We start from the raw sequence: 112,178 nt of genomic DNA, 5'->3' as shown, positions 1-112,178 counted from the left end.
AAATTAATAAAAAAAAAAAATCAAAGTACCGTATTTCCCGGACTATAAGGCGCACCGGACTATAAGGCGCACCTTCAATGAATGGCCCATTTTAAAACTTTGTCCTTATATAAGGCGCACCGGACTATAAGGCGCACCATTAATGCATCATGTCAGATCTTTAATCCAAATCAAATCATTCTCCATTTTATCTTTTTTATTTTAACTTCGGATGCAACAAATTACTTTATAATCACAAAATAAGTGTCATGATTCATAGTCTTCAGCAGGCCACTTGTGATTGATTTCATGACACAATGCTTCGGGCCAGTTTAAATTTAGGAATTCGGTCCATATATAAGGCGCACCGGTCTATAAGGCGCATTGTCGGCTTTTGAGAAGATTTTAGGTTTTTAAGTGCGCCTTATAGTCCGGAAAATACGGTACGGCAAATATGAACAACTGGAACTTTTTCAGCAATATATTTGGTCTTTTTTCCAGAAAAAATATTTTAAGAAATGATTCAAAAGAAAACATTCAAAAAATAAGAGACAGCGTGGCGCATATTAAAAAGGGTGTTTTGCACCAGTGTGGGCGAGAACACAGCAAAGTCATTTTGCCGGAGTACAGAAACTGTCTGTCAGGACCTCCATTAAATTCACTAAAATCGTCTTCCATTCCCTGCGCCAATAGTTAGACATTCCTGAAATCCCGGTCGTTTTCCGTTTATGTTCAGGCACCAAATTGTCAAGGGTGACCGATGCATGTCCCTCGGTACGCCGGAACACCCAGCAAGTTGGCAAGAGATGAATGAATTCTCAAACAAGCGAATCAAGCCTTCCGTAGGAGAGAATACGAGTCAGGTTTTGAAGCTGCGCTTTTTACAAGCATACAAACCCAAGATTCTCAACTTTATCATCGCTAGGTTACTTGTTAGCCGAATTACAATTTTGAGTTTTTTTGCTTTCATCCCACAAAATCGTTTTTTATTTGATTTGTTTTGATTTGGGTTATTCAGTGACTCACTGACAAAATTCCAAAACATGCAATTCAGATTAAAATGGTTGACCTTTCGTGGGGGTTGTTGCTGTGATGCCGGTATTGTTTATGTGCTGCATGTGGCAAAAGGATAAACCAAAATATGTCTTAAATGATCAAATTTTTCCAGATGACTTCCTACTATTCGTGCTGTGTTTCCTAACCTCTGCAAATAAGGGTCTGGCATTTACATCCACCCTGACCATTCCTCCATTTCCCCCATTTCCCCTCCGTCTGAGCACGACTGGCCCCGCTGAGCTCATCTCTCGTGCTCCGCAACGGGGCCTGCTTCTGATTTAAAGTGCCCAGCGGGGGGCATGTGGAGAGAGACTCACGCTGTGAAGCTTCGCTACAGCTGAAGGTCAAAACACACTCGTGATGGCAACCACGGGATGACACCACGGCGGGCTGAATTAGACGAAAGCCAAGGAGTTCCCCCTTGGTGGCAGTTTAGTTAAGTTCTTTATTTAAACACAACATTGGCGAAAATGTATATGAACTCCCACCAGGGATATTGTAGTAGCTTGTTAGCCAAGGCTGCAAACAGACAATAAGGGTCCGCAATGAATTAAAGACAATGATGGCAGATCTGAAATTGACGAGATTTGATCACACCGGGGACACTATCGATTGCCTAGATCTACTTCCCTTTCTATGGTGAGCATCACAATTCTCCTTTTTTGACAGTTACACAGTGGAATTTTGAAAAATGTCACAAAGATTTGACTAAAAACCAAAAGGAAAAACACATTTGCTTTGTATGACTGAATAATCTTTATTTATTTTATTTTGTTTAAATTAATTTTCACCAAAACATTTTCTGTGAATTACGATTTACTGGAACGAGGTAGCCTACTACCTTGAAAATGAAAAGATTAAATGAAAACAAACAATCAGACTAACAAAAAGCTAATATTGTATAGCAGCCATTTGTGCAACATTCCTGAATAAATTCACAAATATTCTTCAAAAAAATTATACAAAAAATGTAAATCCATATGTTGTAATTTTGGAGTCATTTTAACTTGTCTGGTTGAATTTTCAGTGTAGAACTTGTCACTCTTCTACTACCATTCATTTTTCTTGGCTATCATACTATTTTATTTATTTTTTTAAATAAGCTCCACATAGTCCATTTGATTACAACAAAATGTGTTGTGATGCCATGTAAATTGAAGTGTTAGCAATGTTGCTCTAAGTAGCGCTACGATCATTTCTATTCATTTGTGAGCATTATTCAGGTAAATTGTCACGAGAAGAGGTTTCGAATATACGACATCCACTTGAAAATCAACAACAACTAACATAGTGGTGTAAAGCTATGCCAACTTTCCTGAGGTTAGCGGGTCTGTAATAATCCAAAACATTTGTTTTTCTGTGTTTTGCGTTACAGTCTTTCTTAATTACACTGGCTGATGGCACATCCAAAAGCACGAACAAGGAAAAAAAAATACATCTGTTTCTTTTGATCGAAATCTCCAGGAGACGAAATGAAGATTTTTTTTCCTGCCCTTTCCGACTTAGCTTTTTTTTTTTTTTTTTAACATTCAAATATTTCAAAAGTCTACCCCGAAAAATAGCCTGGGGGCTAAAATGGTGGCCTGCTCGCCTCGTAAAGATTTAACCGTGAGCAAAAAGACGTAAGAGAGAGTTGAACTGATTTGAGGATGATCTTTGATAAACCGCAACGCCAATTAGCTGACGATATTGTGCTTATTAAGCAAAGTTTAATCGGCAAATTCATTGCAACTCAAACACCCGCAAGAAGAGAGTGCAGTGAGAAAGAAAGTCGGCCTCTTCACCCAGCTTCCTTCATGAATAACAAATAAGACGTCACAGCCAGCACAACACATGCAAAACATTACCGCGTCCCTCCACACTCATCTGGCTTCCTCAACACTCTGCCGCCGAACTTGGAAGTTGGGTTGCTGCTTTTGGACCCGGCCGCACCGTTTTTATTTCACAACTTCAACATGAAGTATTGGAACATGTTCACAGCATAATCAATCATTCAAGTTGAAGGATTCAAAAAGAAGTGCATGCAACTGCAACTCTTCTTTTTCTTTTTATTGCTTGGTGAATAATTTATTTTGAAGCCTACTTTAAAGTCACTCAAACTAGTTTGAAAAAGAATTCACCTGCTGTTTTTTGTACAATGAAATACATGTACAGGTCTTCAGGTTGTGTGTTGGACAACATTTATTTTGATCATTTAACATTTTGTAAGAGAAGATTGTGAGTGTTGGAAACTGCATTTACTTAACTGTTACTTTTCAAACTTCTAATAAAGTAAAATTGATGAACTGAATTATTTAAGGTTATTTTTTTTTCCACTTTGTCCAAATGAGTTGTACAATTGTATATAGATATAGATATACACTACCGTTCAAAAGTTTGGGGTCACAAAATTGTTTGGGTGACCCTAAACTTTTGAACGGTAGTGTAAATATTATAATAAAATATTATGAATTAAATATTATAAATTATATCTTATATTTGTATAAGATTATATATAATCTATGAATATAAGTATACATATATATTATAAGATTTTTTTACACAGAAGATTATATATATAATCTATAAATAATTATCTAAATAAATATATACACTACCGTTCAAAAGTTTGGGGTCACCCAAACAATTTTGTGACCCCAAACTTTTGAACGGTAGTATATATATATATATATATATATATATATATATATATATATATATATATATATATATATATATATATATATATATATATATATATATATATATATAATATATATATATTATATATATTTTCATCTACAGCACGATTTTACATGGCCACTTTCAAGGTTTTTTATTCTATGTCTTTCTTCTAAGTTGGACCAGTCTAGAAATTATGATTTTTTTTCTCAGGGGAAATTCATTTTACAAAAATCAAGATTATGAACATTGAAGGTTTATTGGGCAATTCACTCTGATGTCCATGCACTACTCTGAGAATGTTGTTTGGAGAGGCAGAACGCAGGACCCTTTCCAAACGCTGCCTATGTTCTATACAAATCAGCAGCTCCTGCTTGAACTGTTTCCATCTGGACTGCCTGACACACTGGTGCACCTTGACCCCAGTTGGCAAGCCTAAAATGCGCACCTAATTTTTGTGTACGCTGAATAACCAAACGGTACTTTTCAACAAAGTTGTTTGGTATTCAGAGTGCCCCCCAAAATTGAGCCCAGGAAATAAACAGGAAAGTAAACAGTTTACGACAAGCAAGTACCGTATTATCCGGACTATAAGGCGCACCTAAAAACCTAAAATTTTCTCAAAACCCGACAGTGCGCCTTATAGTCCGGTGCGCCTTATAGTCCGGAAAATACAGTAAGCGGCTGAGCATAGCACGTCGTGCACCCTGGCAGCAGACAACAAAACATCGGCTAACGACTGTGTTAAAGTTTTTCTTCTTCTTTTAAAATGTCTAACTAGAATCCCGCGTCACATTGTAGCCAAAGGTACGATCGTTTTGCTTTTTCTTTTGAGAGAAAAGAAAATCCTGTAGCACGTTCATGTGTCAGATGGTCCCGTAAACCCGACCGGTGTTGGAACCCCCACCCCGAGATGGTTTTTCAAACTGCACGGTGGCAGCTTTCTTTTTACACTTCAGCAACGAGGCGCAACTGTGTTCTTTCTTTCCAACTTGAAAGGCAGAGCACATTAGCATGCGAAAGGCGTGCACACCTTATTTGTGTCCAAAGTTGAAGATCCTTGGGAAAAGTTCCAGCTATTATGCTATCGCTTCCTATATATTTGTATATTTATTCTGCGAGGCAAGCATTCACACAGCTTTTGTGTCATAAGAAGTCTATTTTTCTTTTCATTTTCCCACACATTCACTCAACAATATCAAAACAAAATGCCAATGTTTCTCTTTGGGCATGTTTTGTACTTTTCTCACAACTGCAACATGATCATGCATTTACAAACTTCTGGGAATTTTCCGTCGAATCATTGAGAAAAGAACTGAAAGATAGGAAAGGAAATGTGACAAGTGCCCAGACATGTTGTTCCAATGTCATCAATTTGCGACCTGCAGTCTCCTAACGTGCATTTGTGAAAAGTATATAAATGATTATTATAGTTATCCGCCTCACATTTGCTCAGACTCATGGTCCGAGATATTGCGGATTGCTATTGTCTGTTGTCATGAGTGACAAACATTTAGGTCGGCAATAGGAGTCATCGAAATTTACGCACGTGCAATTTTTAGCTTTTCTTCCAGGCGTGCACATTTTTTAGCAGCATAACCTCTCGACCCCTCAAACTCAAAAAATAAAAAAATATGGGTCCAATAATTCAACACAGGTGATTCCCCCCCCATCTCAACACTAATCGATGGGACATTTTTCAACAAAAGCTGAAAATAATGCACCACCATTGCTAGGAAATGACCAAGTAAATAAAATATCATGTCATGATGTTGTTTTCCCCCCAACAACCTCAATAATGTGATACCAGGGATTGGTGGGATATGCTGCAATGTATTAAAGTCTACCATTTGTTTTCTGCCAAAATATTAGAAACAGTTTGCTGCAAAATTGTGGTTCTACACCACAGCAACCTCACCATAACCAAACTGTTAAATGAATGCCTCCAATTAAAGGCTGACTTTTGTATTGGGTCTTATCAGAAGGTACAAGTGCTCTTATTTTAATGGTCACTGGGTGTGTAAGTAATAAGATTTTCATACTATGATTTTATTGTATGTATATAATAAATTGAACGCACACTACCCAGATGAGTGCCTCCGTACATACGCACTCCTCTTAGGCTGAGCGTCCAATCAGCGAGGACTCAGCGGGCTAGTTTGCACCTAATTGGCCGGTGATGGGGAGAGGGAAGCTCGGCCGTGGTCTCAGTTAAACACATGTTCGCCTCCTTTGCTCCGTGGAGGATGCGCTTGGACTCAGCGGGGAGTTTTCCACCTTATCATTTCGTCGCGTTCTGGAAAAAGAAAAAAAAAATAGACGAGGGGCAGACTTTTACGCACAGTCCAAATCCAAAATCAGGCACGGATCAAATTGTAAAGTGTTCTGTGGATTATTCACAACTTGGTAAACTTTTTTGGGGGAAACTTTTGCAACCATTTTTAATGGCTGGTTTTGCTCCAAGGACTGTTTTGTTCTTTTTCCACATAGTGCATTTGTGAGTGAATCGACTGTCAAGAAAAAAAAAATAGAAATTCAGATTTATGATTTGGGGGATGGCTACAGCCACCTCCAGCCCGTACCTAGCCAGCAGCAGGGTTTTAACCGGCCCGGTCGCTCACTCTGACCGGAGAGGCGGGAGCATGCAGCCGGCAAACGGTGTGGTCACCTCGGTGTCTTCCAGCGCTTTCAGAGGGGGCCCGTCGGTCAAGATGGTGCAAAATGACTTCATGCAAGGGGCCACCATGGTGTCCAGCAACGGGGGGCACATGCTCAGCCATGCCCACCAGTGGGTCACGTCGTTGCCCCACGCCGCAGCCGCGGCGGCCGCTGCGGCTGCGGCAGCTGCCGCAGAAGTTGGTGCCGCGTGGCCGGCCAGCTCCCAGCCCCCGGAGACGAAGAGAGGTGGCGGCGGCGGCGGCGGCGGGAGGGAGGACATCCATTCGGGCGCCGCTCTGCACCACCGCGGCTCCCATTTAGGGGGTCATCAAGCACACCCTGGTGGCTGGGGTGGCTCCATAAACATTACTGAGGGTCAGACCCAGCAGCACCAGCAACAACAGAGCCTCGTTTACTCCCAACCCGCCGCCTTCACTGTGAACGGGATGCTCAGCACCCAGAGCCTCATGCACGCCGGTGCGCTTGTCCGCGGGAACTCCCCAGAGCTGGACCACCCTCATCACCACCATCACCACCACCACCATCCTCACCATCATCATCATCCTCATCACCAGCACGCACACCATCAGCACCAGCATCACCACCAGCATCATCACCAAGAGGCGCACTCGGATGAGGACACGCCGACCTCAGACGACCTGGAGCACTTCGCCAAGCAGTTCAAGCAGCGTCGCATCAAGCTGGGTTTTACGCAAGCCGACGTGGGTCTGGCCCTGGGAACACTGTACGGCAACGTCTTCTCGCAGACCACCATCTGTCGGTTCGAGGCGCTGCAGTTGAGCTTCAAGAACATGTGCAAGCTGAAGCCGCTGCTGAATAAGTGGTTGGAGGAAGCCGACTCGAGCACCGGCAGCCCGGCCAGCATCGACAAGATCGCCACGCAGGGACGCAAGCGGAAGAAACGCACGTCCATCGAGGTGAGCGTCAAAGGCGCGTTGGAGAGCCACTTTCTCAAGTGCCCCAAGCCGTCGGCGCAAGAGATCAACGGGTTGGCGGACACGCTGCAGCTGGAGAAGGAGGTGGTACGCGTCTGGTTCTGCAACCGCAGGCAGAAGGAAAAGCGCATGACTCCGCCCGGGCTCCCGCGAAGCCCGGATAACGCGTACTCGCAGGTGGGCAGCATGGGCGCGGACACGCCGCCACCCTCCATAGACTGCAAGAGGATGTACAGCGAGACGTGAACGCGACGCCAAATGATCCAAGCTTCATTTTTTGTCTTGGTTTATCTCACGATTAATAATCATCGTTTTGTTCCAAGCTCCCGTGTGTCCTGTTATCCGCTAGTGCGAGTGTCATTTCAAAACAGAATCAAGTTTTATGCATCATATTGAAAACATAAAAAACATTCACATTGTCGCTTTAATTTAGCACTGACTTGTTCCCGAAAGCAATAATTAATATACGTAACCCCATTAAGTTGCTTATAACTGTGTTTTGTGGTAGTAGATTTACAGTGGAAGCAACTTATTGAATTGTTTTTCCATTTATTATTAAAAGATTTTTTTTTTTAGTTCAAAACATTCCTTTACATCTCCAAGTTAAATGAGTATTATTGTGTTTGCACTATTTATTTCCCCCTTATTCTTACAGTATTTGCAGTGAAGAAATGAAATATTTAATAAATTGGAGTGACGTGAAAGACGACACATGAGTTCAACGTCATTATTACACACTCGTGCGCACGCGCACGCGCACTGACCCGACTGAAAGATTTTCTGTATTTATATCTCTATGCAGCTGTACAAATGCTTTTTTTTTCCGTTCCTACCGCTCAATAATTATTATAACCATAATTCACAAACTGTAACCTGAAAAGGACAGATGTAACCATGCAAAAAAAAAAATCCTGACTGATGATGTCCCACAATTCAAAATGAGCCATTTTGTTTGAATTACCATTTGTAACTTTCAAATGGGCACTGTCCCAACATGGCATATTTACTAAGACTTTAAAAAGTGGCCTGAAAATGGACTCAATGTGAGCTCAATATTTGGCAAGCAAGAGGTATCATTTCCAGCCTTTGCAGTGAATGTCAAGGCTTTACGTAGTGTTAAAAAAATGTATGACATTTTTATGCATGTAGTGTAAATGGACAACAAGAGTACTAATATTAAAAAAAAAGTCTAGTTAAGCAAAAAGCAAAGTAACACTAATGTTATTTGAATTTGGTTCATTGGCGTAAATACTAAAGTTTGCATTTCATTAAACTCGCAAATTAAATCTATATTTATATTGTACAGCATGCATGTGAGCATATATTCAACGTATCGTGTAATGTGGTAAATACCATCCATCCATTTTCTGAACTGCATTATGGGTCGCGGGTACACCCTAAACCGGTCGCCGACCAGTTCAGACAAAAAAAAACAATTCACGCTCACAATCACACCCACGTACAATTTGGTATGGTCAACCCGCCTATCATTTTAAAAACAATTATTTCTTATCTTAAAGCAGAACTAAGCAGTGTAAGAATTGGTTTCTTTGCAACATATTCCTTCTACCAGATACATAAATATAAAGTGGAAACAAACAAACAAATGACAAAGCTGTGAACATAGTCTAAAACAATGGCTGGAAGCACAGACTGTTGACCTCAGCATTAAACTCGACCCGCTATGCAATTTGAAAAACAAATAATACCTCAGATGAACAGTGAGAACAAGCCCAAACTGAAATGAGCATGCTGTACTGCATCGATGTACTAAATATTCAGATACACTAGATGTTGTGCACACAGTTTAGCCTACTGTCATAACGAGCTGGGCCTTCAGAGACTCAGAGAGCTAAAAAGAAATCAGCAGGTTCCAGAGTATTCTCTACTCGGGTTCTCGTAGCCTGGAATGCCTGGGGAAATTAGAGTGGCTACATCAGTGGAAACGTAAAGTGGGAGGGGGGGTCACACCCGGATGCACGATCAAGGTGGAAGAGGGTCTCCAAGTGCTCAGTCCAACTTTAAACCATCTGCAAGTGGTGATCGTTCTTTTTCAATGAACGCATTGATCTCCTGCATGGACTGGTTTGCCATGCAGACCGGCCACCTCTCCTGCGTTGACTTTAAAGCGAATGAGAGGAGCCGTTTCCATTGGCTTAGAACAGTGCTTCTCAAATAGTGGGGCGCGCCCCCCTTGGGGGGCGCCGTGCTATACCTGGGGGGGCGCGTGTGACCCTGGGGAACAGGCTTTTTTTTTGCAGTACTAGAATAAAGTGTAATTGCGCATCTTCCCAGCAGGGGGCAGTGGCGCTCTCATTGTTACTTCTGTGACGTTTGCGACAGTGCAACATTTTACGACTTACAAGACAAGTTAGGATAGTCACGGTGGGAAGGGGGGGGAGGGCGCGAATAGTTTTCTTCTTGCTAAGGGGGGGCGCGAATAGTTTTCTTCTTGCTAAGGGGGGGCGTAACAGAAAATAATTGAGAAGCACTGGCTTAGAAGCAAATTGGCTGTGGTCACTCCCACAACGGCGCAAACGGTCTTTTTGTTTTTTTCTGCGCACAGAAATATCAAAGAAAATAAATGTCATCCATGCGCACAGTTGGACCGTGCTATGTGTAATATGTTTATGAACACTGTGTATGCACTGAAAAAGTTATCCACATTGCTTCAATATGCTTTTCAAGTCTTGTCAGCATTTTGATGTGAGGCTGATTGCATTCAAGCACTTTCCTGTGCCAGCCAGCAAAGTTCAGCGCTCCCAGCTGGCAGGTCAACGCACAAGTGGTTGCCAAGGTGACAGAGTGACACCAGGCAGCAGATCTTTGGCCACACATGATGGATTATGGCGGTGCGTGTTTCCACACCCCAATCAATATTCACTCACACAGTCTCACACACAGACACACACACTTCTAAGTGCACACACTAATCACAACAAAATGAAAGAAACTTACCAATGACAAGCAGGAAGTCGAGCCAACGAGAAGCAAGGGTTTCTGCTAAAGAGGAAACAACAAGAAAGTTAATATTTCCCTTGTGCTGTCACACTAAACTCACACAACATGTAAAAAATAACCATCAGGTTATGAATCATTTTTTCCTTGGCCTGCTATGCACCTTTTAAAAGTATATTCAGTAATGTGAGGGTATCAAGAATATTGTAGCTCCAATGCAGTATGCCATAGTGTGCATTTTAAGAAGTGTTGCGCAAAACCACATGGTATCATACTGGGAGCCGCTTCTAATTTCTGTCATTTTATTTTAGTTTTCTTATACACTGGAATGATACAATGTTAATTAAACATTACGATAATAATGAGTGATTTTTTTTTTAAAGATATACTGCCCTTTGGCAATTTTTTGGGGGTCTTAAGTGTGAGAGTCTCAACGGGCTCACAGATATTTCAGTAATGTTCCATTTATTTATTATCTTTCTGTGCGTTCACAATCATCGTCATTTTTCTGGTCGTTCCTTAACTAGGTTGGATGTATTGTTTGTTAGCGTTGATTTCTCCTACTGCCTATAAAGGCACCACAGCGATCGGTATTGCGTTGGGAAAGAGGAAAGGAAGTACGTGAATGTGGAGGAGACGGCTCTCTATGTGAGTGTAGTTGGAGAAGAATGAAAAGACCATTGAAAGGGGATTTTGGAAGTTTAAATTTGAGAGGTTTATTGAAATAGTGCTGCATATCGATGATGGATCTATCTCCTTCTTTCTTGAATTATTGTTGATCATTATAGTGAGAAAACATAAATATGACCTATTTTTTACACATGGATGAATGACGCTAACACAACCAAAGATGATTTATTCAAATTTGTTTTTTCAGAAGAGTGCATTAAACTGGGAGCCCTTTACATTAATCAGTACTCATGAAGTAGCTCTCAGTTTCAAATCTGTTGGTGGCCCCTGTAGTACACTGTAGTCTCTATACTAGATGACTATTTTGCGAAACAGGTCTTTTTTTTTTTTTCTCAGACACCTATCTTAAAATTCCACTGAGGTTTGCACATTCCCCAATGTTGTTAATTATTTTCACATTGCCCAGAATGTTTGACCACCTCGAGTGTTTTACCATTGATTAACACCTTTCGCGGAATCTAAATTGACTCTCATAACTGGGAGCTGAAGTCACAAGCAGCAGTGTGTCAATAGAAGATTCAGGAGGTGTATTTAAGTTAGATGTTGTGCAAAATGTCCTAAATGTAACTCTCTGTTCCGCGTGTGTGTGTGTGTTTCCTTTTTACTCAATATTCTGATTTAAGGAGAGGAACATTTTTCATGCAGGCAGGCTAGAGTGTTTGCTTTTTAGCCGAATGATGGAGTGGCAACGTCTCGATAGAGGGGTGGAATAAAAGAAATTAATTTTCCCTCCCTATGAGCTTGCCAATGGACGTGATATGCATGCATGCGTCACATCAGTGGAGTGGAACTGAGGTGGGCACGTTCACCACATGGGCACCGTGCCAATTTACACTATGAATAGAAGATAATACAGGACTATATTCTGGTGCCTGAGTTAAATGGAAAAACACTAACAATACTATTCATAAAATTGTCAATGATTACTAAAAACATCTTTGTGGATGCTATTTTGCACATGTGACCTGTCGTCAGGGGTTTGCAGAACTAAATATGGATGTTGTAATGCTGCCATCTATTGGACAAGATTATCATAGCATGTGAGTTAAAAAAAATATTTGTGATAGGTACAAATTATTTCTTAAAGTATAATTCACAGCGATCCAACCAGCTATAAATCCAGACAGACAGACTGACAGATAGATGAGAGAGCAGAGAGGCAGGTTACAAGAAAATTAGTTCTAAAAAAGTGGGTTAAGACCAACAAATTAAAATGTGGCAGTTTAGTACACAGCAAGTAATTGTTTTACTACACTACACTAATATTTGAGCCTGCCGTTAAATATCTAGGCTTTATTCTAATTCTATTATTCCATTTACCGTTTCTAACATTATCACTTGTACTCTATCCTTACAATGAGTCATTACTACACAAATCCCGACTATAAGACGTGATCATTTTGAAAACTTTGTTTAGTAAATTAATTAATTACAATGAATTATTAATTACAAATGTATGGTCACTAATCATGTTTATGAAAGTAATTACTGCAACAAAACTACTAACACTTAACATATTACACTGTAGAACACAGGTGTCAAATTCAAGGCCCGGGGGCCAGATACGGCCCGCCACATCATTTGATGTGGCCCGCGAAGATAAATTGTGCATCAAATTCGTGTGTCATTACTAGAATTGCAAATTATCTTCACTTTTAATATCTTTTTTTTATATATATTTGACCAGTTTTTATTCGTCTGATTTGGAAACGAGTTATTTGTCAGTTTGTTTTGTAGCTTTTATAATATGAGGTGCTCATACATTTATGTGGAATACAAACTTACTTCAAAAAGCAGAAGCAAAACAACAACAACAACAAACCAAGTGGCTGTGTTGGTGTGTGTGTGTGTTTTTTAAAGACATGCGCGCACTGTTCCTTTAAATGTGCGTCCACCTGCTTTGTGTGGCGTCTGCATCGTCTGCAGGCAGCAGGCTGACTACCGAGCCTGCTCCGAAATGTTCTCCTCGGGATATTTCTATTCGTCGTGATTAATTTAGATTTTCGGTATATGCCATGGAGTGGGGGCCAGTCACTTCACGTATTACTGAGGAGTCGGATCAGGATGCTGTCACCAGGGCTCCACTGTGAACACTTCAAGGTGGGTCTATTTTTATTTTATTTTATTTCTTCCTATACTGAATACACATTTGTCCATGGAGGTGCTATTGCACTCCCCATATTCCCCACCAGGTGAAATGATAAAACGGAGACAAAATAGGCCCCCTAAGCCCATCGTGAGAAAAAACCTGCATTATTATGTTTGACTTCATTTTAAGTAGGCACAGCATTTTTAGATGTCATCTAATTTAATCCAATTTCACACGTGCTTATTTTAATCCTATGAATGATAAGCAAGCGCTTCCTATTTATAAATACATAAATTTAGTTACTGTTCAACAAGATCAGGTGACCTTGTGCGTAATCATAAAGTTGGCAATAGAAAATATTTGGTCGTGGAAACACGAGTATATGGGATGCTTGTTGCCATGGAGCTGCTAACCCTGTTGCCGTGGCAACAGCAGCAAAACTATGCAGCGCTTTTGGAGAGGGTTTTGTGTCAGCATGTCGCAATAGCAAAGCTGTTATTTGTCATGTTATCCAGATGCTGGCATCCACCATGGTAACAGACACGTCCTCTTCCTACTCCGCCTCTACGTCTCATCCGGATTTGATCTGATCCTGAAGCATCCTCGATTGTCTGGAGGTGTGAGAAATGACACGTATTGTGTAACGGGTGGGAGGAAGGAAGGTGCTGGCTTAACTGTTAATAATCAACCGATTTAAAGCCACTGAGATGCACATCTGTCTCATGTGACAATACATTTTCTTCAGTTTTGGACAAAATAATTTAACAGCGTGCTTTTTTTTGTGTATTCTATATCTATATGTGTTTCTTCTGCGGCTGTCGTGATGTTTAAGTTTGGTCAAGGTAACGAGAACCATATTTTGTATAGTCAAGCGGGTATGTTTGTTAGATGTCTTTATTGATTGGCTGGGAGACATCACATGGTTCACCTGATTTTAAACCTTGACTTTCATGACCAATTTCTCGACTAATCTAAGTGTGGTCTATTTTCTTGATGTGTTTCAGATGGATTACAAACTGTTGCTATGCCTTTGACGGAGCTCTCACACTTCACCCACGTTAGTATTTGCTGATTAAGTGCCACTATGGCTTTTTGCAATGAAAGCCTGCTGGAAGGATGTGACTTCATGGAGCCGGACGATGCTAATCAGCCCACCAGTAGTCCACCATCCGAACCTGGAACTCCTCTCATATCGGTCACCCTGCGTGTCACTTTGGCGGCTATTATGATCTTCATGATTACCATCGGTTTCCTGGGCAACTCCATCGTGTGTTTGATCGTCTACCAGAAACCGGCCATGCGCTCCGCAATCAACCTGTTGCTGGCGACGTTGGCCTTCTCCGACATTATGCTCTCGCTCCTTTGCATGCCCTTCACCGCCGTCACGCTGGGGAGCACCGACTGGAGCTTCGGGAGCGGATTTTGCCGCGCCTCCATCATGCTTTATTGGCTCTTTGTCTTGGAGGGAGTCTCCATACTTCTCATCATCAGCGTGGATCGCTTCCTCATCATCGTGCAGCGTCAGGACAAGTTGACCCCACACAGGGCGAAGGTTTTGATCGCAGGCTCGTGGCTGCTTAGTCTGTGCGTGTCCTTACCGTCTATCGTGGGCTGGAGGACGGGCACGGCAGGCGCAGGGGTGGTCTGGGTCCCGCAGTGCGTGCTGGGATACAGCGAGTCGGTGGCCGATCGCGGTTACACCGTCCTCTTGGCGGTGGCGGTCTTCTTCGCCCCCTTTTCGGTCATGCTCTACTCATACATGTGTATCCTGAACACGGTGCGACGCAACACCCTACGCGTCCACAGCCACGCCAGCGAGCCCTCCTGCCTGCCGGCCCTCAACCAAGTTAGCAAAATGAGACTCATCGGTCTGCAGAGACCCCCGCAGATTAAGGTGGACATGAGCTTCAAGACCCGCGCCTTCACTACCATCCTCATCCTTTTTGTGGGCTTCTCCGTGTGCTGGCTGCCCTACACCGTGGTCAGCCTGCTGGCTGTCTTCAGCCGTCAGTTCTACTTCAGCCCCAATTTCTACCCAATCAGCATCGGTGCTCTGTGGCTCAGCTACCTGAAGACAGTTTTCAACCCCATCATTTACTGTTGGAGGATCCGAAAGTTCCGGGAAGCCTGCCAGGAGTTCTTTCCCAAAAGCTGCCGCCTGTGTCCCAGGGTCGGTGGGCGCAGCCGAAGGAGAGTGCGACCCAGCAACATCTATGTCTGCAGCGAGACTCAGTCGGCTGTATGAAGGACACAAATTTGTCCTGGGATTCGACTTTTTTTGTCTCCGATTTAAAGAAGTGTGGAACTGCCGGTGTGAAGTCAAAAAAATGGTCTGGGCTCGTTCTAACGTCTCTGCAGTACGTTCAAACAACATAGTCCAGTCCAAAATGTTTCCTTCGTATTGGCAGCTTCACACAGATGTGAAGCAAAACAACTTCATATTGTCCAATGTGAACATTTCTCTCTCGTTTGTGAACAATCGTTGATGAGCTGCCGTTTTGTACGTTGAGTCACAGTGGTGGTAAGGGATGAGTATTAGATTAATAGAGTGATTTTTACCGTAATTTTCAGACTATAAGTCGCACCGGAGTATAAATCGCAGCAGCCATAAAATGCCCAAAAAAGTGAAAAAAAACCATATATATGTATATAAGTCGCTCTTGAGTATAAGTCGCCCCCCCACCCAAACTATGAAAAAAAAACGCGACTTATAGTCCGAAAATTACGGTAGTATTGAATATGATTATTTTTACTGGGGAAATCTTGCTTGGGAGTCACTGACTTGGTTGTAGATACATACAGTGTGAATGTGATTGTAAATGGTTGTGTGTCTTTGTGTGCACCCCATGATTGACTGACAACCAGTCCAGGGTGAAGTCGAGCTTTTGCCCAAAGTCCCCTGAGATAGGTTCCAACTTACACGACCCAAAAATAGAATAAAATGAATGGACGGATGAATGTCAACAGCAACAACAGTACCCTGAGATAGATAGAAATAGGTGAATTTTACCCGTTTAATTACATATTTCACAAACAAAATATGAATCCGAACACTGTGTTCTGACTTTTAGGTCTGCACAGAACGTAAATTTATCACAACGGAAATTTTAGGGTCGACTTCCTTCTTAAGAAAGAATCCTTGGCTGAAGCTAGGATTGGCTGTACTCAAAAGATTCATTTGGCTGCTTGATTACAGGTTTAAGTATTGGGAAATCTGTTAAGTCAACTACCTGTGTACCATCAAACATTCAGTTTCCATGATAAGTCTCCCCAACAATTACTCAACAGTAAGTTCCACAGAAAATTCATAATAGGTACTCAGTTGATTGGTTCTTTTGCCCATTTCTAAGTGCGATCATAATAATGTCAGTTATGTTTCAAATAAAAAAATAAGGGGAAAAAATGTGATTATTGTCCAACGGTGTTCTGAAACATTTGTGCTGGAAAACAATGTCATTTATTAAGCTGTAAACACGTCCTTGGATACATAATGTATTAGCAAGAAGAGAAACAGTCAAATAAAGATGATTTTTAAAGGAGTGATGGTGCACGTCGTGGCAAAAATACAACAAAACACTGAGGTCATCCACTTGCACAATGTAAACAGTGTCGTTGTCGTATGATGTGAATATACTGCCATGTTGCTGGGATACGATAGACCTACGTTTCCTACGGGTGTCCACTTGACTGAAAACTATTGAGGCAGGTGAACTTACCAGAGTGAGAATAATCGTGAATCAATTGAAATGGTGTTTTGATTTCCTATTGCACAAAAATGGACAGACATCACATTTTGTGATACATGTACTTTCTGTATGATACATGGGAGTAACGATATTATTTGGACTCTAAAAAGATTAAACAGCCAATAAACAAAGATGGTGGGGGCTCCATTTGGGATAGATGGAAGCCTTAGATAAGGGTTGTGCCCATTCCACTGATAAAATATAACATCAAAAGTCCTCAAATTAACTCCAAACTTAGTACGAGTAGTGCAATCAAAGCAGTAACAAATATTGAACGACAGATATCTGACATTAAAGACCACAATAATAATAATAATAATAATAATAATAATAATAATAATAATAATAATAATAATAATAATAATAATAATAATAATAATAATAATAATGGGCAAATGTAAACTTTACAAATGGTTTTATATTCGTAAATAAAGTATTGGTTTACAGTAAAACAAAGCATTTTAGATATGATTTTACATTAAAAATTTGAAAAAAATGACCACATGTCAGAATAACCGGCATCTGTCCATTTTCAAAACAAACGTGGCTCTTGAGCTCCAAAGTTTGCCCACCCTTGTTTGAGAATGATTTTATGATTAAAATTTTCAGTGGACTATGGACTGCTCAGTTTTCTGCCGCTGTTTTGACTGGCTACCGCAAGATGGCAGTCTTGCAACCTAAAACGATCAAAGAAGAAGACGACGATGACGCAGAGCATGCTGGGTAATACCAACATGGCGGCCTCCTGTGAATTAGCCGGCAAAGCTATTCACGCTTCAGACGTGGATATTTTACTACACCCTGAATTGCTGTCTCAAGATTTTCTTCAGTTGATTTTGAATGAGGTGAGATATAATATCGAAACGACGCATTCACATTGCAATTCAATTCATGAATTAGTTCGAGGAACGAAACAGTCGCGTTAGCATACTTGTCAAAAAACTCAATGCATCTCCTCTGGTCATGTTCATACTTAAAAGATGGTCTCACCAGTGTTTATGGCTTAGAAAAAGATAAGTTCCAAAGATTGCGGGAGTCGGAACCAACTCATAGACCTCTACGTACGACACGTTATCCCGCGACCTCAGCGCACTTTACCCGACAACCGCTGGGGAAAGAGGATGGCGAAGACTCGAGGCAGACAAGCCCCAGCCGGCCTGCGACCGGACAGGTGAGTCGCCCTACCAATGCACCTTCAAACGGGGGGATCATACTGAGGTGGACCAAGGGATAAGGCAAGATCTGGGAACAGAATTGCGCTAGGATCATATCTCCAGAGACACACTTACTTGAATTTCAAACTAGCCACCATCTCATTCAAAACAATGAAATGACAAAAAGTGCCAGTAATGAACACACAAATAACCAATTATCATAACATGCAAAATAAACTATGAATGAATCGAACAAAAAGTGTAATTTTACAATTTAGCGGAAGACAAAAATATGACCATAGCCCAGTTTATATGAACTCGCTGTTTTTTGTTTTGTTTTTTTTTGATACGCCAGCTTTCTAAGTTTGGTGAGCTGTGATTGTTTGCTACAGTTGACTGTTTCTCTCTAATGCTTGGTTGTGCCGTTCCTTTCTTTCCAGGGACCACTTTAGGTCCTCTCATTCTATTTCCTATGGCTCAGAAAAAATCAAGAAGCCGGAAATGAGCACAGTGTCGTCATCAGGAGTGGCCGACAGGCTCAAACCCCCACCGGCGTTAAATCTGGCCAACCCCATTCGTCGTTTATCTGGCAGTTCATCTACATTGTCACCACCGCCGCCATCATCGTCGTCAATGTCTTCTTCCAACCAGAAGTTTTCACGCTGCCCTGAGACAGCAAGCCTAAAGCGGGAGGCAAACTGCTCTGTAAGAACCATAAATTATGCTATTGGACTATTTGTGTTTTGGAATTCCAGACATACAGTCTACAAACGTCTAAATTATTTTAAATGCTTTATGTTTTAGTCACGTGTTTACAAATCACGCAAAGAACTGCATTGGGAGTGTGTTGATTTCATTCATTCATTCATTCATTCATTCATTCATTCATTCATTCATTCATTCATTTATTTATTTATTTCCAATTAAGAATGTTCATAGTATTTTGAAATATTCTTCACGATTGGTTCAGTCAGTCATTTTACGGTTGTGAGTTTTCTTGACTGTTACCTTTTTTGTCTTCAGGGTGTTTCAATGTCTCCAGAGGTGAAGAAAAAGATTCAGCATGTGACATGGCCATGACGTCACCCCTTTCAAGCCTCGCTAAGTTTGATTTCACAGGTTGGCTACAAATAAACATTTTAAAAATGTTAATTCATCGGTCATCTCACTGGTAATACAACTTTGCACTTGAGATCATCTCGTAGTTCTTCATGTAGAGTTTTACACGTTTTGCATGTGTTATTGGCGAGTGTGTATATATATATAATACTTTATATATTTCTGTACTGACATTTTCTGCAAGCTTGTGTTTTGTTTTGTGTGTGTGATGTGGTGACTTAGTGTAATAACGCTGTCATTTTATAATTCACAGCCAAGTAGCTCAAATGGAATTTACAATAAAATGGCTCACTGTCAACAAGCACTCTTACATTTTTAAGGCACCAGGCATGAGCTATAAACATTGACAACTTTTTTTGTTTTGTGGACTATGTTGACTTTCTTTTTAGATCAGAGATGCCAACTTCATACTTTTACCCACAACTTGTGATTTGTTAAAATCAAGTGTGACAAATGAAATGATCAGCGTTACTTTTACTAAAGAAGGGGAAATCAATTTTGCATTTATGACCATGAACAGTTGTCGGTAGTGAGCTCCACGTGAGGCTAAATGACAGTAGCGGTCAGGGATGAAAATCAACTGGTTCCCAATTGTTTGATCCCCAGGAATTGATTGATTGCCTGACAACTGTGCTGATCAATTCCTGGAAAAAGAAACCTTGCTTTAGTGTTTCATTCTCGGTTGTTTTGAATCGTGAAGGAAATTGCACACTTGTGGAAGGCAGTATGAAAATCTCCAAAATAGATAGTATGAACAAGCGATGCCTTGGTTAACACTTTTATTTTGGATCATTCTTCAATTCATAAATCTGACTCCATGCATTTCTAAATTTTACACAAGTCATTAACACCAAATGGCACAGAGGCGAATCCATGCAACAAAGAGATTAGTAACATTAGAAGCATGCAATCTGAGTTCATGTCGAGTCTACACAATAATTCATATTTTCAAACATGTCCTCTACATTCATGCAAGTAGTTATATCGTTAGCGTTATTCTTCGGTTCTTGTCATGTATTATGCCGTACCCCATTGTACATTAGAATGGAGTAACGAGACTGCAGCGTGGTGCCGCGTATGCTCAATGAGCATTTCTATGTGGATGCAAATTCTGCGTGCAGCGGCGTCCTTCAGATGTCTTTGCCGCACTCCGGGCACAGGATGTCGTCACGCTCGGTCAGGAAGCCGCGGCCCACCAGGGACACTGAGCACTTCTTACAGTTGAAGCAGTCGTTGTGCCACTGGCGCTCCTCAAAGGAAATGTACTTGCTGCCTCCGAGGCCTGAAAAAACAATTTTGATTTTAATCTTTTTTTCATTGAGGGCTATGGATGTCAAATATTGATTTTAACAGAGCTGGCAGTTAATGAGTTAAATATGTCAAATGTCCAACAATGTAGTGGAACCTGTCAAGTTAATTCTGTCAGAATTTTACAAAAAAAATGTCTTCACTTACCATCTGAACGATTAGCATATTACACAAAAAAAACTGCCAATGATTTAAGTCTTGCTTAATGACGAGTTAGTCTTTTTTAAAATGTTCCATCTAACATTTTAGACCTAAGAAATTCTCCTATTTTTCTAAAAATATAATGATGAAAAACTCTTGGCTAAATGTAAAATTGCTCATCAACTGACGTCTTCAGAGTAGGATTAAAAATTGATTTATTTTGAAATTAGCCTATTTTGCCCCCCCCCCCCCCCCCCAAAAAATTGTCTTCACAGTATTTTAAACTGGGCTGCAGGATTCATTTTATATTTTACTCCTCAACTACAATCATACTTTTCTCTTCAGAGTCAGACGAACAATAAGCACGCCAACAAATATCGTGCAGCCCCTTTGTTCAGTGTGTGAGAAGATGTGAGAATGGTTGCAGGGCACCTGTGGAAAAGAAGGAGGAAGAGCTGTGGAGACTCCAGCTCAACTTAATGAGGACAAGCTATATTTAAAAAAAAAAAAAAGTAGGAGAGGATGTATTTAGTTGATTTGTTTACCGCTGATGGGCGTGGTGCAGGATGCACACTTCTTGGCGTAGAGGTTGCAGAAGCAGTTGAGACAGTAGGCAAAGTCGTCTCGGGAGGTGAACCTCTGGCCAGACAGCTGCTGCTTGCAGCTGGTGCACAGGAAGCAGTCCTTGTGCCAAGGCTGGTCACGGTAGGTCACGCCGCCAGTGGTGATGGGCTGAGATAGAGCATCGTGTGGCATTATGGCACTGGTGGTATGTTATTTGAGAAGAAAACCTTCTAACCCCCCACACCTACCTTCTTGCAATGCACACACTGCATAGCGAACTGCTTCTCGTAGCAGGGCACGCAGAAGTTGTGGTTATCCTTGGGGATGAAGCTCTTGGTGCCAATGGGCTGCTGGCATCGCTGGCAGGTGAAGCAGGTTTCGTGCCAGCTGTTGCCCTTGTGCTCCATCTTCCTGGAGCCTTCAAGTAAGCAACAACAAAGACCGCCAAGATGAGAAAGAGAACCTAGGAGGGTGTCGATACAGTGTTTTGATTTCCGTCCCCACCAGGCATGATGGTTTTCTTGCACTCGTGGCACTTGGAGGAGTATTCGTTGGAGTAGCACTCAGTGCACAGGAGCTGCTCGTCCTTAGTGGAGAAGGGCTTGTCCGCCAGCGAGCGCTTGCACTGGAAGCACTTGAAGCAGTCTTCATGCCAGTGGCGGTCTTTGTAAGACAGATCCTGCCGGGACAGGGGATGCTTGTTCAATGGGTTCATGAGTGGATATTGCCCTCCCCATCTAAAAATGAGCAGACTTAGTACCGTTTTTTTCCATGTATAATGCGCCCCCATGTATAATCCGCACCCTAAAAATGGCATGTTGATGCTGGAAAGAAGCCTGTACCCATGTATAATACGCACCCAAATTTTGACTCCTACTTAAGTCCGTAAACGTAAAATGATTTCAGAAAAAAGATCATCTTTGGGAACAACCGGATGTTATTCTGCCGGTCAGTATCACCGCTAGCAAACTCGATAGCGAAGAAATGTTTCGGATTTGTGTAGGCTACATTGTGACAGCAAACGAGCAGGTGATCGAGCAAGCGTCTGTTACGAGAGCATTGCGTTCCTATGGAGCGTGTTTGAAGTGAACAGCAGAGAAGAAAGCGCATCTGTAATGGCGGCCTCCGTATGATATCCGGATTAAAAAAAAAAAAATTGTACTCATGTATAATGCGCACCCCAGATTTTAGGACAAAAAATTAGTTACATTTTGCGCATTATACATGGAAAAAAACGGTATTTGTAATTCCACATGCATGCTCACTCTGGTATTGCATCCAATGGGCTTCTTGCAGTCCTCGCAAGTGTTGGAGTACAGACTCTCGTAACATTTTACACAGTAGGGATTTTCCTCTCGCAGGACGTACTTCTTCCCAAACAGGGATTCCTTGCAGTAGTGGCAGTCGTAGCGGTCTGTCATTTTCACCCACGACTGATCTCTTAGGATTATAAAGAAAAACACAAGGATTAGAGTGAAAGGTCATCTATTGTTACTGGGCATGCTTTTAAACATTTCAATGTTCTCAATGTTTCCCCGCTCTCTCTCTCAGCAGGCTCCTATTTTGTTCTGGCTCCAAATGAGGAGGTTATAAATAAGCCCTATCAGTCTACTTGGTGTGTGTGTGAGCGAGCGAGGGTCCACGCACGTACACACACACCGACTTCTGCATCCCACCAACTCACCACACTGTACTGTATGCATCCATCAGCTAACTCTCCAGCTGTCAGCACTGCAGTATTCCTTGTCACTGTGTGTATAAGTGGCTTGAATGGCACTTGGAAAAAAAATGGCTACTCACTACCACAGCTGCTCACCCTGGGTCTCTCACCTGTGTCTTTTGTCATTCAGCGAGCAGTATGGATTCAAATCATGGGTGGGATAAAAGTTAGGGTTTTCAAATTGGGCGTTAGGGCCCGATCAGAAGTTATCCGGTGTCCTGCTTTGAGATTGACAGCCTTCTTCCCATCTCTCCATTGATCCAAGAAAATAACTTCCCAACTCTTCCGCAGTGTTTGTTCCAGATCTCAATGATCAAAAACACTCTTGATGTTTCTGAAAATATTCAAAAGCTATCTTTCCGTTCACCCCGCCCACATTCTCTTATTGTCTATCGCTGCCCGCCATGACTCACCTAGCTTACACAAGAATTTATCTACTGCCTAAAAATAAAAACAGCTAATCTGAAGTGCCACAAATACAGTCGGCGGGCTCGGTCGGACACGGTGGGCAGCTGTTTCCCCAGATAGTTGGGCTCCCTTTGATGGTGGACAAACTAAAGCCAGTGAGATGATGAACCATCATGTGGGTCCTGAAGGTCTATCCCTGCAAATCCCAGCCAACTGTTCTTAAGGCCTGCATACTACACAATCACAGTACGATATTAGCACAATATTTTTCCAATGCTAATCATAATAATCTGATTATTTCAAAAGAATAATGATAATAATCCAAAAAAGGGAAGGAAAAACCAAATGACCATGCAAACTGATGCCCATACAGTAACATATGATAGGACATTATTTTTCTATACCAGACATATTTTTCCAAACATTTCACCAAAATTGGACTTGTAAAAACGTTTTTCAATAAAATCCCAAATGAAATGCTTCCCTCACAAAAATAACTGCCCATACCATAACTCACGATATGCTATTATTGCCAAACAATATTGGTGATATTCAAATAGGTTGGAGATAAATATAATAGTCAATCAAAAATATGTTTCACTTCACAATATTACTATCAAAAATGAATCTCCATCCTCATGTTTCTGTCAACACGAGTATTGATATCGAAACTTACGGTATCGTTATTGTAACATTGCAATATCCATTTTTCTTTTTGTCATTCATGTCTGCCCTCTTTCCATGACCTCTACATTTCAGGATGCAGGAAATATGAAAATGCCATAGTAAGGAAATGACCATGTGTTGCCAACCCTAAGATTGCAGCGGTCTGATCTCCAGCCTCATGAATGGCAAATGATCAATCAAGTGAAAGACTTTAAATCAAACGTGTCCATGAGATCACTATCAAAATAAGGCCTGATGCCTTCAGAGGTGAAAATGTTGGGAATTAAAGGTGGACAGCGGTTGAGTACTTTTAGGATGATAAAAATCAAAGAGGCTGCTGCCCGAAGGCCCGACAGCTGGGATGGCGGGTGAAGGAGAAAGATGGTAAAATAGTGACAAGACCACAGAGGTGGGATGAAAGGATTGATGGGGGGGGGGGGGATGAAGATGATGATTGGGGATGAGCAGATGATGGATAGATCGGTCTTACCTTCTTGTGTGAGAAGTTTGTGCCTGTGCGGAGTCTGGATCAGACTGAGGCAAGACTCTCTGGGAGATCGCTAGTCAATTGCATTACTCCACCCAGGAAGGGCTAATTGAAAATGGGGGAGGAGCAACATTAAGAGTTGGTGGGTGGGTGGTTGTTGTTTTTTTTTTTTAGATCTATAAATAAAGCAGCGCTTCTCAGAGATAAACCCGAGGCCTCCCATTCACTCACCGACTCCCGGAGTCAACCATGTGGCCTTTTACGGTCACTCAGATAGTTTACGGTCACCATCACAATGCAATATATTCTCACTAATCTTTGCAAAGCCTTTTAATCAAATGTGTATTTCAGCTTTTCTCATTTTTTTCAAGAAAAATGATGGCAACGATCCATTACGTGACTTCACATTATTTGTTGCATGAAACAGGACACCATCCAAAGCGTCGAGGGTCTAACCAAGAGGATTGTCACCCCCCTCCCCTTTCTCCACTCATAGGTCTCATCTGTCTCTACCTCCACTCACTGGGGAAGACACATACAATCCTAAACCTCCAACGCATCGGATATAGTATTCAGGCCTGGTGATGACAGACACCCGCATGGTGGCAAATTATAGCGCTATTTTCTTCACCCTCTCGCTGAAACATGCACAGTGCACACGCATCCCAGTTGGTTATTTCAGCCAAAGCCTCTATGGCTCTCTCTCAGGTTTTCCTGACCCGATGGGCCCTGGATTCCCTCCAGTGAGAAACACGTCAGCGGTGCTCGACTAAGCTCCGAGTGCTCTATTTGTGGTGCACCTCGGAGAGATTAGTTTGTGTGAGGAGACAAAAACGGGGTCTTTACAGCTGAATGTGTTCATCGTGCGTATTTATGTACCGTATTTTCCGGACTATAAGGCGCACTTTCAATGAATGGCCCATTTTAAAACGTAATCCTTATATAAGGCGCACCGGACTATAAGGCGCACCATTAATGCATCATGTCAGATTTGTAATCTTTTTTATTTCAATTTCAGATGCAACAAATGACTTTATAATCACAAAATAATGATCCATAGTCTTTTTGATTCATGATTCATAGTTTTCAGCAGGCCACTTATGCTTGATTTCATGACACAATGCTTCGGGCCAGTTTGAATTTAGGAATTTAGTCCATATATAAGCCGCACTGGACTATAAGACGCACTTTTGAGAAAATTTGAGGTTTTTAGGTGCGCCTTATAGTCCGGAAAATACGGTATGTGAATTGACTGATCGATGGCATGCTTTTTTTTTTCCAGACCAATACCAGCACGAGTACTTATAGTCACAGATACCAATACCAAGTACCGATACCACAAGTACTTTTGATATGAAACATTTCAAATCAATTTACTGTTATTAAAGACATCTGCCGAAGACAGGCAAAGGCAATTTGAATTTTGAGGATTTTGTAACCACAATATTTCCCAGTGTTTCGTTCAGAAGATGAATGAATGAACGAATGAGTGAGTGATTGAGTGAATGAATGAATGATTTTCTTAACATAATTCATATTCACTATTACATTAATGTGCTTTATTGCAAGTCACTTGAGGTTAGTTTTTTCAATGCCCATGGAAAATCAACATTCAAGCCGTGGAATCAAGAATTGCTCTCTGCAGAATCGGCATTGTTTTTTGGAATCAACACGTTTTCGTGGGTGGGCTAATTATGGCTGTCATTTTTAACTGCATCATTTTTTATTCTCAAACAAACCATGATTATATACAATGTATGCTTGAAATGAAAGTAAGACAGTGTATATTAAGTGATGCATCATAAAATGATACTCAAATGTGGAGAGTAGGACAAACAGGATGCCCTGTCCTTTGACTCAATATTTTGGACTCTCTAATTGAAGGCAGATGGTTGAAGAGTAGACAGAGCAGCATGTTGTACTTATTAAGGAGAACATGACTAGTAATAGATTGGATTACTCTTCCTGTGACGGACATGGGGCATATTTTCCATGCAAACTGTATGTCTTTGTTAAACAAGAAAATCACAAGGTATTTTGACTATGCAAGTATTAAACAGGAGGGAGAAAAATCCTACAGTATTTACAGCCAAGCCATTAATTTTAATCATGAACATACGATCAAACATATGAATTAACAATACAAATTACGAATAAAAAAAAACACATGAAAGAATTTGTAATCTAACGAATAAAAGGTTTTGTTTTGTTTTTCCCCAATGAAATGTTATAAATAAAATAATAAATATAATCATAAATCAAATTTGCGTATTATCCGTAAAAGAAGAAAATGGAGGAAATGCGATGGTGTCAAAAGCATGTTGACGTTTTTCTTTGGGTATTTCAAAAAAGTGTGTCACAGACAACATGCTGTTTTATCTTCTTACGTGCTTCTTACGTACATACTTGCAACACAGTTGAAATGGGCTCAGCTGTGAACTATTTAAAGAAGACCCCCTACCAAACTTTTACTCCACCCTTCACTAAAATTTGATAATGGCACACAACGGGGGTGTTACCTGACTTGGATGGGGGTCAGAGGGTCAGCCGTGATTGACAGCAGCAGAAACTCTGACCAAAATATTTTCTATATTAAGACAAGGTATGCTAAAGAAACGAACCAAATGCTATGCTAACAAATCACTAATCTAAAAATTGTTCGCTAACGCCACTACATACTATGTTGCTAGTATACCCCATGGTAGCAAGACTCCGGGAGTGATGTCGGGAATCCCTGCTCGTCCAATCAGAGGCCGTAAAAAAAACAAATTCACGTGCAATGTTTAACTTAAGGATATCGCCACACAAACAGATTTCAAGCTTTCACCAAACATGCACTGAATATCAAAATAATAATAATAATAATGACCTAGACATTAGTTAACTATACCATTTATCAGCAAAAAATAAATAAATTTAGGGTTGAGCACTCCATTAAGCGCGTGGCCTATACCAAATAGGGGATTCTATCGACAAAGTCTTGCAGAAAAGTCTGGCAAAATGTCCCATTACTTTTATCCAGCTAGCCCATAATGACCCCTCCTTGGAGTCTAGCTCAGCTCCGCAATCCAAGGGATAAAAGTGCAGCTGTCTCGTGATGCTTCAGCTCGACGCGTCCTTGCGCTGCCAACATAAGAGGCCGCGTGGAAAGGTCAGGAAAGACGGACCCCGTTGTCTTTTTTGGGACTGCTAATCATTGGTATGCAGGAGACCAATTGCACTGGAATCCTTGCAACTCATCCGAGGACCAAAATGAGCATCCGGAAAAAAAAAATTACGAACAGAGGAAATGGATCCCCGGGACCAACTTGAGCGTCATAACGAAGGTCGCTCAAAGGGAAATTGTATCTGATGGAGGATGGATTTTTTTTTAGGCTCATGGGACAAGAGAACCGCTTAGTTACCAGAGGAAGAATTGAATTGGATTGAAATCGGATTAAATACACAAATGTTTGCCCTTTTATTCTCGTGCCGACTTTCAGACGTCACCACAGAAAAACCCGTGTTTATTAAGTAGCCTAACCACTTCTCCAAACCAAAATCAATGAAACTTGACTGACTCGGAAGACAACGTGATTGGATTCTAATATTTAATTGAATTATGCTCAAAGTAATACAGCACCAATTTCTCTTATGAATGTCATAAGACTTTGATGAAGGCCCAAATATGTCAGTAAGCATCATTAATAAAGGCCAACAAACAAAAGCTTAATAACTGGCATCAAATCACTGTTTCCAGAAGAAAATATATTTTACACCAAAATCTCAAATTGGCTGCAACAAAATATGTTCGGGTGGGCGGGGTGCTTAAGCACCCGGTGGAGCAGTTTGGGGGATTGATGTCTTGCTCAAAGGACACAACAGCTGTGTGTCTGTGGATGGTCTTGACCTGGGGTCCCTGGGGTGATAGGTGACGATCGTATCCACTTGCTCACGGCTGCCCCCATATATTTACACATACGTATAATGCTAAAGGGCCTTAATGGGGGATCCTTGACCCTCTAACGGCTTTAAGCAGCATCAAACCAATGTACCGTAATTTTCGGACTATAAATCGCATTTTTTTTCATAGTTTGGGTGGGGGGGGGCGACTTATACTCAGGAGCGACTTATATACATATACATGTTTTTTTTTCACTTTTTGGGCATTTTATGGCTGGTGCGACTTATACTCCGGTGCGATTTATAGTCCGAAAATTACGGTATCTAAGATCAAATGTTCCTCAGGTTCACTTTTTTTGTCTTTAGCCTTCATAGAAATCTTAATAACATCATTTGTAACACCAGAGCATACGCTTGATCCCAAAGCATTTTTCTCAGATTATCATAGCGATCTTGCTGGGTCAAATATTGACCAAGCCCGATTTTCACAGTCTGCTCTCGCTGCCATCGTGGTGATACGAGTCTATATCTGACTTGGCGAATCTGCACACATTTAACCTGGTGTTGTGTTCCCAGGCAGCTAAATCCCTGAAAAGATTAGTGGGGTGTTTCAACTCGAGCCTTTATTTAGAAAATCTCATGTCTTTGTTCACATAAACCTGAAGTGCGTAGCTTGTGCGTGGTTTATGTGCAAAGTACGTTTCAGCATGCACGATTGTTTTGTTTCATGGCAAGCAGCTGAAAGATTGTCCCAGTGACTTGTTTTACATGTCCACTTTTACTGAGGACAAAATGGTCAGACAAATCACCATCGATTGCAATTTATTTACTCGATAGGAAACTTGAGGATCTTGGGCACAAGAAAAGCTCAATATTGAGCACTTAACTAATGCTCTCAAATGTATTTGGTGCTTTTATTTATGCCGAAGTCCTGTTTCCACCAAGCAGTGTGGTTTGGAACAAAACTTGAAGGATGGAGCTTGACACACTACCAAAAGTGAAAGTAAAAAAAAAATAAAACCTGAGCCTAATAGAATAATTGCCCAGGTCATTTTTGACACAGTCACATAAATAAATTTAATAAATTAATAAATTTATGAATAAATGAATGAATAAATAGATAGATAGATAGATAGATAGATAGATAGATAGATAGATAGATAGATAGATAGATAGATAGATAGATAGATAGATAGATAGATAGATAGATAGATAGATAGATAGATAGATAGATAGATAGATAGATAGATAGATAGATAGATAGATAGATAGATAGATAGATAGATAGATAGATAGATAGATAGATAGATAGATAGATAGATAGATAGATAGATAGATAGATAGATAGATAGATAGATACCTAAATCTCGGAGTTAGCCACAATGGCCAAGCTGTGTTTCAGTCTTTGTCAAAACATGTCAAAGTTGTAAACCAGTCGATAGCATCTCACTTTTTGGGGCCTCTCTGTTTGGGTAGTAACCACAGTGAGCATGGTAACTAAAGTGCTGAAAAGTCAGACGTGCAAAAGAAAACTAATCTAATGGTGGGTGTAAACCACATGGACATAGTAACTAGAGGGTAGAACTTGGCACCCTGCAGTCAGTCTCTGTTGATGCTTGACTGTTAAGCTTTTCTAAATTCAGGGACTGAGTGAAAGACACTCACTTGTCTTGCCAACAAGCGGAGCCCTCTGTTCCCGAGTCTGTTTATCTGGCGAACTTTACCCGGCGCATAGCAATAGCAGCTGCCGTGGCCGCTCGCAGTTACCAGGCCTCGAGTGTCCAAAGGCAAGATCGGACAGACACTGAAACCCAGGTTGTTTTCTGTGACACTAGAGAGAAGTATGAAGTTGTCAAGCAAACATTACTCGATATTTGATGCTTCAGTTTCAGTCTAAATATACAGTATATGGTGTTACTCGCTGCTACTGTTTCCACAGATGTCTGTGTACAGACTCGGGTGACTGTCTGTCCTCATATTTCCTATCTTTCAAAGTGAATAATGAGTTGATTTTGTGTTGATTTTAAAACCTGTTTGTCTTGGTGGACATTTTTTTAGACACAAATAACAGGTCCAGGTTTTAAAACGGATCCAGTTTGACATACGGTACACCCAACCTTCCATCCAAGAAATTTCTGGAGCGCTTAGGGTTGCTGGTGAGATGGGGCCTATCTCAGCTGACATTGGGTGAGCAGTTGCGTGCATCCTGGATTAGTTGATAGTCCATCAGGGTACGTATCGACAAATAAACATTCACACTTAGTCTCTATGGGAAATTTTGAGTCTTCGGTGAATGAGCAAGTTTTTGGAATGTTGACTGGAGGTCAAGGTGATTGTGAATTCCACGAAATGGTGTGATTTTTTTTAACGACACTTTTGCTTGCCAATAAACAGCAGTCAAGTGTAGTCACTGTTTCGAAGTTCATTTATGTAAGATGGACCAATCAGTGATGACTGAACAGTGCAGCTGCCTCAAAAAACATCCATCACTACATCCTGAGAAAGTATTTACAAGGAAGACCAAAGATTCTCTTTCCTCATCATGTTTAATGGCTGTGGCAGCTGCAGCCATTTTAGAAATGTGCTGATGACCATGTCGTTTTTTTTCCTGTTTGAAATGCAGTTTTTGAAAACACATGGAGATTTACAGTATATTCCGGACTATAAGTCATCTGTGTCACTCCAAATCATTAAATCCATTAAAATCTTCGTCCTTTGTATCACTTATAAACTACACCGCTGCTGACTCCGGAAGTGCATGTGGCGCTGACGTCGGACCCATCGTCAGTTGCGGTTCCAATTATTCCACAGGCCTAGTGCGCCCTTATGCGGTTTACAGTGAAAATAACATTTTAAGTGAAATACTACACTACTAAGTAAGTAAGTAATGCGTTAATGATCGGAGTAATAATGTGTTAATAATTTCACATATAAATCGCTCCTGATTATAAATCGCACCCCTGGCCAAACTATGAAAGAAACTGCAGCTTATAGTCTGGAAAATACGGTAATTATATTAATTATATTATATTAATAATAAGTATGTTTGCCAAAGATGGATAATGTCAATATTGTCACGACAGACAGCAGCATCACAGATAATCTGGTATACATTGCATTCTACTAGAAATTGCAGTCGATGAGTGATTGGCACATCTGCTGCTCAACACTGAACTTTGAACCCGCATGCAGTCTTTCCTCTTTAGATGTGTGTTCATCCTTCTTCCCATATTTTAAAACAAGCATGTTCAGCTTGGTTGAAATTCCAAATTGTCCATTGCCGTGAATGCCGCTTTAAAATGCTATCCCATTAAAATGCATCCCACTTGAGTCACGTTTCACGAGCCTGCAGGACACAGAATAGCCCACATTGCCCAGGAGTCATCCTGAGTTCCTTCTCCATCATCATTTCCAGTCAGGTGGGCTTAAAGGCAGCCGCCCCTTGGTCAAAATAGACCTCCAGTTCCTTGGACCTTGTAACTATAGCTTCAGCCCCCACTCACTTGCCGTCTTTTAGCACCAGCAGGTGAAAGGCGAGGAATATAAAACGGGGGCGAGGGTTGGGTTGGATATCCTGGCAGGGGGAAGCCGTCGCAAGTAGAGCGGTGACTTGTGTAACTCTGACTTGACTGATATGTTCTCCGGGTATAAGTGAGAACGTGCGAGATTAATTTGGCTTTTTAGTTTTTGTTTTGTAATCAAGCACAAGCCAAGGGAATTCTTTCCTCAGCAACAACCATTCCGATTGAATAATATTTACTACGGAAGAGTCATTTGTATCAGGGTCATCGTCATCATGAAGGCTTTAGTAACTATACAGGTGATGTTTTAAGTCACATTTTAGTCTTCCTATCTGTAATGGAAGTAGCTCCTTCGTCATAACAGGCTGATACAAAGTCTGTGCAATGACCCGGCGGTCTATCTTTCACGCCATTCTTCCATCACTTGTGAGCAAGACAACAAGATACATTGACTCCTCCACTTGTGACTCCAAACCTTGTGAGGGCACTTCACCCTTTGGAGGTGCTGAGTTCCATCCCAACAGCTTCATGCTCTGCTGAGAACTATACCAGCGAGAGTGGCAAATCACAATTTGATGAAGTCAACAGAACCACATCATCTGCAACAAGCACACACTAATACTGAGGTCACCAAACCTGATTCTCTAAGTGGCTCACCTGGGCTCAGATATTCTGTCTATAAAGGTAATAAACAGAATTAGTTGCAAAAAGGAAGTCTTGGTGAAGAACAAACCTCAGTGGAAACAAACCTGACTTGCTGCTGACAATCCAGACCCAACTATGGGACCGATCGTACAAGAACCAAACAGTGGGTATCAGAACTTTGGTACTCCTTATGGAACAGGTAGAATCTCTGTGCAAGAACATTTCAGATATCCATTGTTTGTTCCATCGCATCATATGACAAATATCGTTTTTCTTACAAATCTACAATCAGACCATGTGCAGGCCAGTGTGCATGTGCTTTTACTTAGCTTGACTACTCACGGCCCCTCGGAAGGTCACACTATCAGTCATGAGACATGCAGTACTGATGAATGACTATGTAGACCAGGGATCTGTAACCTTTATTATCAAAAGAGCCATTTTGACCCCTCATCTGCCCAAAAAAATATTGTAGGGAGACGCACAAAATAACAGAACTTGTAAAAGTTCTGCTGACATTGTTTCAAGATGTACACAAAGTATGTACATCTTGAAACAATGTCAAAAATATCCAATAACATTTACAAGACATGCATATTTCTAACATTTCTTTCAGTGAAGTTGCAGGAATAAGAGTGCAAAAAATGTGTGTGAGAATAGTTATTGTACAAGGAGAGACTTTTGGCTTTTCCCTGTTAGAAGTTGCCACCGCGAGTGATTTGCTGTGTGTGAGCTTTTTTTTTGTAGACCTTTGCTGCCTCCAGCTGGAAATTCACACCACATAACACTCACTGCATGAAGCAAGGACTGCAGAGAGAACACCTCCTTGCCTCCCTGGACATCCAAGGAGCAGCAGTGGAAGAAGTCCACCTTTTCCAAGAACCTCAACTAGAGCTGAAACATTTTCTGTCAACAGAAGAAGGCTCAATTTCGTTTTGAATTCTTGGAATGGTTTGTTGAGGGCTGTTTATGTGACTTTTTATCAATTGTATGTAATTCAATAAAAAAATGTGTCTAAATTACAAAACCTCTTCTTCATCAAAATGATCGCCCTGGGCGATAATTAGAATAAATACGGTAATTATTTTAATTGCTCGACAGCACTTATAGTAATACTTTTCATTGATAATAGTAATATTATTATTATTTATATTTTTATTGATTTGCAAATCTCGTGTGCAAAAAAAAAGCTGAGCAATGATTTTGAAAGAAAATATTCAATCGCGGGGGAAAAAAACACCTTTAAATTCACAAATTTGTATTCTTTTATTTAATTTAGGCACTTTTGATCCCCTGTCCCTTCGGGGCTCCGTACACTTCTTCCTGTAATCGGCAAGAGGGCGACATTATCCCCCACATGTCGCTCTTCGTCAGCGGCGTGCTGTGCCAGTCTGGGTTTTGACGTCACCAGGACGCCATAAAATTCGGCCATCCAAAAGTCGATTCAAACCGGAAATTAATTCTACCTTCAGATTAAAATTCAAAGTCGCAGCTCAGTCTGCTTTTATTTTGAAAACCATCATCGGAAGTGTAGCCATCACCTCTTCCAGCTTGTTCCGCGTGAATGCGCTGTGGAAGGCTCCTGGTGGTGGTTGCATTCAAGGCGGCGACAGAAAAAACAAGCGAGGATTGCTTGAACAGAACAGTCGGCAATTTTCACCACTCACCGCCCCTCCACAAAAAACTGCAGAAGACGCCATTTAATGTACTTAAACATCCGTTGGTTGATTAAGTTACTTTTGCCAGGCGTCTTATTCCTGGGGTCGTGCAGTCAGTCAGTCAGTCAGTCAGTCAAGAGAGTGTCGCCGTTTCTCCCTGAAGCCAACACTAAGGTAAGCTTCGAATCGTTAAGCAAGTTGACTTTTCACCTTCTAAAAGCCATTTTGCCGTTTTAAATGACGAAAAGCTTGAATCGCAAACGGCAGTAAAAGTTGTGACGAAACGGCTGCGTGCTCTCGTCACTTTGGAAGCTCTGACGCAGGCAGGGTCTTTGTCCGGACAGAAACGGTGCTGTCTCCGTCACTTGCGCTACATTTGGCCTCGTTGTGTGCAAAATAGGCCGAATGATCCATTTTTTTAGCCATAACCTTTAATTCATCAACTGAAAGAGCTTTAATAAATGTGGTGGGAAAAATCCAGAAGGTGTTTTTTAAGCTTGAATGGGCGCCTAATTGCACATCTGTTTTCCTATACACTACAGCCCCGACATTCTTATAGTAAAACAATATGATCAACTTTAATGTTCGGGTTTTGTCATTGTTGCAATCTGAACCTTGTCATTGTTTGATTGCATGTCTTCGTGGCTACTGCAACCTGTCCAGATTTGGGATTACTGCCTGACAGACATATTGTTTTTACTGTGATGTATCAATTTGAAGGGAGAGCTTTTGGTTTTGGTACAGGTACTGTTTGCAAGGCCCACCTTTTCTGCAGGCACACCCTTCCGGTATGGCCGGTGGTGTAGTGCTGGTACAAGGTTCACTTGAAATGTCAGGTATGTGGAAGGTGAGCGGACGAAAGAGGGCAAGGAATGTTTTGAACAAACTTGCCTCTTCATTGAAAACCGTCACTGCTGTGAACTAACTTAGTCCATTACACATTTGACACTTTTGACAGCTTTGAAAATTGCAAACCAATACCTAGTGTGGTATACTATACCTGTATACAACTATTTCAATTATGTAAAGACACCAGTTCCATTGTTGGCTACCTGGGATCCCCTAACCGGTCGACGTTTTCGGCATTAAATAATTATTTGATTGATGAAATTCTGCCGCGTCGGCAATTGATTTTCGATTGTCTTGAAACAACTGTGGCAAAACAGAGAATATCGACAGGTTCATCTTGAATATCATGAATAAGTCTGTTTATTTCATTGGGTCCGTTTTAAACATGGGAAACATTTCACCATCTAATTTAGCTAACAACCCAAAGTTGGAAATTTGAATATCTACTGATGCAGACATTGTCCTCCTGAAAAGTAGCAAATTGAACTTTTAACTATATTCATTTACATCCACCTGTATCGGGCCCTGTAAAGTTTTGCAACATCTGATTTGGTTAGACATCCTAGTAAAGATGATCCCACGAATCTGTGTTTCAATGTTGAAAGTGAGATTTAAAGTCCTTACTCGAGCAGAGTTTAATGAAGAGCGAGCACAGATGGGCACACGGGCGACATGGGCAACTGGGTGGTGTGAGATAAAGGTCGTCCCATTGTTATTATAATCAACTGTAATCTGGCCAGTGGGTAACCATTCAACGGAGCGTGTTTGCTGCTAAAACAATAGAGATCACTGCTCGAGCACCAATCGTGAGGAAAGCGAAGGAGGATTTGTGCTGCCGCTAGCATCTGTCTTATTTATTTATTTCTAATCAGTTTTGAGTCAGCATGTTAAGCTCTTTGTGCTGAGAGTTCCCCTTTGTCCATTAAGTGTGTTTGTTCCGGCCTTGACCCCGTACGTGTCTGTCATGGTCTCCACTTGGGTTGAGTTCCTAATTTTGCGGTCCAAAAACTGAAGTGACAGTCTGTCAACTCACATACCGCTACCACCAGGCAGCAGGCCTAATCCCGCTCTGGGTTTCCAAAGCGGAGAGGGGAACCAACGAGGAAGAAAAATGGCAATGAGTCAAGCCAGTTCCTGTATCTCTGATGTCATAACTCTCGATAGTATGGGAGGTGAAGCGGAGGTGATAAATCGTAATGTGATAGTGATTTAAAGGAATTGTTTGAATACTTCTTCTCTGAATGTACAATAAATTACATTTTTAGAACTGGCGATCAATGGCCCCTGCCATACTTTGTGTCCAAGATTTATCATCCACTTGGAAAAAAAAAAAAATTTTGGTGATACTACGTGAAGTGAAGTTTGCCTTGATCTCGAGACGATCCAGCACTATTGCATGAAGATAAGTGAGTCAACCGTCTTCTTGTAGCTTGCCCTGTTGGTACATTGTCCAATATTTGTTCTCACTATTGAGTTCAAGTTGTCCAATCTAGAAATATTAAAAAAAAAGCTTAGATAAAGCCAAATATTTATTTGAAACAGTTATTATGCAAGTTTTTTTTTTTTTGACCAAACAAAATGAGTAATCTTTTTTTTTTTGGTCAACTTTGTATAATAATTGTACTTATATTTTGATGATTTGCACAGCCCTGCTATAAATGATTAATCAATCATCAAAATCCATTTTCAATTCATTTTGGGTGTTTTCTCCAATTGTTGGTGACTTCAGAGTAACGAAAATATTTGAGGTGTTTTATTCCAGCATCTTGTTTGGATTAGATGCTGCAGCCCTTCATGCTCTAATTCTTTTGATTAAGCGACCGCTCTCCCTTTTGCCACTTCCAGCAGTCAATCGGGCAGCCAAACATTTCTTCGTCTAGATCAGCATCTCAGCGAACGCTCCATGCTAGCGGGTTCCCCGTAGAGCTTCGTAGCCCATGTTAACATGCCTCCCTCTGAGCTTCGCCCTCATTAACAGTCTACTTACACTCCTGCCGAGGCAGTGAAATGGCGTTGGCGCGCCGCTACCCGCTCCAGTTCACATCTGTTCAAAGTTTTTCCCTGTAGGTTGATGGAGGGGAGTCAATTGATGTTTGCCCACCCATCAATACTATGTAGATACGAGAAGAAGGGCTCCCTGTTTATTCATGGGTGATGTGTGGAAGTAGCAACTAGACATGTGGGCTTGTATCAGAGACAGACAGCGTAGAATTGGACTTGCACCTCTAAAATGTATTCTTTTTTAGATATATGTCAAAATTGTTTTCTCAAACAAAATATAGACCATTTGGTATGTACTTGCTAAGATACACAAATGAATATTGTACAATATTGTTATTGTAGTCAGCGTTTTCCATTGGACCTATTTAATACTATTTTTGTCGTAGAGAAAAAAGTCTAAATATAAAATGCGGTATAAAATTGAGCCAATGTTGCTGACTCCTCCTGGTTTTATGTATGTTTTACATTTGTATTTTTACCTTACCATTTTTTTATTATTCAAACTGCAGTCCGTTAATTATGTCTCCCCGCTTAATGGATGTTTCTGATGAATTGTTACAATTGGCTGAAAAATGTCTTCGCTTCGTAAAGATGATTAGGTCAATTGCCTTCTGATTTTGTCCTCAAGGACATTAGTCGCGAGATGTGCTGAGTTGAATGAAGGAATATGATAGGCTATCCAACCCCCCCCCCCATCCACCACCACATCCCCTTCGCCTCTCTCGACACACACACAAAGATGACTGCAGCTGAAGGAAGTCCTGCTTTATTTATGAGATGGATCGCTCTGAATGCCACAGGGCTCTCCTGAGAATTCAAGACGGCACACAAACAGTATTTGGTCTCATGCTCAGACACGAACACACACACACAAAACCACACTCGCTGCAGGCCTCCAATGCACACTCGGTCGTTCTCGAGAGTTTTACGGCAAGCCATGAGCACAGATCCACACTTCTCCCGCTTGGTGTGTTGCATCACCCACTCAACAGCTGAGGCTGAACTTGAAATTTGGATGAAATGAAGTCCACTGTCACACTCTGTCTATACCGGCACACTATGTAATGAGAACTAGTGATTCTCCAATGTTGAGGTGGGACACAAAGATGAGGGGTTTGCTTTAAGACGCTACCAATGGATGACTTTTTTTTTTTCCCAGATGATTCATCCTTTTCTTTCATACCAATACCGTATTTACTGAAGTTATGAGCAAAACTGCGTTGGTGTAAGTTGCTGGCAGTCCTGTTGCGGCTAATAAATTTGCAAGAGCATTTTCATTGTAAAAATAATTTTAATATACAGCCCGTGTCAGAAAGGTGATGGCATCGGTATTCATTAATACATTAGACTTGGTTTGTAAGGAACTTTCCTAAAAAAAAAGAAATAAGTCGAATTTCATGACCATATTTTCTTTTTCAGTAGTTATTTTTTCATTGCATTTTTAATTGTATCCCTTATTTGGCTTCGACTAGATGTTATTTTATTCAAAAATACACCCTGCAACTTGTTCCCTTTGTGAAACAAGCTCACATCGAAGCTTCCTTTTTCCTTCTTTCCTCAATTCACACCGTTGTTGCATGGTGTTGCCTGAGTTTTTTTAACATTGTTCTTTTGCTGTTGTGCCAGGGGACATGAATATCACACTGGGGCGCGAGAAAATAAAAATAGCAACCTTTCTTCCGGCTATACCTGACGCAAAAATCGAATGATCACAGCTTGCAGAGGATAGCTTTCGGGGAAACAAGCTGCCCCCGGAGAGACAGACGTGTTTTTCGAGAGCCGAGATGAAAAAGAACTACGCTGTTTAGGAAGGGAACAAAGTGGGCATCAAGGAGCCCCCCACAAAAATGAAAATAATCCATCAAAGTGGAATTAAGCTATGTGTGTGTGTAATTAAAACTTGCTTTTAGTGCAGGAATATTACGAATCTCAGAGGGTGACTGAAAGTCTCATTCTTTGGTAATGCCCCCCGTCGCTGAAAACGAGACCACCCAGTGATGGTTGCTATGGAGATTCACTCAACAATGTTGGCTATGCTGATGAGAGAGAGCCCAAAGTGAGAGGAATGAAAGTGACGTGAAAAATTGCTGTAACGTGGGACGAGGGCTAATCAGAATAAATATCTTCTGTCAATCGAAACTTAAGTGTGTGCTGCACCATCAGATATTCACTTTTCCAATAACTACTACTCTTATTTTTTTATTATCTCAATGACACATTTGTACTAAAGTCTTTGGCTACATTAATGCTCAATTCTTATTTTTGGGTGGAGTCCGTGGGCTTATTTAGTTTATTTTTTTAGTATTCTTTTTTTTATCTTGTGTCCACAGAGGAGCAATTAAAAAAAAAGAGGTGGAAATACTTTACAGAATTTAGAGGTAATGAAGTGAGGCTTTTCAAACGCATTTCATGAAGACATCGCTAAAGATGACGTTGCGTCGTTTTAGCTTTTTTTTTTTTTTTTTTTGCTTGCAGCGTTTTTATTTAAATGTTTTTGCTTCAGGTTTTTTTTTGCATTCATGTGTTTGATTTTTCTTTTTCGAATCAATCCATTTGGTTGTTTGCAACATTCCTTACACGCAGCATTTTTGTTTTGCCTGTTCCTTTGCGTTTGTCTTATTTTTGTCCGCATCTTTTCCGTTTTGCTTGCAGCATTTGTGCGTTTGTCGCGTTTAGCCGTTTGCAGCGCGTTTGCCCTTGTTGCCCTCCACAGTTTTTTGCTTTGTCATTCTCACAAATGAGTAGTGCCGATAGCTAATTGGAAACTGTGCGCAATGATGCTTATTACCCTTGCAGAACATCAAATCACTGCAAAAATTGATTATTAGAACAGCTAAAAGCAAAATATGCCCAGATGATCATTTAAATTGACTTTTTTTTTTTTTTTTAATTTATGAACTATAGGTAATATTTTGCATTGCCAAACTTGTTGGCTCTCTGGTTTATGAGAAAAGATGCCCCAGTTTGGGATTGCAATAGTCCTTTTTTATCCCCTTGGCGGGTTAAGCGCAGCGCAATAATCTATCCTAAACCTAGTCCTGCTTTGTGAACGAGGCGAGCTGACACTCCATAAACCGTCAGAGACTGAATCAGCAGCGCCTCTGTTGGTTGAAGCCAGGTATTGCGCTCTGTTTGGTCTCAACGCAATCATATCAGCAATCAAGTTCACACTGACAGAATCAATCAATTGCTGTTTTCCCCTTTCATCCATTCCTGTTCAAACTGCCTCCAGTAAATTGTGTGTGCGTGCGTTGAGGCGACAGATTGAAAGCTTGTTAAGTTGATAAACTGTTCAAAGAGTCGCCAGTCAATATCTTTTAATGGTCATGTGGCGCAGCAGCAGCAGCAGCTGCTGCTCTACTTGTAAACACCATGGAGGTGTTCAGTGGGCCAAGTGTCTTTAAACAGGACCATTGGGCTGATTAACATTGTGGAGCCTCAAAGAGAGCTGCTGGCTCTGCTTCGTCACGTTCCAACGTTCATTGAGTTTACTCCAAATGTTCTCCTATTGCCAGTAAAGCAGCTTCCCTCTTGAAACTGTGTGGGATGAAGTGGAAGCAGGGGGGGGGGCAATGAGTTCCCATTGGCTGAATGCTCCTTGTGTTTGACCTGAATGGCAAACACAGAAAGCTCTGCCAGATCTTTTTCCCTTTAAACATCTCCACTCTTTTTTTTTTTATAATCCTCTTTTACGTCCCTTTTCTCTTTGTGCCGTGTTAAAAGAGCCCCCCCCCCCCTCCAGTTCAGCTGCCTGTCTCTCATCTATGTTCCCCCCCCCCTCTTTCAATTCTCAGTAGAATGAACTTCGTTAGGGGGTTTCTCTCACATTTGATCAGATATTTATGAATCATCAAATGAGATTCACTTTAAATCAATTTCAGATGCCCAAATGTGTAACTCCTGCAGTGACCATGTTTAATCTGGTCAATATTTGCCTAAATCCAACATAAAATCCCTGCGCAAGGATCATAGCAGCTCAATCAAGCATGCAGGATGAATCATTGCAGTACAAAATGGAAATTAGAACAACTCGGTGTGATTCAGCAGCTGTAGCCTGAGGCGGACAGAGGCCGCAGCTTGTTCGCATACCTTACTCCTGTTTTATGGAAGAATCTCTTCTGCTATTTCTCTTTCCTTGAATTTGGTCATCTCCAGCATTTGTTTGCATCTGCTTTGTGGAAGCCACCCTTCTCCACTGCCCTCGTTGCCCCAGTTCGGGGTGGCATCTCTGTTTTGAAAGCCATTCCGACTTTCCTAACGCTGTGTTGCGCAACTTCTCTCCAATCAAGTTTAGCTTTAGTGACTGCAAGCAGAGACACAGTCGTCTCTCCATTGTAGCACTTACAAAATGTTCATGTGATGATGTCACCGCTCCTTTTTTTTTTTTTTGTTGCTTGGAACTCGAAGCTCCCTTCCGACTGCTACCGTCCACCCCAAGATCTTTCCACAGACGATCTGATCTTTTGCTGTAACCTAATTGGTGCGGCTGCATTCCTCCTTAGCCATCACTCTCTCTTGCGGTAGCTCGGCTGGCTCCCCCATTTAGTATCTCATTCATACGGTTCGCCAATCCGGCCCGAGCCGTATCATGAAGAATCACTTGAGCGGTGGTTCGAAACACTTGAGTTGCCTTCAGTTGTAGAACAGAAAATAAGAAGCGTGCGTTGGAATAATTGCATTCCCCCCCCCCACGCGAGGCTTCTGACCGACTGCTGAGCTAAATATAAACCTGATCGTTCAGATGGTTCTCATACCATGAGACTCCCCGAGTCGTCACAAAACGGAAAGAAACGGAGCTTCCCATATCCCAGCATGCATTTCTTCCAACAATCTCTCACGACCCCTGCTGTACTGTCCGACTTGTTAAATCCCTTAGAAGTCAATTTGAGAAAGGCCAACTCGTGTTCAGGGAACTGCTTTGTCTTAAACTGGAGACATTTTTATTGCATTTGCCGTTCTTTATGCCTTTATTTCTTAAAAATGGCGTTTTTTTTTTTTTTTTGTGTCTACGCTAACAGCAGTTAGCCACTAGAGATTTTGCTACTTGGTGGGATTCATACAAGTGTTGGTATTGGAATTAATATTACAACAAACTTTGCCAGATTATGTAATTTAACCTTTTGACAAATTGCAAATCCCTTTAGGGCATATCATCTCCCACAACATTTGCTGATTTAAATGATGTAATTCACTTGGCATTTTTTTCAGTAGTAGGAATAAGAATTATAAACCCCCCCCCCCCTCTCTCTCTATTCCTCTCTTCCTTCCACAGGGGGACTCCATGAAAGATGACAGAGGAGGTGATTGTTGTAGCCAAGTGGGACTACACAGCCCAGCAGGACCAGGAACTTGACATTCGAAAAAACGAGCGCCTGTTCCTGCTGGACGACTCTAAAACATGGTGGCGTGTCCGCAACACCGCCAATCAGACGGGCTACGTGCCGTCCAACTACGTAGAGCGCAAGAACAGCCTGAAGAAAGGCTCACTGGTGAAGAACATCAAGGACACGCTAGGTAAATGACTCGAGGCTTTCACTTACTAATATTCTGCCCTTGCCAGTCTCCTGTTGCATTCTAAAATTTGCTGTCAATTAACCGGGCAATGCCTGCCAAGTATCTTGAATAAAAATAGTTCGACCTTTAATTCGTGCAAGCTAATAAAAAAAAAAAACTGTTGGGAGGAAAATTCTGAAAATAATACACAATCAAATGGTCTCCACCCACCTCTCAAATACTTTTAAAGCTTATAAGTTCGTTTTTGTTTTTTTAGAAAAAGAAAAACACGTGTTACTTTTACACATCAGCCAAGAGAAGCCTATAAGATCTAAATAATATTCATTATATACTCGATATTGTGATATTTGCTGTTAGTTGCACCATAGCGTTGAATTTTAATTTTGACTTGAATGTTTTCTAAATGTGTTTATTCATTTGTATTAATTTAGCTTTGCTAGTAAGCTCAAAAAGCGAAAATCTTTTTTTTTTTTTTATCGTCAAGCCTTACTTGTGGCACACCAAAGATTTTGAGGAGATTTTTTTCTGGGCATGTCTTAGTATCCATCCCCACTGCACGTTTGGCACAAACAACATGAAGTGAAATCTGTGTACAACAAGCTTTTAATTGGAAGACTGTCTCCCTGGACTCTTGTTTCCATGCCAGTGCCCTATTGAGTCGAAAAAATGCTGCCCGGAGGAGTTGTGCTGCCCACAGCCTGAATGGAGTTCAACTCGCCATAAGAGATTTGGATTATTTTGCCCATCCCCAGTCAGCACAGCTTTCACGTGTTCATGCACTGTGTCTATTTTGTGTTACCCAAAATAACACAGTTACAAAATCTTTGACGCCTTTCACTTCTGCTTCAAAACAACCTGAAACCCGACTTGATCTTCTTCTGTGTCTTCTGTTTACAAAGTAGCTCTGATCAAGTTGCTTTACTTTATATAGCAACTCGTTCAAACGGAAACAGGGATCAATGAATGACTATTGATTAATATTACAAAAGCAGGAAAAGAAACATCTGTTATGACATTTGCCGCATGACTTCCCTCTTTTTGCCCTGACTGAGTAATATGGCACCTCATAAGACACAATTGATACCATACTGTATCAAAAATGACCATTTATTTATAGTTGGGAGAGGCTTTTATTTGTGGGGGAAAAGAATTCTGTGCCGATTTTTCCCGTTCCCGACCAAGGACGATTGTCCTAGAAGTATTTTAATCCCCATGTGTGGGTTCTGTTATAGATAAACAATCTTAATCAAATCCTCATGAGACAGTTTATATTTCAGTTTGGATTGGCACTCTCGGTCTGATTTTGTCATTGGAATTGTGATTGTTTTGCATCAGCCCAAGCCACAATCGTTGCTGGTGTTTTGACAGGCAGCGTGGCACGGCCTGTCACCATCCTCCCTCCCCTTGTCCCCCGCTGTTTTACATCCTACCAGCCAAACTGCTCCCCACATCAACCTTTTTTCTCCACACTGTAGCTGCCTTTTTTTTCTTTTCTTTTCTTTTTTCTGACAGTCCCTAGATTGATTACGGAAGATAAGCGTCCATCTAATGGATGTGCTGGAATGATGAATTACTCTACTGTCCTATATTAGAACATTATCGACTGGGCTGGATGTTAAAAGCCCAAGCTTATGCTGCGGTGGAGGTCATATCCTTGATTAGGTGAAGTCAGGAGCTAATGGAACATACTCACATACTTGAGTAGAATATGTTAATTGGTTCACGTGTGCGTTCACTTTCGATTCTGCACTGCTTCTCTTTCTCTGTAATTGTACAACTTTGTATCTACCTTTTTTTTTTTTCAATTCCTCTTTTTACTCACATTTTACTCATGAAATTGCTAATGTCAGTACCAAGACGATACAATATATCCCAAAGTTTATAAATATAAGCATGTTATAATATAGATAAACAACCAGAAATAAAGATCATTTGACTGAAGCCACAAGAATTGGAGATGTGAGCTTTTGCATTGGAACTCTTCAAAAAGAGTTTACCCAAAAAAAATCTTAACTATACACCTTATTAATTCCAACTTAATTCCACATGCTTATTAGCATTCAACACAAAGAACAGTTGCAGAGGAATGCCTGTACCATATAATAGGATCTATTTAAAACAAAAAATAATTAAAAACAAAATACATAATACATGTATTTCTAAATGTTAAAGATAAAGTTCATCAATAAAGAGAATAAACATCTAAGTTAAAAAAGAAAATCCGCTCCACAAACTTAAGGCAGCAATCTCCCATACAGCCCAGTCCTGCTTTTATTTCTCTATATATCATAGGTTTTCTATTTTTTTTATTTCTTATATCTAACCTTTCTATTTTCTACCAGTTATGTGTTGCTCTTCCACACGAGTTCTCTAATGCACATTGATCCTCAATGAGTGGAAGCCTTCCGGTGTGGTTCCACTGGATGAAATGTGGACGAAGCAATTCTAACCGCTAGTGCACCAAGCAGCATGACCCAAAATGAGCCAAGGTGTATTTCAATCAGCAAGTGGCTTTTTTGTTTTCCTCTGAGGAAAACAAAAAATGAACCTTTGATGCTTCTTATACAAGCAGCAAATGGAGAAAACTCTCCGTCCAACTAAAGTAAGACTACTAAACATGTAGGATTTGTGCCGCGTCATCCATAAACATGATCTACTTGTGATTCCCATCCCACGACTCATCATTGTCAGCTCTGGTCTTCAGCTGGCGAGTACCATCTGCCAAGGGAGCCCTTGTCTTTTTTCTCCCCCGCCAACAGAGTTTCATGCTACTCTGCGTGAACCCCGCCACACTTCCAACAATGCAAATGGGCCCGGTCCGCAATCGGCGTTGACATTTTGTGGCATTTCGCCGGGGCTCTGTAGGCAAACTGCAAGATTAGCTGTCGAGGCGTGCACAAACGAAAAGATTTGCTGACAAAAGCCTCAACCGTCAGATGAACTGTTTAGTTGGCAAATATATGTTGCCGTAAAAACCGAGCAACCGTTTTATCGTCCGTGATGTCAATTTAAATGCGAGTGAAGACCTCACGTGATTTCCCACTTGACTACTCCTAGCCTACACGGAGCTGTTACTGTTCCACTTAAACTGCCCTGTTAGTGTCATTACTCGACTTCTTTACTGTGGGCTAGCAATGCTAATGCTAAACAGCTTCACATCTGTGTACCATTGGGTTTCCTAGCTTCCTACGTGAAACGGAATAGAAGAAAGGGGTGAAAAGTTTAACCTCCAAGATGTGACCTGCCGTATTTTCCGGACTATAAGTCGCAGTTTTTTTTTCATAGTTTGGGCCAGGGGTATTCAGCCTGTTGTTGCCTCTATTCTATTTTTATTTGAAATTGCCTTTCAAGATGACGTGTCTGTTCTTGGTGTTGGATTTTATCAAATAAATTATCCCCAAGAATGCGACTTATACCCCGGTGCAACTTATATATGTCTTTATCTTCTTTATTATGCATATTATGGAAGGTGTGATTTATATTCCGGAGCGATTAATAGTCCGGAAAATACGGTACTTTGTTGGATTGAATTGTTCAGTGCTGGCTGTGTCAAAGGGCACACGTTTGTGGTAACAATCATTCAGTCATATTATTAGTAACAAGCGAGTACCAGGCTCATACTGGTTTCAGTCTAAAGAAAAAAAAGGATGTTCAACATAAATTACAGGACTCTGAGTCATTTTCAAAGATCCGTTTTAACGCGTTTGACATAGTTGCAAAACAAATAACACCCCCATTTTAGCTAGCTTGTGGTTCTGTAAACGTACCATTCCAATACACCCTGTCTCCGTCAAGTGGGGAAATCATAGCTTTGATTTCGGATGAAGCAGTCTGTCCTGGGCCCTTGGTGCCTGCTCCACTTTACCCTCCCTGACTGTCTATTTTCAGCCTTTTGATTAGCATTGGATGCGCATGCTCATGTCACGACTCCACAGAATGCACAGAATGTGATGGTATGTGGGAGAGGGGGGAAAAGTGCACCCGGCGGGGTGTTGTGGAGAATCGATCAATCGATCCTCCAGCGCTCAGGTTTTCTCAAGATGTCAAGTATCCTTTTCTTGGGGCTCCTCCTCTTTTCCCTGAGGAACGCTGACCTGCCCTTTTCTCGTTGCCATGACGAGCTAAGAGCGCTCCGATGGAGAGGCTTGAAACCTGCTTTGGCACGGTACACCGGTTCTTAAGTGGCTTCGGAGAGTTCAAAGCGTAAAGGCCTTTTTCTTGGCTTGCGTTGGCTCCGCAACAAGTCGGGTGGAAAGAACTGAGATGGAATGGGTTTCAGAAATATGAATAAAAGATGATCGCAATTTTAAATGCATTTAAAGACTCAGAAAGGATAAAACTGTACTTAAAGGAGAAATCTATATTGCAGATTTTCACCTATTTTAAGGGGCTGCCTGGAATGTAATCTTCACGCTGTAATGGTCACGACCCTCGTTTCATTCCCGTTGCAGGTTTGGGAAAAACAAAGAGGAAAACGAGTGCCCGCGATACTTCGCCGACCCCGAGCTCCGACACGGAATATCCCTCCAACGGTAGCGGCCCCGTCGGGGGAATGGGAGGAGGTGGCGGCGGCGGCGGAGGGGCCGCGGAGAGAATCAACGACCTCAACATCCCCGCTGTGGTCAAGTTTAGCTACACGGCAGGGAGGGATGACGAGCTGACCTTGATGAAGGGCTCCCGGGTGGTGGTGATGGAGAAGTGCAACGACGGGTGGTGGCGAGGCACCCAGGCGGGACGTGTGGGCTGGTTCCCTTCCAATTACGTGCAGGAGGAGATGGTAGGGCCAGATGACAGAGGGGAGGGGGATTCGTCACGGATATACAGCACTCAAGGGACCATGCTGGCCAACGGGAGCGCCGGCGGCGTGCTGGACCTAGTGCAGACCCTCTACCCCTTCAGCTCCGTCACGGAAGAGGAGCTCAATTTTGAGAAGGGCGAGGTCATGGAGGTGATGGAGAAGCCGGAGAACGACCCTGAGTGGTGGCGCTGTAAGAACTCGCGTGGCACGGTGGGCTTGGTTCCTAAAAACTATGTGATGGTGCTGGACGAGCGACCCGGCCCACCGTCCTCCACGGCCGTGTCGCCGCGCAACCGCCGCGTGGCGGCGGCGCGGTCGGGCCGGTTCGCCGGGAGGGACTGGTACTACGGCAACATCACCCGACACCAGGCCGAGCGCATCCTTAACGAGAGAGGCGACGACGGCGACTTCCTCGTACGAGACAGCGAGTCGTCGGTGAGTCTAAAGACGCCGTCTCAGAGTGATGTAGCGTCATTCCTGAAATCCGTTTTTATTTTGAAATTTGTTTATTGCCTCGTGTTGCTTTCGGTTACAGTGATTTTTTTATTTTTTTTAAACGAAGACGCACTTTATGAGTAAACATGGCTACAAACAGGTAAATAGATAAACGCACACAAAAAAGTGAGTTTGGAAATGTCGTCTCCTGGGGAAAGCGTGCTTAAAAAGCAAATCCTGACTCATCCTTGTGGTCCCGGAGAGTGCACTTGCGTGCTTTGAGTCATCCATCGTCCATGGAAAATACTACACGGTGGTCAGATGATGCCACAGACTTTTAGCTCCGCAAAAAAAAAAAAAAAAATGAATAAAAATAAATATGACCTTGTCGCAAATAATTTAGCGTGAATGTCACCGGAATAACTCTTTTTGCTTTTCAGCCCAGTGACTTCTCAGTGTCTCTGAAAGCGCCGGGCAAGAACAAGCACTTTAAAGTGCAGCTGTGCGACGGAGTCTACGGCATCGGCCAGCGCAGGTTCACTTCCATGGAGGAGCTGGTGGAGCACTACAAGAAAGCTCCCATCTTCACCAGCGAGCACGGGGAAAGGTTGTACCTGGTCAAAGCACTGCTGTGAAACACACACACACACACACACACAAACAAACACTGCTCCCTGACTGTCTCATGACTCAAGCCTTATCTGGACATCCTCTGGTGGTATCCACACTGCATCCACATCCTCTGCCGCCCCCTTGTGGCCATCAGGTGAAGCTCCCAGCAGGTGACCACTGAGGCCCTCCCGTGGGGGGGTCCTGAAGGTCTCTGATGTCATACACGTCATATTGGAGTATGACCTAACACCACTGCTCTTAAACACAGTTGAAAAAGATCACAACTAGCTGTTGATTTTTCTTTTCCCGGTTTTTTTTTTTTTTGCTTTCCTTTGTTTGATTTTACTTCTTCATCAAAGGTGTCAGTCATTACAATGACTTCAGTAATTGACCAGAATCACTCGCTTGCCTTCTTGTCGCATCCGTTTTTATTTGAAATCTTTTTTTTCATTTTCCACGTTATCCCTGTGCAGTCGACCCCAATGACACTATTCATAACTGTGGCAAATATTGAGTTCCAATTTACCCCCCCCAATTATTCATAAGCACTACTCATTATGATTTAAAGTCCAAGCCTATTCTTAACCTGAACACATAAGTCATTGATCATCTTAAAACGTTTTGATGAACTGCAAAGGCCAAATTACTCATAACCTGAACTCAATTTGAGTTGAAATCATTGACAAATTATTCATAACCTGGGCTTTTTTTTTCATATTTACAAATCACATATTCATAACTTTGGGGCTGAATTTTGCATAGCCTGTACACAATTTTAGTTAGCATTAAGTCCAAATTATTCACAACATGAACATATTGTTAAAAATGTCAAAAGGTGATAAGATATACTAAGATAGTTTGGTTTATCAAGAATTCTTTTTAGAAATTGTCTCAAGTTTTCTAAAGCCACACAACAAACAAATTTGGATAACAGTTATTTGTTTTCATTGCATTTTTTCAGGAACTGTTATAACAAGCTCTTGGTATGTCTAATAATGGACTCTTGCTCTAGATGTTCAAGTTCCCATAGTACAAAAATATGTGTTGACTTCAACTCCTGTTTCAAAGTAAAAAAAAAAAAAAACATTAAAAAAAATGGACTTTTTCCCCCCACATCTGTAACACAACTTACCCTTTAACAAATACAAATTCCATCCAAATGTGTGGGGTGCTAAAAATGATTTCTTGTTCGGTTAATCGGTCTAACAAAATGTGGTCACCCAGTCTTAAGGGCATCACTGTACTCATCCGCTCATCAGTGTGTCAACTTATTGTGAAAGCCTGCTTAAGTTCATGAAAGCATTTGGATCCACTTCTACTAAGAAATGCAGTAATGAGATGGGGCTGATTGTCGAAAATGGTCTTTCAGGGGCCATTACATGTGCCAAATGTTTGTCTCCGGTGCGTCCCGGCATCACAAGTAAACACTACTCGTTTGGTTCCGAGCCAACCTAAACATTTGCTTCATTAATTAAGTCTTGTCCAACCAAGCACACATTCTTTGGATTGTTTGGTTTGTTTACCGATGGAAGTGTTGAGGGTTGGTTCACTTTTTTTTTTAATTGTTACTATATAGGATCTATCTGAATGTTATTGAACATTGTTATTTAATTCTTGTCTCCACCGTATGTATATATTCCCAAATAGGACACCAAGCGCTCGGTCATCCAACTTTGGTACTGTATCACGGACAAAGTGATGACAATTGTTCAATAAAAGTTTTTTGAAAGAATATTGAAACCACTGTTTTTAGTAAATATCTTTTTGCATAAATATCACATTGACAGTACAAGCATAGTACGAGAATAGTGCAGTACTCAGATATTCCCACAGGGTGGCAGTAATGAGCTTTCTTGACTGCTGCAAGAGGTTCTTTGTCAATTTTGACTTTTAGAATATGTACAAGTAAATGTAGGAAGCATTTAATGTATTCATCTTCAAGTTACATTTTCGCACTTTGATTAGAACTTTTGCAAACAAGAACATTTTAGAAACATTTTCCAGAAACGGCAGCACTAATTAAAAAGGTCGACTCAAGTAAAAGCTACAGAAAATGTTTACTCCAGTAATTGTGTGTAAAAACAATAACACAACGCTTTCTGCGTTGCCCTGATAGAACTCTTCAAGCTAATTAGTCGGTGTTTTGATACTCGTTTCCATGGTGACTGAATCTACGCGGAGAATGACAGCCTGCAGAGAAATGAATCCGACTATTGACCATTCTACTGCTTTCATGCCAGCAATTTTACGAGTATCTAGAGGGGGAGCTGTTTCGAGTTGTTTGTCCTTTCAAGCGGAGCAAAGTCACAGTGTGCACACACGCATGTGAACGGGCAACATCAAGCTGGAGGTCAGCTGAAGCAAGCATCCGTCCGTGACTTCCGTGCCTCTTTTCCATTTCCACGCCTTCCCTACGGGCAGCTTCGTGCCCGGCCGGGATCGCCCGTTTGCAGACCACCCCCCCTCAGAGAAGCGGCGCGCTCAGACTTTGATGAGCCTGTTTTCGCAGGCCAAACGGGGGAATTTCCTCTATGTGCATCTGTTTTCCCTTCAGGGGATGTGTGCTGAGTTATTTTTCCATCTGCAGTAGCAGCTTGTGTTGGAGGATGGAAAGAGCTTGACCTCTCATTTTCAGCTCGGTCGACTCTAGTTTAGCTTCTGCGCGAATCAAAGGGCACGCTGGTGTGTTCATCAGGTCAAAATGAAGTAGTCGGAAGTGGAGTATCGGAGCTGACACATCCGTGTTTACCTGGTTGATGAGGCTCCTAATCCTCCTGGTCGTGGAAAATAAATGTCACTGTTCTGTATATAAGGAGAAGCATAACACGAGGCCCTGACCGATTCATCGGACGATTAAATCTGATTATGGCCCTTTGAACAGCATGCAAAGTAAATTGGTCTGGTTAAAATGGCCGCATGGAAACGTTCAACTATTTGTCCAAACGATTTGCTGACTAGGGGAATTTGCTACCGTCTGCTTCCCACATACCACTCCTACCTGCACACACATAGACTCTATTCACACACACACACACACACACACACACTGGAAGCACACGGACAAAATGCCCCCCAGATTCATATTTTTTTGCATGAGGTGATGCAGGACTCACGGGCTTTTTTGCATTTCTCTGTAGATTGATTGACTTGATCAATGGTGACTGGTTTGAAGAGTCTCATGTGATTAATGTTGATTTTGTCAAGGCTTGAGGCGAGCCACTGAGCTGTGAAAGCTCTCGGTTTCAAAAGAATTTGCAAAGGCGAGCGACCGTACAAAGCGCAAATCCAAAACGTTGGATGATGAAGATTCGGCAGATGTGTGCGGTGGATGACATCAGATTTCGTTCATGCACGCCGCATCGAACTCACTGAATCATTGGTGAAACCGATTCATTAAAAACATTTTTATAATTGATACAGCTCTTCCACTTGAATCACCCTCTGGAATTCCCAATAAATCTCAAGTCATTGAATTCATCCAACATGAATCAAAAGAAACTTTTTCACCACTGCTGGAAAATATTCCCGAGGCAGCTGCAGTCTGTGACATTCCACCGCCACGGGCCGCTTTCCCACTTGGAAAAGTCAGAGAGAGAGTGTGGAGGGGCGCCGGCCGACTCTCCCCTCTGGTTAGCAAAGCGCAGTTGTTGCCTGCAAGCTCAGCTTCCTGCAGGATCTTTTCTCTCTTGCGTAAGGGGGGACAAGATGGCATCCCAGATGTTGAGTTTGAGGGTCTTTGGGTTCACTGCGTTGCTGATAGTCTTGGCTCTATCAGGTAAGTCTTTCTATTAGCTACAGAAGACACTTGAATCATGTCCAGGACTGAAACTTGCTATTGTTCTTGGTGTTTAATATCCTTTGCAAAATTGGTTTATGACATTGCTGATCAGGTTGAATAGGTCTTATTTTTTAAATTAATTTGAATGAAACTGTAAGGCATTTCAGAATAGGCAGAAAACTGGAATAAAGAACAATGAGATTGTTCCCATTCGGTCAGTATCAGTGTGTTGCGAGTTTTTTTGTGCTTTTGGAGCAATGGAGTCCATTTTCCTCTTCCTCCGTTAAGGCTTAATAAAATAAAATAGATTTTGGAACTATTTCTGCTAATTCACAAAGAAAGACTCCAAGTGCTTCCGCCATACAGTACACATTAGGAAATTACAAAAAAGAATAATATACAGTAAAAGCGGCTCAAAATGTTTGAGTTAAATCGGTATAGAAACCACAAAAAATATATATATTAAAAATTGGGTGGCTATAAATAGATGTGTTTTTTTAGGGGGTGAAAGTCAAGATACTTTTCATGTAAAAAGGAAAATAACCACTAAGTTTTAAAACACATGTTTAGCATGGATGAGCGAGATTTGGATCTTGATTAATGATTGTTGTCTCAAATGAGCTAACTCACTAATTAAGAACAAAAGCAGGATAAAATTACATTGGATATTTCCCCCCTTTTTCTTGTCTTTTTTCAGCAAACCCGAATAATTTAAAGCCTTGCATCACTGTGGTTAAGATGGTTTATCCAGATGCCAAAAAAGGAAGCCCACAAGAGACAAAGGAAAAATGAGGAGCGGAAAAAATGGCTCATGCTGTGGAAAGACTTTGTAAAGCTCATTTCCACTGCACATTGCATACATATTTATTTTATGTAAAAGGAGAAAAACGATTTCTTTTCGCACGACTTTCTGCTTTTTGCCAAGTTAAATAATGAAGCATTTCAAATGGGATATGTATGGCTCGGTCAGTCATTCCTGAAAGTCACTCTGTGGGGGAGGGTGCAGTGTGGACAAAATGGGGGTGGGCGCAAATGGCGTGTGCGTGTGTGTTAGTGATGTGCATTCCAGTTCTTTGAGGTAAACTGTCAGTTCACTCAAGAGATTCGTTCTCCGATGAATCCAACACACACACACACACACTGACATAGCTTTTTTTTTTTTTCATCCAGTGGAAACAACCCATACACATTAAACAATTCAACTACACACAATGGGTTCAACAGAACGAATCTTTTCAGTGAACGAATCACTTCCTAAAGTGAACAAACCTTTTGAGTGAACCGATTCTAAAGATTCAGTTCACTTTAAACTGGAATGCACGTCACTAGTAGAAGAGAGTGTAGACATCAAGGATCAGTCAGGTCGAAATAGCCGACTGGTTAGTGACATGGGCTCTAGCTTGGTAAGAACTTGGTTCGAACCCAGGTGTATGCATCTAACTAAATATGCTTTTATACCTGGAACCTCTCTTTGTATGCGTTTTCTACGTTTAGCTCCTGCAGAACGTGAAAATGAATAAAATCTTTTCATGCAGGTGTATTTAACGAGGGTAACTTGGAAAATGTTGGAATGCGGCCCTGAAGACTAGAGCTTGACACCTGTGACCTTTGACCATGATATTTCCCTAATAAAGTGGCCTGTTATTAGGTACACTTGAAAATGGCGGTGTACCTAATGGAGTGTCTGTGTGATTCGCTCGTTAAGCGCACCTGCGTGAAAAGTTTTAGCTCCTGCGGAACGTGAAAGTGGCTAAAACTTTTCACGCAGGTGCGCTTAACGAGGGAATCACACGGACACTCCATTAGGTACACCGCCATTTTCAAGTGTACCTAATAACAGGCCACTTTATTAGGGTGCACTTAAGGGAATCTTGGAAATCATGTTGGAAGGCGGCCCCGAGGACTAGCGCTTGACACCTGTGACCTTTGACCATGATATTTCCCTAATAAAGTGGCCTGTTATTAGGTACACTTGAAAATGGCGGTGTACCTAATGGAGTGTCCGTGTGATTCCCTCGTTAAGCGCACCTGCGTGAAAAGTTTTAGCTCCTGCGGAACGTGAAAGTGGCTAAAACTTTTCACGCAGGTGCGCTTAACGAGGGAATCACACGGACACTCCATTAGGTACACCGCCATTTTCAAGTGTACCTAATAACAGGCCACTTTATTAGGGTGCACTTAACAAGGGAATCTTGGAAAACATGTAGGAAGGCGGCCCAGAGGACTAGCGCTTGACACGTGTGACCTTTGAGCATGATATTTCCCTAATAAAGTGGTCTGTTATTAGGTACACTTGAAAAATGGCGGTGTACCTAATGGAGTGTCCGTGTGATTCCCTCATTAAGCGCACCTGCGTGAAAAGTTTTAGCTCCTGCGGAACGTGAAAGTGGCTAAAACTTTTCGCGCAGGTGCGCTTAACGAGGGAATCGCACGGACACTCCATTAGGTACACCGCCATGTTCAAGTGTACCTAATAACAGGCCACTTTATTAGGGTGCACTTAAGGGAATCTTGGAAATCATGTTGGAAGGCGGCCCCGAGGACTAGCGCTTGACACCTGTGACCTTTGACCATGATATTTCCCTAATAAAGTGGCCTGTTATTAGGTACACTTGAAAATGGCGGTGTACCTAATGGAGTGTCCGTGTGATTCCCTCGTTAAGCGCACCTGCGTGAAAAGTTTTAGCTCCTGCGGAACGTGAAAGTGGCTAAAACTTTTCACGCAGGTGCGCTTAACGAGGGAATCACACGGACACTCCATTAGGTACACCGCCATTTTCAAGTGTACCTAATAACAGGCCACTTTATTAGGGAAATATCATGGTCAAAGGTCACAGGTGTCAAGCTCTAGTCCTTGGGGCCGCATTCCAACATTTTCCAAGTTACCCTTGTTAAATACACCTGCATGAAAAGATTTTATTCATTTTCACGTTCTGCAGGAGCTAAACGTAAAAAACGCATACAAAGAGAGGTTCCAAGTATAAAAGCATATCTAGTTAGATGCATACACCTGGGTTTGAACCAAGTTCTTATCGAGTCAGAGCCCATGTCACTAACCAGTCGGCTATTTCGACCTGGCTGAGCTTGGATGTCTGCACTCTCTTGTACTAGTGACGTGCATTCCAGTTAAAAGTGAACTGAGTCTTTAGAATCGGTTCACTCAAAAGGTTTGTTCACTTTAGGAAGTGATTCGTTCACTCTCGTTCACTGAAAAGATTCGTTCTTTTGAACCCATTGTGTGTAGTTGAATTGTTTAATGTGTATGGGTTGTTTCCACTAGATGTAAAAAAAAAAAAAAAAAAAAAAAAAAAAAAGCTGTATCAGTGTGTGTGTTTGTGTGAGTGGGGGGTGATTCATAGAAGAACGAATCTTTTGAGTGAACTTATTCTATTCTGTGTGTGTGTGTGGGGGGGGGGGGGATTTTGAACCCATCGTTCACTCTCGAGCCAACAGTAGTGCGTGTGCGTGTGTGTGAGAGTACACGAGGCTGACTGCAGTGGTACAACAATCTACTGGTTTGAGATACGAGTTAAGTTTCCACACTTACAACTCAAAACACAGCTGCTCAATGGCCACTGGGGGCAGTATAATACATTCACTTGTGAGCAGCAAACATGGGTTAAAATATGACTTCACCTATTGTCTTTTGTCTCAACAGAAGTGAGGTCTGGTGATGGCAAGACCCTGCAGAAGATCCTGAGAAAGAGGGATGGTAGGTGTGACAACAGCATGACGAGCAAAAACAAAATGTAGTTCTAATTTCTTGTCTTGTGCCAATCCAGTAGCAAGAGTCACCGCTCCCGCCACCTCGTCCAAGGCCTCCGTGGCTGTGTCTCCCTCCAAAGCTCAAGAGTTTCTGGCGAAACTGAGCCGAACCAAGAGGAACATTTGGGACCGCAGCAGGCCGGATGTGCAGCAATGGATTATGCAGTTTATGTCCATGGGCTATGATGAGCAGGTGGGTGTTTTAATCCACAAATCGTTCTTCCTCGCCAAGGGAAACAATCACGCACGCTTGCATGGCACAAATAACACGTCGGCCGGCTGGAGTATCTGATTAACATAGATTTGCTAATTTCCCACACACGTGACATTTTCGCTCTGTTGGTGGTGGCACTTCAAATGCTAATGTGCTGACCCTTGGCGGTCCCATTTCGCCGGCAAGACGTTCATAATGGCTGACAACTGGTTTTAATTAGTGTTAAGTCTGTAACAACCTATCCTGCTGGATTTAAAATCTCAAAACAGGTTTTAGAGCGATATGGTTCAATTAAAAGTGGTAGTCAACCGGCTTCATTTATAATGGTTCACATTCTCACATCATGGCGATTAACACTTGATCGGTGACCGTGAGATTGTCATCGGCAGGTGGCAGTCACACGAAGGTTTAAAAATAGACGACTTGTTAAATTCATTGATTTAAGTTCCTGTTGTAATTTTTTTCCCATCTCTTCCTTGTTAGAGAACATCAAGTTCTGCAAAAAATAAAAAAAGATGACATATTTAATAAATAAATCACCTGTAAAGCTTTGTGTGCATTTTAGTCTCATATAGCTTGCTGTACATATTTTACATCTGCTTAGTTTTTATTCATGTAGTGGTCACAAAAGTCTGTAGTTCATTGCCAACTGAAAGTTATTTTGGTTGGCTGGCTGCTGTAAATCGGCAATTTCCCTGTTGCGAGCGTAACGAAGGCCTATCATGATCTAAATGGCATGTCGGACGGTATTAAAACGACCGACTTAAGAACACTAACACTCGAAGCCACACACAAGCGTGACCACCTTCCTGAACGACCTTTGGCGCCACGCCGCTAAAAGGTGAACGCTGTCAAGGCGGTGGCCTTTTCACCAAACATGTTTGCTTGCTGAGTCTGGCTGGGCCACTTTAACCTAACGTCATTTTATTTCCCACCCCACCCGGTCTCCCCGTGGCCAGAGACTGGAGACAGACCTGTCCTACTGGATGGACTACGCACGCTCCAACGACCAAGGACGTCAGCATCACTATGATGAGAACGCGCCCATTGGCCCACGTGACCCAAACTCGTACCGACACGGGGCCAATGTCAACTATGACTACTATTAGCCGCAAACACGCACGCATGCACCTTCCTGCCGTGGGGGTAAAAATATATATACAAATAGCCCTTTTTTCTTTTTTTACATAAAAAGCAGCTTTCTCCTGCTTTCCTCTGTGTTCTGCTCACAAATAAAACCAAAGCTGAGCTCTGTGAAATTTTTGCCTTACAGAATGTTATGAAATAAATAAATGGTACTTCTTCATTTAGGCTTGTTCCTATTGTTAGTGTTGCCACTGCTGTAAATCTTTTAAAATCCAAAATATCACCTCATTACTTCCTTTTTGGAAGACAAAATAATACCCAATTACCAGGGGGGGGGGGGGGGGTGCATACATGCCGTTGGTTTTTATTTACAATTTTCTGTCACTTCTGTTTTAAAATCGGCCACATTGAAATTTTGGGAGACATTGAGTGAAGAGAAAGTCTTAAAAAAAAAAAAAAACGTATCTGCCGCCAGCCACAGTGAAGGAACCAAAAGCACCCCCCAAAAAATAACTTTTTTCCTACAAAGTGGGACTTTTTTTTTTTAAATTTTATTTTGTTTTGTAAAATGTCAAGCTCTAAACTTCCCATCTAATTCACTGGCATGGGAATACAAGCGGATGAAGGAACGCTCTCATGCATTTTGCATTAAGTTGTGTTTATGCATATCATTATGCTTCAATACGAATATGCAGCCTGTGAAAAAGGTCTTACGTAAAGCCCATGTAAAACAAAAAGTTCAGCGGTCAGAGAAATTTAAGAACATGATTGTGCCACGTGTTCTCGTACCGCCGTGAGTTGTTGTAAATATTTAATTAAAATACCCATCGCCACCTGATATGAATAATGCACATCCCGACGCACAATGTTTCGCAAAGTGAAGCACAGTGTCGCAGTAACAATCTTTTCACAAGAGAATGAATTGTCTTTTATAAATTTAAAAAGAAAAACAGAAAAAAGAAGCACTAAAAGCACTGAGCGTTTTATATAGCTTAAGCACAAATCGACACAGAAAAAAGTATAGACAAATGAAAACCAAAGATGCAGGAGGCTGTGTTTTAAATAACTGGCTTGTCCAACCTAAAAAGCTCAGGCGAGGCGGGCCTCACAGTGCAACTTGCAACTCCTTCTCAAGGCAACAATCAAAAGTCTTCTCGCAATAAATATCCAGGAATGCACCTCTGCACACGCTTCAGAAAGGAACGCAGGTCCTGCTCAAATGTGTCTGGGTCGGCCTTTCTTCATACGGGCCGCTTTGGGTTTAGGGATGTACTGGTTGTTGGCCTGGTGCTCGAGTTCTCTGCTGAAGTACTGGATTGTTTTCTTCAGACCCTCCTCCAGCGGCACCTGTCAACACGCAACCACCATTCCGGCTAAAAATGAAATCCTAAGACTAATAGATCCAAAAATGCGCCGCAAATTGACAAAGGTTACAGGGGATCGTACCACTGGTTCCCAGCCCAGCATCATCTTGGCTTTTTGGATGTCGGGCTTCCGCCTCTGTGGGTCATCCTGGGCCTCAGGGAGGAACTGAATGTGACTTTTGCTCGCTGTGGGAGAGGACAAAATGGGCTTGAAAAATACCTACACCACCTACTATATTGCAAAAAGCACATAAAGGGAGAAATTCAACAGTTTTGATCATACTCCGTTGTGGTATGCTCAGACAATCTCAACAAGCTCTCACACACACATGGTCCTGGAATTATTTTTTGACGGAAAAGTCCTTAACTTAAAAAAAAAAAAGAAGGAATGAGCTAGAAGGTGCTTAAGATCATGGTTGGTGTTATTTTCCTCAAAACACAGGTAGGAATTTCCTTTTGTTCCTTAGTCATCACAATTCACAAAATAGGGAATCGAGAGTCATCAGCTTTCCCCTCACACGGACATTTTTGCGAGCGAGTACTGAAGACGATTCGTAGGGTCGCTGATTGCACGCCTGTAGAACAGACGGCAACCCATCCATGAATAAAAATCAGTGGATTCGAGTCTGTTGTGGGCAAGGAGTGTGAGAAAGCACTCTGTCTGAATGCGAAGCATTTCATCCAGTGGTGATGGACGGGATCAAAAGTCTCCACTTTTCTTCAAGAAGCTGAACGTCACACGGGGACAATGGCGTTGGCTGTCAAAAAGGGCAACTGACTTTGACGCTTCAATGCACATTGACATCTTCGCAAGCCATTAGAGGCTCACTTCCACAAAGGGAGAGTGAGGAAGAGTTGATGATTGAGGTGGCTTTCTCAGGCACTGTGTTGTTTGGCTTACTGTTCTTTTATAGAGCTGCTCAAATGTGAATCTGACCACCATGCCTTTGCGTCGCCTGAATGAGTTTGGTATAACTAGTAAAATGACTTCGATTAAACCTTGATAGACTATCCTTTTCTGCACAGGGAGCATGGTAATTTGGAGGAGGAGGGTGTAAAGGTGAGGAGCCAGACAACAAGTGAATGGCGTTACAAGAGAAGGACGGTTGTCCAGACCTGCACTGAAACAGCAGGGCTGAAGAGATTGCACAATGACAACTTATCTGGGTCGATTAGACACCCTTACCGACTAGACTTTTGATGAGTTGAGCAAACTCCAGTATGGTGTGTTCCTCAGGGTTGCCCTGTAGATTTAAAAACATTTTTGTTTTTTTATTTGCTTTTGGTGGTTGAGAGTTGAGGTTAGTGTGGAAAAAGGTGCACAAATGTAATGGATTACGAAGAGCAACTCACCAGATTGACCGGACTGCTGATGTTACTGTTCATCAACAACACCAGGCCGTTAACCAGGTCGCTGGAATTCCAAACACACATACAAATGAATTTACAAAAGGCTCCATTCATGTTAATTCTATAGCGGGGCCTCACATTCCCTGCTTCATTATTTGAACAGAACCTTCCGTATACAGCGACACATTTCTCCAATTTGAGCTCACAAAGTAATAAAATGTGCAAAGGTCAGGCCAAACAGGGCAGAGTCAGCACTACTGAGCCACTACTTCTATCCATGTTGCTCATTAGAACACCAGCAAGAATTTTGAAGGTGACCTTGGGCGGAATAAAAAAAAAGAAAACACATTCAATTACAATGTGTTTTATTTTGTTATTCAAATGTGCATGAGGTTGAACATTTTGGAATGCCACCAAAACTCAGGAAACAGTTTCCGAGATAAAACGGACCTCAGCGTAATCACACACCTAATCACAAGATGGCTTTTTTTGCGACGCAATCGTTAAACACCCACAACAAATGGTATACGAAGAGACTCATTCCAATGCTAAAAATCTGCTACTTCTAGAAACATTCCGTTGGAAAGAGCGCTTAAACATTTGGAGCGATCATGCACCTCTAGCGTTACATTTTCTTGTGGTTGAGAAGCTCGACAAATGGCATCGAGTATCCCCTGAAGAAAGCTCTTCATGCTAAGTCAAAGCCAAACCTCCCCAAACAGTGTCGTACTTTGCAAAGTGTTTCGGCATCCTCGGACATCCAGTTTATTGCTGTTGCTGCCGTAACGGTGCAGGCTGTGAGTCAGCATGTCGCTGATAGCTTTATCGCACAAACACCATCCAGTTGGGAGAGCAGGAAAATTGAAAGAGGCCACTGCAGGTGGACATAGTGGCACGGTTGGAGAGTGATTGATTGGCATTGAAGAGCATGCGCACAAGTGGTGAGCGGGAGTCAAAGCGAAGCGTGAGGGGTTAGCAGGATCAATAAATCGTGTTCTCTAATATTTTTGACATTTAGGAACATTTGCTCCAGGGGGTTGTACATTTCAATCCATGTACTTTGTGTATGGGAATGGACAAAGTGTGATCTGGAATTCGTTCAAATTAAGACTCAATGGACGCAGAGCGTGACCAAGAAATGGCACCATTTGAATGAGTGATATTTTAAATTTGCCTACCCATGCATAATTTTTTTGCACCGGTGTTGTGATCTCTGCAGCTGTGGGCTTGTGAAGTCCCTTTCAGACTCTTGTGTGATAACGGGGTACGGTACAATCTGACTTGACTAAGAGTGATTTATTGCTACACGTGGCAACACACTGCTGTGCCGCTGCAGAAACTAGTTCACTGGCTTCAAACGTCATGAAGGTTATGAATAAAGGGGGGGGGAAAAAATGAAAGTCACAAGTATGATGCCAAATCCATGCACCATTCGTAGCTTCCAACTTTCATGGACCGTGGTTCATTTCCACAGTCACATGAGACGTCAAAGCTTCTACTCTCTGATCACGTCTCACCAGACTGATCAAACCATCTAATGACTCGGTCAAAGGGAAATCGGGTTTTCTCTGTTCATAGCTGTGCACCTTTCATTTACTTATCACAAATGAAATGGAAGCCAGTTAAAGCCAGCACGCCACAAAATTGAATCAACATCAATAGAGCCTTAATGAGTCTGAATATTCACAGAGTACTGAATGCAAGAGGAATCCTTAATGATGGCAACTTTGAAAAAGTGGAAATGACAAATATTTAGACTCAGCCCAGTGGATCTACGGAACAAGATTTAGATCAATCAGAATGTTTCTGCTTACCTTACATACTGAAAGGCTCTTGTTTGGGAACCAGTGCCATAAACCTGCACAACAGGAGGAGATTCATTAGCATGAGGCAATACATCAGTGCCACGAAATGTATTCAATTACATGCACATCAGTTGGTTAAGTTGCCTTGATCAGGTTCCCAGATGTAATTGCATTGCACAGTCGCTTAATCTAGGAGAAAACATTGTGTCCTGCTGCTGCCAGACAGTTCTGTTTGTAGTCATGTCCAGTCCAGTGATAAGAAATGATTTCATGTATGAACACAGGAATGTTCCTTTTAGTCAAGAACATAACGTCACAGATATTCAACTGAGACTGCAGTACGCAATTTGGAACCGTCCACAAAATCAATACGTGGGCTGAATGCGTTGTTTTGTCTATTTATTTTGAAAGAAGATGAGGAAAATGTCTCTTAAAAGTCCTCAACTCCAAATTCAATGCCGTGTTGATAATGACCCAAATGTCTTCTGAATAGATGTAGCTCAACTTCTCAAAGGTCATGGTCATGTTCCTCTGCTGGCAAGGAATCTAATGTACAGGCATGGCCAAAAGTTTGGAGAATGACACAAGTATTGATTTTAAGTGCTGCTGCTTCAACCTTTTTTTCTTCTTCATTAAATGTTCTTATGTTATACTACAGAAAAATGTCAAGGCAAAGGATTTTTATTGACAATTACATTACATTGGTCAATATTTGCAGTGCTGACCCTTTAAGACCTCAGCAATTTTCACAGTCATGCCGGTTGCTAGACTTCGTTGGGTGCCCTGAGGTCTTCATAACAACTGACCCTCTTGGATGGAGGGATTTATTTTTTATTTTCATGGCCAAGAGGGATCTTGCAATTAATTGCACTCTATCTGAAACACTTTTCCTACCATTCTGGAGTAGTACATACAAGTTGGCATCATAACAAAAATGAAGCAATAGATTATTTGTGTTTTCCCCCTTCTGAACCTCTTTATTGGCAATTCCCCACTCCCCACTCATCCAACAAATGTAGATAAGAATAATTAAATGACTCCCAAGAGTTGGCGACTTTGACAAGCGGCAAATACTTTTTCACAAGACTGTTTCACCCATGGGATACAAAAAAAAAAAAAAAAAAGATTGTTTGATGGGGACTCTTACCGTGAGTTGTTCTCCCTGGAGAGCCTGCAGGATGAAATTACTCACAACTCTCCCATCGTTCATGTGCATTCGAGAGCCAAACGTGTTGAAGATTCTCGCCACTCGGACCTCCACTCCTTCCTGAAAACGTAGAAAATGAAGCAAATGTGTCAATGAAGTTGTTTCTCGTACCGATATAACCATCTGTATGAATTTCATTGGTGCCGTTTGCTACGGAGGGCAATATTATGCGCACGCTCAAACAAACGAGACCGCGTACTTTCTTTTCGAAAATCTTTGGCCTTGGCAGGTGGATGTGATGCATCAACGCTCTCTCTGAGGTTCAATATGGACACTGGAGGCTGAGCAACATGAATAAAAACATGAAAATCATCCGGAACGCTTTCCGCTAATGGGGATTTTGTAGACTGGCAACCAAATGTATTCAGCGGGCCGACACAATGAGGACAAAGTGCTGAAAAGGTCATAGAAGTTGAGTGATTTTGCATTCGTACACTACACCAAAGCCATACACGCGTGCACAGTTTGTCAAGTGTGCGTTTGTGTGTGAAAGGAGTTGAAATGATGTGAGTGAACGAGATCCATTTTAGAATCCACGCAGCGTTAATTACTCCCACATGGAATTCATGTGTTGCTTGACTGAAAACTTGATCGTGTCCACGTCGAGACTTCTTCAGCCCAATTACCGGGAACTGCATTTTGAAGCAAGGCCAAATCAGACGTTGGGGAGCACCTAGGAATGGAGCCTCAGAGGTTCCAACAAGATACAGGTTTCTTGTGTTTTTACCTACCATTCAAGTAAAGACATATTTGCTACTAGAATTAACTGATTAACTGAGAAACGCGATTGTTTACACTTTGCTGACATTTATTTTTTGTTTACAGTAAGTCATGGCATGCATGCGCCCTATGTGTGGATTGAATAGAAAATAGAGCCCGCAATTGAGTCTGCGCCGTTTACCCCGAAGCGCCTTATGGTGCGGAAAATAAGGTACATCTTTATAATTCCAATGTCTTATTATTATTTACTTTACTCAAACCCTGCGTGGCATTGTGGCCAAAGGTAGAATCCTGGTCAGTTATTGCACCAACTGCAATTACTCAAAGCTTTACATTCCCTCCTGACTAAACATTGAATTGTTTTTTCGTGCTACCAATTACATAACTAGAGGCACCAAGTGTAAATGCCAATAGCTTTGGTTACATGACTAGGCAATAGATGGACAACACGATAGTCTCGTCCCTGCGCGTCTGTGACTGACAGTTGATTATCGAATGCAGGATATTTCCAAGAATTAACCCAATGAGTGGGGGGGGAAAAAAATATCGCAGCCGAGTAAAGAGCAGAGGCTGAAGCCGATAAATAAATATCACTTGCCGGAAGCAAATGCAACAGAAGTCAATCACATCAGACTATTAAAGGCTGGCATCAATCAAATCTAATCTGTGTGGAAAAATCATTTAGAAAATAATTCATTGCTGGAACAATTTGCGCCCTCCTTGTTAGGTTAAACTGTATTATGCTCATGTTCCCGGAATATGATGACACATGGAAACTGTTCTTGAAAATATTCAAATCAGTCATGGAGGCATGATTTGTGGAACTACAACAAAGCCTCAGCTCTTTGTTCCGGAGAAGTTTTGAAATCACACAATCCGTCCTGCTCCATACACTGAGGCAGTATTCACACTTAATAGGCTCCTAGTTCCGGACATACTCGCCGTTGCTTTTTGGCTCAGATGTACTTCTTGAGATTTCTTACTGTGCGAGTGGTCATTGAACACACCCTGACGGCAGAACGCGAGTGAGAATTGGATCAATCAACAAAGTGTGCTCTTCATATTTATTGAAAAGAATCGTAGTATCGCACGACTTCCACTCAATGTCTGCGCGCTCATGCTGAAGGGATCCAGATCCTTCTCACTGGGGTAAAGTCCTTTAGCACAACACGACGTGCGAAGCCGTGTTTCTCTTGCACACGCACGCAGAAGGGAGCATTGCCAGGCACTTCACCGCATATCGTTAAGACAGGCGGCTTTGCGTATTTGTACACTTACGTTGTGGAACTACATTCCATTCCATCTACCTGTCAATCTACCGCTCCATTGTGGTTCAGATGTTCAATAATAAAAGGAAAGATACACGGTGACATATCTGGTCCATTTCGTGTTCGCATTGACAATTTGATTGGCAAAGATTATTTTTTTGTTTAATTGCATAGTGAGTGTCACCATGATACCTGCTTCATGTAGGCGTAACACATGGTCTCGGCAACACGTTTCCCTTCGTCGTAGCACGCTCGAGGACCGATGGGGTTTACGTGGCCCCAATACTCTTCATTTTGGGGGTGGACTTCAGGATCTGGACCAAAACCATTTCAGACATGTCAAGCTAATAAAACTTCATCAATCATCATACAGTAGAAACTTATGGTGAATGGCCAACAGGCCTAGAAACGGGTTGAAACGGTCTTTGTGGCCTAAGCAAAGCCTGTGACTTCAGCTCAGTGAGCATCGACAGGATTACATCCACAAATGTGTCTTGCTTTTTCATTAAAGTGGAAAAATGTGACGATTGTGATAATGATGATGAAACAGCCTGAGTAGAACCTTAGTGTCGTGCCAGCATAGCAATGAGTGTATTACATTTCTGTAATATTCTCGCCCACTGACTTACTCGACTCCACTATGACTTCTGGTATTGCGAGTCGCCCACACCATTAACAATTCATGCACCCCTGATGACCTGTGCTCACGCTCTAATTACAATCTTCTCGATACCCTGGCTCCTCTAAAAACGTAAGACTCTTATTTCTTTTTGTGTATGTGTGCGGGGGGCAAATTGGGACTCTAGAATAAAACTTGTTATTAAAATTATGATAATAATGATTGGTTTGGTTGCGACTACTTAATAATAAAGTGAAGCAATCATTGAAAGGGTTTCTTACCTCCATAAACCTCCGAGGTAGAAGCCAAGAGAAGTCTGGCGCCCACTCGTTTGGCCAAACCTAAGAGATAGAACAACTTTGGATACAAGCCTCAAAGAAGCTATAAACTTAATTAATCGTCAATGCATGCAAACTGCAGAGAGTGGAAACTTCTAGTAAGGCTGCACAATCAGCAAATATATTCCATGCAAAACCAAACACGGCCTGACAAACAATAGTTCATTTTGGCCATGCTAATTTATCAAACACATTCCCCCCCCAAAATTGAACTTTAAGAGAGGCGAAGAAATGTCATTTGAGAACAACGCTGTAGTCATACAACCAGTGTACTCACCAAGCATGTTGAGAGTACCGATGGTGTTGGTCTTGATGGTTTTGATGGGGTTGTACATGTAATTGGGGGGAGAGGCTGGAGAGGCCAGGTGGTAGATCTGATCCACTGCCAAGACAAGAAGTGTTACTTACGTGTTGTGCTTGTAGTTTGTACGCGTGAAGCTGAGTTCTGGTTATACTGAGGTTTACTGAGACATTTGGCGGGCGAGCCAAAGAGGATGCTGCTACAGTAGCCACGTGTGGATGTGATGGAACCATTGCGCTGCACATAAAATGGTCAGGTGTATGCCATCGAGGTGGACGACAAAAGCTGCTTTTGTTATGCGATCGATGTCCAGGTAATAATCCAGGTAGTGGATTATAGGTGGAACGTTCAACCAGATTTAAATTTTTGTCATATAGTCTGTTCCCGTTGGCTCACAGCAAATCTAAACATCCAGGGTTGCTCTGATCACAAGGTGCAAAGTGTGGGGCTGGGGGGGGGGGGGGGGGGGGGGGGAATTCAATTACCGTTTGTCATCCCCTTACCCTCAATGTAGAGTGGCTCCACCACATCATGATTGATGAGCTCAAAGTTTTCATGGCCAAGCCAGTGCTCCACATTCCTTTTTCTCCCAGTAAAGAAATTGTCCACTACAGTCACTTCATGGCCATCCATCATTAGCTTGTCAGTGAGGTGGGACCCCACGAAACCCGCACCACCAGTAATCTAGAAAAAGAATAGATTTTCACTATAAATCACAAAGTTGGACAAAACGGAAATATGACAAGCCTCTTTGTAAATAAAAGATGCAAGCAGGTGCGTGCATATGCACTAAAACAGGGTTTTTCTGTCCAGCTGTGATCATTTTCTGAAGACAAACCAAAGCAAAACCAGCAGAATCCCACCCCCAAATAAAAAAGTAACTGCATGCCCCAGCACAACTGCATTTTACATACCAGAATCCTCTTGCGATCCTTCTCTGACAGAAATTTGACGGGTGGGTACTTTTCAGAAAAGCTGGGATGATACAAAAAAGACTTTGTTACGTTAAGCATCTACAGGGGGGGGGATAGTACTATGCAACACTAAAATAAAAACCCTGTGATAAATATTTCGTGCAAAGAACACCCACGAAGCGCTTGTGCCACCATAAACTCAGGCCCCTGAGGCACTGAAACAAACAGCATTTTCTTAATTCGATCACATAAAAAACCTTCATGCTTGCGGATTGAATGAAGGCGATGCGAGGTGGCTTTTCAGCGCGAAGCTGCGGCTGTCGTTTTACTTAGCTTCAAACTTTGACTGTTTCTATGCTGCCAGTCAAGACTCGAGATATTGAAAACGTTCTCAAAAATGCTCAAAATGGAAACTAAAAGCCAAAAGAAAATGGGGTGTGCAAAGATTAAAACTCATTTTCACCTTTTTCAGATGGCTATACATCAGCAAATACCAAAAAAGGATGCCGCCAAATCCGGCCAACTGAAAAAGTTACAATAGCACCGGCCTCACCCGTGCAAAACAGTGCGGGGCCTGCTCTAGACAAATCATTGTGCATTAATATCACCATCCGCCATACGTGTATTTTCAATGTTTCAGTCATTTTCATTTGAAAATTTGGGGCTGAACGACCTACTAGTACTACTATTGTTTACACGTAGTATAACTACAACTGTGTGGTATGCAAAACAAATAAATAAATGAAGGAAAAACAAAGTACAAACCTCTGCTCCAAATCATGTATCTGTTCACGGAGTGGAGTCAAAGCCTTAAATGAAAGGAGTGCAATGCAATCAGAGCACATTTGACTAATATGTAATCACAGTCAGAGTTCAATCATATACATACAGTGGGGTGCGAAAGTTTGGGCAACCTTGTTCATAGTTTTTTTTTTTTTTTGGATAAATGATTGCTTGGATAAAAAAGAGGACGTAAGCACCCATGCATGCACATACGTACACACGTGCACACACACGCGCGCAAATACACACACATGCACACCAGTGAAAGTTTTTGGATTGGGCAAAAGATGTCACAATCTGACACAGCGGGTTTCTCTCTCAACGATTGGTGGAAAACATATAAACCTAAAACAAGTTAGAAGTTTTGAAATCGTACCGCAGCAATTTGTTTTTGGCAAGAAAGCGATTTTTTGCAGTGTGCATTTTTTATCAAATTTATCTTCTGAGATACCACTGGGGCAGCACGGCATGGTTCTGCTCCAAAATAAATCATTCTTATCATACACTCTTATTACAATAATTATGTAAAAGTGTCTTTTATAGCTGAATACTAACCGTCGGGGTAATTTTCAAAGCAGCGGGTTATCTGAACACGAGACCACCAGATATATTTGGCGGCTACATTTAGCGAAGACGCTTTAAACCATAAGGTCATCGCGATAACGTCGGAAAATGAGAGCACCTGCATCCTGTGATAAGCCATGCAAAAGTGATTAAAAGTTGTTTGGTAAAAAGTCGGCCACATAAAAATGCTGTCGTCAAATGGCACACTGTAGGATGTGGCGAATAGAGAAAAAGTAATCACACAAATGGTCACATGGAAGCAGGGATAAATGTAAGCGAAACTCACTTCTTCAATCTTCTGCTCAATCTGCACCTCGCCAGGTTGTTTGATTGTTCTGTGATGAGGAAAATCAAGCACAAGGAGACCAGTGACCGAGCAGTAGGACAATCATAATCACAAGCAGAGGGTGGGCGAATAAAATGGCTGAATGTTAACACAGGGACTGAAATCTTTACCTCATGTTTGCGTATGTTACCCAAAAAGCTGAAAGAGAAGACAGGGAAGTGAAAATATTAGAAGACCCAACCAGCTAATCATCGATCCATCCATTACTGTGGGCTGCTTATTCTCACTCGGGTCGACTCGTAGATGTGCCGGAGACACTGTCCAAGACGATCCCTTTGTTTGTTGTCATGCGAGACGGCAACTAACGACTTAAGTCACAAAATAATTGCCATGACTACAACTACTACCTCTTTTCATAATGCAACATGGGATTCTAATTAAGGTAAGCCATTTTAAATATCAAGAAGTAGTAGTCGGGCAAGTTTAAATTTAACCAGAACTCGTTTGTTGGCGTCAACATTTCTTCTTTGCTCCTGGCAAAACGTACTGCTTGTTCATGAAACTTGAAAAACAAGTATTGTGGAGACGAGCATCGCCTGGATTCCTTTGCAATGCAAACACACAATCATATACATACAGTAGGGTGCGAAAGTTCGGGCAACCTTGTTCATAGTTTTTTTTGGGGGGATAAATGATTGCTTGGGTAAAAAAGAGGACGTAAGCACCCATGCATGCACATACGTACACACGCGCGCAAATACACACACGCATATAAATATCAAGAAGTAGTAGTCGTGCAAGTTTAAATTTAACCAGAACTCGTTTGTTGCCGTCAACATTTCTTCTTTGCTCCTGGCAAAACGTACTGCTTGTTCGTGAAACTTGAAAAACAAGTAAACTAGCATCGCCTGGATTCCTTTGCAATGCAAACACACATTTAGCAATATTCCGTTGCGTGACAACCTTTTATCAGCTAACAAGTCCACCATCTTGAACCTTGGGGAAGCAATCATCTGTTACAGCCATTTGGCACTTGCCCACAAAGCCAGAACTACCTGGGATGGTTTTAAAGCCATGGAATTTAACTGGCCGACAAATTCGCCTGACTTGACCCTCTTATCTTCCTTCTTGATAGTACCTAATTGGTACTGTCAAGAAGAAAGAGCCGCCAATGTCAAGAAAAATAAAGAGACCGTTTTATTTAGCACAGGGGCACCTGGGCATATCTTGAATGCACAGAGAAAGTTAAGGTGCTGAAGAAATCATTTGTCATGAGTCAATAGGCATGCTGAGGAGAATGCAAAGGAGCAGAACCCAGATTGTCACGAGGAAAACCTCTGCAGGTGGTTTGTCCGAGTTCCCTGAAAAGATTAGAACACGACGAGTCTTGTTCTTGGGCACAATATTCTAATTTTGTGAAATACCGATACAGAATTTGTTATCTTCCAACTGTATCTTTGGCTTTCTGACATAGCCAAACATGAAACATTTCACTTGGTGTGTGCTAAACAAATGTACTTTCCACTTTTTGAAACCGATTATTGAAGTCATCAGTTGAAGACGCAGGACGTTATCGGAAGCTGGCGTTGGCTGTGGAAATGTGACTTCTGCTCAATGACTGTCATTTAAATCCAATTACCAGTTACATGATTCTGGAGTGCGGTTGTGTTGGTGTTAGCGTGCAACAAGTGACATGCATCTATTGGATACATATTGCAAAAAGGGTCTGCATAATCATTTGTTTTTAGTACCTAATAATGAGTCATACACTTCACTAGGTGCGCTTGTATGATCTTGACAACTCTAATGGTCCCAAACGTGGGATCAATAAAACACCTTTCAACACAACTGATACTTTGTGACTAATTCAAAGCTGACATCGGACTCCAAAAGGGTTGGTTGGACAGACAACGTATCATTTTTGCACCAGCGTGTTTGGAAGACAAATAAATGCTTTACTCACAGGCAATGTAGGCAATCAAAACGAGGGTTACAACTAGCTTCACCATTCTTCTGTTTAATCCTGGTATCAGCCAGACGACTCGATTCATCCTCTGTCACAAGCCCCACGTCCGTCCAGCTATAGCATTTTGCCTTGCAAAGTTGAGTTCGTCCGTGCTTTATTTAAGTATTTGACTTGTCGCTTTTTTAGTAATGGAGCGTCCACCCCCTGCAGTTGACAGGCGTGTTAGCTGTTAGCAGTTGCGACGCCAACACCAATCAGAAGCGGTTGACGTGGCTAACCAAGTAGCTCACACGAGTAATATATAAACGTGTGGTCGAGTGAAAGGCGAAAACGCTGTTCGGTGTCATTATTACGACATTTTCAGTCTAATGACATTAACCGCCTGTTTAGACGGAGATTTCAAACATTAGCAGGCATATCTTTAACCGACATTTGGAAGAGTAGGAGCAAAATGTACACACAGCAGCCAACCAACAGTTAGCACTCGGTTCGCCAATTCGGACGTCTTAGCAGCGGCCACGCTAAAGTACTACACGACAAAAACAAAAGTCGACGCTGCTTGTGTGTTAAACGTGTTTTAGGAGCTCCTAAAAATATAATAGCGATACGTTAAAACTTGATCGAATTGATTTTTGTCAGGCAACTTCCTGGTGTCTTTCTCTTCTTCGAGTTGTTGGTTGAGTACAAACTGGCGAAATACCGCCACTGTTGGTAGGGAGGGAACATTGCAACAATATTTTCGATTGATTCAAATTAAATAAGTACAGTATTTCTGGCTCCACAAGCTAAATGGCTGGTGACAAATAAAGTAAAGGAATTGTCTTTTAAGATTATTCACAGGTAATATCCAACTAAACATTATCTTAAGTTCAAGTGTGGGTGAACATAATAAGTACATGCCTGCAGTGTGCCTATGAATTCAACATAATGTAATTGACTGTCCATAGAATGCCTTCACTGCATCAGCAATGGGAGTCACAGTATATCCATGTTATTACAAATCTTCGAGGCATCTCACATCCCATTGAGGATAAGGATCAGTAAACCCTTCGCGATGCCTTATACTGGAGGAACACGGTCTGGGTTCGGAACAAGAAGCTGTTCCATACAGACAGCTGAAAAATTCAAAAGGGTACAAAGTGGCTCAATGGAGTAGTGGTTTGATGCATGACAAAATGTGCAGAGCAAAAAACATACAAGTTAAGCCATCCCATGTGAGCTGACTAATTAAATTTGCATAACCGCTTGTAAACACAACTCAGCAGGAGAAAGTTGAGAAGATGACATTTAAAGGGAGAAAATGATGGCTACAGAGAGAGAGAAAACACAATAAATTCTGCAACCAAAAAAAGAAGATATAATGAGTCCTTTCTATTTATTTTGACTTGCCACTGGGAACACATAACAAAATTGGAAATTTAAAATACCATTAGGAGACAAAGGATGATTTGAACAAACAGCCACTCGACATCTGAAGTGAGATGTTGTTAAGGGCATCTTGAGCTCAGTTCTTTTTAAATGCACATATGTAAAATTGCTTCACACTGTTGGATCAAGATGTTCAAAAGAAAATAATCTCAAACCGGACCTCTTTAAATTTCAGTTGACTACCCCTGACAAAACTCTCTCCTCCTGCATTCACTGGCCTCCAAATAATTTCAAAATTGTTCTATTTGGAGATAAAAAAAAAATGGCTGCAATATTTTTGCCTCATTTTCAGACAACAAATCTTAAACATTCAGTCATGAATTCACAGTTTTGACATTTATAAACAAAGAGCATGTCATTTTCTGACGTTTCTATTTTCAGCAAGTCCCAAAATGCGTTATATCATTGGCTGATAAAAATCCCTGGGAGATCATTTATGCAGTAAGCCATCTGTCTGGGAGGATGTTCTGTAATTGACCATATGACAGCTGTTTATACAGAAGATTGGCATGAAAAGTGGAGAAAAAAAAATCCGCTTATCTCTCATCATTTGTGATTTTGACAAATCATTCAAATGAACCATGCAAAACATAGAAAGTGATTAAGTAGAATGGCCACCCCCTGCTGTAGTGTGCCAGCAGTTGTGCATTGTGATGAAATTCCCTCTGAGAATTGATTAAGGTAAACAAATCAATAAGCACAAAAACCCAAGCACCTACAAGAAAACACAAATAATCATTATTGGAGCTTTTGGCAAATATTTGTCAAACATGTGTATACTTGAACAAATCCCATCAGCCTCACTGAGCCGTGAAATATTGCTGGAACAAATCCATCGTGGATGCTTTGCACCAGCTTTGAAAAAACCTATTTGAAACGGAGTTATTTGGACTGGATGGATAGACAGAACAATTCCAGTGGGTTTAGCGGGATATTGAAACACAGAGGCACAATATTTTGCAGCTTTCAGGGAAGACAATGCAGGACCTGTGTAAATTGTGTAAATGTGTGCGTGTGTGTGGTGGTGGTTACATGTGAAAAGCAGTGATGACTTGCCATTCAACATATGGAATCGACCCAAAACGTCCCCTCCGATACCCTGACGAAGGCTCTGGTGTGCCAATGCTGAGCACAAGCAGATGGCGCACAATAGCAAACCACCTTCCAAGTACCGTATTTTCCGGACTATAAGGCACACCGGACTATAAGGCGCACTATTAATGCATCGTCAGATTTTTAATCCAAATCAAATCATTCTCCATTTTATCTTTTTTATTTCAACTTCAGACATAACAAATTACTTTATAATCACATAATAATAATCCATAGTCTTTTTGATTCATGGTTCATAGTCTTCAGCGCGCCACTTATGATTGATTTCATGACACAATGCTTCGGGCCAGTTTCAATTTAGGAATTTGGTCCATATATAAGGCGCACCGGACTATAAGGCGCACTGTCGACTTTTGAGAAAACTTTAGGTTTTTAGGTGCGCCTTATAGTCCGGAAAATACGGTAATTATTGTATTAATAATATATCTATCAAGGCTATAAGACTAAAATATGGAGTACACATGGCAAGAGGTCACACACGTACTGTATGTATGATTGCTGCAGAATCTGGGCGTGGAACTACATTGGAGTCATCTGGAATGTGCCGGATTTCGGTTTGTTTTGGTGTAACTTGGCCATTGAGGGACAGAAATAGTCATGATGATGTCTCCGTCTTACTGACAGTATGAGTAATGGACATGACTGAAAATAGGTTTTGAACATCACCTCCTCGTGAAGGATGAGGGGAGGAATAAAGAACGAAAGTAAAAACGAGGGACGAGTTGAAAGAAGGTTGCCCCCACTCTGCCCCACCCTTTCCTGCAGCTCACGACGCGCGGATGACGTCAAAGGCGCCTTTAAAAAAGATATCGGACCTCGCGGTGAGGCGCACTTTCACGCAAAACCGCACGCGTGGATTACATTGCAGCGTGGAGGAAATGGGGAAAAAACGGGATCGTGGGCACAAGCAGTAAGTAATAACGGTCCTTTCAGATAGAAATGGAGAAGCTGGATGGGAAGGAACAGGTGGGACTGTGAGGCATCACCCTCATCATCACGAGCAGTGGAATTTGGAAGGAATGCGCGCAAAGATTTTGTAAACTCACAAAAAGTGCAGCCAAGCTCTCATGCATGGACGCCAGGATGTTCTCGGGCCAGGTGGCTCTCAACTTGAGCGGCTCCAACCTGAGCGACGACCCGGAGCTGGCGGAGCCGTCAGTGGAGGTCGAGGCGCGCCTGTCTCCCACCGGCTTCGTGGTGCTCTCCGTGGTGCTGGGCTTCATCATGACTTTCGGTTTCCTCAACAACCTGGTGGTGCTCCTGCTCTTCTGTAAGTTCAAGAAGCTGCGCACGCCCGTCAACATGCTGCTGCTCAACATCAGCGTGAGCGACATGCTGGTGTGCGTGTTCGGCACCACGCTCAGCTTCGTCTCCAGCATCCACGGACGCTGGCTCCTCGGCTCCAGCGGCTGCAGCTGGTACGGCTTCATCAATTCCTGCTTCGGTAAGCTTTCAGCCACGGTCTGTGGACACTTCATTACACCTTGCTCCGTCCAAAGTTTTTTTTTTTGATGTCCAGAGAAGGTTGTGCCTATATTTGACCCTCCCATTCAAACAAATGAAGAAATGAATGAAAACTAAATAAATCTTTAAATAAAGAAATCTTTAAATAAGTATTCAAATATTCAAATAAGCATTTAAATAAATGTGTCAATAAATATTTAAATAACTATTTAAATAAATATGCAGATAAACATTTAAACACATATTTAAATAAGTAAATACTTAAATACATATTTAAATACATATTTAAAAAAATGCCCTATAGCGAGCAGCCAAACTAGCGCTTAAGCACTGATTTGCTATTCTTTAACTTCATTTATGTGTTAATGAGGAGGAAAATCCATACAAGAATGTATTATTATTATTATTTGCAATCATTTACTTTTAAAACTTTACATTTGAAAGTCTTGGCTGTCAAATGTATTGAAAAGAAAAAGAATAGTCTTTACTTGTGGTCCCTACTTTATGGTCGTGGTTTTGGTGCTTTTCTTCTGGCTTGCCCTTGACTCGGTCTCAACCCCGCCAAAAAGTCTTGGTCTTGTCTTGGTCTCAGCGAGTTCTGGTCGAGGGCAAATGTTGGCTTCCGATTGCTCGATTTAGAGTCGGCAATTAATTTACCATGGTTGTTTTTGGAATATGGGAGAAAACCAGGAAGAAATCCACACAGGTATGGTTACAAACATCCACTTGCAACACAGGAAGGCCAATCCATGACCTCTGAACTTTGAGTCACATGTTTACCATTCAGTTAGCAATCATGGTTTGTTAGTTTAGTCTTTTGATTACTCCGTGTTTTACTTTTTTGATCAATATGAAACATCAACATGAAACTGAATACGAGATAACCGATCGGACAAGGTACAAGACATGAATGGTTGAAGGACCTGATTGACTGACTCAATGGACTGGGCTGATAAAAACAAGTGGAGATGAATAATTAAGGAATGAGACAAGACAGGAATATGGAAGACCTCATAAATTCATGCCACGTTCCATTGCTTCATCTGTTTGCTTTGCCAAAAGCTTTTTTGGAGGGATCACAAGAACTAGCAAACTCATAATCTTGAGCCCATTAGCGACAGAATTGTATGGATGTTCGTTTAAATCTGATCTGTTCTTTTTTTTTTTTTTTTAGAACGGTTATACAACATGTTTACTCCGAATTGCCCAACATGAATAGAGATATGATCAATTTAAAAAAAGAATAACAAAAAAAAGAGCCTCAAAATTTGTCTAGATGTGGCCCACTAGCCAATTCACAGTTGCCCAGTGTGCCATTTTACATCCAATGGATATGTTGAGGTCATTCACAGAAGTTAGAAATATAGATTTGCCGAACTAATGCGAGAGAGAACTGAGGAGCTTTAACAACCTTACAACAAAAACCAGCACAAACAATTTTTGTCAAAAATGGAGCTAATGTCACACCTCTAAAAGCACAAGAAGCATTTCAATAGATGAAACATGTGTTTGCACATTAAGTGGAAGCCTAGAATGTATTGCACAAAGAGAAGTGAAGGACATCTCCAGATTGAATATGGTTTCATGCATTCATAATTTTTTCCTTTTATCTGCTTGTGTTGATGTTCTGAATTCCCAATCTTGTACTTTGACCTTATGTGATTCACCAATCACACTCAACAGTGATTTCTTGGAACTGTCTGAGTGCAAACCAGTCACTTTGAGATCTCTGATGTAAGTTAGCATTGTGTCATATGTGAAAAGAAGAGTCGCCGGAGCCTATCCCAGCTGTCACACTAACATTCAAAACAACATTAAAATAAAAATAAAACCCACAATGTCTGCACAGAGGCAATCATGTGAACCACGACATCATCAGTGATTTACTGTTTTTTGTGTTTCTCAGGGGAAAATGTATTAACAACTGTTAGAAGTCCACCAAATATTGAATTTTGACACGGCACCATTTAAAAAAAAAAAAAAAAAAGTCACCTGGAAGAGAGTAAACCCGATTTCCATTTCATTCCTGGGTAATGAAAGACATGACGGTGGCTTTTCCTTGCCGTCAATCGTTCTGTTGAGCTGATCACCTCCACCCGTTTGTTAAACAGCCTACCGTACTTTTCGGACTATAAGCCGCAACCCTCCACCCGTCATGTTGGTTCCTGTCCTTCGCTGGTCGCTTTCAGCCGCCAAGCCAAGCCCGCAATCCAGCTTTCCCCTTCCACCTTTCCCCCAATAAAGTCAATAAAGCCAATAAAATTCAAATTGCATTGAAGCTAGATGGAATTCTGAGATACCCAACAAATAGCTTTCGCCTGGCAATCGCTATTCAGTGATTACAAAGAACTGAGGTATTAAGTGGCGAAGGTAAAATTCAACCGTTATCTGTCATTACTGGCTGTGGAACCACAGCCAAGTAAACACAAGAACAAAACCACCACCATTTTTAAATTGAAAGAGTCACAATACAGGTTTGTGCAACTCAGCCTTGAAAGTAGTACAACTCAGCCTTGAAAGTAGTCCTTGAACATCAAAGTCTAATTCTTCCTCTAACTTTTTCATTAACTTTGAAGAGATTTGGCAGTCAGTGCAGAAAAGCAGAGGCAATGATAAAACGTTGGATGTGATTCATCAAACCAAAGTTCATCTCAGTGGGTAACTCACCACAGTTTGAATCTTATTATTTACTCCCATTTCTCATTTGAGGTCAATGTTTTAGATTTGAATAAATAACAATTTGTTGATGCCAGTGTCTCACAAGCCTCATTATTAAGGTCAATTTGGTGTGGGATTAAATGTGAATCACCAACCACTGAGGCAGGCACCCTTCCGAGAAAACGACTCTAATGGTCTAATGTGCTTTTTTTTCCCCCGCTTGTAATTTTTCTTCCACCGTCAGAGTTGTAAATCACTGAAATTTCACTCGTGAAGTATGAATACACTCATAGATTGTTCATGGCCTGTGTTTAATTCACTTTTGTGAAGAATTTGTGACATTCCATAATGAATATTATTACCGTATTTTCCGGACTATAAAGCGCACCTAAAAAGCTAGAATTTTCTCAAAAGCCCGAAGCATTGTGACATGAAATCAATCATAAGTGGCCCGCTGAAGACTATGAATCATGAATCAAAAAGACTATGGATCATTATTTTGTGGTTATAAAGTCATTTGTCTGAAGTTGGAATAAAAGAGATAAAATGGAGAATGATTTGATTTGGATTAAAAATCTGACCTGCATTAATGGTGCACCTTATAGTCCGGTGCGCCTTATATAAGGACAAAGTTTTAAAATGGGCCATTCATTGAAGGTGCGCCTTATAGTCCGGTGCGCCTTATAGTCCGGAAAATACGGTAATACATTTTTTATGTTTATGCTTTTCTAATAAAAAACATCTCGGAACTAAAACAAACAGTGACACATGGTAGGTCATTAGCACCCCAACGTGACAAGCCTAATCTTGAGTCACCACTCGTTTCAAGGATTTCAATGTATATATATATTTTTTCTTTTACGAAGGGTTTCTAGAATAACTACAAGAGTTGAACAATGTCGAAAGGTTGTCTCTGTGTGCTTTGCTTGTGTGTCTTCCTGGGGTTCCTGTAACTGCTTCTGATTGTTTGCTCCTGCTGTTTTGTTCTGCTCGCCTCCATCCTGAAGAGACACATCGCTATCCACCCCGACGAGTGATTGCGGACACCATCTGGCTTAATCGAAACGACCAATTTGGGATTGCAACTTTCACAGTTCGTTGTTTGGAGCATTCACTGAGCCCACACAAATTCAACAGCACTTTTTTTTTTTTGGGCGCCAATGAAAGTTTTCTTTAAATCACTCTCTGAAGAGAACTCGTTGTTTATTTATAATTTTGTCTTGAAAGGATGCTAAAGCATATGGCTTGTGGCAGTGGCTCCATCACGCAATGAGACAACAGCTGGCTTTGGTGTATTTCTTAGCATCATGTCACACGCACAAAATTTCAAAAAGTAGGAAAAAGTAAGGAAATGTCACTTGAAAGGAACTCAGTTGATGTTCATTAGGGGGTAAGGTTTGTTATGCCAAAGCTACTTATTGTGTTCCCAAAATCATTTCTTTCCCTCATGATTAATACACTGATATGAATAAGCTTTTTAACCCAGTTTGTCTTAAAAAAATATAGTAAACATTGTTGTGATCCAGGAATTTTCAAATAAATTCTCTGACGTTGAATATCCCGTCTCGTTTTTATGGCAGGATTTTAGACACGGAATCAGGCCATTTGTTGTTTGGCTTGGCACGGGTGTGCTCTGTTTACTTGGTTTAGACAGTCTGTCTGTTTTCTTTTATACTCACCAAATATGTGTTTATTACACCTGTCATGGAATGAGTGGAGCTGGGCGACCAGCTTGGACCTGATTTTAATGAGGGGAAACTCTAAAGGCAGACTCGAGGCTCGACGAGGGACGAGAATAACTGAACAGAAAGACAAGACAAAGACGAGAACAATCCGACAGGGGAGTGACACGCAGGCGGGACTTAAATACGAGACATGTCACGAAAGGCAGGTGACGGCTCGTGACAACACCCTGATAGTATGAAATTGGAGAAACAGAGCCTTGGCACTTTGATTCCGATGAAGTGATATGTTCAGGGCACATTCATTCTAACGGTGTGTTTCATGGAATGAGAAAACAACCATTGGCAGACGTTGAACATAAGGTCAAACAAGAACGCAAATTGTACAGGTCGTTTCCTCCTTGACTTCATCAAACTCCTTTACATTACAATCAGTTGAATGGAAAATTCAATTTTACGTTATTTAGGTTGTGAGTGTATATTATTGTACCGTAGGGTACCTATTTTGGGGGATACCGTAATTTTCGGACTATGAGTCGCGTTTTTTAATCATAGTTTGGGTGGGGGGGGCGACTTATACTCAGGAGCGACTTATATACATATATATGTTTTTTTTTTTCACTTTTGCGACTTATAGTCCAAAAATTACGGTAAGTGCAGTCAAGTAAGCCCTTAGTAATACACTCCAAGAATAATGCATTTTAATCTTGTGATGATCCGATCTTAATTGTTTGTGATCTGTATAAAACGCTTTCCCTTTGGATTAGATATCACACAGCTTGGTTGAATGTCACTCAAACATAAGCCTTGGCATTAGTGTTACTCTTATTTTTGATTTAAGACCAGAACAAATTAGTGACGATGTTTTATTGTTAATCTGTGGCTGAAATGCTAAATCTCGGTTGATTTTGTGGCTCAAATTAGGGGACCGTTTCTAAACAGAGACGAAGGATGTTTTATACACAAGTCACATGTTATGCACGCCAGAGACTCAACATTTATTATATGCTCCTTTAGATTTTATACAGTGTAAAATTAAGAAACTCAATAGTAGCATACGAGTATAATAGAATGATCAGAGAGAGTAATGCGTAAGCAACGATTATTTTGATGGGGACTTACAGTAACAACATTCAATTAGTGCAAGAGTGGAATTTCATACAGTGGCCTTGCTATGAAAAAGCAGTTAATGAATGAAACCATTTATTCTGCCGCGAGAAAAGGTCCATGTGGGTAGATGACTCAATAAATGTTGACGCTTCGTTCATTTCCTGCGGTCCAAGGCTATTTCTAGTCTGATTTTAGTGGTTTGTGTTTGGCAGTTTTGTCGGTCATCCGTTGCCATTGATACCACGACCGCAGTGCTACACGAATGTCGATAGCAGCAATCTGGAGGGGGGGGAAAGTTGTTTTTTTGAAAGCATCTGCTCCCCTCCAAATGTTTTATTTCCTCTTTAGCTGGTTAATTTTTGAAGACTGTGTTTGTTAGCGAACAACATGACGCAAAATGACATATTATATAACCGTGGAGCCAAATTCCAATGACCATAATCCCGCAATCAGTTGCCAGAGGCATCGGGAACAATTTTTAAAGAACAATATTAAATGTGATTATTGGTTTTCTTTTCCCTTCAGTACTGTGGCAGGAGTTATAATGCACTCAACTAATATCAGAATGATAGTACCGTAATTTTCGGACTATAAGTCGCACCGGAGTATAAGTCGCACCTGCCATAAAATGCCCAAAAAAGTGAAAAAAAAACATATATATGTATATAAGTCGCTCCTGAGTATAAGTCGCCCCCCCCACCCAAACTATGAAAAAAAAAAACGCGACTTGTAGTCTGAAAATTACGGTATTTGCTAATATGTACACTGCATGCACCACACGGATCTGCTGCACAAATTGAAACTAATTAGGCACCTTAGTAATGAAGTTCTGCTTCTCCAAGCAAAAATACAATTCCTCCTTATATTGTCTTAAAAGTGTCTCAGCTTTTATTTTAAAAGACAAGATAAAGTGTTCTTAAGACAATAATAAAAATGCTTTGTGTGCACCTTTTGCAAAGTGGTTGCTCGCTAACAAGTGTGGCTACATTCACAAGCCGAGTTTGGTCCACGAATCCTGAAATACATTTTCGGCTTCATTTATATTTAGTATATAAACAGTCCACTTCATCATGCTATGCCCATTTTCATATAAAGAAACTGAGAAAACATTTTCCGTAGGCTTCAAACCGGATGTCTTCAGAGGCCACTGAGTTCATTGTCTCAGAGTTTCATCATCAGGTTGCAGCAGAGATCTAGAGACCATTATGAGTCACACAAAGGTATACAAGCGGATGTTCACGGAAACGTATTGATCCATTCCGGGATCAAAGAGTTTGACCGAAATGAGCACGTATTGCACTCGTTAACGCTCGAGCACATTCTACTTTCTAACGTGCCGTCCTGTGCATTTCCAGGGATCGTCTCGCTGATTTCTCTGGTGATCCTCTCTTACGACCGCTACAGCACTCTGACTGTGTACAACAAGCGGGGGCCCAACTACCGCAAGCCCATGATGGCCGTCGGAGGCTCGTGGCTCTACTCTTTGTTCTGGACGGTGCCGCCGCTGTTGGGTTGGAGCAGCTACGGCGTGGAGGGAGCCGGAACCAGCTGCTCAGTGTCCTGGACAGTCCAAACAACCCAGTCGCACGCCTACGTCATCTGTCTCTTCATCTTCTGCTTAGGGCTGCCTGTGCTGGTCATGATCTACTGCTATGGCAGGCTGCTCTGGGCTGTCAAACAGGTAGACATTTTGTGCACGCTGAACAGGATAAGCAGTGTTGAAAATGGATGGATTATTTGTTCTGGCCACCTTCCGGTTCATTTTGGGGTACTTCTGGTCAACTTTTAGGGAACTTCCTGTTTGCTTTGGGGCATTTCCACATCAATTCCAGACTGGAGCAGATCAAATCCTGATTAATTTGACAACTGATTGTGCATTCCGATACAGTATGTGTCTGCACATATTCAATTGGATCTTCACGTGCATTCAGATACAGTATGTGTCTGCACGTATTCAGTTGGATCGTTACCATTTTCTTTCTAGAGTGAAATTTAAAGCTGTGCTCCGCAGGGCTTCGGATTTCTAATTGCTACTGCCACCGGTGGCCCGAAAAAAAAAAAAATGCTTACTCCATTGCGTGTATAGTTTTCCTTTTTTTTAGCCTTTTCTCTGAGAAAGTGTAGGCGTCTGGGGTGTGCTTGATGATGGTCTCCTCTGAGGAGATGTAGAATCCATTATGGTGAAACAGCTTCTGGTCGCAAGATGATGAACTAACACAAGGCCACGCTCATCAGCAGAAATTCGAATCCCATTCCAGTCTATGAATTATTTTGCAAAGGCTTGCAAGAATACCCACAGTGAAGAGATGATGTGTAGAAACCATCTGATTTTCATACCACCTCATCTACTACAGTATATTATGTTGTAAAAGATATCAAATCGGATTTATTGTGTTCGATTGATTAATCTGGATTAAGAGTGACTGATTTGCATTCTGATTGGATACCATTCCACAACATCCCATTTATAATGATTGCAATTATCTAATATTTCAATGACCATCAAAGAACTGATTGTCACCAAATTTCTAATGGAAATCCAGGCTAATAAATGAAAAACAATAAACGCGTCGAGGCACAAACAGGAAGATAAATTGGCTTCACCTGGATTGTTCTGTTGGTTCGATTTTTAACCCATATCGGGTTGTTTTTAACCCAGTGAACACCTGAACACATTTCTTAAGGGTATCGGTTCAAACGTCTCACTGCCAAGAAACACTCATCCATCTTCCAAATGTCACCGACAGCTCCAGCTCCATTTGTCAACTGCTAACAAATGAGAGAACACGATAGCGTAACATCAATGTAATATCCACCGCTGACTACTTTGATTGACAGTCCATACATCAAGTGGCAATCAAGTGGAATGCCCTGTGGTCATCCTTTGGATTCCAAATAGCTGTGTTTATTGCTGGCTTCCCTTCTTTTGCCTCCAGTTAAAACTGTGACATCACAGTGACGTGGGTTATAGTCAGGTAAATCCCAACTCAAGGCTTATGTACCTAATGCTTGCCCCCGGGTGTCGAGGTGTCCTTTTCCGAGGTCGTAATCAATCTTATTTGATTACCGGAACGATTCGCTGTGCATAAGCCGCTTTTAATGCACTTACTATAATCACTGAGTGAGTTACATTAGCCAAACTACTTGGGATGTCCGATGGTCCGGACCTTTTGTGCAGGTGTGAATAGATGCAAAAGAATCTTGATGCGAATTAAAGAAATGGACCAAGACCCACTTTTTAAAGCGTGGGTGTGTTTACAAAAGAGACTTTGCTTGCAAAATGTCAAAATAAATTTTTGTAATAAGGTCTGTGTCTGGGATGGGCAATTAATTTAAAATATACATATCGTAAAAAAATACAATAAACATGAATCACTTTGAATGTCTCACATATGTGTGGACCAGAGTCCTGTAAAACCCAAAAACATTTTTAAAAAAAAAGGTCAACGTGGACAATAAGATGATTCATTATATGCAAGTGCATGCTTTAAAGACATTCCCCGCTTCATGGTCCAATCCCTTCTAAACCGTGAGAGTATTACGCAGGATTTATACACATGAATGCCCGCCAGGCTGCTTAAGATCATTATCAGATGTATTTGTGTTATGAAAGTCCTAAATCCTGGCTACTTGATATGTTTGTCTTTGTCTCAAAAAGCATGAAGTGTTTTCCAGAGAAAGATTATCCTGGTTTAGGCTCTAATTTTGACATTCATGCACGATATCAAAGTATTTTGATGGTTGTAGTTTTTAATGGCACCAAATTTCGTTACTTTTAGTCACCCTAACGCCGTCATGGAAATAATCATTCTATTTAATCATGTAGTAATAACAAGACCCACAAATCTAATGAGAATAAACCGGGTAATCAATGGAATTCAAAAGGGTAAGAAACATTATAAAATGAATTCATTTTTTTGCCACAGGTGGGTAAGATCCGCAAGACAGCAGCTCGAAGACGAGAGTACCACATTCTGTTCATGGTCCTGACTACGGCTGCGTGCTACCTGCTGTGCTGGATGCCGTACGGTGTGGTGGCCATGATGGCGACGTTCGGCCCACCTGACATCATCAGCCCCGTGGCCAGCGTGGTGCCGTCCTTGCTTGCCAAGAGCAGCACCGTCATCAATCCGCTTATCTACATCCTCATGAACAAGCAGGTCAGTCGACTTTTTGGACATGAAGAATGTTTATTTACATGGTTAGAAAAGGAACAGTTGAAATCATACAAATTGCAAATATCGATTCAAGTGTAAGAAGAAGAAAATGTGCAAACCAGTCAACAAGAACACCCTGTAAGGCTGTCAGGGGTGAAAGTGGTGTTGCTTCATTTCTTCTGCATCAAAAAAGATGTCGTCACAGGCAGTGAGGTGCACAGTCCCTCAAATTTCACCACAGGTCATATAAAACGTTAACTCGCTGAGATGTGATTTGAAAAAAAAAAAACAAGAAAATATTGGCACAATCGTATGAGCTTTGGATGAAATAATTGCATTCGATGAGTGCTACCAGGGACTTATTCCGAGCTACCCTGCAGCCAGGCTTAATTGGCCTCTCCACGAGCATGCAAATACCCCCCCCCCCTTCCCCGAAGCAGAAGAACCAACAGATAAATACATCTCATAGCCTCTCACGACAAGTATGACATTAGTGGTTTCTATTTGGAGCACAGTACAAAGCACATCGTTTCAAGACTTTTAGTCCCTCATCCTGGTTTGCATGCCGTGCGCTTCCATGGAAACGTATGTACAGTATACTCAATGGTTGTTGCACCTTCAGTGTCACAGACACAAGAAATCCCCAGCAGCAGCAATAGCAGTGGCATTTGTTTCACCTTTACTAATTTACCTGGAAAAATCTTAATTTTCAAAGATATTACAAAACACTTCTGATTTAAAAAAAAAATAAAAAAAAGTTTGAGCTTTTATTTCCACTCTTTCTTACATGATTTTTTTTTAATTAGTTGCTTCGGAGTCTGAAGAGTCTCAGATAAGTTATTTCTAAATAGTTTGTTGTTGTTATCAAAGCGTTGCCCGAATAACACTCATTGCCTTATTAAAACCACAAGTCTCTATACGAATTAAATTTCCATTTCCTTTCCAGAACTCGAGGTCTATGTGGAATATTACTTTGGCCTTCTTTAGACAGTAATCAGCATACAATCAATCAAAAAACAAATTACAACCACAAATTAATCCATTCATCCGTTATTATGGTAAAGATTCACTTTTGTGTGTGTGTGTCAATGTGTTGTAGTACCTGATTCAAGTATCCATAAAACAGGTCCCTAAAAGAAATATCGCAATATACAGTACCACAGCACAAGATTTGATCCATACAGACCAGCCGTACTGTAAAGTAGTCAAAAGAACAGCCATCAAATATTTTACTATTTTTACAGCGCTCATACTTTCTTTTCTCATATAGTGGCCTGGGGATGTGCACATATATGATCATATCCAAATTTGAATGAGTCGTAGGCGTGCTGAAGACAAATTGCCAGGCAAGATTTCATCAATAAATAAATAAATAATACGTCAGATATTATTTTTGCTAGCAAACAAAAGGAGTATTCTAGAAAACAAACTGAGAAACAAGGCAGGTTGGCTGGAGCTTGCTCCCCAGGACATAATCATGGATGCACACAACGCCGAAGTGAGAGCAAAAGTGCAACGCTAATCGTGAGGCGTTGCTAACACCAACTCACCCGGAAAATTGGTTACAGCAACCGAGTGAGATCAAGCCAGAAACATTTCCATTTGTCAAATTCGAATATATTAATCGGAGACAAATGTACTGCTGTTTTGGTTACCAATAAGCAAACTGAAATGATTACAGTAGCCAGGCCACTATTTGAGGAAATTGAGTATTTTATACAGCCAGCAGTGAGAAGCCCCGGATTTATTTATTTCCAGAGCCATCATCTTCCATTTAATATAAAACTCACTTTACTTTTGATACCAAACAAGGATCATTTCATAACAATAGCACACGTTATCCGTCTTAAAAAAAAATCTTATTGTGAAATGTAATATTGCCCAATGGAGACCTAACCGGTAGAAAAACATAATAAATCTGCTCAGGCAAAGACGGGAGCGAAGCTTCCGATTTTATCGGGTAACATTCCTCGCTGATGATAGCTCGTACTAAGCAATAATAGAAGATTTGTGTGCAGAAATAAAGAAGCTTGCAATAGCTCAATGGCAACGGAATATAAACTTGTGAGCAAGATCAAGATCATCTTTTGGACGCATTCAGATTAATTCAAAAGAGATTGGGGAAATATTGCTCAAATTTGCTCCGATTGTCCGTATGTGTGTGTATTTCGCTTTACCATCCTTACGTTCACAGATTTCTTGATTTACCGCCCTACTTTTCGAACCAACTGGCCTATCTATCTCTCTGGCCTAATCTAGGATAAGATTAACAATTTGATACTTTTGCTTAACGGATTAACAACCACTCAGGGAGAGCCGTACAGTGATCCCTCGCCACTTTGCACGTCACCTTTCGCGAATGTGCTACTTTTGCGTGTTTGTAAGTGATGGGAGAACAGCGTTGTGCGTCACTGCCGACGTGACAGGTACATTGCTATTTCAATTTCGAAGTAATGCATTTTCTACTTTGCCGATTTTTCGCTGGTGGTTCTGGAACACATCTCCTGCGATAAACGAGGGATCACTGTACATAGTTACTTTTCCAAGTTGACTTTTCAGAGCTTCTCGCAACACATTACCTCCACTAAACATAGAATATGCGGACTCCCACTCTTCTTGGGTCCCAGCTGATCCCGTTTCACTTTGTCTCCCTCCGATTCAAACAGGAATTATGCCCCCAACCTATTCAGCAGTCAATATTTAGAATGAAACAAGTGTAAGACGTACATAAACATAAGAATGCACGGAAATGTATCCGGAATCGACTATATTTTCCTACCCACTAACCTACTCCAATTCTTTTTGCTTTTCGTCACTACTTTGACACCTATCCACCACATCAAGAAAACTTGGGAGGCACCTGCACGTTCTGGATGTACTAAGTGTAGATAAGCTAGTGGGGAAAATCGGCAAGGCTTTTAACATTGTGCATTCGGTTGCTTCATCAGGCAAATGGAGCATTGAAGGGGAGTGAACGCTTCCCCAAAGCCGAATAACAACAAAGACATCTCGAATGATTTCAGATGAGTAGAAAACGTGTCGGAGCACTCCCATCAGAGCGTTCAAGTGAATAACCGCACGGACTATTAAAAAAAAGAGTTTTTACACCAATGAGAACATTGTTGAAAATTCCCTAAAAACGCTTTAAAATCTGTGGCTACGCTAAGTCATCTCCACAGCTAAGGTGGCTCAGCTAACGCAGAAAGATATGTCTTTTTCAGAGCTGTCACAAGGTTCCCCGGCAGCGTATATTCATTCTCAAAGAAGATCTTGATGAGAACAAGCTCTCCTCAAATCTTCTGTTGATTCCCCTACCAGCCTAAAAGGCTATGGCTTGTTTTGGTCAATCTAATCCAAATCTGTAAGATCTAGCCCCGTTCCCGACTTTCCATCGTAGCCTCGTCTCCAGCGGCTTTATTGCACCTCACCCGAAGTGGGCCCGGAAAAGATCAAAGTTACATAACATGGCCTCAGTGAGTCAGCTCGCATACGTTCAGATGTCGCAGTGGAAGGTACGAAAGCCGGGGAGTGTGACCCGTCCCTTCCTACGCAGGTCACTCGCTGTACCCGTGTTGATGCGCAGGATGAGACTCTTCTCGAACAATAGTGGGTGGTAGGCGCCCAGAGTGCAGGCCGTGTCGAATTGTCGCTCGTAGTAATGACACAGGTCGGTCTTCCTCATGGAAGGGATGTACTCGTACACGTGGACCTGTTCACACAGCGCCATCATCACGAGGATCCCTGCGGGAAAAGAAATCAGGATTCAAATTTGCACAGCGTTGGTTCATGTCAAAGAAAATAAATGCAATGTAAAGTTGACACTGGAGAGAAAATCAATCCATTCTATGGATGTGTCCTCATTTTTGATCCGCAAAAAGATTTCCGCTTCAAGCTACCGGTGATTGGGAAATATTCCAAAACGTTGTCTCAGGAATTTTCATATGACAAGAGGGGCTAACAGCTAACTTGCTAGATGCTTAAAAATAATAATGCCTTCAATGATTTGGTTTCTACAGTGAGTAAGAGGGATTGACACACTTCGGAATAAAATACAACCACATCCAACCAGTCCATGGAGGTCAGGAACAAGACTCACATCAGATAATTGTGTTCCATCACCTCCACTACAACGTAGACCTGCTTTTAGCTGGTCTAATCTATTTTTTTTCTGCCAAATTCCCAAACACGTTAAACTAAACCTGGCACAGTTTTTATGCTGAGCCTGAGTGTGAAATTAGCGCCCTATGAACGTCTTCTTTCTCTTTATAATACAAATTTATTGTGATCATAAAAATCCTTAGTTTGTTGGTCGTTGGAAATAGCAAACAAAAGTGATAATAGATGATTTGAAGTCACGTATATTTAAAATGATTATCGATTGCTGGGCAAGCTCCAAATTAGAGCAACAGGGTGCGCCCGGCATGTCAATCTGATTAGCGGATCAATTCTGGTGCAACTGCATTTGCTACATGCTGTTTGATTGATTCCGAGTCCAATTTTTCAATTTTCTTCCCACAAGAAACATGTTGTACTTCTGGGATGTCCTCATGGATAGATGCCCTCAGTCACAACAGAAATCTGATTAAGGAACACATCAAAACTTTCCATTTGGATGTGCAGCTTTGTCCATGGTGGTCTGAAGTTAAAACAGATACAAATGTGTTTTGCGTAAGATTCGGAGGGAAGGACGGGTGGGCCAAAATAGTGTGCATAGTTAACAAAGCCTTCTTTGAATGACGGAATACATAAAACATTGAAGCCCGGGCGGGCTCGGCATGCTACCGTCCATGCTGTGTTATCTGCCTCGCACAAACACCGCCAGCCTGAGCCGTGGATTTCTAGCGATCATTTTGTTTTGCAGGATTATTATTCGGCTCACAAGTTCCCGTGCTCTTTATTGCCATTCTGAATCTGACGCTCATTTCTTTCTCGCAAGATGACTCATAGGAAGAAGGGCCGGGCCATTATGTTGAATGTGATGATATGGAAGCTCATCGACTAATCGGGCGCACCATAAATCTACCGAAATGCAAAATTGCTGCATGTTTTATGCATTGTGTGAGGAATGGATGCATTTACCGTCGCGTGCACTGGATTGATCGCACCTGAGGAGTTTGATCGGTCTTTAAATAGCGTCTTTTAAATACGGGTGTTCTCCACCACCACTTTTATACCCGTTGCTAACATCAGTAGCCTCCACACCTTGGTACCAGGGCAATAAAATATAATAAAACTGTCATTTCATCCCCCTAACCACTGGAGCTCAAAGTCAAACGCTAAACATCAGAACTGCGAGCTGCCGAGCAATTGTTCAACCCGAGAGAATTTTCCATGTCATCCTCACTGCAGATGTTCTCCCATTTAGTTTATGTTGTGAAACAAGATGATAAAAGGAACACATGTAGTGGTGGGTTTCGCACAGTACATGTGTCAAATGGGATAAGCCGTAATTGGCTTTATGTGCAGGAATAAACGCTGCTCGTTGGTATCCAGGAAACCCTCCGCGAGACCTCTCAGATGTTTCCAAATCAGGCATTGGAGCAAACCACTCAGACAGACTGAGGCCACTCCGTGACATGCAACAGGTCATTAGGAGGCCATTTTCCCTCCTCCCACTGCAATGAAAGTGTTTTAAAGCAATGATTTATGCTCCATCAACCCGCCACAGCTGCTGCTTGTGAGAACAGGGTCACTCCACTTACACTGACATTAACCCACTTCCCATCTGCCATGTTAGTTCTACGGATGCTTCCTGACCCTGTTCCACTGCGACCGCTGGTCGGCAAAGAGCGGCAACACCTCCATGCCGTCCAAGACCACCGTCATTCAGCTCCACCGACGGATCTCCAGCAACGCCGTGGCCTGCGCCGCCCACGTCTCCAGCGAAACGCTCAAAACCAGCCCTGCGCCAGCCGTCAAGTTGACCACGCCCCCCGAAGTTGTGACCTGAAATCGACAGGCTCGAAGAAGCACAAGCGGACGTGACGAGAAGTGGGAATGCTTCAGTTGGTTGCGCTTATCGGAAACAAGTGGACTGCCGAGGAATATGGACCAACGGGTATTGGAGGGTTATTGTTGTTTACATGTGATTTTTATGTGTGTACAGAAAAAAAAAAAAACTGTGTTTCATGACTTATGCATTTTTCCAATTGTGCTTAATGTGCTAAATATTCACAATATGATTTGATGTTCAGTATGTGGACACGAGTGTTATTCCCAAAGAGACACATAAAAAAAAAAAACACAAACACACTAATCCTCAACAGTACTTCAGGAGTCACACTTTATCCAAGAAGAGACTGAGGGTCATGGCAGCAAAGTGGAGACTGTGGAGTGTAGTACAAAGGCGTCCAGAGGCTACAGTGACGTCGGCCGAGCGCTACGTGACCATCTGCCGCCCGCTGCGGTACGACCTCACAGTGATGGTCGAGCGAATTCAACTTGGTGCGCTGGTTCTGCTCTCTTCTGGTGAGCAGCGCGTTCATGAGGGAGGACCTGGCGCTAACATTAGCATGTGCATGATTTGTTTGGGAGATGAATCAGTATGACCAATGAGAGAACCAGACGTCACCGTATGTACCGTGTTGGAATCCATTACCTTGCCTGGAAATCTTCTACTCGTTAATATCTGTATGGATGTCATGTACTAAACATTACTCTCCAATCCCCTTAAGTTCTATTCAGTGAGTTGTTTTGCTACAAATCAAAAAATAAATCCCAATTTTTTAGAAACAAGACTATCACAACAGGTCAGGTACTCTTCAAACCAGAAGTAGTTTTGCCCTTTAACACTCGGCCTCCCACAATCCTGCATCTCCGAGAATGACCATAGCAGTCCCTGCTCCAACATTGTTTGCATCACATTTTTATGAAAAAGATCGAAGATTAAATTGCTGGAATATGTAAAAACGCACAAGACATTTATCTTTGTCTCATTTTTCATGTCACAAAAATCCTACCATTCTATACACGGATTAGATTCTTCCACCTTTTTTGTGGAACTGTGGAACCGGTTCGTGTGTATTACTCTCAATCATACAGAATACACAACTGCCGTGATGCTGACAAACTATCATATCATATTAATTCTCGTGAAAATTTGATGAAAGCGGTAAACGTCTCATTCAGTGCCTTCCGTCACCATCTCCCTTCATTTCCTTGTCAGGAACAACAGCGAGACATTGGACATGTTTATTCCCATGACTGTATTGAGACGTAATAAACATAAAACTGTCACAATGAGAGAAATAAACGGAAAGTCCCTGTCGAGCCAACTGGAACAAGAACAAAAACTTGTTCTCGTGTGTGGCGTCATCAAATAAAACGCCGTTATAATTTGAGTCTAATGAAACATGATTCTTTTCAATCAAATTACTTTTTTTCTTTTCAAACCGATGAGTCAGTTCTTCTAAAATGACGCATTAAGAGTTTCCGTCTATTCATTTAATCCACTCTAACGTTTGAAAAGAGCAGCGTGGATGTTGATGAATGCTCAATTTGAGGAGAGCATTAATTATTTTTTTTTTTCTGTCCAAGCTAAATCAAATCCAAATGACGCTAAACAGACAACAAAGAGGCCCTCGCTGCTGCAAGCGTGACAGTTGTCACAATCGATGGCTTGAGAATTACGATTAATCATGCAAACAAGCTGGTTTAAAAGCGCGTATTTAATTAGAATGTAGCGCTGATTAGGATATTTTTGGTCAAACAAAAGAAACATTTTCGTGAACCCCCGTGCATTATTACACTTCTTTGATTGCTCACACAAGGACATTCTCTGCAGGGTGTCCATGCTCTCCCTGATGCGAAATGCATTGACATTATATATAATTGCAGCTTCATCCGCATCCTGTTTGACCATTGCAAAGATTGGTGCGAAATCTGAACTTGAAAACACATATTGCACCCAGACAGCCATTCAGGATCCATAATGGACTTACAACTATAACAATGGGCGCTCTGTAGGTGTGAATGCTAGCTATTAGGCTATCGCAGAGTGAGCAACACTGTTCAGAAGATCACTGGCTGCCCTCTTCCCTCTCTGGAGGACATGGCCAACATCCACTACCTCAGCAGAACGACGCACCCCGGACATTTTTCTTTGAAATAGCGCCTTCATTACAACTCATTTCCGTCCGACCGAGCATTACGGGACGCATTATTGTGACAGCGCTGTCGCTGCAAATGAGGAAATATTCCCAAGTTTGAGCGGAACGCTGTAGAGGTGGCAAAAGCCGCATAGACTCAAGTACCGCTTTTTCCTCCGAGACATAAGCGCGCTGAACAACAGCATAAAACAAATCAACCGAAAATAATCACTGCCGACGCACCTGTTACCTGCTTTCGTTTCCGCAATGTCAGGCACTTCTGCAATTAAGATTTTTTTTCTTTAATTTATTTTGTTTAAGATGAATGAAATTGGACACTCAAGGATTTAGTCATCAATAGATATTATTATTAATAGTAAGATTTTGTTTCATTTGTAGCCCAAGTAAAAATGTCTTTTCACACCTTCACTAAAAAAAAAAAAAAAAAAAACTCATGTCTGGGGGCTTCTACCATGTTTCTATGCTCTCTGTATTCAACATCCCTGAGACAAGTTGCTGCCATGTTAAATGAAATGGTCTGGACTTCTGTCAGGGTGCTTTTACAGTTGAGGAGTGAAAATTGCATTGCTTAGTACGACAGCCACAAACATGTCACTTTGAGACAAAAAAATTGCAGCAATTTCACACTTACGGTGACATCTGTATTAAAATCTGCTTTTTGCAATATAAGGCGAAAATGAGCGGAAACTGTCCTACTGATTCCTACGATGCAGGAGCGCTTGTGAGATTAGTCGACAGTCCGACTGGGCTCAGATGTCAGATTGAACACAGAGTGCTCACATTATTATGGAAATTGAAAGATAAGAAAACAGAGGAATCAACAATATGAAACATTTGCAGCTGGAGACATAAACATCACCCAACCTGCCAAATGCGGGTGACGTGTAACACAGCTTCTTCCATTTGCCAGAAAAAAATGGATGAATTTCACTTCATTTTGTTTTCCTGTTTGCTTATCTAGTCACAAATTTTCAAAAAGTTTATCTGTTGCTGTGGCTCCCCTAATCATTCAAATTAGTATTCTATTTGAACTACATGTGCAGTGATGAGATGTGCTCACCCAGGAAGCCTGATGAGGGAGGGTTGGGCTGAATGTTTGCCTGACTGTTGCCTTGAATCACATCCCAGAGGCCCCAAATATATCTGGGATGGAGGATGTAGAAGGGCTGGTCGGGGTGCAACTTGCGGTGTTCCGCATACGGTCCAAACAGGTCATAGTCTGGACTGGTGTACCACTGACAAAAAAGTAGGGGAGTAAAAAAAAAACCACAGCATCAGACCACAGAAAGGTACACATTACAATGCTCCAACCTAAAGTACTTTTAGACAACTGAGAAAACAAAAATGTTCTGCACTGCTTTCAGCACAACACATAAGCAATACAAACATTATTACTGTAATTTTCGGACTATAAGTCGCGTTTTCTTTCATAGTTTGGGTGGGGGGGCGACTTATATACATATATATGTTTTTTTTTCACTTTTATGGGCATTTTATGGCTGGTGCGACTTATACTCCGGTGCGACTTATAGTCCGAAAATTACGGTACATATCCACTCCAAATTTGTGTCACATGGACTTGGGATACAACAATCACCATCAATACAGTGGAGCCTCGGTTTTCGAACGTCACGGTTCGCGAACAAATCGGTATTTGAACAAAAAAATTTGAGATTTTTTTTGCTTCGGATGTCTCCTGCACCGACCGGTTGGTGCTTCTTTCCTTCGCCTCCTGCATCGCTGTATAGGCCAACCAACCTTGCTCAAGTTGAGACTGTACGGCGCCGGGTCCCAGGCCAGCAAGGTTACATTTTTGTAAAGAGAACTAGTCTGGAAGTGAAACCTTGGAGTTGCCATAACCTGTAGAAGACAGAACACAGATACTTGATAATGCCATTATGTTTTTTCATTGTGATGAACATGTTTTATTTGAACCAAATATGGATGCTTCACTCCAATATAACACTTTTTAAAGCAACAACTTGTCCTTCCTGACATTTTTAACACCCAATTATTCTTTTCCTAATTATCGTAAAGATATTTTGAAACTTGCATCACTTGTTCCTTAAGTGTCTTGTCACGCATCTCGTTCTAAGACACTGTAAAATAAACTCAGAGATTTGCTTAGAAATTACATCATGTCTGCAGAAGACCCTACTTAGTTACGCCAAGGTAACAGGCCAGATCGGGGTCGACTTTTCCGCGCTCTTTGTGACACTCTTTGTGACGTCAGGCACGTTCTTGTGTTAGCCTGTTCTCGTAGCGACCAAAAGAATTACTTTGATGTACCGTTTCTCAGAAGTCACCGGCATTTCTAGGAAAAAAAAGATTGCTAGTACGCAAACATTCAAGTATACATTGGTGCGGCATTTGAACAGTGGAGAGAAGTGAACTTGGACGAATTGGACTTTCTACTCCAAAGGTAAGAAGTGATGATCTTCTCATATGTGTCGTGTTGTTTTCACTTATCAGCTGCCTGCCTAGCTGGATTTGGTAGCAGATGTAAATGTTTCTTCCCTGTATCTGGAGGCAAGGCCATATTTCTGCAACCAAATGGTGTCTATTTATAGGAATAATTCACGATGTGTTCCACCACAGGATATCAACGTCTTCTAGTATGTTAGCACCTGTCAACCTCATTATTATCATTTGTGTTCTCACCATTGAGTTGATGATGCGCATGGTGGTCTTGCTGCCCACGTCTTTCTCGTAGCCCTCGGTGGGGGCCGCGTTGAACCTAATCACAGCATCGTGAGCATCTGAAATCATACATACCATGACGTTAAGTGTTAATTGTTTTTGACCCAGTAGATTGCCTAATATTGGATTTAGGTGGGCTGAGGACATGGTTACTATTTGAGAGAGTTTGGTTGTGTGCTGAAGTTGAAGTACATTAAATGTTAACAGTTTGAAAAAAAAAAAAGGTGGATTGGCTTTATGATGTCAATTCCCAGCCGCTGCCTAGATAAAAATGAGTGGGGTGGTTGGGTCATCATAAAAACTCAAAGCAAGGTGTGCTGCAATAAATCACATTGACATCAGATAAAGTGGAAAAACATCATGACATTTTGCAGAGGCAAATGGGATAATCATGCCACACTACTGCCCTCTAGCGGTCAGTCTTGGTAACTGAGGTAGGTATTATTGATTACACTTGACTTGAATTACCGGCAGATGCCCAAAAATGGCACTATAGAGGGAAAAAAAATATTTTCTTGACAAGCTTCAACCAACTTTGCGTTCATTTGCAGGACCAACTAGTTAAACCATTACCATATTGTTTAGTGCAAGTACAATACAAATGTTATTTCTACATGCAAATAAAGGTGCAAATTTTGCATGTTACGTATGAAAGCTTATTTCACTGTGTATAGAAACTTTTTTTTCATTTAAAGGCCTTGCCAAAAACATGAAATAAATATGTATGCACATAAATATCAGAATATAAAATACATAATAATATTAATAACAATAATAAATAAATATTAATAGTAATAATAAATACTACACCAATATAAAAATATACAGCTATAAAAACTAAAAAAGAACGTCTTCCAAAAGTATTTGCGTGTTTAAATTGCTTGTATCTAAAGCTGCTGTTCGCTGTGGTGACCAGACGGGGGCAGTAATGCATCATGAATCGTTCAGAGGAACAGATTCATCATCCTCACAAGTAACGCAATAAAGTATTTTTAACGTTTACATTTCAAGACTATATAATTTGTCAACACGAGTCCACACCATTGCAAACAACAAGCATATAATGATGAGCACATAGTCAAATGAAAAAGGGTCAATCTATATCTACATCTGTATGTGTGTGTGTGACACTATAACTTCCTGTGTTGTGCTGGTGACCTTTTTTATGACGAGGAAAAATGTTGATATTAAAATGAACAAGTGCACAGATCCACTGCAAAAACTCCCAGCTGGACATTGATGTTGTAGACTTTTTTTTTATACATTTGCTTTGTGTTCATTGCTAATTATTCTCTTTCCTCAAAGTGCGGGGAATGGTTATTTGCAGAGAATATATGCGCTAAGGCATTTACTGGAAGGCATTGACAGTATTCTTTTAGCGAATAGTGAACAAAGCTTAAAAAGGTTTCAAGCTCTTTAATGCTATTCCCAAAAATGGACTATCAAACGAAACATAAAACAGACAATTACAACTGTATTTCACATAACTTGGTGTGAGACATTGCCAGCTGAATGCTAGCAAACAATGCAAATCACCACAGGCAGGCAAACAAATAGCATCAGCTATTTGAACACCAATGGTGGAGCAACACATATAGATAGATAGCGATAGATTGATAGTTACCGTGCAGCATTTATTCATGAAAGTGAATGGAACCCGCAAGAATATTTTGGGCATCAAATAAGAGTGGAGGCATAATATTGAATCAGAATGAAAGCTTGTGGAGGTTAAATGATTCAAGTGGATGATGCACACGGTGCAATCAATTGAGAATTGGCATTTAATACAGAGGAGACCTAGTTGAAGTGCAATGTTTAATTATTCAAGTGGGCAATGCACAAAGGAATTAATCGAGGAGTTTGCGCTATATAAGGAATTAATCGGGGTGCTTCAGAGTTTCAGAACAATAAAACAGATTATGTCATAAGCACTGTGAATGCATGCTGTGTTTCACATCACGCAACTGTCGCCTCTTTCAAAGACTTTTTTTTTTCTATGCACAGCTGCCACAATAAATATCAGGCAGAGGGGGCATGCTGTTGATATTAAAAGAAATGTTTGATGCATTCAGGAATCAAATTTAAAGACATTCAATGTGATATAAAGACACCTGATGGATGCCAGAACAGGAGCTGTTGAGGGTGGGATAACACACGCCAACCTTTTATTTCCCTAGTGAGCCATCTGTCAGGGATTTCACACTTTTTCTCCAGCCTGCCAAGCTCCTCCATCTACCAACTAGAGTGCGCACAGATTGGAAAGGTGTGCAAACTGCTAACTGCGGGCCTTGCTTGACATATCTGACGACTGCAAATGAAAATGTGATCATATTCAACGTAAAAGGTGGAACATATGCAGCCTTATTTCTAAATGTATGTATTCCTGGGCGGCACCGTGTGCACTGGTTAGCACATCCACCTCACAGTTCAGAGGTGCAGGGTTCGATCCCTTCCTCTGTGGAGGTTGCGTGTTTTCCCACCGCCGCTTTCCTTCCACATTCCAAAAACACGCTTAGTCAGCCAGTACCAATCCAAATAGTCCAAACAGGTATGCTAGGCCACTCCAAATTGCCCCTAGGTGTGAGTGCGTGTAGATGGTTGTTGCTCTCCGTGTACCCTGCGATTGGCTGGCAACCAATTCAGGGTGTCACCCGCCTACCCAAAGACTATTGGGCCCCGCCTACTGCCCCAGAACGGCTGGGATAGGCTCCAGCACGCCCGCGACCCTCATGAAGAAAAGCAGTTCAGAAGATGGATGGATGAATATTTCTTTCAATATATATTGAAAGAGAAACAAATATTTTTTTTTATGTATTAATTCCATAGTGAGTGAGTGAGTGAGTGAGTGAGTGAGTGAGTGAGTGAGTGAGTGAGTGAGTGAGTGAGTGAGTGAGTGAGTGAGTGAGTGAGTGAGTGAGTGAGTGAGTGAGTGAGTGAGTGAGTGAGTGAGTGAGTGAGTGAGTGAGTGAGTGAGTGAGTGAGTGAATAGAATTGCATAAATGGCATGCTTTGTCCTCCTCCCTAAATTTTAATGTAACTACGTACCGTATTTTCCGGACTATAAGGCGCACCTTCCATCCATCCATTCATTAATGCGGCCTAAAAAGAAAATTCTGGGAAATCCATCAAGTCATGGATAGTGGCTCAGTTCCCATCCTGTGCAATTAGCAGCGCAATTAAACGCATTTCACAGTTTGTGCATCAGCATCATACCGAAAGCTTCTTATAATCTTTCCAAATCATCTAGCTGACTTTGGTACCCAAAATATTCATCTGTGCTTACTTTCACAAACGCGTCAGCAAGTCACCTCCGTGGCTTCCTGTTAGCGAGCGACCGCAGCGACAGACACGAACGACAACTTTGGTTTCCTCTTCTGTATACATCCTCACCTTACATTTTCTCACAGCACTCGAACAACAATCTATGCATGCAGCTTTAAAAGTGCTGAGTTCAAAATCGGAGCGACCCAGGAAATGGAGTCAATTTGACCCAATTTTGGGTGGTTTTGCTAAACCCAGGGTTGATTTTTAGCAAAAGGATCCAAAATTGGGTCAAATTGTCACATTTCTGGATCATTTCTTTCCAGCAAATCCACTTTTAGCATTCACATGGAATATTTACAGGTATTATATGATGATTCGTTCTTAAAATATCTCACGGTGACCCTGAACGTGACACAATTTCAACTATTCTGCTGACAGCTTTGTTTTTCTCTTCAAATCCTCGGACAGTTTCATCATGAACTCGATTAATAGACGTTATCACTATAAACTATGAGCATTCAAATCCGAGAATATTTTTTTGTTCATATTCAAGCAATGATTCAGGAAGGAACCACAAGACCACTCACCAATTTCTTTGCCCAGTCCCGATCGTAAAATGGCACCGGCAGAAGCCACCACGGCACATGTCTTGATGGGACTCCCGCCTTGAGACATCTGTTCCAGCTGGAGGGTCGGCACTAGATGGGCCCATCCCAGTGAGAAGAAAGGCTTCTCTGATCCGTCGACCGTGCTCAGCCGGGCCTTGGCCTTCAGATGACACAGCAGCTCCTTGGCACTTTGAGAGGGTCGGCGGAGCCCCTTGTAGGCCACGCGGTGTTTGTTGCTGTTCAGGTAGTCATTCCGGGCTCGCTGCAGCTTCGGCTCCAGCATCTCAATGGACAAGCGCCCTTGCCACAGGCGCTTCAACAGTGACACTGACTTGGAGGTCTCCTCCAGGTTAGAGAAAGCGTCAGTGGTTTTCCTGACACGTTCAGTCCTTATTCTGTTGCTCTTGATTTCATCTGCATTTTCTCTCTCATATTCATCCTCCTCGTCTTCCTCTCCTCCATGAGGTTGGGCTCTATTCACGTGGTTTTCATATTCCGTAGTTTGGGAAGTCATTTCATGACTTTGAAACGCCGGGTCTGAGTGAGAGCCTACATTCTCCGTGCCAAAGGAAGACCAGGCCGCCAGAGTCTGGGGGTCCATGTAGTTTTGGTTACTCAGCTCCTGGCTGCCATTGTTGCTGGAGGTCACAGAGTTGTTGTGAGGCTCAGGTTCCAGCGCATCTCCCGGTATGGTCGGGCTGGAGACTGTGTTCTGATGGGAGGCCTGGATAGAGGCCAGGCGGCGGGTGTCGGGGTGCTGGGAGAGGAGGGAGCCGGCAGAGGTCGGCAACTTCTTAACTCGTGCGTCAAGGAAGTACGAGAAAAGGGCGAGAAAGATGAGCATCCAGGCCAGCATTCCCACCAACACAAGCCGTCTCCACTGCCTCATGCTGGACTTTATTACCAAGGGGAGCTCACCGACAACAAACAAAGCCATGCAGCTGGAGCAGGAGGGGAGTGTGGGTGGGCGAGAGGGGCTGGAAGGGGAGGACAGGGGTCAGCCAAGACGTCACTGCAGGGCCTGGAGGAGAAATAAAGATCATAAGGAACGGCTGAGCTGGTATGTCTAAATTGTGACTTAAATCGAAAGACAACAAACCTACCCTTTGTTCCTAATAAAAGTCAAATAAAAAGTCGAATATGTCCTGATGTTATAGAGTTTGGAAAACAGGTCTTTTTTTTTTAAATCTTTTGAAAAAATTCACAAATAGGTTGCTCCTCATTATAAGTCACCCACCCAAACTATGAAAAAAAACGCGACTTATAGTCCGAAAAAAATTTGCTTTATATTAAAAATAATTCAGCACTACTTGTATCTCAAGGCAAACTGTTTTTTTTTTTTTTTTAAATCCCTGGAGAGGAAATATAGAATTTATGACTGACATTTTCACTATAGAACGATTTATTCCAATGTGATTTGTTTGTAATTGTAAAAAAAAAAATTAAATTGTGTTTGTATTAGAGGCTCTACTGTACACAGTAAATAAAGTGAGTGACGCTTTGAATACACATTAAGGCACCACAACCTCCTTAGCCAAACTTAATTAGAAAAAGATGCTCTCTTAATGTGAGACAGGCTTTTCTCTGGGGACAAATGGGGGTCTTGTCAGAAGGAAACCTCTCGTGGTAATTACAGCTTCCCGTCAGTCCTGCCAGGACTTGCAGAGTGCGGCAGAAAGGCAACCCAGGCACCGCTCACATAAACCGGCCGACCCCCTTTAACCCTTTACATCCACATCCGTGCACACACACACACCCTCCGGAGGCCAAAGCTCAAGCGTTGACCTCAGTCGAGCTCCAGGAAAACAGCAAGGAACAACTAGGCCAAAGAATATTGCGACTGCATGGAGACACACATAGCGAAAGTGACATGCTTTGTGAAAGCCTCGGGGCTACATCAGGTGGGAGCCGTGATTCATATGTTGCGAATGTAGCAGTTCCAACACGTCGACGGGAGGTCAAACGTTTCCCAATGGAGAAATAGGACTTTCTAACACTGACTCGGTTTTACAAAAAAAACAAGGGCGCAGCTGGCAAAATGTTTTCAACAAACCAAATGTGGATGTGGTTCCCCTAACCAGGCAGAATTCAGGTTGAGTCGGTGAGCGTGAAACAACACAAGCGTAGTGATGGAGAAGTAAGAGCAGAGGACGATGGTTGGCGAGGCTCTCCGCAGAGCAACACATGGCAATGAGATGCGGAATGAAAGTCCCAAAATGACAGGTTAGCCTCTTTGAGAAGAAGATTAACCTATTTATGGCATTTTACTTTTAATTCATAAGTCGTACTAATGCTTGATGGGATGGGATGGGATGGGATGGGATGGGATGGATGGATGGATGGATGGATGGATGGATGGATGGATGGATGGATGGATGGATGGATGGAGGGAGGGAGGGAGGGAGGGAGGGAGGGAGGGAGGGATGGATGGATGGATGGATGGATGGATGGATGGATGGATGGATGGATGGATGGATGGATGGATGGATGGATGGATGGATGGATGGATGGATGGATGGATGGATGGATGGATGGATGGATGGATGGATGGATGGATGGATGGATGGATGGATGGATGGATGGATGGATGGACAACTTCCTTGAATGTTGAACCATAAACAGATGGTTAACTGGTCTCACTTTAGCACAGTTGAGCTGACCTTGCAACAAATAATGTTTTCCTTGTGACTACTTGCATATATAGAGTATCAATTTATTGGTCTCTTTGGAGGGATAACAGTGTCTAAAGTTTCAGAACATTTACTGAAAATCTTTCCTAAAAGGGTTTTTGAGTGAGTTAGTGAGCTGGTCTGCCACCTCATCCCTTGTGCTCAACATGTTCCTCTATTTAGTCTGGCAGTGAGGTCATATGTCAATTACCCCTATGTGGTGTTTAAATGTATCTCGTCTTTTTTTAACTACAAATGTTTTCCCCTTCTACCACTCTAAGCGTCATCTTGCTATCCATCCATCCATCCATGCATTAATTTTCTTCACTGCTTATCCTATGCAGCGCTACCATGGCAACGGAGCCTCTCCCATGCGGTTACAGCCGAACATACATGTTGGGAGGATGTCGGACTTCCCAGAAGGAAATTCAGGATTTAAACGTGGAAAGAAGCGATTCCATCACAGTTCTTGATGTCTCAATACAAGGCAGGATCCCTAAGGAAGTGGTCTTTGCTGATGGACTTTCCATGCACGCTCATGAATAGACAGGCAGGTCTCAGAGCAGAAGAAAACCACAAAAGAAAAAACGTCTTCTTTGCAGAGGAAACTTTTCCATTACTTGTTCCGGCAATCTTCTGTGTAATCATCCCTCCCAATAGACAGACAAGAGCATTGACGTCAGAACAGACCATCTTGTCTGGACCTACCACCAGATGATTGCAGGCTTGCGTAATCATCAAAATGGCACTTATACCTGTAGCGGAGAGTGTAAAAATGCTAGGCGTATTTTTGCCGATGGCCTCCACATCCGAATGGAGAGAGAGAGAGTGGACAAAAAACATTTCTATTAATCGTCACAATTTGGAAGAAGTTTTAGTTTCCAAATTTGTTGGGGCTCGGTCATGGCTTTTACGCACGCCCGGTCCTATTCTATGGATCTCTCTTCCACCTCCGTGGCTGGAAGTCCACGCCGCCACACGCCTGGAAGTTTGTTTTGTTAAATAATGAGCCGTTTACCTAACCCACGTCTTTCCTTGTACTTTGTTAACGCTACAATATAGTAGGACGATCGATGGATTTATTGATTTGGAGGGACACAGATGTTTTTATAAACGTGTTATTTATGTAATCGCTTTTTTTTTGGGGGGCATTTTATGGCTAACGCGACCTATATTCCGGAGCGACTTTTAGTCCGAAAATTACGGTATATATAGAAAAAAAATGATGTATCAAAAAAATAAGAAACTATCTCACTTACACAAATAATGATTGTCTATGTGCCCAAATAAATGACAAAAGCCACTAGCGTCATACACAGTCATTAACGTAACCGTTATAAAGGACAAACAGTCATAAAGGACCAAAGCCACGAACACAGGCCTGGCCAACTCTCATAAAACTAGGCATGGCTCTTTGCCTAATTTCATGCGGCTTTTATTGAAGTTCATATCAACATTTGTGTTTGTGGGGTGTTTTTTTGTGCTTTGCTTGAGTTTAATCTGGTATTTTTTGTCAAACGCACATGAGGTAAAATTCCACAAAGCAGGAGGGGCAAACCCATTCGAGTAAACAATGAGTGTCAATTTTGCTCTCAAAATGGCAGGGGAAAAAAATCCATAGCTTTGAAAAGTCAGGCAGATAAACAGGTACAGTTTTTCCCCCAAAATTACAAAGCACTCGGAGACTGTCGCGCTTGCGTCGTATCAACTGGCTTGGAACATTGCACGGACTAAAAAGCCATACATTGACTCAATGACAGTCCGTCAAAGTTCAATATGCTATTATGTGAAAATTCTAAGCGTGTTCATCCTAAACGGAAAAGTTCATTTCCAACACTGTAGATAGGCTGTGGGAGTCCTTTAAATGATAAATAAACCAGAAGAAGTTTAAACAAACTCCGCATTGACTGCTTTAGCTTCAAGTGCTAATCAAGAAGCCTCGTTCAAATCAACACGTATTCGGTTGCTGCCGCAAACGACGGCAATGCCGTAAACACGAATGAATATTGAAGTAAAAATGAGACGAGCACAGTTCACTTGTAAAAAATTCAAATCTACCCTCGAGTAGAACAAGATGGAGTCGCTTGTGCTTGCCGCGCACTTTGAATGGCAATCTGAAAAGGCTGACAAAACAGCCTCAATCCTCAAATCCCACATCAGCGTATTTACACAAATGCTCTCTTGTATCCGAAACAGACAATATGTGATAGCATCTGTTGATACAATCAGAGATTAGATTATAATCTAAACCATGATGGCTGAATGAAAATGAATGGTTAGGTAGCGCTTTTGCATGCTGGGAGCCAATCAACATCTCAGACAGCCTTACAATCCATATAAAACAAGTGAAGGTTAGCTGCAATACATTATGAAAAGCATCCGAGATGACAAATCCAGGTCCAGGACGAAGAGTAATTCTGTCTGCTTCTACAAATGGAACGTACTGTACTTTTTTTTGCAGAACCACTTAAGCGCGTCCGCATTCAGTTGACGAAAACACTGACCGATGGCCTTGTTCTTCATTAAGTATGGATGGACTCAAAGTGGAGCTTTTTGCCCACATCTCCGAGAATAATATTCGCCTCTGAGCAGTTGAAGCGGGCGACAAACAAGTAGTACATCACCACGAGGCCACGTGAATGAAGGTGTGGGGTGTTTTTTTTCCCTGGAGACGTCAGAGTGTGTGTGCGTGTGTGTACACAACATTGTTACAATAGAGCCAATAAAGACTAGCCAAACAAATGAGATGATTAAAAGTGCAAAATTTCAGTTCAACATGAAAGATGAGCAAACATTGTCTCTTCTATCTGCTTATTTGAGGTCAGTGAACTAGTATGTATTCATAAAACAAGAAGTGCACATTTCCAAACGATCATGCCGGCCTTAATAAAACGATATCGAGTGGAGTATGACTTCTCTTCCCACCCGGATGGAATTTGAATCAGCACACTAAAACACGCCGACCAACATCGACGCTTGCTTACTTTTCAAAGCTCAGGATTCACTCCGGTCGCTCTAACGCCTTGCCACGATATCCACGTCTTTTGATGACGACTCATTGGTGGTTTTCGTGGAAATGTGGCCTAAGTCAAGGTCAAAGTCTGCTTTATTGTCAATTTCTTTACATGCAAAGACACACAAAGAAATCGAAATGACGTTCCCACTATCCCACGGTGACAAGACAGTACACAATATACATACATTGATGATGTTGCACTTTTGACAACAAATTTGTTGAGCATGAACAGAACCAGAGCCGCAACCAAGTAGTGAATCAATCATCGATTGGACACAATTGAATCGAAGCTAGCGATACCAAATATTTTTGCTCTCGAGTAACGTAAGAAAGTTGCACTTAGTATTCTTACAGAAGCTATTGAAAAGGTCGGTCAGAAAAGGTGACCCGAATTCTCTGTCACACTTAGGGCAAATGGTGAGATGATGATAATCCTGTTTGCCACTGGAACCTGGCTCCATTTTCACACTTTGCTTCTCATTTCACCCACCACTGCATAAATGTATGCAAAGTCAAGGAAGGCTCTTGAACAGAATGTCATCTGGGGGCCATACTCAATTAATGGTGGGAAACATGATGCAACAATCCAATTTATTACACTAAATATTATTGTTGCTTCATGTTTTGGAGCCTTTTTTGATGGCCCTGTAGACTGTATACTCGCTTCTTCCGCACCTCCATTGATCCAAACTAATCATCCCAAATGTGCTGACGGGTAAAAAAAAAAACAAGATCTATTTTCTTTGGACTGTGGAAGGATTAAACACGTAATACACGGTCCACCAAGGTCAGACCGGGGAGCACTAACTCTATTACAAAGTGATCCCTCTGAGGCAGATTAAGCCCGCTTTCCTCCTACAGCACCGATTACACCAACAATGCTACGCAAAAATACATTTCTGCAAACACGTGCCATTAAACCCATTAATCCCACTCTTAAGAGGCCAACTACACCCATTAACGACCTGGAGTGGCGGAGTGTTGCAGGGGAGGTAAGAATTTGTAGAATTCCCATCTGGTTGACCGTCCCAGAAGTATTTGGACAAATGATGTTTTTGAGGTTACAATGGGATTCATCTTTGATTTAAAAGTTTATATTTAGCATTTAGGAACCGCAGCCGTTTTACTTAAGTGTACCTTCATTTGAAAAGGCTCAGCGGTAGCTATGAAATTTTTATTGGTCAGTAGTAGTCCATTCAAATGGTTTCCCCACTGTGGGATAAAGTTCTATCTAATCTAACCTGATCTACACACTCATAAATGAAAATGATTGGTAACATTTAACAACAGGAAGACCAGTATTACGCACGTATACACATTAATTCTATGAAGTTGCAGTTTGCGTTTCTATCATTGTAGTTACTCGAGAATCCCAGACTAACAATTGACAAATTATTTTTCAATGGTCCAAATACTAGACAAGATAGGATATAATTGAAGAAAACCACCCACTATACTTTATATTTGTAGTCATCTTGTTCATATGGAGTATTAATATAAGAATACACTATATTTTTAATGCATGTTCGGATAAATACAATAATTCCACATAAAGTGGAATTGCACTACCAGAAAAGTTAAAGATTAAAATAAGAATAAATTAAATACAAATTTTATAAAAGTTTTTTTATTAGATGTATTAAGTGTGTTTTATTATTGTTATTGTTGTATTCATAAGAAGGGTTGATATTGGTGTTTGCGACTGCAGTAATCATGTTTAATCATTTTTAATCTAAATGAAATCATTCTCCATTTTATCTTTTTTATTTCAACTTCATACGCAACAAATGACTTCATAATCACCAAATAATAATCCACAGACTTTTTTGTTTTGGTTTGCGTCAAGTTAGTACAAAGTAGACAAGCTCTTACCAGTCGTCCGTGGGTTATTTGCCCTTTTCCTGTGCAGCGTCTCTGATTTTAGCGTCGCCTTAGTCCTTGGTGTGCGGACATTTGAATGAGGAAGTGTCTATGTCACTGATTATCTTGCAAACAGACACTTGTGTGCGCGTGAACTGGGAAGGAAGGGATGGAGACACGCTCGCAACCCATCATGAGCACTGGACTATCCCATGGTTACATCATTTATGTAAAGTTTCACCATCTCTGCCATGTGATTGCTCCACTAACTTGTAACATCCTTGTTTATGTTCTGTGGAGCTACATTATTTGTTTGTGTTCAGACAGCCTCATTTTTTCCTGCAATTGTGTCGTTGTTGTTCTTTTTTTACTCCATTTTCATTTTAAATATACAAGAAATGATTATGACCTGGGATTGCCAGGAACCAGTAGGTTAGGCTCAGCCGCATAAATGGAACTTGCCCGTGCGGGACAGATAAAGCAATAGTTTATCTCGTGTTATATTATGATCATTCTGATGTGATATGGATTGAACGGTGATTGTTAATGATTAAATATGTGCCCAGTGTAACCTGCCTCCTCAAACCCTTGACCTTCATGAGGAAAAGCACGATAGACAATGAAAAGATTGGATTTCCTGTGCGCGAACCCACAAGCAGACATCATGTGGCAATCTCAAGGTCACCATGTTGATGCGCCCTATATATCGAATAAATAGAATATGTTCAATGTATTTGAGGAAATACGGAATTACGCAATAGGCAAGACCATACAAAAAGGTTCCTACGTTTTGGCAAATATTGCAAGAAATTCTGACAGTTTATGGTGCTCGTAAAAGGAGGCTAATTGGCCAGCTTTCACGTGGCAAAGTCGGATCCCACGGCTGTCCGGGAGTGAGATGCGCATCCGGGAGTGAGATGCACAGCTGGTCCTGGCACTTTTGAAGATCACATAATTGCTGCTCTGGTCCGTGAGAGAGCTTCTGAAATTCCACCTCCACCTTCCCACAGTGCCCTGCCCACTCGTCTCTGATGCTTCCGCACGGATGAGGCCTGGAAGTGATGAGAGGAGAAACTTCTCCTGTGGCTACGACCAGCATTCAAATTATATAGCAGCGTTTTTTTTTAGGATCCGAATGCTCAGTGGAGCTTTTTCATGTGGACACGCTAACTCGCTGGCACGATGAACATGTTCGGTGACGCCACCGCGGGAACGGCTAAAAGCGACGATGAGCATTCACATTCACTCATTTCCATTCACACTAATGGCCGAACTTTGGAAGCAAAACATTTTTTGATTCAATATCAACCGCATACTTATACATAAGCAGTTGTTGAGCGGAAAATCCGAGTCGTTTTCCATCATGACGCAGTGGTTGTCGTGAACTGTAGTTGGACTTTTCATGTCATCCCTTGTGTCTACCAATCGGCTCCTCCCTCAGTGTCTCGTCCAGGTATTCTTTGCCGTCTTCTCAGTTTGTTTTGATTTCATTCCCTGCATCCTCTCAGTGTGTGTTGGATCATTGCTCCTGTTGTGCTTCTATTTCTAGTTTGCTACTTCATGACTTAGTTTTGGGATTTCGATTTGTTTGATTCTACATTCCTTGTTTGCCTTGCCTTCCTGCTTGCCTGCACTTGGATCCTCAAGCCTCACAGATCCTAATTTCTTCTACAACTTGGATATGAACCGCTGTAATTGTCATTTTTTATAACGTACAACGGAAAAAGAACTTTTAATTTTGGGGACTGTATCCCTAACAAAGGTTGTTGGAACAGGAAATATTTTTTTGTCAGACAATCTCGTAAAACATGCTAATAATTTTAGATATACCCTGCAAAAAAGCAAGTTGAGGCATAAATACTACTACCGTAATTTTCGGACTATAAGTCGCGTTTTTTTTCATCGTTTGGGTGGGGGGCAGACTTATACTCAGGAGCGACTTATAGTCCGAAAATTACGGTACTACTACGAATAATAATAGTAGTAATAATAATAATAATAATAATAATAATAATAATAATAATAATAATAATAATAATAATAATAATAATAATAATAATAATAATAAATGAAAATAAAAAAGAATCAAATATCCAAGAATCATTTTTTGCCTAAAATAAACAAGCTATTACGTTTGAGTTTGACTCGTGCAAGAATGACCCCATCAAACATGTTTGCGTGAATGATGGTCATCTTTCATTGCATACATAAGTAGACTTCTCCCGGGCTTTCCGTGAGCCACCACAAATGAGGCCGCTCAATCTGTGTTATCAGGTCATCGCGAGTGCAATTATATATTTCAATAGTTACTACGAGGCCTTTGTGGCAGCCAGTCAGGCTTCAAAACGTGTTTTTCCAGCCACTTATTTACAGTGATATATGTTTAGCAGCATTGAATCATTGTATTGTTTTCATCCACAAGACTGGAGGGGAATGACCCAGTTTCAAATTTGAGTAATAAAAAATTCCACTCCAAGTTGACAGTTATATTTTTCAAACGGAATCCAAACTGCCAAACACATGAAGTCGACTGAATTTGGATTCAGGAAACATCACAGTGATTCACACGAGGGAATGGTGAACGCAAAGTTACAATAAGGCATGAAAGTCATTTTTCTCGTCGCGGCACACTTTGCGCACTATTGTCGTTTTTGTCACAATCAGCCCAACTTGGTGCTGATCGAACTTGCGGTGAGAAAAACAGCTTCAACACAAATTTCCAATTGAGAGCCACAATCATTCTGAAATTAATTCCACGCGTAATTCTCAACAACTCTACTCAACGTCCATCGTCAGTAATAAATGTTTTGCCGCATCTTTATCAACTCAAATCATGTGCTCAAATCGTACCGAATACAAACGAGTGTTAACGCAACTTGCATTCCCTCAGCATTGCGCAACACAACAAATGGGGCTCTGTTACTATGTTAACAAAAGAAATCCAGCAATACAACCTTTACTCGTGACTTGCATCATAAATTCAACCTGAAGATCACACAGATCATCACGCGTGACTTCAACTTTCCGGGTTATTCCTACTGCAGTTATTAATGTGGCGCTTTCGGAGATTGCATCATAGTTAAGAACAACATGCCTAAGCTACGTGTATATACATGTGCTTACAGTATACCTTGTGCAACCATTCTCGGGCTCACCTCTTCAACTGTGCTAGGAAGTGAGCTACAAAAGCTGGGGTACGGCACGGAGACTTCAACAAAAGCATCACTCAACTTTGGGGTCATACCTGTGGCCTCGACTTGGAAGAGCAGAGCGCTAACTGCTGAGCCAAAAGTCCGGGGCCACTGTCCCACCTCATTTCCTTATAACCATCCAATGAAAGGTACAAGTGAGGCTGGCATGATTGGCATCTGCTAAACATTTTCATATTCGGAACTTTTTTGGAGCGAGACATAGATGCTTCTGACTTGCCTTTTTTAAGCTCTCCAATGCAAGACAAGTTGTGCTTGCGTAAGCTCGGTGTGGTTGGACATTTCTTAGGGACGAGTTATGATACAAATTCAAACCAGGTTCACAAAGTGGAAATGCACTGCAATGCAGCAGTACATGCTTCCTCAACAACAAGACCGTTTGATCCGGATTTATCTTTTGACAGAGCAGTGATAGACACGCAGTTTCCTGTAGGTGACAGACGTGCAGGCACTTCAAAGACACACAAAAAAAGAAAAAAAAAACCACAATTGCTGTTCACACCGGTGCGTTCACACACAGGAAGTAAGATCAGAAAATTGACTTTTGCTTATAGATAAAAGCAGCTTAAAGGAACGGCTCTAATCCTTATTGGTGCTTGTCAGGGTAAGCAGGTACTAGTTTGTATGAACAATATCTATAATTGGGGTTCAAAACAGATATCAAATGGTTGCACATGCATGGTTAGAAGTGACGACAAAAATCACGAAAAATGCTAACCACATACTGCTACGTTGTTGCCTTTAGCCTCCCCTTAGCTAAGGTTCTACTAAATACAAGAGAGCCCTGTGAGATAGGGAAATTCAGAGTAGTTTCATATGGATGTCGAATTGGAAAAAAGGCGTCAATATTTTTAGAAAGAATTACAACAAGCAAAGGACACTGATTTTGTGGAATGGCCCACAAAAATAATACCGTGAAATCTGACAATTTACCCAGCAGCCTGTAAACAGTTTCAGATGAATTCATGCTGAGTCTTCTTGTCGGGAGCAAAAATATGTCCCCCCTTTTCATGATCAATTTCTAAACTTGAAGGTGCGCCTTATAGTCCGGTGTGCCTTATAGTCCGGAAAATACGGTAGTTTGCAATGAAATAACTGAGGTGTTTTTTCGCTCTGAAAAAAAGTGTGGCAAATAATAGAAGAGAGGAAAAAACACAGTTTCCTCTAAGAGGTTCCCCCTACTTTATTTGAAGCTATGCCTCAAGGTACAGTGACGTCTTGGACAAATAAAGGCCTCTCCCTAAACAGATGCCTTCATTAGCGCAGTTAATAAACAGACGTTAAACAAAATTGACCACTCAGCCAATTAGAATTGTGGTGCTTACTAAAACAGCAGTGCATTCCATAGCACTTAACCAGCCACTCAGACTAATTGAATGGATTTTGGGTTAATACATCTGTACAGGGGTTGAAAATAAATTGAATTTGGTGGCAAATGTTGGCCTTTCATTGCAGTAGCTCATCAAATAACACTCCCATTTGAACTCTGTCGCTAAACAAAACAGCAGCACATCCCAAAGCATCCCAAACCGGTTTTACCGGAGTAGCCATCATTTAGAAATAACTGTACACAAAAAGTAAAATACGGTACAGTTTGCCCTTTGATCACATTTTACTCAACCATATTCCCGCTTATATTGTTTTACTGTAAACAAGGTTTGTTGTGCCCAAGTTGTGTGCAGCAAAGTGTACACACAGGAAGCCCACACGAGGAGGAATTCAAAGGTGGTACTGGTGCATGGGGGGGGGGGCTTTTTCTTATGATCCAATACGCTGGAATTGACCCACCTTGCACGCTCGCGTGGTTGCATGCACGCGCCCCTCGCGTGGGAATGCAGTTTGGGGCGCGCGACCGGGACAAAGACCTCGTGCACAACGTGCAATTCATTCCAAATGTGTTGATGATATGTGTTGTGTGTGCGCGCGTGCGTGTGATTGATGTATGTGTGAGAATGCGTGCAGACAGATGCTCTTCACACACGCGCATGCAGCGCAATTGAATGGGGAAGAAGAGCCGACGGATGACAGACGAGAAATCACACGTAAAAATGCTTACCTAAAAAAACGCTGCGGGGGATGCTGCCACGGTCGCCCGGCGGTGCTCGTGCTGCTGGTGATCCGGTTCTGCTGACGCGGATACCTGCGAGCAGAGCCAAGGGTCAGCGTTGTCTGTCTGTCTGTCACATAGTTGCTGTTAGTAATGCTGTTGGACCGCTTTTCTTTTCTCTCTTTTTTTCCTCTCTCTTTTTTTTTGGAGGGGGAATGCACATCTGAGTGAGAGGGGCGGAGCCGCCGAGGAGCTTCACAAAGCTACGCACGAGGGTGGGGGTAGGGGGGGGGAGTGCTTCGTAACGGTGGGTGAAATCAAATATGGAGATTGACATGATTAAAAATTCCTTCGAGTGATTTGGAGCAGAAATACAATGACTGGAAAAATGTTGCTAGCTGATACTGTATTTTAAGTACCGTATTTTCCGGACTCTAAGGCGCACCGGACTATAAGGCGCACCTTCAATGAATGGCCCATTT

General features: G+C 41.6%; 9 protein-coding genes across 11 annotated transcripts; 6 read left to right on the top strand and 3 right to left on the bottom strand.

Annotated features, from left to right (window-relative positions):
• Positions 1-5,932: 5,932 nt before the first annotated feature.
• On the top strand, positions 5,933-7,943 carry pou3f3a (POU class 3 homeobox 3a). The gene has a single exon (XM_061287214.1). It carries the CDS (start codon positions 6,240-6,242, stop codon positions 7,554-7,556), a length of 1,317 nt encoding a protein of 438 aa, XP_061143198.1. The 5' UTR covers positions 5,933-6,239; the 3' UTR covers positions 7,557-7,943.
• A 6,141-nt stretch (positions 7,944-14,084) lies between these two features.
• gpr45 (G protein-coupled receptor 45) lies at positions 14,085-15,292 on the top strand. The gene has a single exon (XM_061287784.1). The coding sequence runs from the start codon at positions 14,132-14,134 to the stop codon at positions 15,290-15,292; it is 1,161 nt and encodes a 386-aa protein (XP_061143768.1). The 5' UTR covers positions 14,085-14,131.
• A 2,183-nt stretch (positions 15,293-17,475) lies between these two features.
• On the top strand, positions 17,476-19,367 carry lg9h2orf49 (linkage group 9 C2orf49 homolog). The gene is made up of 4 exons (XM_061287267.1): positions 17,476-17,638; positions 17,801-17,964; positions 18,388-18,652; positions 18,971-19,367. The coding sequence occupies exons 1-4, from the start codon at positions 17,498-17,500 to the stop codon at positions 19,025-19,027; spliced, it is 627 nt and encodes a 208-aa protein (XP_061143251.1). The 5' UTR covers positions 17,476-17,497; the 3' UTR covers positions 19,028-19,367.
• Positions 19,368-19,831: 464 nt separating this feature from the next.
• fhl2a (four and a half LIM domains 2a) lies at positions 19,832-24,524 on the bottom strand. The gene is made up of 6 exons (XM_061287265.1): positions 24,364-24,524; positions 22,345-22,519; positions 21,584-21,758; positions 21,328-21,497; positions 21,061-21,247; positions 19,832-20,348 (listed from the first exon to the last, which is right to left on the bottom strand). Exons 2-6 carry the CDS (start codon positions 22,498-22,500, stop codon positions 20,197-20,199), a joined length of 840 nt encoding a protein of 279 aa, XP_061143249.1. The 5' UTR covers positions 22,501-22,519; positions 24,364-24,524; the 3' UTR covers positions 19,832-20,196.
• A 9,435-nt stretch (positions 24,525-33,959) lies between these two features.
• Positions 33,960-50,007, top strand: nck2a (NCK adaptor protein 2a). Its single transcript, XM_061287855.1, has 4 exons — positions 33,960-34,240; positions 42,189-42,430; positions 46,882-47,663; positions 48,104-50,007. The coding sequence occupies exons 2-4, from the start codon at positions 42,205-42,207 to the stop codon at positions 48,296-48,298; spliced, it is 1,203 nt and encodes a 400-aa protein (XP_061143839.1). The 5' UTR covers positions 33,960-34,240; positions 42,189-42,204; the 3' UTR covers positions 48,299-50,007.
• A 1,826-nt stretch (positions 50,008-51,833) lies between these two features.
• ecrg4a (ECRG4 augurin precursor a) lies at positions 51,834-57,338 on the top strand. 2 transcript variants are annotated; one of them, XM_061286845.1, is made up of 4 exons: positions 51,834-52,050; positions 55,712-55,765; positions 55,839-56,011; positions 56,992-57,338. In XM_061286845.1, the coding sequence occupies exons 1-4, from the start codon at positions 51,981-51,983 to the stop codon at positions 57,139-57,141; spliced, it is 447 nt and encodes a 148-aa protein (XP_061142829.1). In that variant the 5' UTR covers positions 51,834-51,980; the 3' UTR covers positions 57,142-57,338. The 2 variants fall into 2 exon arrangements, with proteins under 2 accessions (XP_061142829.1, XP_061142827.1); XM_061286843.1 differs by having other exon boundaries at positions 51,841-52,050; positions 55,836-56,011.
• Positions 57,339-57,759: 421 nt separating this feature from the next.
• uxs1 (UDP-glucuronate decarboxylase 1) lies at positions 57,760-71,286 on the bottom strand. Of its 2 annotated transcripts, XM_061286841.1 has the most exons (15): positions 70,601-71,285; positions 68,808-68,835; positions 68,638-68,686; positions 67,770-67,813; positions 67,005-67,065; positions 66,594-66,774; positions 66,067-66,171; positions 65,733-65,792; positions 65,025-65,146; positions 62,785-62,904; positions 61,647-61,690; positions 59,836-59,896; positions 59,669-59,726; positions 58,565-58,668; positions 57,760-58,465 (listed from the first exon to the last, which is right to left on the bottom strand). In XM_061286841.1, the coding sequence occupies exons 1-15, from the start codon at positions 70,686-70,688 to the stop codon at positions 58,334-58,336; spliced, it is 1,257 nt and encodes a 418-aa protein (XP_061142825.1). In that variant the 5' UTR covers positions 70,689-71,285; the 3' UTR covers positions 57,760-58,333. The 2 variants fall into 2 exon arrangements, with proteins under 2 accessions (XP_061142825.1, XP_061142826.1); XM_061286842.1 differs by lacking the exon at positions 65,733-65,792 and having other exon boundaries at positions 70,601-71,286.
• Positions 71,287-73,987: 2,701 nt separating this feature from the next.
• tmtops2b (teleost multiple tissue opsin 2b) lies at positions 73,988-90,510 on the top strand. The gene is made up of 4 exons (XM_061286956.1): positions 73,988-74,588; positions 81,414-81,739; positions 83,985-84,218; positions 89,953-90,510. The coding sequence occupies exons 1-4, from the start codon at positions 74,216-74,218 to the stop codon at positions 90,163-90,165; spliced, it is 1,146 nt and encodes a 381-aa protein (XP_061142940.1). The 5' UTR covers positions 73,988-74,215; the 3' UTR covers positions 90,166-90,510.
• Positions 84,229-111,903, bottom strand: st6gal2a (ST6 beta-galactosamide alpha-2,6-sialyltranferase 2a). Its single transcript, XM_061286955.1, has 6 exons — positions 111,706-111,903; positions 98,875-99,916; positions 94,985-95,082; positions 94,082-94,183; positions 93,384-93,558; positions 84,229-87,956 (listed from the first exon to the last, which is right to left on the bottom strand). The coding sequence occupies exons 2-6, from the start codon at positions 99,830-99,832 to the stop codon at positions 87,709-87,711; spliced, it is 1,581 nt and encodes a 526-aa protein (XP_061142939.1). The 5' UTR covers positions 99,833-99,916; positions 111,706-111,903; the 3' UTR covers positions 84,229-87,708.
• Between the last annotated feature and the right edge of the window lie 275 nt (positions 111,904-112,178).

Source organism: Syngnathus typhle, linkage group LG9 (assembly GCF_033458585.1).
Source record: "Syngnathus typhle isolate RoL2023-S1 ecotype Sweden linkage group LG9, RoL_Styp_1.0, whole genome shotgun sequence".
Taxonomy (NCBI): Eukaryota; Metazoa; Chordata; class Actinopteri; order Syngnathiformes; family Syngnathidae; genus Syngnathus; species Syngnathus typhle.
The sequence above is the reverse complement of the archived record's forward strand: the minus strand, read 5'-3'. Positions and strand labels throughout refer to the sequence as shown.

Coding starts and splice junctions, on each gene's coding strand:
- pou3f3a (XM_061287214.1), top strand. CDS start 6,240: ATGATTTGGGGGATGGCTACAGCCACCTCCAGCCCGTACCTAGCCAGC.
- gpr45 (XM_061287784.1), top strand. CDS start 14,132: ATGGCTTTTTGCAATGAAAGCCTGCTGGAAGGATGTGACTTCATGGAG.
- lg9h2orf49 (XM_061287267.1), top strand. CDS start 17,498: ATGACGCAGAGCATGCTGGGTAATACCAACATGGCGGCCTCCTGTGAA. Junction 17,965..18,387: donor GCCGGCCTGCGACCGGACAG/GTGAGTCGCCCT, acceptor CTTTCTTTCCAG/GGACCACTTTAGGTCCTCTC. Junction 18,653..18,970: donor AGCGGGAGGCAAACTGCTCT/GTAAGAACCATA, acceptor TTTTGTCTTCAG/GGTGTTTCAATGTCTCCAGA.
- fhl2a (XM_061287265.1), bottom strand. CDS start 22,500: ATGACAGACCGCTACGACTGCCACTACTGCAAGGAATCCCTGTTTGGG. Junction 21,759..22,344: donor CCATTGGATGCAATACCAGA/GTGAGCATGCAT, acceptor CTGTCCCGGCAG/GATCTGTCTTACAAAGACCG. Junction 21,498..21,583: donor CAAGAAAACCATCATGCCTG/GTGGGGACGGAA, acceptor GCTTACTTGAAG/GCTCCAGGAAGATGGAGCAC.
- nck2a (XM_061287855.1), top strand. CDS start 42,205: ATGACAGAGGAGGTGATTGTTGTAGCCAAGTGGGACTACACAGCCCAG. Junction 42,431..46,881: donor GAACATCAAGGACACGCTAG/GTAAATGACTCG, acceptor TTCCCGTTGCAG/GTTTGGGAAAAACAAAGAGG. Junction 47,664..48,103: donor TACGAGACAGCGAGTCGTCG/GTGAGTCTAAAG, acceptor TTTGCTTTTCAG/CCCAGTGACTTCTCAGTGTC.
- ecrg4a (XM_061286843.1), top strand. CDS start 51,981: ATGGCATCCCAGATGTTGAGTTTGAGGGTCTTTGGGTTCACTGCGTTG. Junction 52,051..55,711: donor GATAGTCTTGGCTCTATCAG/GTAAGTCTTTCT, acceptor TTGTCTCAACAG/AAGTGAGGTCTGGTGATGGC. Junction 55,766..55,835: donor GATCCTGAGAAAGAGGGATG/GTAGGTGTGACA, acceptor GTGCCAATCCAG/TAGCAAGAGTCACCGCTCCC.
- uxs1 (XM_061286841.1), bottom strand. CDS start 70,688: ATGAATCGAGTCGTCTGGCTGATACCAGGATTAAACAGAAGAATGGTG. Junction 67,066..67,769: donor ATACATGATTTGGAGCAGAG/GTTTGTACTTTG, acceptor GTATCATCCCAG/CTTTTCTGAAAAGTACCCAC. Junction 65,147..65,732: donor TACCTCGGAGGTTTATGGAG/GTAAGAAACCCT, acceptor GTTTTGGTCCAG/ATCCTGAAGTCCACCCCCAA.
- tmtops2b (XM_061286956.1), top strand. CDS start 74,216: ATGGACGCCAGGATGTTCTCGGGCCAGGTGGCTCTCAACTTGAGCGGC. Junction 81,740..83,984: donor TGCTCTGGGCTGTCAAACAG/GTAGACATTTTG, acceptor TTTTTGCCACAG/GTGGGTAAGATCCGCAAGAC. Junction 84,219..89,952: donor ACATCCTCATGAACAAGCAG/GTCAGTCGACTT, acceptor CTGCCATGTTAG/TTCTACGGATGCTTCCTGAC.
- st6gal2a (XM_061286955.1), bottom strand. CDS start 99,832: ATGGCTTTGTTTGTTGTCGGTGAGCTCCCCTTGGTAATAAAGTCCAGC. Junction 95,083..98,874: donor GGGACTGGGCAAAGAAATTG/GTGAGTGGTCTT, acceptor GTATGATTTCAG/ATGCTCACGATGCTGTGATT. Junction 93,559..94,081: donor ACAGTCTCAACTTGAGCAAG/GTTGGTTGGCCT, acceptor CTTTTTTGTCAG/TGGTACACCAGTCCAGACTA.